The sequence below is a fragment of the Pagrus pagrus genome (genome assembly GCF_965226575.1).
Source record: "Pagrus pagrus genome assembly, chromosome: 10".
Classification (NCBI taxonomy): Eukaryota; Metazoa; Chordata; class Actinopteri; order Spariformes; family Sparidae; genus Pagrus; species Pagrus pagrus.
In genome coordinates, this window is record NC_140194.1 from 15,077,653 (window position 1) to 15,179,377 (window position 101,725).

Genomic DNA, 101,725 nt, shown 5'->3' on the forward strand with positions numbered 1-101,725 from the left:
AAATCAGCTCTCCCCTTCTAAGACAGCCTAAACTGGCACAATGAAGATAAGCTCCCAAAAGTTAATGACAGCGGAGACATTTCAAACAGCAATGCAAGGGACCTATAAATCGTGCATGTCTTAATTTTGTTTATTTATCGCGACTCGTATCATCTCTGTAGTTTTATTTCAGAAGAAGCTGTAAGAACAGTTTCTATTTAAAGCCGTATTTCAGTATAATTGGCAATCTGGAGAAGTGAAACACGTTCCCATTGGTGTGGTAGGAGCCCTAATTAGTTGAAAACATGCTTTATGTGAGTTACAGGAAAATGATGAGCTGATTTGTGAATCAGCTATTAGACCCTGAAGGGCAAAGACAGGGCTAAGGGAGCTGCGATCCTCTGGAGTATCAACAAACAGGCTCTACCGGAATCAAGGAACGCTGTCAAAGGAAAGCATTAGGCCTTTCCAGGAAGGCAGAATACCAACTCGCCATTTCAGAAATTCAGCATCCGCTCAGACTCGCAGGTTTAACTTCCGTCAGATGGTCATGACTGACAGGGGTGTACCCTCTGAGGACATTTATCCGCTGACATACGGCACGCTTTTTCACAGTGAGATGGAGTCATTGTAAGTCTGAGCAGCATTACAGCTCTAAATCCTGATAAATGGAAATGACCTTTGCCTAGCGTCATGCTGCGTGTTTGACAGACAGCTTGAGTTTGGACATTTTGTTTGCAAAGCTCATTTGCAGTTTGTACTAAGCAGATCATTGTTTTCTAACTTAGCTCTTGATCCAAATATGCCCTGGCCTGAAGAAACCATTATGCAAAAATTTGGCAATGAGCCAAGTATGAGTATCTCTCTGAAAAGTGGCTTTAAGGATTTAATGTGTATCATTTCTGCATTAAAATGTCAAAAACGAGCAGACTTTTTTATAGATTCTGTTGAGTTGTGTGCTTTATTTATCCTCAAACATCACAAACTGGCATGGTCTGTGCATGGCCCAGGACTGGGAGGCTCTACAGTGGGTGAATAAAACCACCCAGAGCATCAGTGGTACCCATCCACAGTGCACGAATGATATCGGTGAAGTGAGATGTCTGCACAGAGCTAAAAGGATCCTAAAAGATAAAATTCACCCCAGCCACAATCTGTTAACCTTGCTGCTGTCTGGCAAAAGATGCAGAAGTATCTGCTGCCGTACCACCAGACTACAGAGCAGCTTCTTTCCTCAGGCTGCGAGACGCTACTTCACAACATCATCACACTATGTCTTTAGTTTTAATCGCTTTGATTGAGAGACTCCCAGTGGCAGAAATTGCATACTGTGTGTTTCAAGACCCCTGGCTCAACCACTGCTGCTTTAGCATCTGGCTAACTGTTCTCAGTGTATGTTAAGCCTGGTGCCATCTTCCTCAAGGAAGCTTGTTTGTTTGCTACAGTTGCAGAAGCAGATGACAGATGCAAATTATCTGAATTAGTGATTCTGAAAAGTTATAACTGCTACACACAAAGAAAGTGGCACCTCGAAGCCTCTTTACTGCCAGAAAACCAGACGTTCTTTAAAGGCCTCAACTATGTTCAGAATTGCCCAAGCAGGTGCACTGAAATGGAGACAAGTTATAGCATTCAACTCCCAGCTCACAAGATCATTGTGCGGTTGCTTTCTAATGTTACATGCCTTGGCTCTGTGTGCAAGGCCGGCCACTGTGCTTGTGAAACTTGCCCCAAGCTATGAGCACAAAGAACCCATGACTGGACGCAGACTGTTGCCATAATTGCCACTGAGTTCAGAAAATTGAGCCTCTCACAGTGGTGTGAGTGATAAGAAAACTGCCTGGTTGTTTTGTTTCCAGCTGGGTTCGTCTGGTGCTCACGACAGTCAGTCCCTCTAAGTCTCCATTAGGAGCAATTCCAGTCCAGGCATTTCTCCCTTCTCTGTGATTCATTTCTTGGTTTGCCAGACACCCTACTGGTGCATAATGACGTGCTTTGGACAAACGGCTGCCTCAGCAGTTCCTCCGTGCTTTGTGGCAGAGTGAAACCCTCTTTGTGTAACTTCCAACTCAGCCAGTGAGATGGGTGCTCTCTGAGGCTCTGGCTCTCGCAGGGATTTCTCTTAATAACTAACTATAAGGTTTTAAATGATTCATACAGTATATTATCATAATAGAATAGATTACTTCTTTTGAATCATAGAAAGTCCTTCTATCAGTGTGACTCAGAAGGGTTGGAGACATTCGCTTTTGTAATTTTTCACACTTCGTCATTTTTAGCCACACAAGTAAGGAGGCTTGATGGATGGCGATACCAGTCTGTTGCTCCAACACTTTGGCCCAGACCAAAATATCAACTGTGTTGTACAGACATTCAGAGGATGAATCCCAATCATTTTGTTGATGCCCTGACTCTTCCTGTAGCGCAACCATGAGGTTGGACGTTTATGTTTTATAGTGAAATGTCTCAACAACTATTGGATTAATTTTACATGAAATTTGGTACAGACATTCATGGTGTCCAAAGGATGACTCCTAACAACTTATGTGATACCATGACTTTTCTCTATTGCCACTAGCAGGCTTTCATTTATTTATTGAAACATCTCAACACCTACTATAGAGGTTGGAACGAAATGTGAGGCAGACATACATTTCCCCCTCAGAATGAATTGTAATGACTCTCTTAACTTTTCATCTGGTGCCATAATCAGGTAAAACTTCCAATATACTGTATGGCTCCAACTAATGATTATTTTCTTGACTGATTAATCAGTTAATCGTTCAAAACACAAGGGGTTCTTTCATAGAAGACTAATGAAACCAGATAATTATTTTATTTGAGAAACTAGAAACAGAGAATTTTGGCATTCTTTCTTTCAAAAACAAAAGACTCATAACGAATAACTGATTAGCAAAATAGTTGCTGATTAATTTGCTGTCAATCTACCAGTACTTCACGTCAGAACAGATGGTGAACATTATAACTGCTTAACATAAACATGTTTTTGTGAGCATGTAAGCATGCTATCATGGGAGCTCAGACCAATCACCATCATCAGTAAATGTTGGCAATGTACATTTCTGCAAACCACAGATATGTTGAAACTTAACATGTATTTATGTTCCAACCTTTCTAAATTATGTTAAAAAATGTTCCCTTTTGACAATGTGCTAATGCTCTGATTGGGTTTAGGCACAAAAAACACTTAGTTTGAGTTAGGGAAACATTTATTAATACCTGTTTTGGTTGGCTGGAGATGTCCCATCTTCCCATTAAAAATATCCATTTTTTTGTAGCCACAAGCATGGCTGGAAATTGTCCCAAGGTCTCCTCAAATTATCCAGTGGTGTCACACTTACAAATGTTGAGACGCAGTCTCGACCTGCAGTCATTGACTTGATAGTGACACCACAATCTGTAATATGAACGTGATGTGACACGTTTTGTAGGAATGTCAATGTGGTACATGGCTTATGACAAGTAAAAATTTGAATGTATGTGTACTGCCAAAGGTAAACTGCCCAAGTGTGGCTCAGGAGGTAGAACTAGTCATCCACATAATTAGTAGGTTGGTGGTTCGATCCACATTTTACATGGCCAGGTGTTCTTGGGCAAGATACTGAACTCCAAATTGCTCCCAATGGCTTTTTCATTGGTGTGTGAGTCTGCGTATGAATGATTATTGCTCCTGATGATGAGCACTGCCGCCAGTGTGTGAATGTTGTGTTGTAAAGTGCTTTGAGTGGTCGGTAAGACTAGAAAAGAGTTATATAAATGCAGTCCATTTACTTGATGCAGTGCCCCCAGTCAAACTACAATAGCCGACTCCCATTGCAATGCTATTTTCATGGTCTTTGGATTGATGATACAATTTCCCAGTCCAGCTCCCTAGATGATTAGCAGACCTTTTGCCTTGGTAGCAGCACTCATACTACCCATCATGCTGTGTGCTCCAGCAGATTTGAACAGAGCTGTCGTTAGGCTGCGACACTGCTGAAGTGTGCTGGGAAGACGGATTGTTCCCTCCCCTCTGCTCCCAAAGGCTCAATGTGTTTGAATCCATGTGACATATGCTGTCAGAAACACGTACTTGTATTATTATATGCATTGACTCTAAGCAGGCATGAGCGTTCGATCAAACATGCACATGCACACAGTCACATAAACAAGCACTCTTCCCCCGAGTGTGTCCCTAGACACTTGGGGCCCCGCAGCTTCCACCCCCCAGCCTGGCCTCTTTAATGAGGACTGGCCCCTGTGCGTTTGATCCTGCTGCCAGCCCTCAGCCCCGCGGCCCCTCAGCCTCATGCCTATTCAACAATCCCCACAGCCTCTCCAGTTACTCCCCCATTGCCTTGGGTAGACTATGGATCCAAAGCAAAAGCACTCCTGGGCGGTTGTTCGATATCAAAGCCAGTCGGACTGAAAATGTGAGGGACGAAGAGAAAGGGGAAAAAACAACTGCTTTGTAGACTTACAAGCAGCTCTGTAACTGCACATTGATCTGTTCTTTTTGTTTGCGTCAGATGTTTCTTAAAAATTTAATCTATTGACTGTTAAAATCCGTGAAAGGTTCTGAGCTTTCAGATGCCAATTAATTGGTTTCGCTGACTGTGGTCTTGGCATAAAAAAACATTCATAGCCTGTAAATAGAGTCACTAACATGGCACTTGTTGTGTTTTGTGCACAGGATGGAGGTCTGCTGATTAACAACCCCACAGCTCTCGCTATCCATGAGTGTAAGTCTTTGTGGCCTAACACACCCTTGGAGTGTGTAGTCTCACTCGGTACGGGCCGCTTTGAAACTCCTGGCAAGAGCAGCAGCACTTACACAAGCCTCAAAACCAAACTCACCAATGTCATCAGCAGCGCCACAGACACAGAGGGTAAGTAACAGTGACAGTGAAATGTTATTAAACTGGCAATAGAGGTTTTCTGCTTTAAAGTATCATTATGAAGTAAATGTTGATTGCAGAATTTAAGGGAAATAGAATAATGTGAACATATGAGATTTGATTGGTTCCCTATAAACCCTGCTTTCACTATGCAATTTTGTCCGATACCGGCAAACAAATCTTTCAGGAAAAGAAAAATTAACTGACGATCCACTCAGGTTGGCAGCCTGGCAGCATTTCTGTCTGCTTTCACATCTTTATTATAGTGCAAGTGATTGAATACATTCATGTGTTGTCCTGTGTTGTTGTTATTTGCTATACTAAAGAAAACAGAAACAATCTAGTTGTCTTTGTAATAGCAATGCCAACAATAATGCTGAGGGGTTCATACCAGCTCTCTCAGTCTTAATCCTCAACAGTTGGAGGTGTTTCATTGGAAACTAATAGCACCAAAAGTGCTATTAGTTGCATCATGGGAAGTATAGGATCCATCAATTTTTGGAGCTTGAACCAAACTTGAAAAATCAAGCTATGGTAACCTCTGCTGCTTTCATTTTGTCCATTCTTTATATAATATTTCTTTATTATATTCTTCTCGAGTTAGTCCCCCAACTTTATGCTGGACGTGAAATACTCAATATTGGGAGTGCTCTTTTAATCACAGTTATAGCCACTACTGCAAAAAAGGCTTACATGTGCTCCATTTGATTCGATTAACTATAAAAGAGGTCTGGCACTCAGCATTTTATGTGGGAGCTTTCAAAGCAACACAAGACCACTGGCACAGCAGCAAAAATGTCTGATTATTTTTGGTCCAAGCACTAGTTAATATGTCAGGGAAAACAGTCCCAATAATCATGACATCACATGCCAAACGCAGACAAGCTGCATCAACAAAGAGGAACACTGGTCAAAAGATGAAACGCGCCAACAGGAATAAATTAGATAGTGTATAGTTGGATGGATGGAAATAATTGGGTTGGGTTTTGTTATTTTGTTGACAATTAAAGATTAGGTGAATACACATTAATGCACAAAAACTTGAATGAATTATAGTCTCTGTTTCTGTGTCATTTCTGGGGGAAGGAATTAGGTTTTGATGTCAGCAGCGTAGAAAAATACTGCACTGCAGGTTGACTTTGTTCTGGATATGTCCCATCGTGGCCCTCTGTAGTGGCAACCTCTTCCGTCTCCTTATCACCTCTGGACATGGGCACCTCTGCTGTGCCTAAATTTGGCTCTGTCCCCTCCCTGTTGCTGCTACTGCTGTGGTGCAGCGTGTGACCTAGATGCTTCCCTGCACTTGTTCCTCCTGTATTTGGGATTAAGCTCTCCCCAGCTCTCCAACGGGCTTTGTTATTTAGAAACAGGAGATTAGCAAGAGTGTTTATCACTGATTTTCTCTTTTTCAAATGCTTCCCTCCTGTCCCCGTGTTTCACAAGCCTCCTACTTTGTCTTAGGTGTATCAGTAGAGCTTCAGTTTGATGTTATGGACAGATAAGGCTGATATAATGGGATTTCAGAAGTAAACAGAACTCCTGATTGAAATTGTTTTCCCTGAAGTATAATAATTCTGGTGTCTTTGTAGGATTATTTCATGATTATTTAGTATTTTTTGTACCTGGCAGTGTTCTTATAGATAAAATAAGCTAGCACTGGGAAGGTGATTTGCATGATCACCCCTAGAAGCTACTCCAGGACTCAAATCTGTGATTTAATGATTTTGTTCAGCTGTAGACTGAATAAGACGCTGTTTTATTTTATTTAAATAACGCTAATAAACAACGCCCACATGGGAATCTTTCCAGAGGGTTTTTAAGATTTGGCACCGAACTTAAGCTGATAAGTCTGGAGCTGCACACTGGTAGCTGATAGGAACAGGAACAAACTGTAGTAAATATTGGAAAAGAGTGAATTATAATAGGACAGAAGATATATTTAATCTCTAGAATTATCCACATATTATCTATGGAGCAAGCTTTTCTCATCTCAGAAAGTTTGTAGTTGTACTCATCTGACTTTGATTTTTCAGTGTATCATTTTTCAAAATGCGACAATGCAATACAGTACATCGACTGGTTATATATAAAAAAGAAGTAAAAGTCAATAAAACTCTCCAAATAACCTTTAAGATAGATTACTACTGGTAGAATTTTGCCCTACAGCCGTAAAGGCAGCGAGTTTTAATAGAATTCATGTCGGGACTGCACTGTGGGAACACAGAGAAAAGACCGCCATCAACCTTTTGGATCCTTCAGGCATATTTACCCTCTTCCTGCTCGCCGCTGCCTGATGGTATGCATTCAGATGTTGTTGATTTTAAGCCTCTCAAATGTTGCATTTGAAAACAACCATGACAGACAAGCCAGACATTTTCGGTCTCGCACTCTCAGCCCTGAGTGCTTACACTGTAACACACTGACAGACATGTTTTGGTTTTCTCCCTCTTAACACAACATTTGAGTGTTTGTACATATTGGTGCTATTAGGAAGTTAATTGTGTGTTTATGATTTTGGTCTGCGCTCTGTGTAAAATGCCATGTTTGTGTTTATGCGGCCTCACGCTCACCTCTCTTCTCCCCTCCAGAGGTTCACGCCATGCTCGACGCCTTCCTCCCTCCCAACACCTATTTCCGCTTCAACCCCTACATGAGCGAAGACATCTCCATGGATGAGAACCGGCAGGAGAAGCTCAACTTGCTTCAGGCTGAGGGCGTCCGTTATCTGGAGAGGAACGAGGAGAAGCTGAAGAAGGTCACTCGGATCCTCACACGAGAGAAGAGCTCCGTCCAGAGGATGACTGAGTGGGCCAGGCTCAGGGCTGACATGTATAACGGCCTGTCGTTTCGCTCGTCTAAGTTCTAGCTTCAACACAAGCCACCTTTACCTCACATGGAAACTCTTCCCGTATTCTAAGTGGCCTGGAATACTGTACATCACGTTACCACGATCAGTGTGTCATCGTTGTCGTCTTCTTGACCTGTAACTCTAAAGAACATTTTGTAAATACGCCAGTAGGTATTGTATCCAACATGCCAAACACTACCTTTCTCTTCTGTCATACTTTATACTTGCATCTGGATGCTATTGTGGTTAGCAGCACTCAATATAGCACTTTGTTGTGCTCAAAAAAGATCCGTTAAACCCCTCAATTGGGACTCAAGGTCAGCTTTGCAAGCTAATGATTCTTGTGACTAGTTAAAAAAAAAGATTTTGGAGACACGCTTATCTGTTAGATGAGAAGATGGTCAGTACTTACGTCTCTCTCTAGTAAGTATAAAGCTACAGCTAGCAGTGAGTTAGCTTCACTTAGCATAAAAATTGGGAAGCAGTTAGCTGCGCTCTGTCCAAATGTAACAAAATCTACCTACCGAGCTGTTTCCCATTTCCAGACTTTGTGCTAAGATAAGCTAACCAGCTACTGGCTATAGCTACATCTTTACCATACAGACATGAGACTGCTTTTGATCTTCTCAGCAAACTTTCAGCAAGGGAGAAAATAAGAATATTTCCCCAAAATATCGAACTATTCCTTGAAAAATACTGTAAAGTTATACAGTAGCCGGGGTTAGGGAAGTATTTATAGACTGTTTTACCAAGTGAGCACTTTTTAATCTTTTGCTTTCCTTTTGAAGATTTTTTATGACAACCAGCATATCCTCACAAACCTGTGTTTGTACGTTCACAGAAAAACATGTAGATGGGATATATGTCATTAAAATGCTGTCTTTGTTAAGCTAAAACAGTAAAACAGTGATGTAAAGAAATTACAGAAAAATAGATATTCTTATTTTCTTATTTAAAGGTGCAATATGTATGAATTGGCCACCTCACCAACCGCTACCTGCTGCTAACTGTCTTCTCTGTAAACAGCCATGACTCCAGCTGCTGTTAGCTACTTTGCTAAGTTAGCCATAGCCGGACTACTGGGGTGAGTGTTGGTACTTAGACTGCTAACACAGGCGCGTCACAGCTTCTAAGACCAACTTAGGCCAGTTTGACATCTGAATACATTGCTGAGGCGATTTAAAGTGGTTCCAACAGGGACTTCACCATCGAGGGCGACGAAGACAGGAGAGGCGAGCTAGAGCAAGGTCGGGCATCAGAGAGGCAGGCAGCAGGAAAGGCAGCAGCATGTTAAACAAGAAGATCATCACATCTCACTCGGTGAATTAAGGGCTCAGTTCGCCCAAACAACAGATGGTGATTGTTGGAACAGAGGAAAAACAAGCCGCAGTTTTGGTGATTATTATTTTGTTTCTGTCAAGTTTGAATGGAATGTATTTTATGATGAGTTAACAAGTCAGTTAAGTTTGTCTTTGTTCGGAAAAGAAAGAAGGCCTGAATTATGCTATCAGACTACCTTCTATTGAGGTACAAAGTGGTATTACGGGACAAGACGGGCTGGGGCTGGCTGGTTAGCATGCTCACTTCAATATCTCAGCAACCAAATATAAAGATGACTTTGACCTAATGTCAAAACTTTCATTTCTTCTTCAATTTTTGAATGTTTTGAACCTTAATTCTTACATACTGCACCTTCAACGGTTTAATCAAAGTTAAATTTGAGCGCCTAATGCAAGTGATGTTTTGCTGTTTTAATGACTACAATTTGCACATTTAACAATGCAGCTACTGGTCAACTGTTGAACTATACTTATAATAGTGACTTTAGTATAGGGGACGCACCTCAAGCATTACAGTATTGCATATGTTGTATGTAAATGCATGTTATATAAGATTATACACAGAAAGACAAATCAATATCTAGTAAAAAAAAAAAAAACTGCAAAGAAGTGTAAGTTGGAAAGATAACTAAATCTTTAATAGTGATAAATGATTCATTATAAATAGATGATATATAAGTATCCAAACAGAACCTCGCTGTCATCCGGATGTAGCTTTTGTGTTTTCTTTTAGCCTCAGAGTATTTTAAGTTCACATGTTTCAAACGCTTTTATCATTGTGTGCTTGATTGTTTGGTTTTATGGGTTCCCCACAGGCTACGTACATTTTCTTCTCTGTCTTCAGTGTGCCCTCTTTCCCTTTGATGCCTCTTTATAAAAGCCTCTTTCACCCTTTCTACCTTGAAGTGCTGTGTTTCCAGTCCCCACTCTGCTGCACTATGTTTGTAAAAAAAACTAAACATGCAGCTTTTAGCTAAAGGACTGGTTTAAAACAGATATGCTGCTTATTGATTCTTTATGGCTGGAAATGACCTTAATGACATGTACAGCTGAAAAAAAATGCACTGCATACATTTCCATACCTAACCTGGTCATGTACTGTATAACTGATACAACAACGTGTCGGTCACTCCCGGACCTGAGGTAAAATGGACACAGATGTTACCCAGATTATTATAATTCCACTGTTCTCCTGTTGCTCCTGTGTAAAGGCTGTTTGAGAGTGTATGTAATTAAAACCCATCACTGAACCTCGCCGTTTCTTGCCTCCTAATTATATGAAGATTAGGTGATTGTGATCTCAGGAAAGCTGCTGTGGATCATTTTAGGAAGTGGGGACATGCGGATATTAATTCAGTAACTGCTTCATTATTCCAACACAGATCTGGACTGATATACACCCTCACCTTCTCGGTTCAGTTTCCAGTGTACCTGGTGATTAGTGCCAAAATCCAATTTATAAAATTCTGACTAGAACTGCTGGTGGATATTTTCCCTCTAACTCAAACATATGTTGGTTTTCAGAATGTGTAAAGGCAGGGCTGTATTTTTCTCTTGTAGGTAATTTGAAGCCCTTCCCCGAGCTGCCTGTCATAAAAGAGAGGAAGGTGAGATGAGATGACTGTGCAAGGCTGTGCTCAGTCAGGCACCTGGGTAACAGCCCCGTGCTGTGATGGATCGCATTTCCCTCCAGCATAAACACCATGCACTGACACAGCTCTCGACCAAGTGCTTACACGCATGAAAACACAGCGATGGTCGCAGAAGGCAGGGGCACAACAAACAGCATCAACGGAGGTCTGAGGGGGAAGCAACACAGGATGTAGGCCATGCACGTATGTTGTTTTATCTGGAATTCAATAGCTTTACAGTGAAAGCTTTGAAAGAGATTAGGACCAACCTCAGTATTTTAGGACCGTAATGGAATTGAAATGATCGAGGAGATCTACATACACTAAACTGATATCTCTGGCCTTGCAGATAAAATTATTCACACTGAAGTAAATTTGGCTCATTCAGATATGTGAATTTGCAGGGAAAAATACTGGATAAGTGTGATGTTGCATGATGGAAAGCCTTCAACTCCTCCTCAGACAGTTTTATGAATGTAAAGTACTTTGAAAGCTATCATAAGGTTAACACTGCTCTGTAGTAAGCCTGCAAAAGCAAAGACATACAGTACTTTCCAGACTTATTTCACAAAAATAGCACACGCTTTCTCCTGATTTTTCTGACACCGAATTACTGATGGCGGGATAATCAACATGCACTTCTGTTCCTCAGCAACGTTTTTCCTTTCCGTCTAGCAAGTTTAAAATAAGACATCACATGACAGGACCTCTTCCACCAGAGAGAAATGTTGAATCAATCAGTCACGAGTGCAGCAGCTCCACCAGCAGACTGAGCAGCAAATGAGAAATCCCTGGTCTCTTTACCCACTTTTAGGCCTGAACCTGTGCTCAACTGTGTTTGGAGAGCACAATTTAATGTACTTTATTTCATCAGGATGAGCCATTCAGTATCAGTACTGCTTTACAGGGAATTGTGTGGACATTTTCCATGGGAATTTATTGGAATTAACAGGAAATAACAGAAATCAAATAGAAATATTGTGGTTATTTGTTTAGGCTCTATTCACCATGATAAAAAACAATAGTAGAGAGAATACACTGCATGCATTTCATGTTATACGTGCATGTTATGGTAAACTAAAACATATGTTTTTCCAGTTTTCAAGACAACAATAGGTGAGAAAGAACCCAGTTCTATAGCGTCTTGACTTTCGAAAAGATTTATTCTGATTCCCAGAAAGGTTTTATACCGAGCGTCTGCTGACTTCATAACAAGATGTGGTCGGTCATCTGTGCTTGACATTTCGTTCGCTCTTCTTGGCAGAGCACAGACTTACTCAGATGATTGTGAGCTGCGTCAAACTTCCCCTAATGCTTTCATGAACGATTTATCTTAAGAGTCCTGCTGAACTGCTGTAAACAGTAGGATGTGAAGAGGTACAGTACAAACAGTCACTGCGGGGCCGCCCCAGTAACTCACCTGCTCGAGCATGTGCCCCATGTACAAGAGGCTGAGTCCTTGGCAGCGGTCAGAGGTTCCACTCCAACTCGTTGCCCTTTGCTGCATGTCATCCCCTGTGCTGCGTGCAAACCTTTATGTGGTCCTTCAGAGTTTGGCCTGAGACATGCAGCTCTGTGCCCTGTCATGGGCAAGCAGCTAGCCAAGCATCCAATTTTTGAGGGTTTAAAGACAATGTATATATCACAACGCAGGTCACATCCACTCTGGTTTAATTCTGTAAACTTTTCCTAAACACAAAGTATATCCACCTTCTTTGCCGCTCTTTATTGAAGTTGATTACTTTAGCCTTCAATGTCGGCCCTTAAAATGTTCTTATTGATCATTTAGTCCAATAGTTTCTTTCGAGGCAAATCCCTGTAATGTGGAGTGGTTTGAGAAAGAGCTGCCCTTAGAATTGTGTCGCATAAACACAGTTATGCCAACAGCACCCAAATTTGCACCTGTCAACAGAAAAACTGTCTTAATCTCAACTCCTTTGACAGTGATTTAGCACACTCTACGGTGATGAGCAATGCGGCAGTGCAAAGGCTTGAGGCTGTGATAAAAGCATAGCAAATGAATTCAGAATGACATAAATATTGTGAGAAAATGTCCAAATTCAGCCGCCGAAGAAATGCAGAAAACAATGAACGCTATAAAACATAAACCTTGCCTGGGATTCACATGAATAATGGTTACACAACAACAACACATACTGACACACAGGTGCTCCATATCTGGCCACTGTGCTGTGTTTAGTGGATTCATGTCATGTTTTGGCCTCCTGTGTATTAACAGGGATGTGCAGCCAGTAAAGTCTGCTCCCACTCGATAAAGAAAAGTCGTAATGTAATTACAGAGCAGACAGAGAGAGGAAATGCATCCTCTCCTGATGTAAACAGATCTGACTCATGAACTTGTCCCCCAGCAGTAATCACATCAGTAATTTGATTTCTTTTGCACCTTCGGCCAAACCTCCAGACTCTGAATATAAATACGTCTCTCTGGTCCGTGCCGGGAACAGATCTCTAGGAGGATTTGATAGGTACCGTGTTCTCCCATCTTTGTTTTTGTGTAACAACTGTTTATCCTCAGGGTGGCTGCTGCTCATTTACGCCTCACATTTAGCTGCAGCAAATACACCCAACTCATTAGCGCTTAATTAGTTATGGAGCACACGGCAGATATTGAGATAAGATGCGAGGAGTTTAATTTCTAGAATATAATTGCTGCTTTTGGAAAAAGTGACAGAAAAACAAGTGATACAAAAACAAATCCTGACAGCTTGAACATATGATAAATAGTTTGACTTACTGTCTGTGACAAAGTCATTAAGTTGCACAGAAACTCAGAATTGTTCTTTCTGTTTGTAATTAATACACAGAGCTATGAATTTCTGGCTCAATTAAAGAAGGTTGTTCTTGATCGCAGTCATCCTTTGCAGCTGGGATTTCCAAGATGTGGGTCCCACCTAGGGTTGCAAAATCCCAGGAATTCTCAAAGTGGAAAACTTTCCATGGGAATTGTGGGGAATTTACTGGAATTAACAGGAAATATCAGGAATAAAATGGAAATATAGGGGTTATTTGCTCAGGCTGTATTCACCATATTATATGCAGATAGAAACAACAGTAGTGTCGGCAGTAATGTGTGCTGCACATGATGTTAAAACATGCCATAAGACTTAGAATTGATTTTACAGACAAAAAATTGTAAATATGTAGTTTTTTTTTTTGTCATTAATACACAATGTTCACACATCACAGCTGTGATATTGTTTGAGACTGCTGTGTCTTAATGTAAGCTCTGACTATGAGCCTGCTGATCTGAGTTGAATCTGAGTTAGTTAATCATCACCTCTGCTGGGAGCCAGGTCATTTCATGGCTGGCTTGCTGGTGCTGCATCTGTTATGAAGTTTGTTCCGAAAAGGAATTGAACGAAACGACACCAAAGCAGCGAGGAAAACAGGCCAAGTGAGGTCTCTGTCTCTCCGAGCACAATAGCCATTCCACGTGTGAAGCTGTGCATCTCAGTGAGCAGCTAGGACTTCAAGGATCCACTGCAGTAATAGGCACGATAATTGGAGTTACCAGTGAGGCAGAGACGACGTCTCCTCTGGTGGGTTTTTGCATTTCAACAAAAAGACCTGACAAGATTCACTTTGCAAGTTTGCAAGTGCTATACTTGGTCTCCATGGTGCTGTTTCCTTGAACTTGTGAAAATCCCTCAGAGTATTTTACGGATAATATGCATGGGGGAAATTAAGAGAATATTTTAATGAGATTCAAGAGGTACGCAGACATATCTGGAGGCAGTCTGAAATGAGAGGCGAAGACAATTACAATACATCCCAGAGTGGTACTATTGGCAGATGTGGGTAAGAATCCCCCTGGTCCCCTTCAGTTGATGATGAGGGAAACTAGTGCTTCCGACACTGGGGGATTATGTCCAACAAATGACCTTGGCTGCATGTCAACCTCTCTCTTTCTCTGTGTTCGCTCAAGGTTCACAGTTTAGCAAAGCAGGAATGTCTGGCGACGTGAACGACTGTTGGCTTTCGTTTCTTTGGGCTCCTTCTTCTGATGAACTCTACTTCGTCTTATTTCCTAATGATCACAAATCTATAAACCCATTTTCATCTTCAAATCTGTGCCGCAACCTAATTTTAGCTAATCTCAGTCAACCAGCTTCTGTATGGCAACTCAAACCAGAATCCTTGTCTTCTTGCCAAACCAGGCTTATCTGAGTAATAACTGCCTCACTTGCTCTCCGTGTTTGATTCTATGGCTGCAGATGGCTACCACCGCTAAGCCCGGGATAATGCATATGTGTAACATGCACTGAGAGAGAGAGAGGAGGGGAGAGGGGAGCATGGCTGGCAGCAGATTGAACTGAGAGGAAATGTTGCTTTTAAAGTCACATGACCTCTTCCAGCAGAGTCTTGGTTGATCCCACAGGCTACGATTATTAGTGCAATCCTGCTCTCAGGGCAAAATGAATGGTAGAGTGTTATTAGGGCATGCAAATGGCTCCGTGCAATTAAGGTCCAGGAACAGCTGGAATGAAGTTCAGTGTCTAAAAGGTGAAAGCACAAGTGAGTTTTATTTTTATTTCCTCTTTTTTTCCCTCTTTCATTTTGCAGCCCGATTAATGAAAATGTACAGGATTATGAACCCTTTAAGACTGAGATTGTATTATTATTTCATGATGCTTACATTTTACAATAATAACGCAGCAGCTAAATTAAAAAAGCCGCTCCCTGCTGTTAAATAACAAGAGAAATGCATTCCTGGGCATTAAAAGACAACTTTTGACTTGTTTTATCCTCAAACTCGTCCAGCTGTTGTCCATCTGTGGTGTTGCGCCCGTGGAGCACTAAAGCACTATTAGCGTGTCTATTTGGATAACAATTTGGAGGATGGTTCAGTGCCTGGAGGCCACCATACAGCGGCGGCGGCGCTGCAGTGCGCGCAGTGGGCGTGCGCACGCCCCGGAGTGATGCTGCGCGCCCCCGCCTCTGTGTGTGTGTATGTGTGTGTGTGTGTGTGTGAGAGAGAGAGTGCATGTGTGTGTGTGTCGGTGAACTGGTGGGAGAGGAGAGGACCAGTGAGTGAAGCAGCAGAGGAGACAAGTGCAAGAGGCTCGGCGCTGAGCGGGACTCCGCGTAAATAAACAGCAGACGGCATCGCTGCGTCGCAGGAGACCGAAGATCCAGAGCAGGCTTCGTGTTTCGCACCGCCGAGGGAGGAAGATAAGGTGAGCGAAACGATACCATTCATGATAAGCACGTGTCGTGTAGCTTTCCAGTTCTCAGTCAGGAGTTTAGAGAAGCGGCAGCACATTGAGTTGGATGCTGTAAATGCTGCCAGGGACAGTGCTACTATCTTCTTCACAGCTTTTTTTCCTCATGAGCGCAAAGGCACAGGGGTTGTTTTTCATCCAAAGCTCAGTCTCTAAAAATACACATTGACGTGTGTTCGCCTGGAGCGCTGGTCATCAGAGAGAGCAGGTGCAGGTGCATATATTCCTGTCAAATCAAGGCTGGACACAGAAGATGCTGTAAAGATGCAGAAAGAAATCACTGTCACTTCTTGTCTTGTGCCCTGAACCTTTGGTTTTTGTATCTGTCATTCGCTCCACGATGCTCACATCACACACAGATAGATGGATGGATGGATGGATGGATGGATCTACTGTATGTGACAGTTGTTGTTTTATTTTTCCTTCTGACTGTGTTGATGAAAGAGCTGTCCTCTTAACCAAAATCCCTCATGCCCTAAGCTGATTTGCTCCCCACATGTTTAATTCCCTTCATATTCATTTCACAACTCTGTCTTGTTTTGACTGACCACTCCGTTTGTTTAGTCTCATTTCCCTTCATCACACTCAATCTGATTAAGAAAGCCCCCTGAGATCCACCAGTTACATCCCATGCCATTTATTATACAAGCCAAACAATTCCTTTACTGGACAAAAAAAAAAAAAAACCCACATTCCCACCCAAATCCTCTGCTTACTCCCCCCTCCTCCCTCCTCCTCCTGCTGCTGTCTCCTCTTGGTCAAAGCTTCAGTCAAGGGGGGGACTCACCATCATGCAACAACACCCCCCCCTCCCTTCGCCTCCTGTCCGCTCTCTTCCCCCGCTCATCCCCAGACACTCTCACTCACACACACACACACACACACACACACACACACCCAAACACACATGCACACTTTCGCTGCCCGCTCAGATCGCCAAATTAATACAATGCTAATGACCCCTGCTTTATTGTCTCGCTCTCTTGTTCTTACTCTTACTCTGAAAAGGCTGACACACTTTCTAGTAATGTTTATTCACCCCGGGCAGACTATTGTTAATCTGTTTAAGAAGATAACAATATCCCTCTATCCCTGCCTTATGTCTAGTTTGCATTAATTCAGAAGCAGGCGGCAAAATGTGCGATACCACCTCACACATCCCCGAGTGTTGTGAGTGTTGTGAGCCTCTTGGTGGCCTCTTCAGTCATATCTTCATTATGTAAAGTCAGGATGGTTCTTAAGCCCGGAGAGCCACTACTCCTCGGCTACTTGAGCTCCACTGACAAGACATTTCAGGCTCATTTGACCAATGTGGAGAAATCGGGACAAGATATTGACCTACATTGTGCTGCCATCTTTACTTTCACCCTCAGTACAAACGGCACTAGGCGGGGAGATTTGCATAACTAAGGGATTATCATGACACACGTTGGCCGGAGTTATTGTGAGAGCACCAGTCAGTCACTCGGATGACCTAAAACTAATGGCGGGCAGTTCTGCCGCTGCGGGGGCTATGGGAAAAGCTTGGGTGTTGGAGGGAAAATGCCACTAATTTCACTGTGTGGGCCGCAGAAACACGCAGACTATTTTGCGAGAAGTGATCAACGCTCCTTCTGTAAGCGGCCGTCTGTGGCATTGTGAACTCCGCCAACCGCAGGGGGACAAAGTGTCTCATAGAGAGAAAGAGTTGTTCTGTGCTACTTGTGGTGATGTTGATGACATCATTACTGAGAGGAACTGATCTGAACCTGAGAGGCTTTCGCTCGGTGATTCATTCACCAAGGACGCACTTCGTTTGTGTTGCAGAAATATTGTTTCATGTATTCAACCCAACGAACTGCAGTTGAAGTCAGAGCAGGAGACTTTTATAGTGAATAGACCCGAGTCTGTTGGACATTTATAAAGAACATATTTCTAAGACGTGTAGATTGTATTCATTGAAAGGCCCAACATTTCAAAGGTTAAGCCTGGTTAATTACCTCCACCAAGGCAGTTATGTTTGCACCCGTGTCTGTTTGTTTGTTGGTTTGTGGGCAGGATTACACATGAAACTTGGATGGCGGATGGGTCTCAGACCAAAATAGACCCCATTAACCTTTTGTGTGGATCCAGGACTTTTTTGTGAGTTGTTGTTTTGATATTTTCGTCAATTTCTCAGGGAGTAATGTATGGATCTGGATGAAAAAATCAGGTGTATGGTGGCTGGTATCTATAAGTGAGTACAATGTGATGTGGATCCAAATAAAAATCCAGATCAGGCTGACTCAAATATGTTTTATTTTATATTGGATTAAGCCTGATTGTATTAAAGGGGACTGTTGGGCCTTGGCGGAGGTATGTGCTCTACTGGGTGCCATTCTAGTTACAACTTGAGTCTTACTTTTGTGGTTTTGTAAATAAACTTCTTTAATTTGCAACTATTTTGATAGGTTATCATTTTAATCAAGAAAAAAATGCAAACAGTTCTCCATTCCAGCTTCTATATTGTGGCCATTTTATGTTTTTCTTTATCTAAATGATTATGAAATAGATCCATGTGGTTTTGGCTGATGGTCGAATAAATCAAGTAATGGTGAGGACCCAAAAGCAGACGCAGTGATGCAGGCAGGTAAAAGGACCAAAAGTAAGCATTAATGATAAGCTGTAATCCAAAGTCCAAAAAGCAAGCAACAAAAGGCAGGAAAAGGAAAATCCAAGATAAAATGAAGAGAAATACAAAACTGAGGACGAACCAGAAGCCACTGAGAATAAAAGAGAGAACACAGAAGACAGGGGAATAGGCACAGGAACACTGGAGGAGCTGGAGACAAAATGAAAATGAAACAGACAGACTTGAATACACAAGCGCTAATGAACAAATGAAACACAGGTGTACAAAGAAACAGGGCGGGAAAAGACAAAGACAGGAAGTGGAAAGTCTCGACAAGACACATGAGGATGAATTCTACAAATAAAATAGGAAACATCTGAACTGAAAACCATGACAGAAACATTAAGACAAACGTCCAACATGGAGAAAATGATTAATCAGTTAATTGAGAAAATAGTCAAGGGATTGATGGATGATGGAAACATTATCAGTGGTTTCAACATGGTCAGTCAGTCAGATAGTTTATTATCAAGCTAATAGTTTGGCTCGATTATCTAACCTCATGATTTGAAGGTAAAACGACGAGTGAGTGGACCTGAAATGTTGATAATAATCCCTCATTGCACGGAAAAACTTTACAGCTACAATAAAAAGGATTAGTCACAGTTGAAACAGACAGTTTGACTAGAGCTCATTTAAAACCTGACTACCAGTGTTTTTCTTCTGGCTTCTTTTTACTGGTGTTGCCACGTTCTCAGATCTCAGCTATTATCATAAAGTCTAGTGGTATCATTAGTGGTAGCAGTTGTGATCAAAACCACAAAACTTGAGCCTAAATTGAAGTGCTATAATTATCCTTTTACAAAGTGCTGCATGCATTTATTTTCATTAAGAATGACACCGACACAGCTAAATAACACACCAGCTGATTGACTAAATGATTGAGTGTGTTCTGGAGACACGTGTACTGGCCCTGAGTGGAGACGATCCAGCAGCCGTTGGTGAACAGGAGAGCTGTGCTGCTCAGCTGCGATGAAGCCAAATCTCCGGGGACTGATGGAGGCCCATGCCTATCCATTAGTGTCACTGAGGTCTGGGTGTTTCTTCCCAGTGGGCCAGTCACACACAGCAGCGAAGCGCTCTGACATCGCCTGGACCTCCTTGTCACAAGCATGTTCATCTCATTTTGGGACTGATGAGCGCCTCATTAGAGGACCACAGAGGGAGCGCTGTCCCTCCTGCTGCTTCACGGCTGCCTGAACACTTGCCTCGGTTGTAATTTGGACAAATGCATGCAGGGTCAGATCAGTACATGAAAAGAAGGACATACATGTTCATTACATACGCGCACACACATACACGTTTCACTTTCTCCCTCCCTCTCTGGGAGTGGGGCCTGTATGGTTGCAAGCTGGTGGGTGCAATTAGAGTTTCACACTCAGTTAGGCAGCAGCTCTAATGGGGATTGACACGTTCCTGTGAATCCACTCTACACAGCTGCAACTGTTGGTGTTTACATACCAGACCTGTATTACATTATCAGTGGTGGATGGTGACAGATGACGAAGAAAAATGGTTATGAGATGATTTATGTGTTGCTCACAGTGAGACTTGTTGCCTGAGTAGTTAGATACAAAGAGGCGCAGTTACTTTGCTATTTTCTGTTTTGTTTTCGGCAACAACAGCTTCAATGATTTATGCTGAGTTGTTGCCAAAATGATTAGTAGATGAATCCATAATTGATCAACAGAATAACAAGTAACCAACACCAGTTTATAATTGAATAATCGTTTGATTCATTTGTTAAGCAAAAATGACAAGAATGCTGTTGTTCCAGACTCTCAAATGTGTTTCTGTTGTATAACATTGTAAATCAACTATCTTTGTGTGTTGGGCCCTTTTCACTATTTCTGACACGTTACAAAAAAAACATCGCGGCATTATGTTTGAAATATTTGGTTGCTTAAGAAGCATATATCCGACATACAGCTGAAACAATTTGTTGTTTAATCAATAAGGGACTGAAAAACTACTCTGCAACAATTGTGAAAATCATTTGCGCTACTTTATTCAAACAACTTGAATATGTCATCTTAGACTCTAGGCAATGGTAAGCAGCATTTTTCACTATTTTTGGATAAAGAATAATCAAGTAAATAATCAGCAAATAAATCAATAATAGTCTTTGGAGGCAGCTGAGGATGTGCCTGATTATTTGACTAGTCGATTTGAACGTTGCTGCCCTCGCTAGTCTGCACCAGACACCCTTCATTAATTGAATGGGCTTTTATTGTGAAATATTATCTATTATATTGCAGCAGCTAGTGGTCTGAGGTATTACTGGTCTGAGGCCCAGCCCTACTTCTTGTAAAATATTGCTTTATAAAAAAATGAGCATCCCTTAATAATGTAAACAATGGTGGTTAACTGCTGTGTCTAATCATCATTTTTCTATGATGTGCCACTCATTTAACCTGCATTTAAAGTACGATTTGTTTTTTGAAGAATGTGATCAACTGCTTCAAACGGCTCTTTTTACTAACAATGTTAAATCTCGTACATTCAATTGTGCTCAATTTGGGCTGTTTTCTGAGGGTACTCTTACTTTAACACCGCTTGACTAGTCTTGAGTTTAATCTTCCATTAGAACGTCAAGTTCATTAGGAACGTCCCTAGTTGCAGCTCTAATCTCAAACTATCACAGATACCGTCTTGCATGAAATAGGCTGCTGTGCTGTTACATTAGGTGGTATATTTTGGGCAGCAGGTAATTTGGACAGATGGTGGATGAGCAGCGGTCAGTGCGGATGTCCCCGGACGGCCCGCTGCGACCGAATTAATACACCAGAGCTTTACACCACGACAGTCATCAAGTTCAATCACTCAAGGTTGCCCAGGGAACGCTATTATGGCCCTTGTCGTTATTACACCCCTATGTGAGAACAAAGCATTTATAGATGCTCTTTTCTGGCCAAAACAATTGCAAGGGAGTGACAGCAAAGGAGCCCCCTTTTGAAGTGGGAGGTTGGGATAATGGAACGTAATGTTGTGGGTTTTATGTTTCCTCTCCACCCCCCAGCAGAGCGCCTGGCAGGTTAACTACCTCCATGTAGCATTTGATCAGACTCAACCTCGATTTTAGGGACTTGATACGAACAGACGAAGATGAGACATGAAGTGAGCGCTCGGAGGATATTTTCCAAATTCTCAGAAGATGATCTACTGCTTTGCCACCCACTAGAAGATTTGGAGGGAGGGGAAAGGAGAAGTGGGAAGCTCTCAGGGTTGCAGGAGGGAGGAGGGGTGGATCATGTACCTCAGTCGACGCTCAGAAGGGGCAGGGGGAACAAAGGGGGTCTGTTTTCGCTGTCTGTACTGGAGGGGCGGCTGTTCTCGCCTCTTTCTTGCAGTACAGGGGGGTGATGCAGGGTTATGCCTGAGGAGAGCCACAATAGGAACTCTGGTGTTTGAACACACAGTTGTTCCTGCTGAAGAGGGCTGGAGAGGCAGTCCTTCCTACCGACAGCCTCGGGCCTGTTGAAGCTCCGGCCAACTTTGGATGGGCAGCAGATGTTGGAGAGCTAGTTGGTGGCCTAGTGGCAGCACATAACAAGGACCACTGCTTCCCTATCCTGTCCTGAAAACAACAGGAGGTGGGCATTGCTCCACCGGCAGGGTGTAAGCTCGCCAAAATTACAGAGAATTCAGGAAGAGTGTGCACTTGAATGCTTTGTAGCCTGTTCTCAAGCCTCCATCTTCCTCCTATTTGCATAGAGCTTAAGAGAAACTCTGCAGCACATCCCACTCTCTGTTGGCACAGCAATGCAGCCCACTTGTGTTGTCTAAAAGCTCAGCAAATACATCACCACAGCTCTTATTCTGCTTATAATATTCGAGATTTAAGGAGGGGGCTCTGCCAAGAAATCCACCACAAGCCTCCACATTCTTACCAGCCTGTTGTTGAATGGTACATGCGATAAACTTGTAGAATCGGGGGTCTGCAGAGATAAGCGGAGCGGAGGCGTAGATTATCAACGTAGTCCCAGCAGCACATGATGCAACGGTAATTGAATCAACAGGAAAGAAGGGGACACTTAGCTGTCATCTCATGAATAAAGTTGACATGGAGACACAAAGTGGCTTTGCCATGGTTCAGGAGGCTCGCTGACCTCGAGGTCTTATTTAGGCCAGGACTTCTAATGCCCTTGCCCTATGCTCCACCCTCTACCCCCTCCCACACCCCGGCCGAGGGTAAGACACCATGTTAGCAGCTCAGCAGCCACCACTGAAGGGCCCTTAATCCAAGTGGGATGACAGCTTGGCTCTGGATGGTGTTTCTGTGGCGCTGAAACCAATGGGCTTTTCTTTCCCTCTTTTTCATCCCTTAAACCCCCCAAACACAGCCGCAGGAATCCTGGGAAAAAAAATTCTCCCGGGGGAGACAAAGGAACGGGATGGTAAACAAATCCAAGTGTAGATCTGAGATTCCTCTATTCAGCAGAAGATAAATGTGCTTGTCCTGAGATATCAAAAGCACACAATACAATGCAACTTTGGCTGCTTTGTCCCCCTTTTTTTTTTTTTGTCCCGGTGCCACGTGTTGTGGTGAAAACATAATCTATACCAGATAATCTTAGTCCAGGCTTCTATCATGAATGATTAGTGAAGATTGAGGTCAGAAAACCATTAGAATCATAAAATTTGGTGACGCTGTCGAAACAAATCCCTCTTCCTTCCTTTACACCAATCAGCTGAGCTGTGCAGAGATCACATGTGGAAAGAGGTCAATAGTTACCAGTGACAGAACAATGAGCATCAGATACGTTTGCCAGCAGACTGAGACTCTGCCAGGCAGCTACAGCAAATTCTCCTTTTCATGCTGCCATGTCCGTGTGTAGTAAACAATGGGAACAGTCAGGAGCTGCTGCTTTTCCCCCTTAAATGTTTAGTCTCATTTATTTTGACTGAGTATTCAAAATCTTTGGTGTTGAAAATTGTCAATTTATCTGTTCAGTTGATCAACCGACAGCAATTTTGATAATCAAATTATTGTTTTATGTCTTTCATGGCGAGAAAATGTCAAACATTTGTAAGTTTAAACTTCTAAGATGACAGGATTTGCCTCACGGTTTTACACGTTTTTTTGTAGTCACAAAAGATGATCAATCTTTTTTTCTTCATTAACTCATTTAGGACATTTTAGGTTTGGGCAATAAATCAATATTAAATTGTTTTTGTGATACAAGTCCCTACTGTATATATCTTGTCTTAGATTTTGGATCATTATACCATATTGGGTTATGTGGTTATTGGTTTTTAAAGGCTGCATTACAGTAAAGTGATGTATTTATTTAACTTGATACATAGTATAAAACGTTTGAAAACAGTGCTCTATGACATTTTATAACTAACTTTTATGACTAAACATTTGGTGAAATCGATGGTGAAATAATCAATGGACTTATCTGTAGTGGAAGTAATCCTTAGATGAAGCTCTGGACATCTTGGATTAGGAGATACTACATTATTGATCTGATCAAGTGCAACAAAAAGATATTAATCAAACAGACATACAGTAAAAATTGCCTTAGCAGATATTTATTTACTGTATGGATCCATTTATTTTTCACCAAACGGCTTTGAGCATTTTTCAGGATTCACTTTACATCAAGGATATAATATTTTCAACCAGCACGAGAAGAAAATTGCTTGTAAATTCGATTTATTAACAAAAACCCAAGGACATCCAGCTCATAGTTGACTGTGCTCAGGCCCTGTGCCAGAGCAATTTAGGATCAAATGCAAGCAATGGAATAGCAATCAGTATAATCTCCTTGTGGTCAGTCCTTTGCTGCTTCCTCGGCGCTGAGCGTTTCTAGGAGCTGGAAGAATGTAATTGTCACTGAGATAATTCCTTGCTGTGGGCTAGCTGGGCCCGACTGTGAGGACGGACAAATGGCAACTTCATTTATCAGGATCTCCTCTGAGGATGGCTCGCCTGATAACCCAATCAAATGTCTAGTGTGGCTGAGAGCTGTCTGGGCAAACACTGGGCTTTTTCAGCTCTGTGTTTGTCTCAATGACTATGTGAAAATATCAATGAGCCTTTGTGAGTGTGCCATGGTTTACAGCCAAAGCCCTATGGTGTTAGAAGTCTCTCAAGGAAGAAATGGCAGTAATAATCTTTCAAGTTTGTGGATATTTTCATCGTCAGAAATCATATTTTATCGCACAATTACACCATTATATATTTGGATTTAGGCGATGAATGGCATTCCTTATATTGGTTTTAGTTGGTCCTCTTCTGGCAGAGGTTGAAAAGACTGGTTTGAAGCAGACCTAATGCTCGGGTCTTCAAGGTTGGCTGGTTTTGGGCCTCTCAGGGTTCAAGGCACAATGACCACATCTCTGTATGAGAGGAGCCATGGTGGACATGTTACTCAAAGGGGTTACTGCGTGACAGAGAGCACGCCTCCACAGATCCTGTGAGAGAAAAATAGGACACTTTCACGCATTGGTCATTTGTGATGTGTCACTGAGGTGGAATTCATATAGCTCCTGATTCTGAAGCCAGTATCGTGACTGTAGTTGACATTTCAGGGTATGTAGAAGGCTCAGTTTGGAGTCAAGGGCCACTCTTCAGATGTTCACCACTGCTTTTATGAAGTGTGACTGGAGTGGAATAAAAGATTAAATTGTGAATGTACTGAGGGGCTGCAGTGTGCTAGGTTATAAGCATTTGGTTGCGCAAAACTTAAGAGCACATCTGAAGCTTTTAAACAATTGTTAAAGCTGATATCTCTGTAAAAAGATTTTTTTTTTCCTTGATTGGATGATAGTAAGGAAAGTTAAAATTGTAGTTTCACTGCCAGCCTCCGAGAACATGATGTGCACGCCGCTTATAGAATTATTAAAACCTGTTTTATAATCTCAGCTCGTAGCAATGTGATTTAAATAAAGGAGCAGTCGATGCCCTGAGAGCAGATTATGCACTGATCTCTACCACTGTCTGTCTCTCTCTGTTCCTCTGATTATTTCCCCTTCCTTTGGAAACCCTCCTCTTTCTGTATCACTCAGAGTGTATTTTATTTCTGCATTTGCTAAACTGGCACCAGCTATTTGTAAATCCATGACTAAGTGTTTGTGTGTTAATCTATCTTAAGTTCTTAGTAGCTGCTGCGGGCTTCACGCTAGTTTCAAACTTGTGATTAAAAAACATGTGTTACTGTGTGTAATGTGTAAATTGTCTGCGAGGGAAAGTCTGTAGTGCTGTCCAAACAAAAGAGAAAGTAAATGGCTTTGATTGCACTGACTTCCTGTTTACACTATGTCAGTGTACCAACACAAGCTATAGTCTGGCATGTCCTCCAGTAATTCAAGCTTTAGGGGAGCAAACAACACTACATTACACAAACTGCCAATCCTTCGTCAATATGTGAAGAAATATGTGTGTTTCAGAGTTAGCCTTGTTTTCATGCACTGTGAGTATGACTTTGACAGGCGGACGAATCTTACATATTGCACCTTTAACATATTAGCAAGCTAACGTTAGCTTTGTCAGCTAGTTCAGTTAGCTATGCTGCAGTTACAGCTGGCAGTGTCGGGGTGTAAATATGGCCGATGCTAGATGGTTACTGTAGATTTAAGAAACTGTTTTCTACACAATTTGAATGCGTTAGGTCTTTATGGGGCAAGTTATACAAACTAATTATTACTTTCCCACCGATAAAGAGTTTGTGTTTTGTTTGTTGGTTGGTTTGTCAGCAGGATTACAAGAAAACTTCGGAACGGATTTCCACGAAACTTGGATGGAGGATGGGTCTCAACCCAGAATTGACCTTGTTAACTTTTGCCGTGGATCCGGATAAAGGGAGGGATCCAGGAATCTTTTTTCACTTTCTTTTGACATTGTGAGATAGCTTGTTTGTCGACATTTTTGGTAATTTCTCAGAATAATACATGGAAGTTGATGAAATCAGGCGTATTTGGGTGGATGGTATCGATGAGTGAGTACAATTGTTTTCCACAACACAATTGAGATTAGATTACAGATCTGTGAAACCAGATATGGTTAAACAGTTAACGGTGGTTTAACAGAGTGATACAGGACTATTGTGCTCTGAGTTTGATATTGGATTCGGCTTGATTGAATTATTGGAGAATGTTGAGTCTTGGCGGAGGTATGCGTTCTGCCATTCTAGTGTTTTATAAGCACTGTGGTAAAGATCTGGTTAGGTTTATTCCCAAGAACGCCTTGTTTGGGTTAGCGAAAGATCATGATTTGATCTCTCATGAGATCTTTTCTCTGCTGGCGTGACACAAAAAAACTAGTTTGTGTGTTGCAACCCATTTTAAATCAGTGCTGCATAAATCTCCACTCATTACACGTTATTAATACACTACGCTCTGTCCTTTATTTACCATGTGGTTACCCTAAAAACATCCTTTTTACATCCTGTAGGTTAGCTTATGATAATTGTGGCTACATGCTTACACTGTATTATTTAGGGGTAAAGCCTGAGGCAAACTAGTAGCATTCATTATATCCCTGCATATTTTATGAATTTATAGATCTCCCTGTATCCAACAGTGCTTTTAAACGTGGGCGTTGTTCAATGATTCGTTGTTCACTGATATAGTGCCAAATCAGACCAGAACTCGGGAACTACACAGAGGTTGGACGAATTGGATTCTCCACGGTCATCGGCAGTGAAAAAAATCTAATTAAGGTTTAGGCGTCCCAAGTCAAACTCCCCAGGATTACCCTGGCCCTGCACCCAAAAACCAACCCTGGGAGAGAGTGATAACTAGACTCCCATAATCTGAATCTAGGGCTGACTAGAGGGGGGTTGATGATGAAACACTTGCAAACTGAATCTACCAACAAAACTGCAGGGATGGCTGTCATCACCACAGGTTCAGCAGCATGTCAGTCACGTCATCCTGGAAGCGGTGCAATAAATCAGGAAAAGTGAGTTCAAATCAGATATCATACTTTGAGATTTACCGAATTGAAGTCTGTCTTAATGTTCAGCGCCACAGCAGGAAATGGTGCATATAGCTACAGTAACATCAGTGTGTTTTGGGGAGATAATGATAGAAAAACTGATTTCATGCAGAGTTTCGTCCGCGTTTGCTCGCGATCCCCCACGCTTTGAAGTCAAATTAGAAGTGTGTCTGTATGGGTGGAAATGACAGACAGATTAGAGAACAGAAAACATGCTTTGAAAGAACATTTACCCCCTCCTCCTCCTCCTCACACTCAAATCTGCCTTTTGAGGCAAAATAAAACCCAAACACAAAGTATCTTCCCTTTTGTCCAAACTTTAGGATGTGGGTTGGATGTATGGGTTTGCTTTTCACTCACTTCTTTGTTTTAGTGTCCATTGAGTGAAAGTGCGTGTTTACTGTGGTCATTGCTTTTTTAACAGCCCTTAAAAGGGTCCGTTTGCGAGGAGAGTAACTCACAACAGGAGATCCCTATTGATCAGGTGTTTGAGGAGGAAGAGGTGAGGAGGGTGAGGGGTCAGGATGGGGTGAGAGACAGGGACGAGCCAGTGACCAGGACATGCTCTCTCTCTCACCAGGATGCAGCCAAATCTGAAATACGGCTCTTTCCTTTTGATCCTGGAAACAAAGCACCTGCTGGAGGCCCGAGGATACGTCCTCTCCGCATGAGTCCTCTCCCTTGTCTCCAAGGTATCACTGATCTGTACCCGTGCAAATAAGGCTTCTAGAGTTAACATTGTACGAGTGACTCTACGTGGACAATAGCTTATATTCTGTAATGCCACAGAAGTGAAAAGTTGCTTGTCATCTCCTCTTTCCTTCTCACGGGATTCAATTGTTTGTGAGTTGTTTTTCCCAGTCTCGCTTCAAAACGCAGCCAGAGTGAGAGCTGAATATGCTCTTTTGGCCTCAAAACAAAAGCCCCTGAATTTGTTCCACTCTCTCTGTTTATCTAAGCTGTGATTCAGCCGGAATGGGATTTTGGATATGAATTTCGAGTGGAAGCAGAAGAGCGTTGGCAGTGGTGGCAGGGCCACGTCCTTGACAGCCCTGTTGAATTAATTCCTTCCAAATGGCTGGTTTAAAGACTGAAAAGAAGAGCGTTGAATAAAACCTACTACTGATCTAATGCACCGCTATGATGGAGGTCCACTTTTACCCATACTGTTTTGTGAAACCATCCTTCTTTATCCGTGTGACTCATATTGTGTGGAGTCGACGCATAATGGAGTAGGTGGCCACAGAGAAACCACCCGAGACAGCTCGTCATAGCACTTCAGTTTGATTGACACAGCTCTTCTTTTTTCACATCAGACATGGTAAAATGGTATAAAAGTGGCTCTTTTACATAACACTGGACAATTGCATGCCTAACCTCCTTCATTCACTACTGGGCCTCCGTGTTTTCAAACTGCTGCAACCTCAACATATCTGTGTTTTGTAATGCTAAAATTAGCAGAATCCGAGGCATGTGCTTGATGTGGTAATTGGGCAGGGAAATTGGGTTCTGAGTGCTACTTTTCCATTTCGCCACGATTATTTGCCAGAATGGGCTTCTTGAATTAGACTCAGTGACTCGCAAAATATATAGCTACCATTGTAGACACGGTAGAGCAAATGTGCTTACAAATTACTGGATATATTGTCATGTAGTCAAGCCCAAATGGAAAAACGTACTTGTAGTTTAATGTGAGAAATGCTTTATTCCATTTTTGTCTTGACTCTGGTGGTATCACTGAACTAATCAGACAATTTTAATGAAAATAATAAATAATATAGATATTTGCCCGAAACTCAGCCTTAAAATATGGATCCCCATGATTAGCCGAACCATCCTGACCATAGATATGGAAATGTGAGGATTAATATAACACAAGATAACATCTGATTAATCCCCACAGGCTGAATTAAATGTTCTGTCATGGTGTCATGCAGCTTCTCCTCTGCTTCCTCTCCTCCGCTCTTACTCAGAACTAAGCTTTCTTGGAGAAAAACAAAAAAAGAAATGCAGGAAAACATCCCACAGAACAGCGCATTGTGCTGGATGATTTATGATAGTGTTGATACATGTGGCATAAATGAACACTTATGTGACTCTGACATGCTTTCCCACACAGACCCACACAGTAGCAGCTCTCAGCTGTGCCGAGCGCAGCTTTAAATGTTTAATGGAGAGTCGAGGGATGAGGGGAATCTTCTGTCTCCGCCTGCATAGTGTCTCGTTCCCACCTGGCCGAGCTCCAGTGCTCACTGCAGCATTCTGACCCACTATGCTGCTGCATTGAGACCGGATACAAAGCCTCATCACAGACTTTCCAGCTCCACTAAAGTTATGCAGTATATTGACTAGTTTTTGCAGCGCAGGCTTCTGTTCTCAAACTTGGCCCAACTATAAAGTTCCTCTTGTGCACCTATGTTTCATTTTTCTGGCCTGGCCGTCTTCTTCACAACCTCAGTGTCAGAGTAGTATGCAGGTCGTTTGACCACCACCCACCAGCCTGTGTCACGGTCAAAGCCTCAGCAGCCCTGGCTGTCCTTCAATGGCTCTTTCACTGCCGCTCGGTGACAATGCATTTTTTCCATGCCATAAAGCAGATGCTGTATTATAGCAGCACAATGCTGGTCCCATCTGAAACTGTTTACCATGTGAAAGGCACACCGGGATCAGGATGCCTACCACTGTGTGGAGCTTTTTGACTTGCCACTCTATAATGAGTACACACTGGAAGGAAAAGGAGCAGGCAGCTTTAACTGGCATTGTGATCAGTGCATAGAGAGCAGGAAATGCGGTATAAAGTGCTGATCCAGGCTATTCTTCCAAGGCCGGGAGTTTTTATACTTGATAGAATACAGAGATTACTGTGACATCAAATGAGCTTGTCAGCAGTTACACCCAAAACCAATAAATAGGCAGGAAACCCGCAGTTGAAGTGTTTGTCCACCTGAAAAAAGATGATCCTCCCAAATGATTTAATGCTAAAGAAATATTAATAGTGGATTTCTGCCAACGAGCCCCCTGACCCATGTTCTGCCACAGCTTGTTCCAGCCATGGCAGGTGTCCTCTGGATGAGGACACTGATCTTTTCAGACCTATTTCACTGAAAGTCAACAAATCAAGAACTAAGAAGTGAAGTGAAAACAGCTTGACTACAGAGGCTTAACCGGCGGAGCAGAAAAGCCCTGCAGCCAAATGATTAGCCTCCTTTGTGTGACTACTACCTGTCTTCTCTTGTCTTGCTGTTTGTTGTCGGTGAGTTGAAGAGGCTCGCCTTGTTCGGAGTTGTTTGCCCTCAGGGTTTGTTGTATGTGAAGTCTGACCCCCTCCACCTCTCCCACTTATAAAAAACAACTAAAACACTGTTGAACCAGCACTACTGTTGGACTTCTTGTAGTTTGTCAGCAAGACTTAGTCACTAATTGAGCACTCAAGCAGAGAGGGACCTTGAAAGGCCAGAGACAGGCTGGTTGGTCAGTCAGACTCTTGCCCTCCCCAGACATGATTTGAGGCCCTAGAAGGACTTGCTGGAGACAGGCAGCAGCACTCAGACCTCCTCCTCAAGCTGAGGTCCCCTTGGTCCTCCAGCACTACTCAGAGGGCTTATCCTCCCTGACAAGAGCTCTCCGAGGTCTCCAGTCGTCAACTGGTCATCAATCACGTCAAGGACACAGATCTATCATGTCAAGAGCCGGGAGAAATAAGTGCAGCACCACACAGATAAAAGCCCAGACGGGGACACGTTTAAGTACATTAACCCAACTCCAGTCTCACTTCAGAAGAAGGATGTCACTGTGGGAAATAAGGAAGTGACTGTGGGTGTATAAACCAATTGTATAATTTGATTTGCCTTTGTAGAGGGTTGATAGTGCTGCACTTGGGTGAATGTGTAGCTGAAGTCACTGGCTTGAGTAAAAAAAGGTTTGAGTAGAGCTCTGCTTCAGTATTTTTAGTAAATACAGTTTGTATTGTACTTTTTTTTTAGCCAGGTAGCGAATTGGCAGCCATGTCTGTCCGTCTGTTGACTGGTTGGTACAGCACTTTGGTCCAGACTGCAATATCTCCACAACTGTTGGATTGATTATGATATAGATTTGTACAGGCATATATGACTTTTGTGATCTTCTTGACTTTTCATCTCCATCATGAGATTGACATGTGTGGTGTTGAGTGAAACTAGTGAATGAATTGCCATTAGACTTGGTACAAACAGTCAAGATCCCATCAGGGTTCCTTGTAATAACTTTGGTGACAGCTATGACAGTCCATTACTAAGTCAAAATTTCAAGATGTACAACTTGAGATGTACCGATTGCAATTTCGATCAATGTCGATTTGGACTGATTCCAATTTTATCTGTATTTAACGGACATTTTTGTTGTTTTTAATGGAAAATGTAATTGTATGGTCATCATTAAACATTGAATATTAAATACCTAATAAAAATAAGACGTTGTAAGCGTTTTTCAGCTCCTTCTCATAGGCATTTACACAGTGCATACTGGTAGATCCTGTTTCCAATAGGAATCTGTCTGCCTAAGCCTCAGCTGTACTTTGTGTGTTTGCTTATAGTAGCATGCTAACACACTAAAATAAAATGATGAACATAATAGATATTATACCCGCTGAACATTAGCGTGTTAGCATTTAGCTGAAAGCACTGCTGTGTAAAGCCTCACAGAGCCGCTAGCACACCTGTCGAGTCTTATACTCTGTTGTACACGAAGAATTGGTGAAATACAACAGTTTAGTGTTTGTAATTTTGTCATTTTAAAGTGGAAAGAGGCCAATTTGTTGCAATACCTCCAGGTTCATTCTACACAGCATCTCTGAGAACAGTCTTGTGAATACCAATTTTCTGTTTTTCTGTCCAGTCTGTCAATAAAAGACATCTGCTGTGGATAAGTAGGATGGAAAACACTTTTCAGCAAGCTGTCAGTACATTCAGCTCACAACGAATCCCCTCCAGCCAATTTTTGAATTAAAAAAAGGTGAACTATTCACCTGAAACACCATCCCATCACTTTCCTTATTATGTCACTCTCTGTGCTCTCGCCCAAGTTAATTCGGCAGTGAGCATCTGTCCCATTTTGTTGTATCTTTCCCCCGAAGACTACAAGGTATCTTTTCACAACTGCAGCAATGTTCGTCTTGCTTATCAAGAATGAAGCAGCGTGAACAAAGACCACAGAGACTAGCAGACATTCAGTGGAATTGTGTGAAATCCCAGTAGGTTTTGAATAACTGAACATGTAGCACACAGAAATCATATCACTCGGAAAACTCAGGACCGAATGCCAGCAAATGACAAGGGTGTTGTCTGCAGCAAATCAAGTGAAGGCTTTTTCTTGCAGCTTCTTCTTATCGTTGGAGCCAGTTTCTCTGACATGGTGCATTCAGGCAGAGCTTGTCTGTCAGCTTCGTTTTGTCACTAATTTATTCATTTAAGCAGTGGCAGCCACAGTCAAAGACAATGGCACACAAGCTCTGAGTTGAATTAACCTCAATAATTATGCAGATTTGGGGAAAGAAAAGCCCAATTGTTACACACTCCTCAAAATTCCTACCCCCTCCTGTGCCTGACATCCAAGTGAATAAATTACTAGACTCAAGAAAATATTCAAACTTCCCTCTTCAGGATCCCCTCAGAGTTACTGAGCAATACACTCTTTTTTTTAAGAATATTTAGATTGTACCCTCTAAGGTCAGCCACTTGTGTTAATGTTTGCATTACTGATCATTTTCACATGGTCCTCAGTCTAATGGCCACTGTGAGTGCATTATCCCGTGCCAGTAGTGAATGCAAAGGAATCCACTTTAAGCATTTCCAATAAAGACCTGGTTCAAAGTGCTAATGGTTCATTTGATCAATACATGTGCTTTTCCACTGTAAATACGTAAGCTGGTTGAACACATTTAAAGGGGGGCATTAGAATCCATTAAGTGTTCACATAAATTCAGGGGCCATTTGAGCTCGATGGGATGTTTATGGATGTTTTGTTTTGAGCCTGTATCGTATGACAATAATTTATTTTCAGCATAGATTATGATTTAGTTAAAAATACAAACGGACGTCAACAATCAAAAATACAACAATATTTTAAGTAACACATATAAGTACAAATAAGTAACACATATTCCAGTTTAACATCATAAAGTGTGTCTAAAATTCTTGGGGAGGACTGCTGCATTTGTGAAAAAGTAGTATAAAGCCCTCTGGCTCTGATAAATTGCCTCGGGCGATGTCACTCAGTGGCTCAGTTGCATTGTGGGTAAAGTAGGTGCCAGGTTTTGAAAAGGAAAATGTTGATATCTCTGGTTCTTCTGTATCGATTTTGATCATTTGTTGATCACTGTCCGTAACGAGTCCAACAATGTTGTTGGAGAGCAGTGCTAGACCAGTGGACTGATTTTTAAAACCTGCCGCCTATATTACCCACACTGCAACTGAGCCACTGAGTGACATCACTAGGGGGAATTTATCAGAGCCACATGCAGCTTCCTCTGGATCCACAAAAGGCTTTATGCTACTTTAGAATAAAGAATTGGTTGAATTATCCTTTAAATACATCTTCCTACCTAACTGCGGTTCACTTGTTTATGTTTCGAGAAAAGGAGATCCCACACACTGCTCTTTCTTAGCATCCCAGTTTTATTAGTATTACTAACGTTTCGATCCCCCTTGTCCTTCGTCAAGAGTGTTGACACCCTGGAAACACACTTTACGAAGGTCGTTGGGGACGGAAATAATTGAATGCTAATTGTGATGCTGAACAAAAGCAGTGTGTGGAATCCTCTTTTCATGAGACTGAAGTGATTCACTCCAACACACCTGCTTCTGACATGGTTGGATGTGTGAAATGTCCACTTTGAAAAATCGTGTTTATGTTTACAAATGTGAGATAAATTGTACGGCAAATAGCAGAAGACAGCAAGGACAAATGCCGCAGTTTTTCTGTAAACCTCACATCGTTCCCACATACTCCGCTATAGCCAGCTTTGGTGCATATCTGTCCTACATATAATACTGCTGAAACTTTTAGTTGATTAATCAATTAGTTCAACTGACAGTTAATTGCCACTTATTTTTGTAATCAGTTAGTCATTTATCCAACAAAAATGCTCCTTCAGAATGTTCCACCCTCCTCCATTACAATGTAGCTAATGCTAATGTAGACTGAATATATTTAGATGTTGGACTATTAGCTGAACAAAACAAGGCAATTAGAAAACATGAGCTTTGGCCCTGAGAACTTTTGATTTGCATTCTTTACTAATTGATAATTAAAATAGTTGTTAGTAGGGAGCATATCAAAACTTAGCCTAAATGCAGGACAGATGCTTCGGTAACACCTGGCCACATCTAATCAAGCTATCGTCAGTCTGTGGAGCAACAACAATAACAGAAGCCCATTTGCATCCCGCTCGGCTGCTAAAACAATGGCAGCCGTAATTCTGCCTTATGTAGAACTGAGTGCAGGAGATTAAAGCGTCTCTCCAGCAGTGTGCCTGGTACTCAACCTGTCTCAGATGAAGTGTGGTGATGGATCTCCAGAATAGGAAGCCCAGGGATGTTTTTATTCAGGTGTTTCTAAGAATAGGACAGCTTGATTCCAAAAAAGTCTCCTCACTGTCTGTGTTTACACAGCTCATTATTGGTTTCATAACTGAGTTAATTTGTGCTGTAGTGATGCAGGGACACGCGTTGGCCTCTAACCACACTTATATCCTGTTTCTCTCGCTATCGTCCTTTTTTTTTTGCAGTTTGTGACCGCTGCCTCCCTGGAAATGCTGTCGTTTACTCGAAGACAACCTATGTTGAGTGTGTGTTTTCGTGTGTATCGGTGTGTGTTTGGGGGATAGATGTGTGACTGAATTATTGATGCAGTGTAAATCCAATCTGGCTCGTGGCAGGTGCGACGTGTGCTGTTTGCCTATGTGTGTGTTTTTGTGAGTGTGTGTGAGACATTGTCAGAGAGGAGGAAGGAGCAGTGCTGTAATTAAAAGGCAGCACAGTCTGCAGTCCTGCCCACACAGACTCGGCTATAGGCACACAGGCTAAAGGCGTCGCGTAATTTACATACACAGATGACCACCAGAGTTCAAACGCATACACACACTGAAGCTGCAGGGAAAACTGAGCATCTTTCCTCCTCCCTCCTCCTTCCTTCAGTCTCAGTTGAGCAGTACAGTTTCCTCTTCTCTCCCTCCGTCGCTCACCCTCTGTCTCTCTTGCTCTTTGTACTCCTTTCTCTCTCTCACAAACTTCACAATGTGCCACTCTTGAGCTGCAGCAGTCTGTTATTGTGCGGCATGCAGACAAGCTGCCCGAAGCCGACCAATGATATCATCCCATTGTCCCTGCGCTGTCACCTGCACCATGGAGCATGGAGTCCGGGAAGAGAGGGGAGGGAAAGAGAGGACGAAGGAGAAGGGAGGAGAAGAAAAGAGGCAGAGGGTGAGGGAGGGAGAGGAATCTTTGGGAGGGATGGAGGATGTGTGGTCTTCCTTGACAAGGCCAAGGCTACTGTATGTTCAGACACCAGGCAAATCTGATTTGAGGAAAAAAAAATCAGATTTGCCTGGAGTTTCCACACTGTCATTTGCAAGTGATCATATTAGATTTTTGGGTCCAGACATCTTGATATAGCTTGTTTGAAGAAAGCCTGTCCAGTGACCTCAATGTATGTCGTGACACAAATGAGATGCATCTGTAAAACATTTTGTTTTTGCTGTCCAGACTCCCTAAAACCAATCTGTATAATATCTGCATATGGCAAAAACAGATTTGGGCTTGTAGTCTGAACATTGCCATAGAAACATCAAGACAAGGTAAACAACATAAAAGGCCAAGTAGTAATCATGTAATCCTTGTGTAAATTCTCAGAGAGTGATCAGGGCCTGTATTTAACTTGTAATCTAAACAGGCTTATGTTGGAGATGTATATATATATATATATATATATATATATATTTTTTTTTTTTTAATTTCCCTGTTTTTATTTGTATATTTTAATAAGGAACCTCCCTATTTCTGATCGCCTAGTATTATACGTTTGTCAACTGGCTGCTTTTTGAATTGAGGGTAATGTAGGCCTATATTTCTATAGAAGTAGCATTATCATACTTGTTCTTTTTCTTGGTGGGAGTTAGATGAGAAGATTGGTAGCCTACCACTATGTTGCACGGTAAATATAGAGCTACAGCAGCGGCTAACTTAGCTTCACACAAATACTGCAAAAAAGGGAAAACAGCTAGCCTGACTCGGTCTAAAGCTAGTAATGTTAGCCTAATTATTGTTATCTTTACACTTTAGTTTTTGTATGAATGAAACAAACTAGATAGACTTGGGCTGGTAGAGAAGCTCTTTTACCGTTGGGCAGAACTATGCTAGCTCTTTTAGCCTGCTTCTAGTCTTTATGCCAAGCTTCATCAGCTGGCTGCTGGCAGTAGCTTCATATTTAGCGTATTTAGATGAGAGTGGTGTCGATGCAAAAAACAAGACACACTGTGTTTATTAGTGAGTCTGTAATTGTGATGGACATATTCATAGGCTACTTGTTTTTTGCTCCTCCTACCAGTCTTTGTGGCAAGCTCGGCTAATCACCTCCTCAGTTTAGCTTTATACTTAATGCACAGGCATGAAATGTTATCGGTCATCCAATCAAAGAGATGAAAATAATATGAGTATTGTCCAAAATGTGTAAGAGTGGCTTCACAGAGAAGAGGATTAGACAAAGGAATGATACAGATTTGTGAGTGAAAACAGCAATCTTTCATGGCAACATGAATCATTGTACAGCTAACACTGCCGTCCTCTCAGTGTTTTTTACACAGCCTCTAGGCTGTTTGTTCCGGCCGCTCACTCGGCTGTTATTTGAGAATTTACAGTACACACACACTATTGCACACTCACACCGGGGATTCGTGTTTCAGCGATGTACTCAAACTCCAAACAGACACACATCCTCACACTCATGGATGTACAAACACAAACATTTGCAGATTCATGTTGCATTAATGTCCACACACTTCTCTCTTCCCAAAAACACTCACGCACACACATTGTTCAGTCCACACACACATAGCCGCTGACTGGCCAACGCCTCCACACCTCCACTGGCCTTCACTTCTGCCTTTCTCATTTACACCTGCCTTTGGCATACCTTCTCTCTCTCCTGTATTTCACATCTCTCTCTCTCCTTCCCTCTGCATTTTATCTCAGCACCTGCAGCAACATGGTGTGTGTGTGTTTGTGGGTGTGTGTGCATCAGTGTGCTGTAGACAGGCTGATTAAACCCTTCAGCGCTGTCTCCTTCACCACTAGCTCAGAACACCTCAACATACTGCCACGTCACCGACAGTCCCACCTCGCCAGCCGTCTGTGGGTTGTTTCACATCTCCCAAAGTTATTTATTTTTATAAGAATATCTGTCAACTGTATTTGTATCGAAGGAGGGAGCAGAGGTAGTTTCTTTTACCCGGCTTTTGTTTTTGTGCTATCGACTCATTGAGCGCAATATGGATTTAACATCAGAGCAGGAGAGGTAGGCAAAAGATCAGATTTGTCAGCGTTTGGACTCACTGAAAGGCCTATGGTTTTATCTCTGAGCTTATGAAAAAAGTGCAGAACATGAAGCACTTGCTGTGATTCAGGTGCTTCGAGGTATTTCTCCTGGCTTTTGTTTTGCCATCTGTTTTATCTCCATACAGAAATGCAGTTGTGTGTATGAAGCTTTTATTGAGCCCGAGGAAAGTAGTGTTTATTACCTTTCTATGCTCCTTCAGTGCACTGCAGGTTGGTTATGTTGATACAATCCCAAGGCCAAAGGAGAAACATATAGTCTTTCCGGTTTGTTTTTCTTTTTATTTAGTTATCTTTTATTTTAGTATCTCACTTTCTTCAAAACTTTCCCACAAAATGAATCCCCTGACGTTTCCTCTGTTCCCTTCAGGATAAATCAAGGTACAAGGTAGATTTATTTGTTGAATTAAGGTTTACTGTAGTCTTGAGTCCTGCTACATCTATTTAGAGTGTTGGGTTCTCTTGAACTCAGGCCATGTTCAAGAGTCTCACGGCCTGAGGGACGAGGCTGCTCCATAGTCTGGTGGGATGACAGCAGATACTGTACATCTGTATCTTTTGCCAGATGGCAGCAGGGTGATCAGACCGTGACGCCTTACCTTTTCATCTATCAAGCGCTATCATCAGGTCTATATTTCTGCATCGGCTGTGTTTTGCGTCTGACAGTTAGCAAATGTTAGCAAGCTTACTAGGAGCGGCACGATGCCATCATCCATTGCTGATGGCTGACAGTCATGGACTCCATGTCTTGTTTATTATTTTCTTAATAAAGTTAAGTTAACCCAAGACACGCCGCTTCATAGTTGGCAGCAATGTTTCTTTTCTGTGGGCTGCTGTTATTTGTGTTTTGTTAGCTTAGCTTCCTCAGTATAGCAAACTAAGATTCAAGATTCTATTTATTTATCACTATACAAGACAAGATTGTACAAATATTAAGATAGTTCTTGTCCATTTATGCTACTTATATATACAATTATATTAATGGATAAATAATGAAGTCATAAAAATGAAACTATTATTTCTGGCTTAGCGTCATGGCTGAATTTCGGAGTCTCACAGCCTAAGGAAAGGAGCTGCTTTGTAGCCTGGTGGTACTGTAGCAGATACTTCTGTATCACTTGCCAGACAGCCGTAGGATGAACAGGCTATGGCTTGGGTGGGTATCGTCTTTTAGCATCCTTAGGAACATGCTATAGCATTATGATTGTGAGCACTTTAGCATGTTGATGTCAGCAATTAGCTCAAAGCTTTTGCAGTGGTTAAGTGCGGCTCCACTACATGGCTGCTGACTCTTGTTTTGCTCTGACGGCACTTACAGTGTCACTCCTGTAAGTTTGTGTTGGAGTGGATAACACACGTTTGTATGGTCTTGGGAGGCAGCAGAGACAGGTGGTGTGAGAGCTGGACCCACAGCATGGGTGAGGATGAAGAAGATGAGAAGAAGGAGGGAAGAAGAGAAATCTCATTCCCCTCCTGCTGCCCCAAACATGCACTTCAAAGATTGTGGGGACACCAGGCTCCCTCAGCTGTTGTTGTGGTTCGCTAATCAAACTAATCAAAACTGAACTAATGAAAACCAGCTATGACAGTCCAACAGCAAACTCAACGGGTTGATGCTTTAGCTCAGTGTTAAATGAAACCGACGTCCATTCATCCGCTCATGGCTGCTGTGTAATGCGTCAGTGGGGCAGGTTGTTTGTGCTTGTGGCTGCAGTGTTGCCAACAGTAATGAACAGCCTGGACGACGCGCCCCACGCAGCATCGATCGCACACTCTCACACAGACGGCGGATGGAAATTGGTCCTGGTGGGGTAGCAAAGGAGGTGCACACATGCCTGCACCTTCTGTGGACACATATGGATGCAGGGATCAGCACACATGTACATACTGAGAGAACTCGAGGGTGTGTGTCTGTGCGTGTGTGTGTGTGTGTGTGTGTTTATTGACTCCCGCGGATGCTCACTGCTCGCTGGACCGAGGATGATCTTCTTATTGGTGACAGTATGGAGCATATAGAGGAGGGAGACCTGCTCGGTGGGCCTTTCTCTCTCTCTGCTGCATAAAACTCTTGGATCTCTTCCACCTCCCCACATGTCCTCAGCTGGTGCTCTCTGCAGTTGGAGGCAAGCCCCATATACACACTGTATTAAACCAAGCCGTAGAGCTTCCTCCCTGCTTCATTACCACATGAATGGTTGCCATATTGCCATATACTGTATGGCTATTGTTGGCAAGTCACTCAAAGTCGTTGGCTCATACATGGTGAGCTAACAATAGCAAAGGGAGCTGCAGTCATGGTGGTGCATATCCTGAAAGCGAAAATTTTGGTTTATTAAGACTCAAGCCTCATTTCATGATAACATTGTCTCCTCAAGAATGTTTTTGATATCTGGGAACACGACATCATTGTTAAAGCAAAGTCTGAGGGTTAGATGATCAGACAGGTTGTAAACAAGTTAAAAAAAGATATAGTTAATATTTAAAATGAGCATGCTGAAAATATCAGTAATAATCCTTCAGGGATGCAACATAACAAACAAGAGAGCAACAGACAATGCAAACAAACATAAGGAGACCTCTGGGAACAGCACAGTCAAATAAAAACAAAACATGGAGGTGGATAGCAGAGGCTTAAAGGAGACCGTGGTTTATTAAAGCTTGGATTTATTTTTTGCCAAGTGTCGCCATTAGTTTTGATCTACTATATTGTAATCACCAAAGTAATTTCTGAGATCTGGGAATACACCGAAGATAAATAAAAAAGTAACCACCATCGCGACAAGAAATTGTCCTACATGAGCACAATGCGAGGCTAAGTTAATAAAGTGAAATAGAATAAAGATTTAGTCCGACTATCATGAAACATAAAGTACAAGCTGCATTGTTAAAAATCAGAGTTGTGAGTGCTGAGTGTTACTCATTCGCTCATGATATATTTATTATATTAGTGCAGCACCAACTGATAACATGCTGTTTGGTACAAATCATCTGGTACTATGAGGGGTTTACAAATCCAGTTTGAGCCTCCTGATGTGCTCACAAACTCACTGGGGCCGCCCTGATAATATCAAACATGTTTGATAGTTATGACTTTAAATCTGGATGATAACATCAGTTCTTTCCGCGCCCTTGAGGCATTAGCTGGCACACTGGCAGAAACTTAAAAGATGCTAAAACCCATGCTGACCACGTCTCCCCACTCATCCAGACTCGTATAACCTTCTGCTTTTGTTTTTTTCTCACTGCAACATGTTACTACAGAAAGTCGTGAATCTCCATTTTTTTTATGTCTGCTTCCCAATGCGATCATGTGAGAGGGATGGCATGTGCCAGAGCACCAAAGCCCAGGCCCTGCTGCTGCACAGAGCTGCGTTCGCTCGTCATACAACGTGTAGTGTGAAGTAGATCGGGTGAACAGTTCTCAAGGTATGTGAATAGCACACAGACAGACAGTTTCCTTAGTTAGATTAAGCACTATTAGCAACTGTGCACCAATCAAGAGTAATCCAGGTTTTATACAATTGTATCTTCAGGAGCTCAAAGATTGTGTTATTACTTTCTGTCTTATAATTCACTTTGGCTAACCTGAGGGTTTATTTAAAAACCTGTATGATAGTCTTACTGCTCTAGCCCTAACATACTTCTTTGCAATGTTGCTGCATTCCCAGATCACTGTAATTAACGTGGTGAAAACAGTGTAATTATTAATGAAGGGAATGTAATGATGGCTACGAAAATAAATTAAAATTAAACAGAACGATCCCTTATTAATGTACATCACAGAAGCAGAATTAATGCTGTAAGCAGTTAAAGGGGATTAAAAAGAGACTACCGCTGCTCGGGCGTCTGTTAAGTTGGACTATTGTGTGTTTCCAATTGTGTCAGTGAGGATCTTTCAGCTAAAAAGAAATACGATACGCGACACCACAGGTCCTTAACCTCGGGGACGGCCTGCTGCCTGTGTGTGGTAAATCTCTCCTATTCTACACTTTCTTTGTTTTGTTTTTTTTACTGCGCTCTCTCAGCCTCTCTCTCTCTCTACCTCTCTCTCCCTCTGTCCTTTTCTTTTTTCTCTCCATCATCCTCTCTGTTGTCTGTGAGCATGTTAACACTCCAGCCCTGTCAGTGAGCCTCCTGGCACCATGGAAACCAGTCACACCATTCTTTGCCGTTGTGTCTTTGTGCATGTGTGTGTTCGCAGGGAAGACTGCTTGTGTGTGTGTGTGTGTGTGTGTGTGTGTGTGTTTGTGTGTTGATGGGCGGGATCAGGGTCTTGTTTGGTTTCAAAAAGCTGAGGAGAGGTCGTGGCCATCCCGAAGGGCCTCTTGCTGTAATTCATGTAAAGTCCCTTAAGACCCCGACGCTTTGTTTTCCTCATTGTCCCCCGAGCTGAGTCAGATGCCCGTATCATCATGCAGCTTAATGAAAATATTTTTCTTTCTTCTTAAATGTGAGATTCCTTCACCGAGCTGCTTTGATATTTAACCAGATACCTCACGTTATCGTGATAGTGCTGCTACGTGATACCTCCGACATCAGACTGTTATTGTGTTGTGATGAGTTCAGCCAGAGTTAACAAGGCTAAAATTGACACAGACGTGGACGAGGACAAACTGAAGTGAATGCCAGAGGACAGTGCTGTTCAACTGTTTCCCCTACCATTGCCATTATACAAATATTTTATTATTCATCCTACTTTGTGAATTCTTCATCTGAAGAGACGTTTATGTTCAAAGACCTTTATTTTGACGTTTTTTTTTAAAATTACGGGTTTCTATCAGTTCCTTCTCTTTCCATTCATCCTGCCATTGTTAGTGTTTACCGGTGAGAAGGTAACTGACGTACTGAATGTAACTTGTAATCTATTACAGCTATGAGGTTCAGTGAGCTCAATGACTTGATTCTTTCTCTGTATATTATGCTGTTACACTGTCTAGTTAAAGTGTACTGTAGTGTAGAAGACCTGTCTCGGAAAGTCGGGGTGCACCTCACCAACCCCAACCTCAAAATCCAACATTTTGAAATGTGTTGTTATCAACTGGTTTTGTTTACAATGGCTAACAGTGGCTAACCTGATTAGAACCGGTTTTCTAGCAGGTCGACTCGGGTATGCCGCCATTCTCAGCTCAGACTTTCGACATCCGAGACAAAGGATCGCACCATTAGCCGTGCTAAGTGTTAAGCCAAATGGTCGCCTAGCTAGCTTGTCCTGTATCACTGTGAACCCAATTTATGTGGTTCAAGTGTGATATTATGATTTTATACCAATAGCGGCTTCTGCAGTTGATTTTTACTATTGGTACAGTCACACAGAGCTTATGAACAGTCCATAGATGCTTTTAGGTATGCCACTAGAAGGAACTTTAATTTTTTGTTGGTTCAGACAGCCCCTTTGGACAAAAGATGATGACGTACCACCAGACTACAGATCTTACCTCAGCACTCTGCCATAAAAAATAGTTTTAAATGTGTTACATATCCAACTCAGCTAAGTCAGAATCCGACCTGGTGTAGGACATTAAGAATGAGAACTACAGTAATTACAAAGAAATAGCCAGTTGTCTTGCTGCTGGTCTCGATGTTATGTAGAGGCATCCATATTAAATTGAGACTGTTAAAAGAAGCTTATAGTGCTTTTAGTGCTGGCTATCAAATTAAACTGCACCACGATGTTGAACATTTGTTATGTATTCCCATTCTGCGTGTAAAGAGCTTAATCTAAACCCAACCAAGGACAGACGCTGACACCCCAACCCCCAATGGCCCATCCACCCCCCCTCAGAGCAGTCAATCTACAGGGAACACTGTGTTCTGTCTTATCAGGGTTATTGTCATGGTTTATTACCTGTACGAGAATCACATTGAACAATAACTGATTTGTTTCAACCAGAAAACGTGTTCGGAGTACTTAAATGACCAAGCGCCGAAAATAACTTGTAGGAATGTGTGTGGAGCGGACTTTAAGAGGACTAAATCGTCCATACTTGTCTTTTCATTCTCACTCTGACAGCGGTGAAGTATTTCACAAGTGCCCCCCCACCCTGCCTCGATAGCCTTGTGAACCCAGCCTCCTTATTCTCTTCCTGAGCCAATCATATTTCACTCCCATTCACATTTCTGAATAGGAAACTGGAAAAGCAGTCCTCGCCACGAACACCCACTGATTGACGAATGCCCGCACACACAAGCACACACACACACACACACACACACACACATGGGGATAGCGTGCAGCTCTAGTTAGGAGGGCTTGGTCTAGACCGCAGCATGAACTTTGTTCTGCTAAAAGTTGCCATTGAAATATGCAGTTGCCATTGAAATATTGTTATTCTATTGGTGTCGTGACAAAGAGCAGGGAGGGCGTCGGTCCTATCTCAGTGTGAGTCTGAGGGAGCAATGGGCCGGCGGGGATCGCCCAGTGTCTCTGCTCAACAGAGTCAGTGTGCAGAAATAATGCCCATTAGACTTGGTCAATCACGCCCCTCGCTCAATGAAATATGGCCCTTTCACTCATTTCATACCATAATCCATACACCTCGCTGCTATCCATCATCTCTGTGAAAGATGTCTGCCACGATGAATGCTTTTATTTATGATACATTTTTCAAATTAATGGCTTCTCACGTGGTGACGTTAGATGCTGAGAGAGCGTAACGTGCTGAGTTATGTTTACACAGAAGCTGATTGAAGCTGTTCATTAGTGAATTAAGGTGGACTTCCAGCTCAGAGGTTTCAGGTCTCTTGACCGCCAACGAAGCTGTGACAGTCTGTGGGCTGATGGTTTCATCATGGTAAGTGGGCGGAAAGTATATACTCGCAGTAGTATGCAACAATGCCCACGTTGTGAAGCCGTTGAGCATGTCCCACTGGTGCAGACAGAATTCATATGCCTTTGTAGGATTATTAAGTGGCTATTCCCAAACCTACAAGAAACACTGGTGGAAACAATTGAGCAGTGAAATCCTCAGATCTTTTTCATCCCCGTGGAGTTTTCTTGTACACAGATTAAAGCTGTGTTTACATTCAGTGTGAGGCGCCAAAACAAATTGCATCTATATTAAAGCTCTAACAAATGAATTAATTTCCTCCCTTAAAAAACATTTGCATAGCTATTTTTTTTTAAAAGTATTTAAAGTCCAGCATTGTTTTCATCCATGTTTACTTAGCTGCAGTCTTTTTCTTCTCCGCCTTTTGTGTTGCCTTGTCACAGGTACATCAGTGGAATAGTCAGAAACTGAACTGTACAAGACGCTGTTTGTAAAATCTGCCTCACAATAATTACACACATCACACATTTTCACCTGAAGCTAACATCTGTAACCGTGAATGATATAACAAGCCCAGGTAATCAGACAAGAATTGAAGAAGCGCTGTCAACTTTGCCGTCCAACTCTGGGAGAGGTGTGTGCAGCAGTGTCATGTTTGACAGAGGTGACCTGTCTTAGAGCTGTTGTGTGAAAACCTTGTTTTTGCAGATTACAGCACATTTGTAATGCAATTCAGACGGACTAATGTTTTGTTTTTGTACTGAGATGTGTTGCAGATGCTGGTACAGTATTGAAAGGATGCAGGATGGGGTTGTTGTATAGAGGCGTTTTACTTTTACTACCTTTTTTTCTTTTCATTTCCTTATGTCTTTTTTATGTTTTGTTAACCGACTTTAGTGTCATTACTGTCATTGTTACTTTATTTTAAACAATAAAAAAGCATACACTACAGGGGACTTTTAAGTAAAAGTACCTATACAACTCAGGAGAAACAGAAGTCCTGCATTCAAATCAGTAGAAGTAAAACTGTAGGCTTGTTCTTAGAACAATGTACAAAACGTCACGGCCAGTAAAACTACTCTGCGTCAACGTGCATTCAAGTACCGACAGTACATGAATAAATGTGATTAGTTACATTTCACCACTGCAAATGAGAGGCAGAAAAGTGTGAAGAAAATGTTTTTTTTTTTTTGCATACTGGAGTCTAAATCATTGTTCAGTTTGATGGACAATGTGCTTTGAGGCTGATTATGTTACATTTTCTGTGCTTTTGTGGTGAGACGAGCATTATTTAGGGCCCGGCCCAGAGAATAGTGACTCTTTCAAAGGGATAGCTCCTACCATTGTTGTCCTCTGCAACCATAGCTAACGGACGTCAAAGGACCTTTTTCACATCTATTCTTTTAAAATGGGCTGCCATAATACCGGTGAGGAGTCGGCAATAAATAAGCTTCCCCTCTCTGAGTCAACTAGATTAGATTGCACGGGGACATCTGTTGAGTGTAGGTGAGCACTCTCTCTGGCTCCTCACTGTATGGGAAAGGAAGTCCTTCGGATGTGCCTTCAGGCTTTTTCCTTTTATTCCCTAAGCTTTGCTGGTTTTTCTCCACCTCCGCCTTCTATTGAACATCTAGAAAGCTGCATTGGCTGGAGCACAATCAGTGCAGCTGACAGTTATTTTACTTTAGACTAGGCACCATTTAATTTAACGTGCAATTATAGTGTCAATTTAGCTTTTACGCTCTGCCAAATTCATACGGCAGGATGCTATTCTGTGTCATCTCCTCATCCTGCTGACGAGTTGCGTCTGATACAAAACAAATAACTTGTTGAATATTTAACGCTCTTGTACAAACCTGTTTTTCAAAACCCACACGGTAACTTTGTGGGTTCTGGTAGCGGTTCATGTGATACCAGGAAATGTTTAACCCCCATTGTAGAGAGACAAAAGGTTGTTTTAATCCCACTGTGAGCGGGGAGGGGGGGTCAGGGGAGGGATGTGGGAGGAGGGGTTGTGGGTGTGTTGGAGGGGGGGAGGTGGGGTGATTTTGTGAGGGAATCAGCTCGTCTCTCTGTACTGTCACTCAGTCACAGCAGACACGTCGAGGAATACACAGCCACTGGGATTATGACATCTGAATTATGCTCTCACACAGCGGAGACACACACTGAAGGGACTTATTGACACATGCAGAGATAAAAGGTGATGCATTCTCTCTGTTGTTAATGGTTGTTTTGTGCCCTGTAGTCACCTGTTTTGTAGAGAGTGCAGAGTGTGATGCTCTGAATCTGCAGGTGATTTTTCAAGTCCAGCCTTGGATGATTCTCCTGCTGGGCAATTGATTGGATGATTTTTTTTATTTTTTATAATCATGTATCAAGGAAGAAATACTACATATTTAATTGTGTGAGTAACTTAAACATGAGGAATAGCTGCTCTTATTTATTGTATAGCATTGTAAAATAAATATTCTGTTGTGTTGGTCGTACAAAACAAGACATTTGACTATGTTATCTTGAGCTTTCAGAACTTGTGGTGGGCATTTTTGATTTATTTTCGCTATTTTTCTCTGTTGATTATAAACTAAATGATGAACTGATTATAGCTGAATTGATAAAATGATTACTTGATTTGTTTATGACAGAAAATTAGTGATTGATTTGTTGTTTGAGTTATTTTTAAACAAAAATACCAAATATTCTTAGATTTTACCTTCTCAGTTGTGATGATTTTCTGCCGTACTTTGTCTTACGTGGTAGTCAGTTGGATATATTTGGCTTATAGACTGTTGGCTGCGCAAAAATAGACATATAAAGATGCTTGCTTGGGCCTAAAGAAATTGTTGCAGACTTTTAAAAAAAAAAATTGACATTCGATGCACAAAACAATGAACCAATCAATCAGAATTAATCAGTGAGCAACGCAATCATCAGTTTCAACCTCAGACAATTCCCAAATTGTCTACCAAAAGCCAGCTGTTTTTTCTTCCAGCCTGTGACGTTGTCAGGTGAGGACATTTCTTGCAGTGTGCAAAAATGTCATGAGCATTTTCTGCAGTGAGACATCCATTAGAGGTCGTTTCCACTGACAGTCAGCAATGTTATTAACATTTTCAAGGATAGTTTGCTTTTTTCTGGCACTTGCATATCAACACATCATCTTTATTATGCTGTTTATTCTGATGAATCTCAGCTTGTCTTCAGTGTAGTGGCACGAGAGCACGTCTTCCTTCCTGCACGTCGTGTCCCCTTATGTAAATTCATCATGGGGGAAGCGTGTGTTCCGGCTCTAATTATTTCTCCCCTCTTTGGCGATAATGATGCTTCATCGGGAGAGCGGTATCGTCTACAGCCACACTCTGCCTCTCATTAGGCGGGAGTCTAAAATTAAACCTACAGGCCGCTACGCTGGTGCAGAGCCCTCTTCCTCTGTCGCACACATGCGCGCGCGCACACACACACACACACACACACACACACACACACACACACACACACACACACACACACACACACACACACACACACACACACACACATCAAAACAGCACGGCCTGGAGGAGAAAATCAACAGACTCTCATTAGAGGAACATGTGACACCTCGCTACCTGGCATTATCTGCAGTGAGCTTGTTCAGATTGTGGACATCTGTGTGACAAAAGGAAACACACTATGAGAGAAGGTTTTTTTTTTATCTTAAATTTATAATAAAAAAATAATAATAAAAAAAAGATTTTAAGACTCAATTAGATGTGTGTTTTGGTGGTTGTGTCTTTAAAGCACGATGAAAGTGAAGTTACACTGAAGTGATAAATTATCTATGTATTAAGTTAGCATATCATTACTAAATACTAAATATTTAATGTATCAGTATTTATACTGATAGTGATGTCTTAAAAATCAAGATTCATCATTTATGATGCAAGTCTCCTTTTTGCAGCTAACTTGCCACATTTTTTGGCCACTTGGAGGCAATGCAACAGCCACAACCACAGCACTGATATATTATCATGTTTTAAAGTTAAAGGTGCAATATGTTAGAATTGGCCACCTGTCAAATTCATACTCAAAATAAATGGCGGGCAGCGTATCACCATAGTAACAGCTTACTGCTGCTAACTGTAGCCGGCGTTAGCTCAGTTAGCTGTGAAGCTAGTGGTTTTGACTGCGTGCTGAGGGACCAAGGGAGTGTTAGTGTTAACACCGCTAGCACAGGAGCTTTGGACTGGGACAGCCCGGGGCTAGCTGGTTAGCATGCTACCTTCATTATATATCTCTGCAACACAATACGGAGACATTATAACGTAAAAACTGCTATTCCTTCACATGCTGTTGATCATTTTTAACACTTTCAATGAAAATTCTTACATATTGCCCCGTTAACTTGGCTAACATGTTAGCAAACAGCAAATGAATATGAGTATTTTTTCTGATATTTAGTTACTCCTGAGGTGAATATCTCTTTGTGGCTAACAGCTAGCCTTGTCTGTTTGCCATTTGTTGGTGAGCAGATAGTGTAGAGTAGATTTATTGGATTTTTATTGCTGAAAAATGCTCCCTGCTGCTGGAAAAAGCTCTGATGTGAGCAGTGAGAGTGAACCAAAATAGTAAAGTTTCGGGCTGTAAAATCAGAAGTTTAAGCACTAAGAACTCTCAGTAGAGCTGAGAGGAACTGTAGTCGAGTGATGATTCTCTGTGGGTTCATCCTTACAATCAACACTTAATCATTCGATTCATCGGAGCAGTTTCTGGATGATTATGACACACATTTCTTTCATGTATTTGTTGTTACCTCTACTCATTTCTCCTCTCTGTATAATGTTGTTGTGCTATCTGTCTTCATGAAAGATTCAGCCGTCTGTTTTGTCTGTCAGCACTCATGGCACGAGAGCTATCCCTGAGGTATTGAGGACACCGCACGTCTCTTGCTGTGAGATGTTTTGTAGTCCTGCTCGCTGCCCTCTGTCGGCATCCGATCTATTAGTTATTTTCAGTCTCGGCTCTCCGTTCCCCTTCTCATCACCATGGCAGCCGAGCTGGACTGAGCTCAGCTCGACTCTGTGGTGTCTGAGGGCAGAGGTGGGGTGGCGGGATGGCTGGCTCGATGTCATGGGGGGAGGCCGCGTTTGATGGGATCAGCCATCAGCTCATTCAAACAGGATGTGGAAAGGTCATTTTGTTGTTGTGTTTTATTCATAGATCTCAGCTGTAATCAGCTGTTTCACCGCTATCCAGCAAATGCACTGTGAGGCAGAAATTATGAGCTTGGTCCGGTGAGGTCGGACTATTACAGCTGAACGAGAGGATAGCTGAACTGTAGTTCTGTGATATTGTGTGGTGTCAGCACTGGTGTCAGCAATAATAATATGATGCTGTGAGTGAATAGCATGTATGTCAGTGGTTTTTAAAAACTGGGTCAGGATCCTTTCAAATTCAGGGCTGTCAGACGACCAGATTTACCTGTGTAATATTCTCTAACACGTAATATGTTATTAGAGGACTTTCGAAATCCCTGAAGAGTACGAAGGATTGAAGTTAATAATATACATGTTTGTGGAAGAGCATGAAGAAACACCTCAAATGTTTTTAGACAAGCTTTCAGTGCGAGGAGCTGCAGAATCGAACCGTGTGCTGTGAGACAAAATGCTGATCTTGAGAGAAAACAACAGAAGAAACCACATGTGTTATTTGTGTGAAACAGGATAAATGTATACACATAGTTCATAGTTGTTTCTGCGTGGCGGTGCAGAAAGCAGTGTTCGTATTTAACTGAGTGGAAACGGCGGCGTCTCTCAATGGGGCTCCCACATTCTTATTTGGAGCAGCAGACTGAAGTCGATAAGCCTTAGCTAGAAGAAAATTGGATTGGCTTCTTCAATCATTCTGCCCATCGATTCCAGTAGGTGTGTCCGTGTTCGCTGTGACAGTGTTTGAGGAGAGGAGAGGATTGGGCATGAAATAAAAGAGGGACGGAGAGAGTAGGAAGAGATAATGTAAGGAGATTATTATAGAGGACAGGATAGGTTAGGACAGGACATCCGAGCCTTTTCTGGCCGTGTTAAGACCCCACATCTTCACAGCAAGGAGATGTCAAATTATATCATGTGGAACATATTTCTGTACTGAGATTTAGAGAGATTTATCAAAAAATATTTCCCTCTCAAAATATGTCAAGACACATGTTGATATCCTCTCCCACGACTGTCTGCAAGGGGGTGTCTGACCTTGAGGTTACAAAAACTCTGAGATAGGAGAAGGGAAGAGAAGGGGAGAGGTTTGGATGGAAAATAACACAAAGACATAACAGTATGAGGGTGAAGTCGTGTGAGGAGAAAGGGTGATATGAGGGGAGGACGTGATCAGAGAGGACAAGATCAAAGAAAAGGTTAGGGAAGATCAGAACAGGACGTCATAACCTGGGACTCAATGTTTAGGTCACAACGTTTCATAATCAGAGGAAGGAGCTGTCTGAGAACATGGGTATGGAGGGAAAATCTGCCACTGGCTGCGTCTGAAATTGCTCATGAACATGCTGTTTAGTACTCAGAGATAGAGGAAGGGAGGGAACGACAGAGGAGGGAAAAGCAAAGGAGGACAGGAAGGGGAGGGAGGTGGTGTGAGGTGACGATTGGAGAAAAGGACAGAGGTTAGGACAAGTTATCTCAGACTTTTTTCATGGCCCTAGTGTCCATTGTCATGTGTGAGAGAGATACTTTTGTTTTTATAAACATGGAGAAACTGTGATATGTTTGTATAATATTGTACAGGTAGTATGTCAAGACAAATATCTGTATATCAGTCTTGGAAATATCCCACAATTCTTTGCATACTATGTGACTCCACCTGGTCTCCTGGCCTTAAGGATCAAAACTCTCAGAGCAGAAGAAGAAAAGAGGATCGGTTTTGCTTGTAAGAAAGCCGGAGATGTGTGGAGAGAAAAGGGAAATAAAAATAGTTTTGAACAGAGGAGAGGACAGAAAAGAAGACAGGGCGAGAAGGGAAGAGGATATGAACAGAGGACAGGAGTGAGGACGGCAGTAGATACTAGGAGAAAGAGGAGAGGAAGGGAAAGAAGAAGAGCAAAGAGGAAGAGATCAGGGAGCTGAGACAAGACAAGGGGAGAGACGAGGGGAGGAAACGTGTCTCTCCTGCTCTCAGCCACAGGCTTCTCCGTCTATCACTTCGGATTACACACTCCTGCCTCGGAAAATCCTTGTTCACACTTTGGTTTACACAGCTTGGATGTTTGCTTGCTTTTCACCACCACAGTTGGGAGTGCGTTTCCAAAGAGTCAACACACTCACAGGCGATTATGCATTAATAAAAAACAATCCTTTCACAAGTGTGTGATGACAGGGAGAGATTTCGTGAGGAACATCCTGGTGTGTAATCTGTGATGTGACGGTGAGCAGGAGACATCCACAATGGAAAGGATTAGGAAGGACCATTGTGAGGTCGAATTGATGTACTGGATGTCGGAAAATATACACATAGGAGCTGTGCAAAACTTCCTCCCCAGAAATATGAGATTTTCCTTTTTGGTTGGTTTAAAGTCTCTGTGGTTTCCACGAAGTGAAAGCAGAGAAGTCTTAATTATGAGTACTCAAATTTGTTATTCTCTTTCATTTTTGTTTAACCAGTCTGAAGAAAATCACCAAAGAAGAAGAAGAAGAAGCAGATATCTAGCCTGGGAGGAGGAGGAGAGAGGGGATTCGTGTTTCCTCTGGTAAGTCAGACTTTGAATCAATTTTACCATTTTTTTCCCTGATCACAACATCTCCACTAACATTTTCCAAAGCAGCGTGAACTTCCTGCCTTTCCCAGTCAAAGTTCTCGTTCACACACAAATGTGAGTCTGTTTTCCATGCCTGGAAGATGTCCCTTGTCCAAATATCTTCATCTATGATACCGCCAGAGTGTGAACATATTAATACCATCATCTCCGGGGAGCTCCTAAGTCCCTAAACGACTACCCGACCTTTCCACCGCCACGTCTCTTTCCCCTCTTGGCCTCAGTTGTGATGCCTGCTCTTTCATTCGAGCTGTAAGACAAAGGTCACTGCTTGCTTGACTGGCATTCGTCCACCGGCAAAGTGTGTTTTTGTGTCGGCATCCATTTTGGCAGCGAGGTTTGGCAGCGAATACAAACAACAACGCTGTGTGTCCAGTGTCCAACTGTCTGTTTGATGCATATGGTTGCCAAGGTAACACACCCTCTCGTCCTCGCCCACTGCTGTGACAGTGGGCGTCAATGCTTAGAAATCAGGAAATAGCACTTAAAGCCTAAACTGTGCCTCACTTATTGACACGTAATGTGTAGTAATGGAGCTCGCAGAGGTAGAAAAGTTCCCTAATGGCGGCTGCACAATTAAGAGCTAAAGTAGCTCCCTTAAGCACGAGGTCTCAGTGTGCATTAGAGCCCAGAGAGTTGACTCACAGGGGTTTTTGTAAGCGACCCTCTGTAACTTGTGGCTCATCCCCTCGCGCGGCGGTGCTGAAAGTGTGTCAGTGATTCAGCGGGGAGTTGATCTAATGCTCTGTGAGTGGAGGTGACACGGTGTGATGTGTCTCCACCGCCCAGCTGAGTGTGAAGGAAGGATCCCACCTCGGCCTCGCAGCGCGCCGAGCCGGGCCAGGCTGCGCTCACAGCTGAGTGGAGAGTTAAGGGACTCTGACGGCTCGGAGCTCATCCGCCTCTGCTGTTGGTGCTACGCTTGTTTTATTTTTGGCGATGGGTGTTCTCTCTACCCCCTCTCTCTCTCTTTCTCTCTGCATTTATGTGCCTATTTCAATCTTTCGCTGTTTGTCTCTGAATCTCATTCATTCTTGCTCTAGTAATGTGTTGTTGTGAAGGTGTGCTGCCGGCCAGAGGGGCTGAGTCCACAGTTTTCAATGGCCGACTCATAGAGGGACACACTTAGGAGCTGCAGACTGAATTTGCGGTTTGAAACACAGTGAGGCGTGAAGCATCCATTGTGAGCAGCAGCATTCAGGTCCCAGGCGCTTCAATGGAAGGCCGCAGAGGTTTCTGTTTAGGCCCATAGTGCTGTCTTTCACCGGTCCCTCTCACGTGGACGTCAGGGGGTGTGTGGTATTATTGTTTGTGTTTGTGTGTTTAAATTCAAGTGGGGGAGGGTGGGAATGAGATCCGAGTTTAGCCAATCAGAGCTCTTCCTCTTCTTCATAGCTAGGATATTGTTAACTTTACTGGAGTGAGGATTTTGACTGTAAATCTTTGAGACAGAGTTACATAATCCAGTCTCCTCATATACAGTGCAGTCGGAGAATATTTGTGGATTGATGCCTTTTCCGTTTGACTCAACTCCAACACACTGGATTTGAAATGAAAATTTCGTCTCTGAGGTTAAAGCGCTGACTCTCAGTTGATTGCGTTCGCTCAATTGGATGCATATTGCACACTGAACGAACAGAAGAAGCCTCGGCCCGTTTTAGAGCCGAGTTTTAGCAAAGTGCTGCAACATCCAGAAAAGGGAACCAAGGAGTTTTAGGGCCAAACTATTTATTGATTGTCCAAATCAGTCACCCAAGGGCCAACTCGTCATGTGCTGCACTTGCCGAAGACCAGGCTGAAGGCAAAAGGCCCCGGCAACAAGCGACAAGTGCAGATGGCTGCAGTACAGGCCTGGCAGACCAACACCAGGAAGATGCCAGGCTTCCACTGATGTCTGTGTAACGTAGAGTACAGCCAGTCAATTTCTGCAAAGGATTTGCAACCAGTACATGGCCGAGAGGAAAACCATGAGGTTGACCGTGAATCACAAGTCCGGCTGCGGATTTTTGTTTGTTGCATGCTATTCCCCTTCTCTCTGCCTCTCCTTTCCTGTCAAATCTCTAATGAAGTCAGACAACGGCCCCCAAAACACGACAAAACTACTAACCCGGTTTATATTCTTGTAGTTTTTGCCATTGGCATGTTTTTAATGTTGTTATGATTCAATAGCCAAGATAAATTAAAGGCTTTTTAACTCATTACCCTCTTGAGTGCCTCAGATTTCTTCAATAATTCTGAATGAACTAGATCCCTAAACTGAAGAGCACCAGAGGGACACCGTTTTCCACACCCGAGCAGCACTCCTTACATCCTATTTTTGAATGAGGTTTTGCCATTATTTGTATCAATAAAAATGATGAAGCCTCTGCTCACTAAAGCAATTTCTGAGATTCAGGATCATGCCAACATTTCTACAGAGACGGTCTGTGTTTCCAAAGGAGAGTTTGTGCAACATTTTTAATTTTTGGCCTTTGTTTTCTCTCAGATACGGTTGGCTAGCCTAAAGGTTTGTTAAATGTTCATCTGACTACTCATGACCCTGTCTGAGTTCTCTTTAATAATGTCACCAATTTGTGCAAATTTGTGCAAATTTCAAATATATGAAACTAGATTTTCCTCTTTAATTTGTCCATTTATTGTATTTATTATTATAAGGTCCTGTTTGTAAAAAATAAGATGATTTTTGAGTCTCATTCCCAACTGGTCAAATACTGACATAGGACGGCAGGTCAGAGACTCAAAAATCAACTTTTCTTACAAATAAGACCTTTAATGTTTATTTGTATAGGGACAAGTGTGTAGCATAAACTGATGACACATACCACAACATTCATAGGCTAAGCTAATTTGCAATACTCAACTATAGATACGTACAAGAAAATACAGATAAAACAATAGAAACCGCAAACTGTAATACAATACGATAAAACACTGAAGAACAAAAAGCAATGGATCATTCATGACAGCTGAGTCTAAAGCACCCACCTGGATCCTGACTGGGATTTTTTGAGGATTGAACATCATTTTATCCCTTTATTGGGGAGGTATATATAAAAATGATTCTAATTCCTACACAGTTCATGTGATGTCATGAAAATACCGTCAAATTAAATCTAAGAGTCAGCACATAACCTCATAGTCATCATTTAAGGTTCAATCCACTGTGCTGAAGTACACAGCCAAACAATTCTGCCTCTTCCATAGTACTTTCTGACTGCACTGTACAGAATAATCTACTCCATGTATGTAGTTTTGAGTATATTGCGCTGTGACCCACTGACTCTGGCACATAACCTCCTTTCCATAAATGCCAGCGTACACGAACAGCGTCATCATCGAGCATGATATGAAGAAGCAGCTTTCTGGCATGTGGTTAGAAAGCAGTGATATTACGCTGCAGCAGCAGATCTCAGATCAGACGAGCTGCAGATGAGTAGAGGGATCCATACACGCACTGAGGGCCCCTGGGCTGCTCCCAGTGCTCGTCGTTTCAGATGAATGCGTCGAGATATTTCTATGGTGTGTCTTTGATACGAGCCTGACAATTCTCTGACGGTTCTCTGTGTCAACACTCCCGTCTGTGCATGTTATGTTTAAGAGCGACGGTGTGTGAGAAACTGTAGATGTGATTGAGTGTATTATGTGTGTCTGTATGAGGAGCAGAGTCGGGGAGGTGCTGAGAGACGCAGCTAAAGTGTCAGAAAGAACGACATGAATAAACAAATAGATGAATAGATGGATACAAAGACAGTGAGGGAGAGAAAGAGGCTGAGTGAAGTGAAAGAGGTTGGTGAGGCCCCTCCTGAGGGCCTTCTTCTCTCCTCCGTCTTCCAGGGCTGTGGAGAAAGTCGGTTTCATGCACAAATGACTCACAAACTGCTCAACAGACAGGCCTGGAGAGTCTGAGGAGACACTGTTCTATATCTGGCTCTGCATCTCCTTTTATTTTCCTTTTCCCAGCTCCTTTCACCTTCTTTTCACCTGCACAACCTTCCTCTAGGCCTTGTTCTACCTTCGCTGCTCGTGCTCTCTGTGCAATTATCTGGTCCAGCCTTGAATATTTAATTTAGTGACACTGCTGAATGCATGTTTATTCATCCTCTATATTCATTCGTCTATTGGCCATTGTGACAAGTTATTAAATCCAGCATTAAGTATAACAATTTCATCCAACAGTTGCAGTCAGTCAGTTTATTTCAATATACTGTACTTCTCTGACAATTTCCTGTTTGACATTTGTGGAAAGCTCAGTGGTGTGCCCACAGTACAGACAGTAACAGTGAGAAGATTGATACCACTGTCATGTCTGCTTGTTAAATAAAAAGCAGACGCAAACCGCTTGTTAGCATAGCTTAGCTTAGCTCAGCTTAAAGACTGGGAACTGGTAAACAGCTAGCCTGGCCCTCTGCAAGAAATAGTACCAGCACGTAACTTCCTGCTTAACATATTTACATTTAGTTTTAGGTAGTACAGAGACTTGAAGCAGTGAGAAACAGCTAGCCTGGTAACAAAAGTAAAGTAAACAAAGAAAAATCGCCTCTTGTAGGGTACCAACATCTCCAAAGCTAAATAATTAAAGCAATATTTACACATTTTTGTTTCAAACATTAAAAAAACCCTTCAATTATCAACAGAAAGTGAAGAAACAACAAAGAATAGAAACATGTCAAAGAGTACGTATTGTGTTGCTAATCTTCTCCTGCCTTCTTCTCTAACTATCGGCAAGAAAGTCAATAAGAGTACTTCCCCAAAATAAAAAATATTGAACTATTCCTTCAATGGAGTTATCCACTTCTTGTTTCCAAGATATTTTTGCTGGCTTGAGGTTTTCTCAAGGATTCCTCACCCGAGCTAAAAGAAATGAATGTTCAGACAGAATCCTTGACTGATCTGAAAGGATTTCTTGAATAAAAAAAAAAAAAGGCTAGGTTTTTTTTTAGACAGAAAGACGGCAGAGGAAATTGAGCCCTACATATGAATCCAAATCCTCCAGTTAACGACCTCAATGTTCGTTTTTCTGCACATCTTAATAGTCATACCACATTTTTTATCTCTTATGATTAAAGGCCCTTTTGTTTCATCTTTTGTACTGAGTTCCCCTCTGAATCCTTCCTCACACTGTGGAGGAACGCCAGCGGTCTGTTTTGTCTGATTCCAGGTATCGACACAGCTTCAGGACAGAGAAGATTGCCCCCACACCGTTATAAGCTGGTGGGATCTATCTGTTTGGAAGAGCCTCTAACAAACCAAATGATTTATGTGGCTGTTAGGCGTAGGTCCTGGTCCAAGGCCAAGTCTATCTGCTCATCAATATAAACAGGCGGCTCCCCGGGTGTTGGGTATGGAATACAAATGTCTGAATTTAGATGTAACCCCTCGCTCACCTGCATCTCAACCAATTCTAATGAGAAATCTCTCTGTGTACCCGCTGAGAGGGAGAGAGAGAGAGTAAAGGAATGGGATACATATGAGATGTGAGAGCACACTGGAATAGAAAGCTGTATGCAGGCTTATGTGGATTTCTATTGCTCGTTAAGCCTCTATCCACTAATATATTCTTTCATTTAATTCAATTATTCATATTTGTGTGTTCACAGTTGTTCTGTTAAATTTTATGGAATCTCAATTCAGTTTGAAATACAGCAGCGATGATAAATCGATCGAAAATAATGAATTGCCTATTGATTGATTAATAGATTCAGTCTTTCAGTCAGAAGCAAACATATCAACCATTTGTTGGTTCCAGCTTCTTAAATGTAAGGATTTGCTGCTTTACTTTGTCATTTATGAAAGAAAATGAAGAGTCTTTGGGTTTTGGATGTTCGGTTGGACAGAACAAGCAATTTAAAGAAATTCTTAGAAATTGGGATCACTATTTTTCCAAATTTTTGACATTTTATAGATTAAACGATTAATGTGTGAAATGAATCAGTAGAGTATCAGTTGTGTTTTGATTGGTTGGTTGGTTTGTCAGCAGGATTACACAAAAACTACTGAACAGATGTCCACCAAACTCGGATGGAGCATGGGTCTCAGCCCAGAATAGACCCCGCTAACTTTTGATCTGGAAAAACAGATGGATCGGGGATTTTTTAATATGGAAGAATCGACCACCTCTTAAATTCCTACTCCAAACAAGTAGGGGGCAGCATATCACCAGAGTAGCTGCTAACTGCTGCTCACTGTAGCTGCCGTTAGCTAGTTAGCTCAGTTAGCCATGCAGCTAGCGGTCAGAACCCGAAGCTCAGAGTGGTATTTTGAAAGAGAACTGATTAGCTGCTAACTTCAGTAGATATCTTCAACACAACACATACATGTCTTTGATGAATGTTTTTTTTTCTGTTAATATCTCTGGGAATAATGTATGGATCTTGAGAAAAGAATAAAAAAATCAGCAGTATTTAGGCAGCTGGTATCTTTGGGTAAGTACAAAAGGGAAATGTTGGGCTTTGGCGGAGGTATGCGCTCTACTGAGTAGTTGTGTGTCTTTTCGACTTCCATATTAAATATCCTTATGAATCCTGATAAAAAATAAATGTGTATCCGCGTTTGAAACATACATCTTCAGTTTATATATTCATGCTTCATGTGTGACCATAAAATGCATTTATTCATGCTTTTAAGGTGGTTGTTCCAGCAGAGATACTGTACCACTATCTGTTTTGGCAGTAATTCATTCATCCATCATGTTTGACCCTGGGGGCAAACATGCTGAGCCACCCCAGGTGTCCTTCCCCGGAGACGGGTCACACACACCTTGTCCAGCCGCGGTACTCGACCTCTCAGCGCCGACCTTTCGCTGAGCAATAGACACAGTCAGAAAAGCCTCACCCACCCATTTTCCAACACTCAGCAGACACTTCTCCTGCATTAGCGACCGGTCTGTTGCCGTCAAACACAGACACAGGACAGAGGCTGTTAGCGGAAGCCAGGCGGACTGTTAGTGTTAAATGGGAGCAATGTTTCCTCCGGAATCACCATTTGACAAATGAGGGCTGATGGAGCAGTTCTTGTCGGGGCCATTATTTCTGATGGGGCCAGACGATCTGTGAGGATGGAGCACTGTTTATCTGAGCTGCGACGCCCTCTGGGTAAAACACCAAGCGCACTCGAAACACACTCAAACTCTCAAAGTGATGGATGTAATAGGGGAAAAACTCTAAGCTACAGTATAACACCAGGAAACTTTTTTTTTTTTAGTTTTGAGTCTCTGGTGAGTTTTCATGTCACATCGGGCATAGAGAGAGTTTTACAGCACATAAAGGGACTTTCTTTTGTGAGAGAGCCAAATTCTTCATTTGTATCATTAACACTCATTATCCGACATTTCAGTCATCGAGACCCACGAGACAGATAGAAAAATGTTCGCACTAAGCCCACAGTCATCATCAGTCAGTCATCACCAGGGGCTTTTCGTTGTATTCTTTAATCTGTAATTCTTTCTTTAATTTCACAAAAAACAGTGTTTCACATAAAATGGGGTCCCCAAATCACTCCCCAACATAAAAATCTTCCATTCGCTTAAGGGAGATGTTATCTCTCTCCCGGTTATTTCATTTTTGGTAAAATATCACAGCCTCAGAACTTAATTAGATCAAATTCCAGCAAAAGTCTTTGAATGGGGCAGATTTTAAATGAAAATTCGCAGCGCCGCTCCTCAATTCAAATACAGTCAGAGAAGTTGACTCGGGGCTCATCTTTGATGAATTGTTCACTTCCCCTGAGTTGTTTGTTTGGTTTTGCATATGAAAACCTGACTCGTGAAATAGAGTGGCCATAGCTTAAGCCAGCGCAATCAAAGCTCATTCAGACTCGGCTGAAAGAGTGTTTGGATCAGTGCAGCTGGCACACACATTATTTTCACATTAAGCAGCGTTTCTGCTTGTGTTGTGGTGTATTTTGGTGAATCGTATCTGACGTGGATTATATTCTGTGTGGTTCAGTTTTCATCTTCTAACAGATTGGAGAAGTGGTGTTTGTCTAGGTAAACAAAAACTACTCTGTCACTGCTTTAGTATGAATACAGCGACTGTAACTATCTGAATTATCAAACCCAAACCAAGAGTGTCAAATGAAGTCGATTCGTCAATTAGTGCACCAATAGACCATCAATTACCAGTGATTTTTACAAGACGTAAACTGTTTTTAAATCATTTATCAAGCAAAACTCATCAGATTTCCGGAGCTGCTTTTATCTGTTTCTGTGTTAATTTCTTCAATGGAAACTATGATGAAAAATATTTGCACAAAACATTTTTTTCCATGACAAAAGTGACACTGAAGTTGAATTAAAAGCAACATTAGAAAACAAAACATTATGCCAGAAGATATTGCAATTTTTGTCAAGGAATAAAAACTAACTTATGGCATTTGTCCAGTTTTACAGCAACTGCTCTCATTGCTACTATATGTATAGAGTGAATGGAGACGCCAGATACTTTTGATGAGAAGTCGCGGCATCTCCAGCTGCGTTTTTGGCGACCAGAACAGGTATTTTTAAGCCAAAACCTGATCTTTTCTGAACCCTAACCAAGCTTTTTTTTGTGCCTAAACCTGACTAGATCATTAGCACAGCATTGTAACGACATAAAATAGAAAACTGAACCGAAAGACGCGTGGAGTTGCAACATATCTGTGGTTTTCAGTGACATTTATTCGGGCTATCACCATTTAGTCATTTTAAGTTCTTTATTCAGCAATGCTGTGAAAGATGAACGACTTTTTTGATGCAGTCTGCATGCTTCTGATTGGTAAAGCTGCCCAAAAATATCTCTTCTTTGGAGGCTTCTCCGCTCGACCTATTGCTCTAATATGCAGGATCTCACATTATATCTCATAGATCCTTTGATGAGTCCAAATGAGAAAAAGAAAAACTATTTTTCAGAACTTGTTTCACATTTCCGAAGGGTTAACTCCTGATTGTGTCTTTCATTAAAAAAAGACCATGATTTGATTTTCTCACACTTTGAAAGGACTATTGTTTGTGTCCTCTATGTCTGAAATTGGATGGTGAGTCCTTTTAGAGAGCAGCGAAGGGGAAATGATTTGTATTCACCTGCCGTATCTGAATAGAGCTGAGGAGGGGCTGAGAGAGAGAGAGTGAGAGAGAGGGGGGAACTACATAGTGCTCCCTTTATGTGATAATGGATTGCTCTGACATTCACACACATTGTGGTGTGGTGTGTCTATCAGTCAATACCCTCTAACTTGTGGGATGAATGGCAAATCTTAAACCGATGCCATTAAAGAACTGTCTTGCAGTGACACAACAGGTGACAGATTTATGTATTGCTTGTGTCTTTTACATTAAACCACCAGGGTGAGTATCAGTGTGATCATCCTGCACTCACACATGCAACATATGTGTCTTGCTATCACCCACTCCTGCACAGGAATCCTCTTTCTCATTTTCTTTGTTTCTTTTTCTTTTTTTATGTAACTGCACTCTCTTTTATTGGCCCGCCTGGGCAACTGGATTCTTCTGTCAGCTGCACAATAGAGACAAAGTGGAACCGGGGACGGGCAGTAATGAGCAACTCCTCTTACAGTGTTACATATAGACCGGCCGCGGTGTGGGGAAGCCTTCTGGAGACAATGGAGGGTTTTGAGAGGTCTGGAGCCCTCTGAAGCCCCTCTTTGATTGAGTTTCCTGGCACTGGGCTCCAGTGTTGGGGCTGATTGTGGAGTGGGAGCTGTGGGTTCAGGGAGGGGGTGAGGACCCTCCTCTGCGCTGACCTTTCACAGACACAGGTGGGGTGGAGTGGAAGGGGCTAGCGAAGGAGGAGGAGGGGAGGGGAAGGAGAGTCCTATTGTGGCGCTTTGTGAATGTGGAGGTGGCACTCAATAACTCTAGACCTTGCTGCCTCGGTCCACCTGCCGGGGATTTTCTCACCGCTACTCTATCGCTGGCAAATTACATGTTCTGGTAACAGATTGTTCCAAGACACAGTCGGTCTTCACGCTATGTTATCTGATGTTGTTAGTGGGTTTTGCCAAACAACCGCTAGCACAATTAGCTCTTTACTAGCCATGCTAGTGGCTCTTGGAATGACAATGCCAGTCTGTTTCCGTCAGTTTATTGGTCCACCACTTTGGTCCAGACTGAAATATGCCAACAAATATCAGTTTTGCGCAAACAAAAGTCCTTCACAAAGAAATCCACAGTCGAGCAGCATTAAAAACTTCAACAGGCTTGTATAGGCAACCGAAAGAGACGCTGAAGGTCTACTTTTTCATGTCACGTTAAATAAAGTGATTAATACATGTACATTTTTGCAAATTCTTACATAGAGCCCCTTGATAACTTTAAGCATGCTAACATGCTAAACTGAGATGGCAAACATGGCATAAACCTGCTAAACATCAGCACATTAGCACACTGTTAGCCTCACAGTGTCGCCAGCATTGCTGTAGACTCATCTTGTTTTAGCATTTTTTAGACGTCTATTAATTCCTATAGTTCCCTTGACACTTTGTCACTGAAATGTCTTTTTTCATTTCTTTTCCTTGAAATGCCTCTGAATCCCCTTTAAACAACTTACATGACAAACATGGCGAGAACATTCACCTGCTAAACATCAGCAGGTCACTAAGCCTATTGTTGTTTTGAGCATGTTAGCATGCTGTTAGCCTCACTAGCATGACTGTAGACTCTCATATTTGATGTCTCTATTCTTATTTTAGACACTGCGTGATGAAAAGGTCTTTCTCTTTCATGTCTTTCACTTGAAATGCCTCTGAATCCCTTTTCACGCTGTGGATAAACTCCACCATGCTGTTTGGCTTGATTATGAGCACCGACATGGCCTCCAGAAATAGAAGACTGTCCTCAATAAGACCAAACCTCGCTTGCCTCTGTCCACCTGCTACTTTCTCACTGGCAAATTACATGTTCTGGTAACAACACAGTGGTAACAGATTGTTCCAGGGCTCAGTCAGCGTTCACGCTTTGTTATCTGATGCTGTCGGCAGATTTTGCTAGACTGAATGGTACCATACAAAGCGCAGACAGGTCTAAATGACCCATCACTGCCTGCCCGTCTAAACTGTATCAGCACAATTCAAATTCCACCAGAAGAGTGTTCATTATACAGTCGCTCTTTTTCCAGAGAGGCCTGGTTGCATTAACTGTTGACTCTGAGCAATCATATATAGACGCTGTTCCTCTTTGTTAGCTGACATCGCCAGGGGTTCATTTACTACGACACATCATGGCTGCCGGTTTTTGTGTGTTTGATGTGAACATTTCCTCCACTCTCGTTCTCACACACTGTTTCTGTCGCAGCCCTAAGCTTAAAGTAAACTCCACATATTGGCCCCATCTTGAGAGACCCTTCACATGCAGAGAAAGGCATCCGGTGCGGACATGGTGGCAAACTGAGATTCTAATCATGCCTCTTTTGTTGAGCTCAGAGGAGGTTGAGATGTGTTTTAGGGCAGAGCAGATGTCAAGCGTACAGTCTCTCTCCAAGGTTACTCAGGAGATGACAAATGGGTCTGGGCCTCTTTGTTCTTTTTCCCCCCCTATACGTACGTCTGTGTTTGAGGAGAGGGTTGACATCTTTTTGTCAGCGTAGAGATCTGAGATCAGGAGGGGATTGCCATGGATACACAGGGCAGTTTCGAGTGCTCTGCTGAAAATGTATGGAGTGTCCCTATATTTATCCATAACACATTTTCCAGCTTTTGCAGGCTCATGGATTATATCGTATAAGCATAATAGTAGCATTTGTCTCTGATTTCACATATGCATGGATGTTCCTGTCTGCTGTCTCACAGGATTTGCTCGTCTTCCCACAGCAGATTGGTTTTATGTTGATTACTTTGTCAAAGCTGTTATGTTTCTGTAGCTAGAAGTGTTTCTTGACGTTGTATGGCGAGGATTTTGAGATTCCTTTCTGCTACTCAGGAAGCCAGTCGAATGCATTCCTCCCACTCTCCTGCATTTGCTCGTGATAATGAACTTCTGCTCAGCATATGAATGGCCTCACCCATAACACACTCATTCTCAAGCTCCATCTTTGATGTCCGACATCCTACACTGACCCATAGACTGTTTGACAGCATAAACAAGGGGGATGCGTAGCCCATGCAAATGCGTGTAAGCGAGTATGAACTCACTTCGCTTGGCGATACTGAAACATCTTTTAAGGAGTAATTACAGTGTGAGGATTAGCTATCAAATAAAGGTCAAGTTCAGATCCACAGTTGCTCGTTCAGCCTGGTGCTGCTTCCCCTCCTGATCTCATTTTAATGAATGCTTTTTAAAAGTGTCTCCACTCATTTAATTCTCCAGTAATGAGCTACTGTACAAGTCAGGTCTCAGACAAGTGTACAAATGCACTTTAGGGACTTAACTTTTGCCACCTTGCCACCGCTACTTTATTAACTAATAATTTATGGCTTTTGCTACTTTGTGAGGCAGTGAGAAGACTGAAAGACCTCCAATTTTCCACCAGCAATTATCCTGAGGAGCGAGAGAGGGCCTTCAACACCCATCCAATCATGAGAATGCTCTCAGAGGGAGCTCTGGTATAATGTGAGGACGTGACTCACCAACTATATGTCATATTTAGCTGGTCTGCAATGATGAGATGAAAGCAAAACGCCTTTCGGTTCCATTCAAGTTGAACAGGCAGGGGTTTCCTCCTTAACACAGTCGTCCCATCTAGTGCTGCTGCCTCTATCTGCATGCTAAAGAGCAGCCTCGTCTCAGAGGTGCCGGCGCCGGCAGTGATTAGCATTTGGGCAGAGGGGACAGAGAGCGAATCCCGGAGTGTTTTTGGCGTGTACGGGGAGGAAGCTCGGTGAATGCCAATGTGCGGCGCTCTGTGAAAGGAGGAGGACCAAACAAATTGCCGGACACGTTGCATTAGTAGCAGTTGCCCATTAGCATTAAGAGTTGTGGTCGATTGATAGCTGGGGAGAGGCATTGAAAACCGAGCAATGTATGCTTAAAGGGCTACTCCAGAGGTTTGATATTGTGTTTTTATGAAGATGATTGTTTTGACAGATTGTCATATGATGCTCGTGTAATGGTTTGGGGTTTGCCGTTTTATTTTGTAGGTCTTATCCTCATAAGCTTCCTGTCTTTGTGTTTTTCCCACCATTTTTGCCTTATTAGTTTCACCTGCCCCTTATTAGTCTACCCTCCCTTGTGTGTTCAAGTCTGTCTTTCCTTCTCCTTTTGTCTGTTTTTGTTCTCATGTCAGTCCTGCATTTGCACCTGTTCCCTGGTTCTGTTTTCTCCTCATGTCTTACCTGCGTTTGCTGCCTTTGTCCTCGTGTTAACCTGGTTTGTACTTATTTTTCTTGTGCTCTTGATTTCTCTCGTTTTGTTGCCTGTCTTTTCTTCTGTGGACTAAGATTTAAGTTAATAAAGCTCACCTTTTGCTACATCCTTCCTCCTTCCTCCTGCCTTAGTGTCTTGAGTCCTTTTTGTCTAATTGTGACATCACGATTGGTGGGAAAGATTATTGTTACATCACAATTTTCACTGAGAAAACTTAAAATCACAATGATGTGACAACAAACATGTTTCTTACATCTTGAAAGAAAAGATATGTAGCCTAGGTCTTCTCTGCAGCACTACAGTACTTCATTATAATGCTGTTTTGTCACACATTTTGCCTTTATTAAAACAATCGGCGCTTCTACGACTTGGCCATTTTGCGATTTCAATAATATTTGGATTCCTTTTCCAGCTCAATGCAGCAAAAGCAGAACTATCTTGACTTATATTTTCTATTGTGGTACAAGCTTCAAAAACACCACAGTCTATAGTTCCTATAATGTAACCTGAATTTTCCACACTGCCACTTTGTACCACATGTATGCCATAAAACCACAATAAACATTAGTTTAGTTTTAGCTTGTAGTATCCAACCAACAACATATTTACAGTGGAGCAGATGCATCCTCTCTTGTCTGGGATTGTACAGTGCAGATGAAAGGGCTGCTGCGTGTTTTTGAGCCGCGAGGTCTCCCTGAACAACAGGACCCCAATTCATATGTTAACCACACCAATTATTTGCATACGGCCCCCCAATTATAAAAGCTAATGAGAAGATTATGGGAAACGCGCGCTGAAGCTGCGACGCAGAGTTTCCATTGTGATCCTGTAGCTGCAGATAAAAGGCCTGAGAGAGGTATTAGTCAAAGTCAATGAACATTCAACCTCACACACACCATGGCTATAATTCATATCACTGCTAATGCCCGTCCACTACATTAGCTGTGCATTTATAGCTCAACAAATTCACTCAGCTTTTGTTTTACAGAACTAACAGTGCACTAACTTTGCATTCAAATCCTGTATGATTAAACTTTCTAAACCTTGGTAACCGAAAAGAGCCTGTCTCGCTGTCTTCTACGCTGCAAAGCCTTTCAAGCGACCTCCCGCTCCCCCATAGATGTTTAATGGCACAGAGAAATGGGCACGCAGCCCTGGGCTTGAATTCCATGCAGTGACATCCTGCACTGCAGCGGGAGCTTCAGAAAAATAAACTCTTCCGACCGTATCCGTTTTCTCATCACCACCTTCCTGAGTGCGGAGCCATTCTCATCATTATACCCCCACATTGAGCCGTCTGTAGGGGATCCCTGCTGCTCCATTAAGGCCATACAGAGGCTCACAAACCCCTGATTGCATGAGCCATCAATAGCACTGATTATAGGAGTTAATTAGGGTGCTTGGCATGAGAGAAAAGCTTGTTTTTCATCAAAGATGTTAAAACTGTACAGTACTGATGCAACAGCGGGGATTCTGTCAGTGTTGCACTATTGCATCACCATTGTTTGGCACAGACCATGACAATATCTTCACTAGTGGTTAGCATAGAGCATATGGGTTAGTATTATCTGTTCCTGTAAGGGAAACTCAATTGGGCTTTTTTTCCCTGCTGACTGCTATTCATTTACACCGTGTTGTGCTTCAATTCGCGTTGCTCGTGCCCCCGTCAGCTCAATCTGTGTGCTCAGACATGTCCTGACCCTCACGTCCTGCAGCCAGAGTGCATGAATGTGTGTATGTGCCTCGCTGTATGTGCCACGTCTCTGACATGAGCACAAAACCAATTAGTTTTGGGATGGTGAAGTAGCTGGCCATGGGAAAATGACAATGGGGTAATTGAAGGGGCCGGTTGAATGAGAGGCCAGACAGCTCAATGCAGCTGTTACACAAGTGCTGAGTGTTTTCTCCACGGACAAAATGAACGGAGAGAAAAGCAGGTCCTGATGGAAGGTGGTCTCATGTAGTCGAAGACCGTAATTAACAGAATCTCACTTTGCTGAAGAAACACAATTAGTGAGCTTGTGTAGTGGCATTTAAAGGCCTTTGCATATATTAGTTACTTTATTTACAGACCAAGTTTGTCTTACATCACAGCCAACTGTTACGATGCTGCTGTGTTTCAGGGCCAATCTAGGCAGCCATTGACTTGCACCAATTTCTGAAACATGCAGAAATCACTGCTGCTACATTTGCAGTAATGTCAGGCCAATAAAGTTTGGCCCAATATTAGGAAATTTATATTGTCGGCTATTTATTATGGGTAAAATTATAGCCAATGAATAGAGACAGTAATACAAAGCCAAATTGCTTTCATTGACTTAACAAGTCATCTTCAGAAGAGTATCGTGGCTGAAAGAATCTACGATAACAAAATTATCGGGATATTCAGTTGCACTATGGGTATTTTGCCGTATATCATGGGTTAAAACTACAGGTTAGGAACTTCTTTTAAGGAAACAAAAAAGTGAAATGATCAATTATCTCATCAGTATAGGCCAGGAGAAGCAGGTAATTATCGGTTATTGGAATCGGCTGTAAGAAATCTGTATTATTCATCCCTAAATGTCTAAGTTACAATATTGTTGTATAATAATACAGCTTAAGCACATATTCTCTGCACTACTTGAAGAATTTATGCAGATTTTATGTTTTGTTTTTGTCTTTCATATCTAATGGGAATAAATGGAAATCAATGGCTAACCAAAATGATCAGGAAAATCCACAGAAAACATCAAACTCCACTTAAGCATGCATCTCAAAGTCTTTGGCAAAAACGCAATGAGTTTAGCAACTGCAGAGCCAAATATTTCCCTCAGGAGTTGGTGGAAAGACAAAACAGAGCATAAAAGAGAGAGTAATTATTATACTTAGATTCACCAGGTGAACAGAAATACGACTATGAATGAATACTAATGCTAATCTGTATCCACTAGATGTTTAAATGAGCAACTGTTTCCCTAAATGTTCACCGTATCAACACGATTTGTAGATTGTTGTGCTGACAATTTGTTTCCACAGCTCCCGAGTGGCCAAAAAAATCAGTTCATGCAGGTTTGAGGAGCTGAAACTTGCCAAAAAACACTGGTCTAGTCCTTTAAGTACTCTTTGACTATTGTATTGAGTTATCTACTGTAACTGAAACAATAGCTCAGTTTTTTATCCTCTTTGCCTCATCTGCAAAACAGCTAAAATTCCTCGCCGTAAGTGTCCTTCTTACCCACCTGTCGTGTTTCTTTCTAACAAACCATTTCCTGTTCGATTTTATCAGCCGTCTGACAGCTTTTGGCACAGCTCTCCCAGCAGTGCTGTGTTTTTATCTCGGCCTCAGCAGTCTGCGCTGAAGTGAGCTTTATTTACTTTGGCTTCTCCAGTTCTGTCAGCACAAGATGCATAGGAAGGTTCAACAAATGTGATGGATGTTTTGTGATTGCACGTCCCCTCGAAGGACTGTATATTCAAATGAGGAACGGGCTTTGGATTGTAGTTTCTTCTTTTAAAATATACTTATTATGCAGGCTTGTGCCTCATGCCACATCGGTAAAGTGAAGGTTTCAGAATCAGGTTCATGAATACTCCACTGCTTGATTTGAATAGGGCAGAGTCTGGATATTTTAATCACTTTTATGCTCTCTGTTCGGGCCCTGGTGGTTGGTTTCTGGCCTTAAGAGCCCCACTTGAGTTTCCACTGTCTTCCAACTGTGAGAGGGATGTGAGGGGCTGGCCCCATATCACTGCAGCTCGCAGGGATAATTATAGCACACATACACACACCACATATACAGTATGCACACAAAGACAGCGCATGCTGACCGGCTTGGGCTGAGCTGCTACACCTCATTAAATTGGGAAATGAATCCTGGATGAAGCCTTGGCTCCTTTCCAGATAAAAATCACCAGGCTTTCGGGGATTCACCATAAAATTTATAATTAACACATTTATTCTCTCGCTGTCACAGCCTTTTTTTTTTTTTTAACTTAACCTGTGACTGTGCACTGCCAAGTACAGGCTGTATTTTATGTTCTTTTACAAATTAGAGTGACCTTAATAACTTTGTACATTAACAGAATTGAATTGGCACTGAGAACATGTTGCAGTGCGATCGCGTACTAATCACCATGAATGGATTTTGCATGAATGATTTCGAACACACAGCCAGTTGAAAATAAACATTGATGACTAAAGTCTGCTCCAGGTTTTCTTCTGCACTCCCTGCCTGCAGCCTGCAAATGAGCTTGATGAAATTGCCCCCCCTCTGATCCCTTTATGTCAAATCCCAGTCCAGAGCTGCCTGATGCTATCCATGGTGCTGTGATTGGCTGCCCTGGGCGAATGATACAGGCCTTCCCTAGAGAGGTGTAGTGGAAGCAGCAGACGTTAGCCTTGGTCTCTTCACATGCTACCAGACACACCAGCTCTTGGGCCGCTACTGAATCATGACTGTAGGGCAGCGCTAACAAATACATCAGTTCCCCAAGGAGGACCAGGCCAGGATCTGACTGCCTGGCTGTCTAGCCTCTGGTCCCAGACACAGCTTCACCCGACCCAACACCCAAAGGCAGGAGAGAGCGGTACACGTACGCAGCTCCACCTTTAATGTGCTCTATTTGAATCTTTCATACTCTAACCAGCATTAATATCACACATTTGATAGTGTGCTTTTGTGATAACGCAGCAAATTAGTCTGCATGAGCTCTAAATTGAGCTGTGACATTTTAATAGTGTGCCAGCGGATGCCTTGGGTAAGACAGGCAGGAGAGGAGATAAAAACCGGTCCGGCTGCAGTTGTTAAAAGACAGAAAACGACTCCTGCTAAGTTCTGTTTCCTCATTCATTTCACTCAACATTTGAAAACTAAATTATGCAGATGGATTCGATGACGTTACAGGTGAAACATTATTTCTTCATGCACTGGTTGATTTGAGATATTGGGCTATTTCCATAACATATCTTATTTCAGACTAGTGGATAAACATTTATGCAAATTAGCACATATTTAATAAGATAGCCTCATTTCCATATCGAAAGATAAGATATAATAAAACTTGTGAAACAGAAACAGTTTCTCTTAATGTACATAATCAGCTGGGGAAGTTTAATGGTGATATCTACTGCAGTACTTTACTTGCATTTTTTCATACCTTTAAAGGCTATTTTCTCAAAATTAGGTTTTTCTTCTCCTTCTCTGAGCCAGAAATCTCCACTTCAGTAGCACTTACATACACCAAACTTTTCAGCCTTAACAGCCAGTGATAGACAGTAGTTTGTCCAATCATCTGCCAAGTATTTTTTGACCGTGCCTTCCCTTATCCAAAGTGTTTCTGTCTATAAATCACCCATAGCCTCATTTATATAACATATTACTCCTTAAAACATGGTGAATATGGATTTTTTAATGGCTTTTGACAATATTTTCCTGATTGATGGAGTGATTAACAGAGATACACAAAATTCCCTCAGTAAAAACCTTTGGCTCTGATATGTTGACATAATGAAATACGAATGTTGAACCGGGCTTCGTCTAATGTTCAGCTTTCTGTTCTGGAAATGAGTGCACCGTAGTGCTTTTTAATTAGACACTGCCTCAAAGGTAATGCTTTTATGTAAGTAATCAACTGGGAATTTTTATGGTGATATCTTTTAGTCTGACTTGTTGCTCTATTCACCTGTAGTGTCTCCTTTTAAAGTCATTTGGACTCAGTTATAATTATTCTCCAAAGCCTGGGTCACACTCGCTTTATAATTACAGCATTTGCGTTTTGCTATCATTCCCTCTTTAGCTGTCTCAATAAATAATTGCTTCTAGTTGTGAGGAACGTGTGATACAGTAACACTGAGCCGCCTCGCAACAAGAGAAAGATATTAAACCTGTTATGTTAAATACAGTCCATAGATTCTGGTTCTGCTCTCTGGTTCTGCTCTCCAGTCTTTTCACAGTCCATCCGCCACCGACGCTGGTGTTGTGATGGAGGTATAATTGGATTATGCTGTGTAACAAAAGAAAATCCTCACTTAATTAACAGTTAATCAATGGCCAATTTGCCTTCCACCAGTTTTTTCAAACCTGTAAACAAGCCACCTCGCTTGAACCTGTTGAACTTGTACCGTCTGTTCTCACTGAACGGTGGCTGCAGAGATGTCTAAGAGCTGCCCAGACAACCTCCAGCAACCTCATGAATGAATGATAGTTCAGTGTCTGACATCTGACTTCACTGCCGATCAATCAGTCAGTCAATCAAACTGATAAAGTTGATGGTGAAATGGATTGTAAAGTGAGTGTCCCCTTGTCTCGTCCCTTGGCATGTCATCTGCCGCCTGATGTGGTCAATAAGGCACAGAAGCCTAATGGCATTGTGGCCACGGCGGTGATTAGTCGAGCAAAATGAGCCCATGTGGGCCCCGCCGGCCCGTATTGGAGTGCACTAGATCAAAAAGATAGCTTCCAGCAAACTACACTGCATGGCAACTAACATCGATCTGTGGCCAGAGCTATACTTGTCTGTCTCTCTCTCTCTCTCTCTCTCTCTCAGCAGCTGATGAACAGAAAACAGAACAAACTCAGTATTTTGATTGATGGCTGCAGTAACTGGATGTGCTATTCAACCCAGTAATCTCTGTTCCTGCCTCTATCCTCTTATCTCTGATGCCGTCTCTCTGTTTCTCTGTCATTCTCTCCATGCAGTTGTGAATGTGCACGTGTCCTCAGACGGTGTGACTGAGCAGAGAGGCGGGGCATCACTGGATTTCGGGGCAGACCTTTGCGTCACACACAGATGATGGAGAGGAGGAGGATGGACGCAGCGCTGCTGGTGCTGTTCCTGGGACACCTCGCCACCGCGTTGGAGGTTCCACTAGACCGTAAGGACGCAGATCGCGCACCACACAACACGTTTACATCTAAGAAAGCATAAATAGACTAATTTTAGGGGTCCGTTTTGTCTCAGGCTGAGATATGTTTGAGATTTGGACTGTTACTGGGGAAAAAAATCAAGAAGTTTTAAACAAAGTTCTGTATTATAAGTACTATAACCTTTCTGTAATGGGCACATTTTACCATCTTCTGACATTTTATAGAAAGAACATTTGAAGGAATAGTTCAACATGTCTATAAATCACTGCAGCCAGCCAAGACATTGTCCAACACATACCCCTGTGTAAAACCACAACTTTTCAATATTACTTTTTGGTTTTTACTTGGATTAGACAAACAAGACATAAAATCTTCTGGCTGCTTCCATGTTTCCAGTCATCGTAATAAGCTAAGCAAAGCAAAGCTCAGCTAAAATAATCTAAGCTAAATTGCAATCCTGTTTTCATCAAAATGAGAATGTGGTTGGTAAAAGTTTGGTTTTAACCTCTGTATGTTTTCGTTCCCCTTCCATAGCTACATGGTATTCTTCACTGTTTGACCGTGTCACATCATCTGCATCAAAACATTTTTTTTTAAACAGCGAAATAAGATGTAGAATATTTTTCAATTTATTTATTAATCTTCTGTCAATAAAATATCTGAAAATAGTGGAAAACGGCCATTATCATTTCCCAGATACTAAAGTTACAGTTTCTTTCTTTTTTGCAACAAATGCTCACATTTAAAAACCAATAATTAGCAGCTGTTTGATATTTATATATTAATAATCAATTAACTGAACCGTTTCAGCTCTAATCACACGTATCTTAACGATCTGTATTCATCTCTACATCTACAGATTGATAGGGTTAGTTTCCTGTTTTCCAAAGAAGAAAATCTATTTATAGAGGAAACTCCAGCATATGGTGTAAACATAACACTCCTTAGACCCAATGTTCCTCATTTTGACTGATGGAGAAAAGAAAAGAGTTTGCCAGCCTGACCTCCAACTCCACAGCCTGACGTCTCTGTAGATCCTCTACATATTGTTTGTTAGGAGCTGTTGACCGCTGCAGGCTGGCGTTTCTCAACAGGGAGCTTTGTTTAAACCACGTTTGAAGCAGATTTAATGCAGGAAGTTTTGCAACACTAATGTCTGGTTCTCTTTACTGTCACAATTTTCCTTTCTTGTTTGCTGATTCTTGGGAAAAACACTAAAGTTCTGGAAGGATGTAAGTCTGCAGAGGTTGTGCTAGCAGTTTGTTGTTGTGCATTCAAGGCTATATTTGATATTTTATTGGATTTTTGTGTCATATTTTTTATGCTAAAAGGTGCTGAGTGTGATTTGAAGTGGACTTTATATTGCATGCATTGATCTCTTGGTTTGTTGTTTGCTGTTTTTGTTCCTGTGTGTTGCTGAAGTGGTGGAGCATTTTTCCATAGAGCGTTTTTGCAAACAGCATGAGTTCTTATATCATTTGTTTTCTCACAGTCCATTAGTTATCTCCCCTGCGCTGGCAGGAATACATTAGGCATCGGATCATTACAATAAAGTGAAATGTACCTGAGCATCTGCATGCTTTTTTTTTTGCACATGTTACGAGAGCTTTTTTATGTCTGTCAGCAATCAGCCGCCTGATTTGATTCAGTGTGTTGAGTCTGCATGTAATTGGTAATGGCTGCTTGTGTGGTCAATACAGCAACCGAGAAAAAAAGCTTAGTTATGCAGTAAAGGTCATGATTGAATATCGCCCTCTCTCTGATCGCTTTTAGTGCCACAGCCGCCGACCATAACTCACCAATCCCCCAAGGATTACATCATCGACCCACGAGAGAATATTATAATCCACTGCGAGGCGAAGGGGAAGCCTCACCCCAGGTAGGAATCTGTCAAGTGTGATTTTGCAATCATTGTGCTGTTACTAAGAAACATACTCCAGGTTTAGATTAAGCCACCACCTGTCCAATTTCAGATTAAAGCTTCAGTTTATGACAAATCTCTAGAAAATATAGTTTAAAAGTTTTTGTTATTCAGACTTTTTAAGTAAAGTTGGCATTTTACTCCTGCACATGCTGCTCTCACCAGATGCCAAGCTAATGCTTTTTGGATCTTTTGTCTTTATTCCCTTTATGCATCTCAGTGTAACACCTAATTCATTTGCCTCAACACTGCATGCACACACACACTTACATCTCCTAGCCCTTAACCTTCACTTTACTTTACCCTAATATAACCTTAAGCCCAAAGCCAAGTCTTATGTAACCCTCAAATACCTTTTGAGGAAGTGCAGACTGGCAAGCAGCAAAGATTGTGCACAACCACATTTTTTGAAATCCTCTTTCAAAGCACCTGAAAACTTGAGTAAATGAGCAACAATGAAAGCAAAGACAAGGAAAAAGAACATCCTTGGGTATTATTATGTATATTATAAATAATAATGATATCCAGTGCCTTCATATTTTGTATTATAAAACCTAATCTGCTTCATTAGGACTACGTGGGATCTTTTTTTTGTGTTAATCATAAAGATGTTTTTACTGAAGTAAAAGAGCCATTTTCCGTAATCAAAAACATACGGGATTAGAAAAACCAAAACAGAGTACCCCCTATGATCCCCCACACAAAAACCTGGTACGGTATAGAACTGAAAAATTAAAAATAAAATACAATCAAGTAAGGCAGTGGGGTCTCTAGTATGTTGGTGAAGTATATAATACAACTTTAGGTAGACAAAATGATCAGTTGTAATGATAGTAGTAAGGCCAGGAGCCCATATTTTTTCATAGTATTTTCTATTAAAGCTCATTTTCAGACCTTGTTTGCCTCCCAAAATCCAGATCCTAGGTTCTGACGAGATTTCAATTTCTGTAGTGTCAGAAGTTATTCTGATTACACATTTCCAAATGTTTCCAGATAAGAACAATTCCAAAGCACACGAAGTAAATCTTCACAGGTTCTACATCTCTGTCAATCAGAAGAGGCACTATGCTGTATTTTATCCCGTCTTTGAGGAGTGTAATAAGGGATATAAAGAGGAATGGGGAATCATATTTGATTGGAATTGATTTACAACTTTTATTTTATTACACATTGAAATATGTGACATCACCTTTCTGCAACCGAACCTGGCTCACTTCAAACCAACGATACAGAAATATCTACTCATTGTCAGAAGCTGATTGAGAAAATAAGTTTTCATGGCCTTTAAATCTTATCAGTTCTTCCAGTCATTATGTTACACAGACGTTCTTGGAATGAGAATGATAGCTCCTGCATGCACTGTGGTGGCTGCACGCTCCGCATGACTATCAGAGGATATGAGCTGTTCTGTTTTGACACCGGTCTGGTTTTTGTTCCTCAGTTTCTCCTGGACTAGAAACGGGACCCACTTTGACATCGATGAGGACCCCAACGTGACCATGAAGCCCCACTCCGGGACCCTGGTGGTGGACATCAGCAGAGCGAAGGCTGAACATTACGAGTGCGTGTACCAGTGCACGGCGAGGAACAAACATGGAACTGCTGTTTCCAATAACATAGTCGTTCGACAGTCCAGTAAGTGCGGTGCAGTCTATCATTTCTAACATTTCATTTTCTTCTATTTTCTTAATGTCATCTTTCTCACATCATCCTTTTTTTCCCTCTTTGAACGATTAGTAGCATTTTCCATCTTAAGAGCTCTCCTGGAAGGTAAAGGTTGCATGAAGGAAGCAGCATGTTTTACTTTGCAGTAGATCGAGCGAACAGTCCTTTGTATTTCTCCTTCTGCGTATTGTTATTCAGTCAGCCATCATCCCACTCATCTTGCCTCGTCACCTCTTGTCACCCCCATACTTCATGACTAATTATGCGACTCCACATCCAATGATGTGTGTTTCCCTCTTCAGGGTCCCCCTTGTGGTCAAAGGAGAAAATCAAGCCAATCGTTGTTCAGGAGGGTGTGTCCTTGGTGCTGCCGTGTCAACCCCCTGTCGGCCTGCCTCCTCCTATCATATTCTGGATGGACAATTGTAAGATAATGTTTTAGCTGCGTACATAAACACATTATGACACAAAATGATGTGTCTGCTCTTAAGAAGTCCTCGTCAGTGTTCCTCACAGTTAACCTCCTGAGCTTCGCTTTTGTTTTTAAACATTAATATATCCCAACTGCAACCATCAGTTGTCCTGTTTGTGGCAGAGAACTAGGGGCTTATGGGAAATGTGGTCTTAATGTTGCGAAATACAAACACGATGCCTCCACAAATAGTTTGAGGCTACTAACAGTTTTAGCCTGTTGATTTTAAAGGGTCAGTTCACCCAAATGACAAGAAAGCATATTCTCTCTTACTCCTAATGAGATAATTTAGGTAATTTAGATAATCTAACCACAAGGGACACTTAGTAGCCGTTGTCAAGTTTTTTATGATATCACACAATCTTCCTAAGTGCATGGAGTTTTCTACTTGTGTAATGTAGATTTTCCAAATGTCAGTGTTTTATGAGCACTTTAAGGACTTTAAGGACCACAAGGTCTGTTAAGTAGCTGCTGTGACAATCTACAAGGCTTTAACATCTGTGTTTTTTTAAATGATATTATCATATGTGTATTAATAACGACTACTTATTGGACTTTAAATGTTGGTTCTCAGAAAACATTGACAGCAATATCTGTTTCATGAAACAGTGTCCCAGTGACTTTGGATCATCCACCAAACACTATTTCTTTAGTAATAATCTGTCATCTAAATGTTTGTAATCAGCATCAATCAACTCTTTAAAGAAAGCAGCTCATAATGTAGCAGCATTAATAACAGGAGCATTTATTTAAATTGCTGTACGCCTCAAATATTTACTTTGCTGTTCATTTCAGACTTCCAGAAGCTGCCTCAGAGCAGCAGGGTGTCCCAGTCCCTCAACGGAGACCTTTACTTCGCTAACGTCCTCCGAGAGGATTCAAGGAACGACTACATCTGCTACGCCCGCTTCCCATACACACAAACCATCCAGCAGAAACAGCCAATCACTGTTAAGGTCCTAAACAGTAAGTCTGACTGTGTGTGTGTGAGAAGATAAAGGAAACACACTGAAGGTGTAATGTGCGAGCAAGCAAGCATAACTGAGATGACGAGAGTTTGAGGCAGCTCATTTACAGTCGTGTGCGTGCTGGCATGGTTGCGTAGGAGGGAAACAGCATTTCCTATCTGTGATTTCATCCTCAGAGACGCCAGCGGTCGTCATCCCACTGAAAAGACATATTGTCAGAGCTCTCATGGCTCCCCGCTTACTATCTGCCAGGCGGGCGTTCATTATATTACTTCTGTGAGACGTTCTGTATACGCACACTCCACCTACAACAAAGACTGCTCTCATTCAGTCGAGCATTGCAGCTGACGTGAAGACAGCCTGTTCCCGAAAGGAAAGATTACAGTCATTTCAGTTTTTAGTCATTTAAAGTCATTTTTTTGTATTCTGAACGCCCTCATGTTAAGTTAACACATGTGTTATTGTTTGTTTATTTTTTTATTTTTCATGTCTGATGATTTCAACTTGTGGCGTGTTTGATTTTTCTGTTGTGTTACAGTGGATGCAATCAATGACACAATGGCAGCTTTTTACAATGACACTGATTTGTTTAGTGGTGAGTTGTGGCACCCCCTAGTGTTTACCCCCTCTGACCTAGAGCTCCAAACTCGAGCACCTTACCCACTAACACTAACCCTTCAACCCGTCAACCCGAGGCTCTTTACAGTCTCACTGATTTATTTAGGGGTGACATCTGGCACCCTCTAGTGTTTACCCCCCGACATAGAGCATCAACTATAGCTGTCACCCAGTAGCACTAACCCCTGAATCCAAGAATCCAAGTTAATTCTCTGTCCCTCTGTCACTCCTGCTCTATCCAATCAAACCCCTTCTGATAACTACTCACTTCCTGTAATGATCTGCTTAAACTGGCACTGCATGACGATTCCAGCATCAACTGAACTGAGTCTCTTAACATTTATACAGTCTTGAGCTTTGGAAACAACATTTTGATTTAAGATAAAAAATGTAAACAGATTAACTATAAATTAATTTGATAGTAAAACAAATCTTTAAAGTATACATATGTTTAAATTCTCCTTTCTGTTTGCCTTTCCTTCTGCCTAAAATCCAGCTGCAATCTTCATTTTCATAATCACTCGTCCCCTGCTGCCCTGCCTAATTTTAGAGCGCACCTACTTAATCATTTTCTTCTCACTTCATTTCTCATTGCTCAGAAGATCTTTAAATTTGTCTCTTTGTCTGAACAATACCACACATTGGCTAACGCGACACATTCAAGCACATGCCAGGGTGTTAAGTTATCGTCATCGGCATCATCATAAACATGTATTCTCATTGTTTTATTATCAGTTTGGTTTGTAGCAGAATGCGAGTCTTCATGTCTCTTATTCTCGATTCTACTTTAGGTTCATTTTAGTCTTTATTATAAGGCCAGAGGGCAATTAATTGACAATAAACACCCGCAGAAAGCAGTGCAATAAAACACAACATGGCTATAAAATTTACAACCAGCCATAAAATATGAGAGATAAAGTGGCCGAGTGCCTGAGGAGAGGTTTCATGATACCAAAGCAAAGAAAGGATCATGAATGTAAAGGGCCTTTGTCTTGTTGTGGACTCAGTGGGTAACAGTTTTCTTTGTGTGGCTGCAGAAGAGCCAGCAGATGAGAGGAAGCCAACCTTCCTCGTCCCATCTGGCCCCTCCAGTTACAAGACAGTGTTGAGAGGACAGGTGCTGGAGATGGAGTGTATCGCCGAAGGACTGTAAGTGAAAGAATCTGCCATTACTGCAGTTCTTAAAGCCTCAAGTGCCCACCTGCTCGAGTGCCATCATCACTCTTTGTCTCTTCCCTCCCTCCTTCTCTTTGAATCCAGGCCCACCCCTGAAATCTCCTGGTCCAAAGTGAGCGGCGTCCTACCAGCCAAGCGCACATCTTTCCTCCACTACCAGAGAACCCTTCGCATTGTGAACGTGTCAGAGTCAGACGCTGGACATTACCGCTGCACCGGCCGAAATTCACTCGGCTCGAGGGACCACGACATCCATGTTACGGTCAAAGGTGCGTCTGTGATGAGCTGCACAGCATCCCATCAGGCCGTTCGCTCACCATGTGGCGACAGAGTCACTCCTTCTGCCTGTCTCTTCATTCTCCCTCCATCTCATAATTGATTTATGCACAGATGCCAACAGGGCAGTGTGTTCGGTGATTAATTCTCCAGCCTTCTGCTGTGCTCTCTTCTATTTTCAGCTGCTCCATATTGGATCAGTGGCACTCCCAGGAACCTTGTTCTAGCACCGGGAGAGAATGGAGTGCTGACCTGCAGGGCCAGCGGCACGCCCAAGCCCTCCATCACCTGGGCCATGAATGGCATCCCCATTGAGAGTGAGTGCAGCCTGCTCCTTTGACTCAAACTCTCTTAGAGAAGACGTTTTCATTCTGGAGATTGGGCATTGTTTGAATTTTTTATTTGAGACTACTGCACAGCATTTCTACCCTATATTTGATATTATGATACCTGAGTTTGACACAGATGCCAAAACAATACTTTTCCCATACCTTACATTGAGAAATATAAAGATGTTTTTTCTTGAAGACCCACAAAATAAACAAAACTTCTCTGTTACATCAGTGTTTAATGTTGTCTTAAAGGAATAGTCCAACATTTTCAGAAAATACGGCAATTAGGTAACCAGCAGAGAGACTCCAGGAAGCAGACATGTGAAGTCAATTAGTCCAAGTCTAAAGTAAGTCCCAAGTCATTTTTCTTGGGCAAATCAAGTTGAGTCCTTAGTTAAGAAGTTTATAAAGCTTTCTTAATTTCTTCTCAATAATAAAAAATATTCCCTCCCCATCACTTTTAAAAAGTGAAATACTGACAGCGAGACAAAAAATTTAACTGACAAACTAACATAATGTGAAGACAAGTCAGCATCTTTGCCAGGAAGTAACGCCACTGAGCCAAGACCCCATAAAACCACAAACTTGTTGATTTTACACTTTACTTTTTGTACAAGTTCAGAAAGCGAAATACAATGCTGGAAGGCTTTATGTTTTAACAGAGCCAGGCTAGCTTTCACTCCCTGATTTCACTCTTTATGCTAAGCTAAGCTAACCAGCTACTGGCTATAGCTTCATATGTAGCATACAAACGTGAGAGAGAAATCAAATTGTTCTCCCTTAACGAGGCAAAAAATTGAATGGGCACTTTTCCCAAAATGTTGAACTATTCACAGCCATAAAAGAACTTGTACAGTTTTCAATAATTGATGCTACGGAGACATTTTGGTTGCCGCTCAAAAAGTATTAAGGTTTGATACCCAGCCTTACACATGGGATGCATAAATGAAAGCCAGAGTTATCTGTTTGGCAACCAAGAGCCCAAAAAGCTCCTTTCAGCATGTTTGAAGCATCTTGACAAGATTCATCCAGAATTCAAAGAGCCAGAGTTACAGCTGTAACCCTGGTATCCATGAACAGATTCCCCTAAGGATCCCAGCAGAAAGGTGGAGGACGACACCATCATCTTCGTTGAAGTGCAGACTGGATCCAGTGCCGTCTACCAGTGTAATGTCTCCAATGACTACGGTTATCTCCTCTCCAACGCCTTCGTCAATGTGCTCTGTGAGTTCATTACACAAGATCCATTTGCATTAGAATGCTGTTTTCCATGCACATTGATTTCTGGAGAGTAATAACATGGCAATAATTACTGCTGCGTCACTACAGCCGAGCAGCCCAGAGTGCTGACACCAGCCAACAAAGTCTACCAGGTCATCAAAAATCACCGGGCTCTGATGGACTGCGCTTCCTTTGGGTCACCCATCCCTAAAATTCAATGGTGAGTTAATGAACTTCCAACAGAGGAATGTGTTTTATGTGTGTCTTTAAAAGCTCAACTCGTCCGCCTCTCTGTCTCAGGTTCATGCGCAGTCGGTCCAGCACCCTGGCTGGAGACCCGTACATTATTCATGACAATGGGACTTTAGAGATTCCAATAGCTCAAGCCAACAACAGTGGAAAATACACCTGTGTGGCCAGGAACATCCTCGGTATCTCTGAGAATCACATCTACCTGGAGGTCAAAGGTGAGAGAGTTTCTGTAACGAAGATCCTTGTCATGTAAAACAGGGAGTGCATAAAACTAGTGTATAACTCGCATAGTGCTGTTGATGCTGAAAGATTTTGGTAGTTAAAGTAAAAATATCAAACATTTCTGTTTACATTGACTAAGTAAACCAAACCTGCCCAAAAAGGGTCATCTCACAGTGATCTTCTGTGTGAATTATATTTACAATAAATTGTTTTGATTCTTTCATTTTTTTCTCATTTAAACTGAATCGAACCTCTTGTTCCCTCTCCCATCAGAGCCCACCTGGATCCTGAAGCAGCCGGAGTACAAAGTGGTCCAGAGGGGCAGGTCCGCGGTGTTTGAGTGTAAGGTGAAACACGACCCGTCACTCATCCCCACCATGACCTGGCTCAAAGACGACGGAGAGCTGCCTGATGATGAGAGGTCAGAGCTTTTGACTTCTTAGACCGCTAACCCTGTGTTTGCTGTCTCTTTATGGTAGTTTTAATGGGATCTAGCCTGTATCTTATTAGCAGTCTTACCTTTAAAGGTGCATTATGTAACTTTTTTGGGCTCAATTTTGGTTCATAGCTATGCAAACTGTAAAACTGCTGTTCTTTGTATCAAGAGTTTGGTCTTTGTTGTTTTGCTTTTTTATCCAAGTTTTCCCGTTTTAGTGCTGAGCCATCTGTTACGTGCTTTGTTTCCAGACTAATCGTGGACTCTGACAGCCTCACCATCACTGATGTGACGGAGAACGATGCGGGCGTGTACACCTGCATCATGAACACCACTCTGGACCACGACTCAGCCAGCGCTGAGCTCACTGTAGTCGGTAAGTTCAGCTTTGCAGGAGCTCAACTTCACTGACTCATAAAACAAACTCACAAATTATTAAAGGTCTTCCCAGAAAAGTGAGTCCGTCCAGTAACATACAAAGCAGATTGCCTCTCAGCCCTTCAAGGTTAATTGCCGGAGAGTTTACTTAGAAGCGGATTTAGTCAGCTATCGTGGCAGCAGCATGAATATTTGATTGTTACCGTCTTAGCGAGCCAGATAATCTTCTTGTTTTCTTCTGGCCGACTGACCACTAAACTCACGTTTTCACTCCCGCCCTCCTACCTGGCAGAGGCCACGCCGACACCAGCTGTTGTCTCCGGTAAACCTGCAGCACACATGAGCACCCAGATGTGCTCTGCTGACATGGCCTTGTGTTGTTTGTTGGATGTTTCTGTTTAGTGAAGCATGTTGTGGCCTGAAGATTTATTTTTGACCATCATAGAGCATTTTCTATTCTTTATTTTTCATTTGTTTCGTCTTTAAGGTGTTTTTTCATTAGATTTTCTTTTAAATAAATTGTATGTGTTTATGTTTTTGCTCAAACCCTTGAAGTCCGTATGCATTAAATCACTGATGCCGGCCTTAAACCACGCACACTTGAATGCAAAGATCATTTGTAAACAAACACGTCCTCGTTGCACCACTTGGGATCTTTTCAAATGCTCAATTTCCTCATCACTCATTTATTCCAAGCATGCGTTCCTCTTTATCATTACAATTTCTAAACATTAGCCTCTCTGGTGAGCCTGAGACTCTATTTCATGCAGAGTGATTATGGATGATGCTCAGTTGAGCGCCACTTGTTTCATATGCATGATGCGGTCTGCATGTGCATCACAGAGCAAATACCATCCTCAAATTGAAAATGTGAAGAAATAGAGTAATTTAAAGGTGTGCTTGGTTAAACCAACATTTTTTTTAGCTTTTATTGTGATTCTAGTGTCACGAAACAACATGATGTAACCGCATTTCCTCTTTTGTTTTTGCTTCATCTTCTCGTGGCATGAACCGTTCATATTATGTAACTGTAACTGTGTGCTGATGTTCCTGCCTGTGCTGTTTCTCCACCAGAGCAACCTGATCCCCCGACTGACCTCGAGCTGACGGATCAGAAAAAGAGGAGCGTTCAGCTCACTTGGACTCCTGGGGATGAACATAACAGCCCTATTCAGAGTAGGTCTTAAGTGTGTGTGTGTGTGTGGTCAGTGTACCTTGATTTTGGTTTGAATTGGCAAAGAATCTCTCTCTCCTGACTCTCCAAACATGATGAAGGTACAAAACTAAATCTCTGGAGTGTCCTTTTGATTAATTATGTCGTTGGCATTTAGCAAAGTCCCCTAAGCAGCATGTGGGGATATGTGTGAACAAAATCAGAATGATCTACAATAATTGAGTCTCCATAATTACAATCATCCAATCATATAGTCTGCAAGAGTCCATGAAAAAAGAGAAAAATCTCCAAATCTGTCTTCTCAGAGGTGGAGTCCTTACTGCAGTGGTCCTTAAAAAAAATGTTTCTTCCTATTTCACAAGTTGAAGAAAAAGATTCAGGACTTTTTTTATACACACAAAATAATTACTCTAATTACTACTCTCAGATTCTGAGCACACGTGTTAAAATCCCTGAGCAATTTTCCTTTGCAAAGATAATCCAAACACCTGATAGGTATGGCATATCACGATACGGATTAAACAACATAATAATATTAATCATCACACGGGTGTGTGTCACGATGAAAGGCCTGTCTAAAACGTGCATTTGATCGAGGAAAAATATATTTATCAGGCACTGAACTATGGACTTCACATGACTAGGATTTCAGATATGCATTTTTTGATCACAGAATACCCTCAGGAACAGGGAGGGGGGCCAGTAAGTATTTGGTGTGACCACATAATTTATTTGTGCAGTGCAGCACATCTCCTTCACATAGAGTCGATCAGGTTGTTGATTGTGGTCTGGATATTGGCAAGAAGTTGATCCAGAGCGTGCAAAACATGCTCAATGTGAGACACGTCTGAGTGGGATGGATGTGGGATGTTGTCAGCTTCCGGGAGTTGTGTGCAGATCCTCTCAGCATGGGGGCCGTGCATTTTCATGATGCAACAGGAGGTGATGGTGGTGGATAAATGGCACAACAATTGGCCTCAGGGTCTTGTCACATATCTCTGTGCATTCAAAATGCAATCAATAAAATACCCCTGTGTTTGCTGTTTGAACAACAGCTCTGGTAGACTTTTTTCATTCACACACAACTTGCAACATCAGGGGCATTGTTGTTTGGATAAAACTGCTCATTTTAGAGTGGCCTTTTATTGTGAAGAGTCCAAAACGCACCCGTGCACTAATCATGCTGTTCAAGCAGCACCTGTCAGACGGATGGATTATCTTGGTGAAGGAGAAGTGCTTACTAATATGAATTTTAACACATTTCTGCTCAAAATCTGTGGGGAAAAATGTTTTTTAAATGGAAAAGTCTTTAATCTTTTACTTCAACTTAAATAATAAAGTAAAGACATGTGAAAACAAGACACTTTGATAAGAAGTAGGGGCTCAGACACTTAGCAGATAGTATTTAAAACATAAGTGCACCAATTCCCTCTCTGTCTGCCTTTCTTGTCTCTTTCCAGCTATCACTATCAAAAGTAAAGTTGAAATGGCAAAAAAAAAAATAGCATAAAAAAAGTTTATAGTTTCTTCCACAACAGATGGCAATTGCTGGGGTCAACCTAGAAGCTGGTAATAAGTTTTAACAGCGTAGAAAACACCATAACATCCACAGAAAGCTCTTAAACCACTGCTGCAGCATTATACTACTTCACTGTCTCTTAGTAAATGCAGCATGTTGCAAACACTTATCATTTCATGAATACTTGGATAAATCTCCTTGAAGCCTCAAAGCACCGCCAGAAGCAGCATATTCAGACAGCAGCCAAAGAAACTTTCAGGACATTCATTCCAGTTCTGCGAATATACTGTCAGACAGTTTATAAAGGGTTCAGTCTTGTTCAATACTCGTCTTTTTTTGCTGTTTTTACGCAGAATTTCTGATCCAGTATGAGGACAAACTTCACCACCACGGCCACTGGCACAATCTTACCGAGGTGCTGGGAACAAAGACGACAGCTCACCTCAAACTGTCGCCCTACGTCCACTACTCCTTCAGAGTTCTGGCCCTCAACGCTGTCGGTTTCAGCCGGCCCAGTAGCCCCTCCAGAGTGTTCAAGACTGAAGCTGCAGGTACACGCTCAGCTTTGTGATAGTGGAGTTTTTGCTAGGAGATTGATTCTGTAAATTAATTCTGTGCATTCATGTTTCAATAATACATAAATAATCATCAAATCGGCTGATATTTTCTGCATACAAATGATTCTGGTTGTGACCGTTTTGTAAGTAATAACACGATCTTTGTTGAATGCCTTGTTTCAGAAGCAAGTGAAAGGTTTTCCTTGGGATACTGTTTCATTTTTTTGTTAATTTTATATATATTTTTTAGCTCCAGACGAGAACCCGACGGGCGTACACGGATTTGGAAAAGAGCATAATAATCTTGTTATCTCATGGAAGGTAATTAACTTGTTTAAGGCTATCTCCTTCAAACCCTGAAGCATTCAGTGTTGTCCAAAGAGTACCATGAAACATTAAAGTTTCCCTGTATTATGAAGCATAATTTGGTTAATTTGGTTTTATTAGCTTTGGTTTTTGTTCTCACTTTTCTCCTATTTTGTTAACATCCACCACACCATTTATATCATAATCTACAAGCCATGTGTGGAAGTATGAAGTTCAATTTAAAACTTTCTCCTCTGCAGCCCCTGACCAGCCTCCAGTCTAATGGTCCAGGGCTTCACTATAAGTTGATGTGGAGGCAGAAGGCGGTGGACAGTGATTGGACCACAGTGACCGTGGCTAACACCTCCGAGTTTGTTGTGTCTGGAACGCCCACATTTGTTCCATACGAGCTAAAAGTTCAGGCTGTGAACGACCACGGAGCGGGACCCGAGCCTGCTATTGCCCACGGCTACTCAGGAGAAGACTGTGAGTTAGATGCACTCTGGAGACACTTATAAGATATACTATGTAAGAGAATCTGGTGGGGTGCATTTGTAACATTTACTCATTTATTTAGCTGCTGTTGTGTTGTGCTCCTTGTCTCTTGTACAGTGCCAGTAGCAGCTCCAGAAAATGTGCAGGCGGTGGTGAGGAACAGCACTGTGGCCGACATACACTGGGATCCTGTGCCCTCTAAATTAATACGGGGACATCTTAAAGGCTTTAAGGTAAAGAACAAAAGGCCACATGCAGTGTAACACGCACACCACTCCCACCAACATTAATACACACTGAGCCCTTACTGTATACTTTGTCTTGTAGGTGTACTACTGGAAAGAACGCAATCTGCACAAACACAACCCCCATCACTCGGATCAGCAGGTCCTGACCTTCAGTGGGAACCACACCCACGGGATGCTGCCCGGTCTGCACCCCTTCAGCCTCTACTCATTCAATGTCAGAGTTTATAACGGCAAGGGAGAGGGCCCCGCCAGCCTCACCCAGCAGTTTACGACACCTGAAGGAGGTAGGAGAAGGAATATTTTCTTCCTGTCTTTCTTCCTTTCTGTTGTATTATATGAAAACACACATCTGCATTGATATTCCACAACACTGATCCAAAATCTGAGTAGTAAAGACATGATAAAAACAAAAAGGTAGCTGTTCTACCGAAAATCTTCAAAAGTCCTCGACTCAGACACTCTTCCTTTCATTCATTCCATTCCAAGTATGATTTTATAACTTCTGTACTGTAGCTTTACTTTGACAAACTCGTGTAAGGTTTCATGATTGATGTGTTTTCTGCAGTGCCTGGGCCTCCGACTTCCCTGATAGTCACCAACCCAAACCTGGACTCTCTAACCCTCGAGTGGAATCCTCCTCATGTCCGTAATGGACGCATCACCGGCTACACCCTCAAATATCAGCCAGGTGAGTTTTCTTTCTTCTATAAGATAACAACTGAACTTTTACATCTTTGCGTAGTCAGCGTCATCTTCCGTCATGTAGTTTGTAGTTTCGTATGTCCTCCTTTTTCACGTCTTGTACGGTCATCCTCAGATACTTAGATCACAAAACAGTTTATAAAAATGAAGGTTTAACGTAGTCTAAGAGCATTTCAAGCTAGATATTTTGCAACATAAATTAACAAATCAACTTTTGTCACCTTCTATTCCTGAACCCTACACCTCTGTGCTCCAAATGCTTTCACTTCCAACTTTTTCATCCATGACACTCCAACCCCATCTACGCCCCCCCCTCCTCCTCATACTTCTATTCAACTTACTTCACTACTCCCATCCCCATCCCATTATTCTTGTCACCCATCCTCCACCCCTGTAGTCAATAACTCCAATGAGCTGGGCCCAGTGGAGGAGCTGGCCCTGCCCCCCAATGGGACCTCATTCACTTTGCCCAACCTCAAGTACAGCACGCGCTACAAGTTTTATTTGAATGCGAAAACAGTCATGGGAGCAGGCCCAGCTGTTTCTCAGGAAGCTATCACCATCATGGATGAAGGTAAGTCTGCTGATGACTAAAAGTGAATGACCTTAATATTATTCATGTTTCTTCAACTGGGATGCTAGACGACGAATATTTAGGCAGATTAATGTGAATTATTCGTTTAACTCTTTAAGTGAGGGTCCAAACGTGCCATTAATCTACAGATCATATGTTCAGTGTGAAGTCCATGCAAAGTTAAAACACATCACACAACTCAGTACATCATTACCCAAACATGTTTGACTGTCTTGCCATCACAGGGGGTTAAGAAGAAAGACGAATAACATGAAATGTTAATGTTAATGGACATTTTATGGATCTTTATACTGCAAATTGTATTTTTAGTATTTTTAAAAAAGATGATGGTCAACAGTCAATTGATGGCCTGTTTAGGGGAACTAGAATCAACCTCAGACACCATCCTGATGAAGGCAAGACAGCCAAAAAGAAGAGAATAAAGAGTAAAACATGGTGTCCTGGAGAAGAGTTGTGCAATGTGTTTTTTAAATTTTGGTTGGACTCACATTGAAGCTCACACTGGTTGCACCTCGTTGTGTGTTACTGGTTTGTATTGAAAAACATTCCATCAAACACCAGAATGCTGTTTATTGTGAAGCATGATGTTGTGTTTTTGGTGTATTTTCTGTAAAGTGGTGCAGAAAAAAATTAGTCAGTTATTCAGTTAGTTCAGGAATTTGCTGGTTCCAGCTTCTCAGATCTGAAGAAAATACTGCTTTTATGTCTCTTATATGATTATAATTTTGATATTTGGCAGTTTTGGTCAGCTGGTCGGACAAAACAAGAAATTTGAAAATGTCAAATTAAATTATGGGAATTTACTGTATGGTGCACGTTCTTGGTGACATTTTACAGACCAGTAGTTCTCAAAGTGGGGTCCAGGGATCCACAGGGGTCATTAAGGGAGTTTCAGGGCCCCCAAGCAAAAAAGGGAATCATGTATTCAATCCATAAGTAACACAATAACAGAAAGAATTACTATTTTGTAGCAATAGACCGATTATCGAAGCCGATATTCAGCATTTTTCCGGTTATCAGTATCAGTTTTTTTGTCCAATTGCCAATAAAATTATTTAATTTAAAAAAGGTGCTTTGGGCTCCGATGCAGCATCCTTTCTCTGTAGTCACCAGTTTGTGGTCTCACAAAAATATCTGATTGGTTACACATCTCGAGCATCAGTCTGTCAACACTGAATAGTCTGAATCTGCAAAGTGATAATAAAAGTTATCAAATAACTGTAGTGGAGGGAGTATAAAGTAGCAGAAAGTGGAGATACTTATATATAATATTATACCATATATACCATTACCATATATATTGGTTATCTGCCTCCTTGAAAGAGACGCCATAAAAATGTGATCCCTACTATTTTGGTAATGCGTTTCATACACTCTCTGTAATAAAACTTTTAAAAGCCAAATTCTTATCAGCTGGGGGACCCTCGGACCAAATCCTATCTAATGAGAGTCTGTCATCTAATCTAATTTAAATTCAGTTTCTCAGTCCTTGACATGAAAAGACATTAATCATTAATAAAAGTAAATTTCTAGCTTCAGCCCTATTGTCAAGTCAGAACATTCGTAAGTGTTTTGTGTTTGTGAAATGTTCTTCTTGAGTCTATCATGTACAGTTTACAGTATAATGCACTTTATTTTATAGCATTAACCTTTGTTTTTGGTATTTTACATAGCATGATTTACATGAAGTCTTCATCTGTGTCTATGTTTGGTGGAACATGAGTGTGATCCAGTTGCATTGTTACACATAAAGCTTCAGACAGATCATCTCTTACATTACACAGCATGACCACATTGATGTGTAACTGTTACATACAGTGGCGGGGAGGGGGGGGTCATCCCATAGTGACCCCCGTCCTGTTGTTTCTCTGTGTCCTGTCTCTCTCTACAAGCTCTAATATCACAGTTTGGAGTAGATGTGGGCACAGGTACCGGTGGTATCTAGACTGATGCATGTTTTACTGATAGAGTCATAGCTTCAAAACCCACCGCAAGCACGCACTCCTCATCTTTAAGCAATTTCCCCCTCGTCTCTATCAAATTCTGGCTGCCCACAAAAAACGATCGGCCAAGTTCAAAGCTGGGGAAAGTTCAAAGCCACGCAGATAAAGATGCTATGTGACGTGTGCTTCTTTAATGTCATGTGATAAAACTAGATGAGTCTTTTCAAAGCGCTCGGCTGCTTTTTCCTTTTTGGCTGTGCCTTTGGCAACTCTGACCCCTTGTCACTTCTTCCATGGTGGCTGCTGGTGATGCTTTCCGCTGCATGGCAAGAGTTTGCGTGGCATGCCAATGAACTGTGTGCACTGTGTATAATGACTTCAGTGTCTGTGGTGTCTGTGCGTGTGTGTGTGTGTGTGTGTGTATGTCTCGTGTGTGGTGCGGTCTTTACCCCTCTCCGTGTTGTTTGCAGGAAACACCCAAACCTCTCATCCCATTGCACAGTCGCCTTCACTCCGTCCGCCCGACAAGGGTACTGCTGTGATCTTAGTACACTTCATGTCTGATTTGTTATATGATTGTTTGTTGGTATAGTGTCCCGAATTGAAAGTGCTATTTTGTAAGGCTATGAGGATCTAGATTCAGTAATTGATTGCCAGTGAATGGATCGTCCTTCGACTAACAGGCCGATCTTGATGGTTGTCTTTTCTCTTGTGTGCTCAGCGCTGCCTGCGAGTCCTTTTGTGAACGTTAACTCCTCGGTTCGAGAGGACGGGGCCCTGATCAGTTGGGAGTACTGGGGGCCGGAGAATAACATTTATGTAGAATACAAAAACCAAGACAGTAAGCGGAGCAACACACATTTATTTCTGTCAGTTCCACACGTAGGTGGCAAGAGACTCCTACTTCATTATTGGCTTGTGCAGGTGAATAGAAATTTTGGCACGTCACGATGAGGCTGGCTCCTGCCAACGAGGGCCCAGATGTGATAAACAAAGCAGCGTGTGATTGGATTGCCAATTACCCAGTCCTTTTATTGACTGGAGTTGCGCGCGTTTCCCGTGACAATCACGCTGGAACTTGTGCAGACAAACATTATAAAACGCAGCACAAACATTCTTGTTATGCCAATTGATTCCGACTGAAGTGCTCTCCGTTATTTTTATCCACCTGCAGTGAGGATGAACAACACACACTGTGCTGTTGCAGTATGGCTCTCTCACACCTACTGTTCAATGGGATCAATTAGGGAAAATCATAATCATAGATCCCAGTAATTTAGAAAATGTAGACATCAAAAAGCATAATCTTGTGATCATCAATCAAACACATTTCATGTCTAGCTCATCACAGCATGTATAAGATATGGCTTAAGAAAACAAATGCAAATAGACCAAACAAAAGCAAACGAAAGAAAGACTTTTATCAACTTGACAACACATGAGCAGCATTTAAACACAAGAATCTACTCACTCTGCAAGGCTGCATTTTTCATTAATAAATCCATTGTACTCAGGTACTGTGGTGCGCTGAGCTACACATTATCGTGCTAACTTGCCTACAATGACAATGCTCAACATGTTCAACACTAAACACAGACAACATGTAAGGCTAATGAGAATAACACTAATTGTGCAGGTATTTCTCTCCTCATGGTGCTGTTAAAAATTAGCCATCACTTGTCCTGGGAGCTTGAGACGGACCAACCGACACCCTAACATCCACGAGCTGCTAGCATGGCTAAAAATGCTGCAAAGTGTGAGAGCTCAAGCGAATACAGAAAACACCTTCACAAACTGAAAAACTGAAAGTTGCAGAGAAAATACATTTCCGTCCTTTCCAACTTGCAGCGTTTCTGCATGTGGAGATGTTTCTGTATTTGGTTGTATTTTCTCATATTACAGCATTTTTTGTTCTCTAAATGCTGCACATGTGTTATCAAGTTGCTGAAAGTCTTCCCTCCATTTTTGGTTTGTGTATTCTTAAGCTGCAGTGTGTTAAACTTTCGAGGCCACAGTAATAATTCATTCATAGACTAAATAGTTTTTTCAGATCTCGGTAATCCCATGAATATTAACTATTTAAACCTTATAATTGAGAACATTGCCTGCAGTTTAATCTAATGCCAGTAGATGCTTTTTCCTAAATAATTAGTTCCTATGATGTCATGATCTGCATGACCCATTTGAAGTTGTGTTTGCTCCCTCAAACGTCCTTCTCTTCGTGAACGTCCCTCCTGCAGGTGAAGCTGAAGAGGAGTGGCAGAAAGAGCTTGTGAACGGCTCTCAGAACTTTATGCTGAAGAGCTTAAAGGGGGGCATCTCCTATAGGGTGCGTTTGGTGGCCAAAGGTCACCACGACCAGCCGCCCCACCTCTCTAAGGAGCTAGTGGTCACGGTCCCAGGTGAGGCAGTTCCTGTGTGGTCGCCTCCACCAAGGCTTGGTCTGGCCTGTGTAGTGTGTAGAATGTGTAGTAGTTTGTGACGTTGTGTAATTATAATCCAGTCAAGCATGGGTTTAACAGATGTGTTGTGGTCGCTCTGTATGCCAGGCATGCACTGTAGTGATTTAGAGACCGTGTGTAGCAACGTGCATGATTGTGTGGTTGAATTTCAGCGTGATTAAAATCAGTCCTGTCGATTGGGTAATTAGAAAAAGTGGATATCATTCTCATATAGACGTTTAATATACGTTTAGTGGTGTAATATCCAACCTAATATCACCCACAGTAAACCTGCGTCTACAGTGTGTGTGTTTGTGTGTGTCTGTATGTGTGTGTGTGTGCACTTCTGAAAGAAAGACTGATCTCCAATATTGTGTACTAATGTGGTTTCAGTAACGTGTCCATGTTAAGTCACCATTAGCTTAATCTAGGACATTTCTAACTCGTCTAACATTATATTTGGCTGTAACAATATGCAATCATGATCCACTCATGAGCTGAGATCTCTAACACGTACATTCCAAGAGAATGACTTGCTACATGTTTGTTTTAGCGCATTGTTATGGGTCATTCTTTCGATCTTCTCTTCCCACTGGGGAAAAGGGCATCCAGTCGTAAATGTTAAGTCTTCCTCTCCTCCTCTGGCCAGCTGTGGCGAGCAGACAGGTGGACATCGCCACTCAGGGATGGTTCATCGGCCTCATGTGTGCCATCGCTCTGCTCATCCTGATCCTCCTCATTATCTGCTTCATCCAGAGGAATAAGGGAGGGAAATACCCCGGTGAGTGGAGGCACACAATCTCATCTATGAACCCACACTTTAATGTTTTATTTGCTAACATACAGTCATGTTTAATTTGATTTTAATGATTAGTTTCTATAGCAGTGTATGACCACAATGAAATACAAATCTGCAAATATCGTGTTATATTCTTTTTACACCATTAAATATATTTCATGTTGAAGTGACATATATTTCTCTCAGCTGCATACATATCTACCAAGAATTGCTACATCACAGTTGCTGACTTACAGGATTTTATTAAAACAAGAAAACTTTTCTCATTAAAACAAAACATGGTTGTTTCTTCTTACTATACTACGTACTATACTACTATGATAGTATTAAAAACACAGTAACAAGACAATACATATTCACTATACAACAACAATGACAACAACATGAGATTAAGTGTTGATGTTTGTGGCGATGATTTCATCTTGAATTTAAAATTAGCGATGCTGCAGAACTCTCTTATATAACTTGGTACTGAGTTCTGAAACCTAATATAATAAAATATAACACTAAATGGTTTTGTAATATGAAAACTATCTTGTTATAACATGGAAATATTATTATAACAGCTTTTAGTCTAATTAAATAATAATTAGCAAAGTTTTATAGACTATTCCAAACAATCTGAAATATTGCACATACATCTTGTCTCATGTAGCTGATGGTGCTAAATTGCATCTTCTTTTCTCACTAGTCAAAGAGAAGGAGGACGCACACACAGATCCAGAGTTTCAGCCCATGAAAGACGATGACTGTACTTTTGGGGAATACAGGTGAGAGAAAGTGCTCCGGCCTCTGGAGCCCCCAGAGCCCATTTTTACCCATCAACCCCTGCCCCGCCCCTTGCTTTCTGCCCATATCTGCTCTCTCTGGCTGGGCTGGAGCTCTGCACTCCCCCCCTCCTTCTCAACCCTTACAGCTGACCAATAACTGACCCAGGATCACCAATAATGGAAACAAGAAGAAGAAGGAGAAGAAGAAGAAGAAGAAGTGCCCCTCATCTGAACTTCTACCATCCTGAAGCACAAGATTTTTGTTCTTGGTCCTTGGGACGTCCCGGATGCTACTTGTGTTGGACTTTCTTGTGTGTGTGTGTGTGCTTGATATGACATTGTGGTGTCATTTGAGAAGCAGGATTCTTCAGGTTCAAGGGATTTATGGGTTTGGGTGTTAATTTAAAACTTTAAGACCGTCAGGAAAAAAAAAATAAGCTAGATTCATTTGCAACACATCCCAAACTGACCCAAAGCATCAAATCCCATTACAACTAATAAGCTACTCATATACATCCTGTATACAGTATACATAGTATTAACACTTTGCCTCGTGGTATTGCTACTTACATACATAACTCTCACAGGATTATCCAGCTATGCTTGTTAGCATCCTCTTTCTAGGCTGCTTCTCCAATCGCACGCAGAATAAAGAAAAATGAAGCACTTTACTTCTGTATAGCTAGCATTTTTGAATTGTTTTTTATAAGTCAATTTATAAGATGGTCTTGCTTTTATATTTTATATTCCTTTTTTGTATTATGTATACATAAATCTGTTCTATGGATTTTATGCTGTGATAAATACATATCGATATATATAGATATAATATGTGATATGCATGGTGTCAAGATCTGATCTATGAAAAATTGCTCTAGGCAATAATATGTCAAATGGAATTATTGTTCATATATAGATATACAGTATATAGATGCATATGGATCTTATATGATATATGAGTATCAGCATGTTTGAGGGAAGCAATCATCACTGAGTGTACAAGAGCTGGTTAATGCTGTGTATGACAGGCCAGTAGCCATTCTTTAATAGTAATAATTCTTAAAGGAGTCTGGTGATATTCTGTGTTTTTATTATTGTCAACAAATTCTTTAAATAGACCTAAACCATTGACTTCTCCAGCATGTTTTGGCTCTGCTTCAAGCCCACATGCCTTCTGAAGACTTGAATCTGTAAAGGCATAATATGCAGGGTTTTCCTAAAATAAAATGACAAAAAACAATATATAGACTCACACAAAAGTAAGTCCTTCTAGATCATAATTTATGATCTACTGGTAGTGAATGACAGTGTCTGTATCTGCAGAGACCCAACTCTCCTGTATTTTTTATTTTATTCTCTTAGTTCTTTGGTTTCCAGGCGTCAACCTTTTAGCAATGGTGTGCAGCCCCTGGTCATAAACAGTAAAAGGTCGGGACTCTGTCAAAACATCCCTAGTAGGTCCCCTACGTTTCTCTCCTCTACTCTCAGTCTGTCACAAAGAGCTGCGGGTCTGTGTGTCTTTTAAACTGAGGGCAGGGCTGAGCTACACACACACACACAGGCAGAGCAGAGAGGCAAACTTTAAGGTGTTGGTGTGTTATTTGTACTTTTGAATGTAAACGCTGTGAAACAATCTCTCTGATTCACTTCTTCACTTACTTGTTTTCAGTAAATGCTGCCCCCTCTCTTCATCCACTATATATACATATATAGTGGGTCCACTACTGTATAGTGGATGAAGGAGGGGCCAACTTTGAATAGTGTGTTTACAAACAGCAATCTGAAAATATGCCTTTAAAATGTACTATGGCACAGAGGAATACTCTTTGACAGGCCTTTGATGCACTTGTTTTTATGATTAATTAATTGTTTTGGTCTTTCATGGGGTTTGTTGACAACAAGAAAAAATGTAAAGTATCACTTATCCTTTAAAACCCATGTAGTTTGTGTAAAATGAGAGACCTATTTACACCGCAAGGGAATCTCTACAATGGACATCGACTTCAAAGAACAACAGTAGACAATAAATCACAAGGCAAAGTGTATAAATATTATAGTGCCTTTGTGAGAGTTTCCTTTACATCCATGCTGTTTCATTAAGCTCAGCTGGAACCTTACAGTATGTCAATAAAGGCATAACGTAACTCAACCAAGCTGTTCTTGTTTGACTGCAGGAGAGCATACTGTAAGTTCATGCTATACATGTACATGGCATATGTGCCTGTTAAACTGCCACACTTAAAAAAACAAATTCTTCTCAAGTGTGTGCGTAGTGCAATCATCCCTAGGAGTGACTGTTGTGTTGTGTGGGATCTCAGCTGGATCTCCTCATCTGATCGCAGGGGTGTAGGTCTCAGGAAAGGTAAGGGCGACGGTGGTGTGTGTGGGAGAGGGGGTTTGAGGGGTCATCGCTCAGGAAATCTAGCATGTGAGGAGGCTCAGTGGATAGTCGGGTCACTGTGGAGAAAAACGCTGGCTGTGTAAGCATCCCAGGCTCTCATCAAGTTTAACATGTGGTCATAAAGCCTTCATCATGTACGCTGCATAAACAAGTCTTAAATTTATCAGTCTATGGCTCTACTGTACTAGTTTTGTCCCTAAAAACGATCTGCATACTGATTAATATCTGTTCTACTTAAGTTTAAAAATATCTCAGCATTATGATGGCTTTGTGATCTTATCTCATTGATGTTCAACTCATGTATGTGGAATGTTTTCGACTATCTGATATCCAAAGAAAACTTTCTTTGCAGATTTTTCATGCATTTTGCCGATTTGTGATTATTATCATGCTTGCTTTGGGGGATGTTTGGCTGAGACCTTGCTTTTCAAGTTTTATTCACATCATTGCCTTGGATTTTCTGTTTTTCATCACGACCTCTGTCTCGGGGGGGGAAATGCTTTTGTCAGACAACACATTTACCACTTCATCTTTGGTTTCAGGGGGAATTTGAACAGGGTATGATTGCTTGAGCTTTATTCCCCTGTTGCCTGATGGAAACCAACTAATCATTCATAGCTGCCGTTTTTTAGACATGGAGCAAACTAAATTCAAATTTGCTTCTTTTGAAGTGGGCAGGAATGTTCACTGTTGCATATTAATGAAAGCTCATGACTTTACATTATTTTTAAAGTAAAGACTAAAAAAAAAACAACGTATCAATGCTCCATCTAAAAAAAGTGATCACTAATCTCCTTGTTGCATCTGTCACATCATCTCACCTGTAACACCTGCATGTTATTTTCTCCTTCAGTGACAATGAGGACCATAAACCGTTAAAAGGGAGCCGCACGCCATCTAATGGGACAGTTAAGAGAGACGACAGTGACGACAGTTTAGTTGACTACGGGGAAGGAGGAGACGGACAGTTCAACGAGGATGGCTCGTTTATCGGCCAGTATAGTGGAAAGAGTGCCAGCAGGGACACTGCTGAGGGCCACGAGAGCTCGGAGGCCCCATCCCCTATTAATGCCATGAACTCCTTGAACTCATTTGTGTAGCCTAGCAGACCAGCATGAGGTGGTGCACTGACTGCTCTATCCCCCACAACTCTCCAACACCGCATGGCTTTATGATCACATCTCCATCCCCAGCACCGCACATGACACATGAAAAAATACATCAAAGACATTTAAAATCTTCATGGAGAGGCTTTGAAACTTTTGCTCATCACACTTTATCCCACGCAGCATTTAGGAAGGAAGTAGCTCAACCTGACATTTGATTTTAACAGTGCATGAAATACCTGATATGACCTAAATCCATATATTAATTAACACTGATATTAACAAGTGTTGCATTCTTACCACAAATCTCTTATGGACTATGCAGTGCTCATCTGAACTATATTTGTTTTTGTTATTGGTTATTATATTATCTACTATGTTCAAATAGTAATCCGTGTCTACAGTAAACGACTATTATTCAGTGTATTTTTTTCCAACACAAGCTTGTACAGGAATCTGTATTTAATAATGTAATTCCTTCATGTAATTCCATCATGCATTTACAGTGCACAAGGCAGATCATGTACAGTGTATATATAAAGTGAACTATCTGTAAACTGAATATTGGGAGCAGTGCACACCGCATGCATTGACACATCCTCATCTGTCACCACTCTGTTGTGAATGATCCAACTGCCCATATGACGGAGGGAGCTGAAGTGCTGCATGGCATGTCACGTGACCTCACAACCTTTGCCCTGCATGTAACCTCCTTTAATCGAGTTTGAGCTGAAGGACGGTGGGGGGGACGCTGAGGGTGAGACAGCTCGCCTCGGCCCCCGCAGTTCTCCTTCAATAGGTATAGTGCCTTTTCTCCAAAACAACGATTCAATTGTGAAGTCTCTTTCCACAGCTCAGTGACTGGAACAGAGAGAGTAGTAGGACTGCAGAAGTCACATCCAAGGATGGATAAGATAAGCTTAAGAAGAGGACTCTGTGGATGTGAGGAATTATTCATATACTCTTGTCATCTCTTTTTAAAGACACCTCCCAACGCCTTGAGACACGGGACTGGCTTTGATTCCTCCAACGAGCTAAACGCACCCACGTAAAACATCGTTAAAACCGTGTGTGGTGCGCTTCTCAAAGTCTGCAGTCATTATGTACAGTACCCGATTGTATATCTGCAGTGTATGAATGTATGGATATCTGTGAGTGTGTAGGCGTGTGTGTGCATTATTCAATTCCTATTAGGCGAAAAATCGTTCACTTGTACTAACTACACTTGAGGGCCTTTGGATGGGATCAAGATTTCTTTTCTCTTAACTTGCATCAAGTTTTTTTTTTTTTTTAAAGACGTGTAGAATATTTGTTGAATTTGTAAATACCTTCATTGATTGTACAGGGACAAGCAGCTTATAAGGCAGCCTAAGAGGCAATATTGTGCATGATATGGTTTAACCTGTTGATAGGACTGTATTAAATATAGAGTACTTGTAGAGAATATATATATATATTCTTTTTTTTTCTTGCTGTGCACAGTGTACATTGTACTGTAACTAACTGGACAGAAAATTGCATATAAATTTGAATTCAGATTGTTTTCTGATTTGCTTGTCAGCGAGTTACATAACTTTTGAATTGTACAAGAACATGTAGGATATAGCGACAACATTAATTGATGCACAGAATTATATTATTCTGATTTGTATTGGTTCTACGCAGTCCCAATATACTGCCAAAATGATGCTTTTTTCTGACAGTATTGCAAATGGTTTTGTATTTAAGATACAGATTTGTACTAACAGATACTTTCTTTGTCTCTATTTAAGTTTCTCCTTTTAGTGCAAGTATGAAGTTCAAGCTACTGGAAATATAATGAATGAATAAATAATTATCTGCTTTAATTGCCGTTGTGAGACTCTTCACTCAAAATGTCATCGCCTTCTCTGGAAATAACTGATGCTTTTAGTGATGTTGGATTCAGTGAGTCATAAAAAATCCCTGTTATTCAGTCCGTGCACCCCGAGGGCAATATAGTGCAACCATTAATTATTCATTCCAGAACAAAACATGACACCACATCATAATAATATCCAATACCGCAAACATAGAAATTAGAATTAAATAACAACTTTACAGCACAAGAAATGCCGTGTATATGAACGTTTGTGACGCACATTTGCGTGCTACATTACAGATGAAAGTTCTGCCTTTGCAATCCTACTTAAGTAAATGCACATGACGACAACGTATCAGCTAAATGTACTCTCAACACTGATTCTTGCGTAGTGCCCCCTGTGACTGACATAATGTTATACACAGTATTGCAGTGTTGCTAATAAGGTTGCATCAGCAACTCTTCACTGTTGTAGCTGGTTGTAGATGAGTCCAGTGGCTCCCAACCAGGGATCAGGGCCCCTCCAAAGGGTCACAAGATTAATCTTTTTTTTTATTACTATTTTTTTTTTGACCGTTTTATGGCTTTACTAGGAAGGACGGCTTGGAGAGAAATGGGATGAGAGTGAGTGGGGGGCTGACATGCAGCAGAGGCCACAGGTTGGATTCGAACCTTGGGCTGCATCATAAGATTAATCTGAGAGTAATGCAGGAAAACAAATTCCTGCTACACAATTTTTTTAGATCTTTCTGGAATATTCTCTGGGATATAATCTCATCTTTTTGTGAAACAGTGGAGAGTTTTACATCTTTTTGACTCAAAGACTTACTGAAATTAAACCATCTGAGAAATTTAAAGAACTCCACACAACTGTGATTGACAGATTGTTTTTTGTAGAAAAAAAGAATAATTACCACATATAAAGCCTTAAAATTACATCCATTCCTTCTCCCACATTAAAAATCCCAATGACAGCTTGACAGTTGTCTCCTACTTCACTGTAAAGTCCATTCTCAGTATATGTGCATTGGAGGCTTTATGTTTCTACATTACACTTGTTAACACTGATTATTGAACCAAGATTGGCTTTGAAACTGTTTGTGATGTCACGAATCATGAAAATAGCAATTTAAGTGATAAATGTGAAAAACAGACATCCTGTGCAGATATATATAGTTCTAACATTCAACATTCAACACATTTTTGACTAGAGGGGGGCTTTAAAGGGGAAATCTCTCTTTGGTGCTGCTAAAAACAATAAAACGTGATGAGGAGCATCAACTTCACATTGATTTTTTTGTGTATGAACACAAACAAAAAATAGGATATTTAGTGAAGCATTGTTTTTTTAGACATTTACTGACGTTTTCTCTGACGTAAAATCTTTAATCTGTAAAGTAACTAGTTACTTGTCAAATAAATGTAGCAGAGTAAAGAAAAGTCAGTTTCTCTTGCTGAATTGTGGCCAACGGAATGGAAATACTGAAGTAATTGCACTTGGTTTCTTTCCACCACTGCGTGTGTGTGTGTGTGTGTGTGTGTGTGTGTGTGTGTGTGTGTTGGCATTGAACCAATACCATCTCCTGCTGCACATGCTCATGATCTATTCAAAGCTTCATGGATCCGAGGAAAACGATGCCAAACACCAGATGTAAGACCTCCAAAACTTCATTGCAGGAGAAGCTAAGACCACACGAATGCACGTACATCCTCAGATACGCGCTGAGCGTTAACACCACCCTGTACAGTGAGCAAAAAGACTGGGCGCTGTGTGTAAATATGGATGCCTACACCTGCCTCCGTCTCCTCGGTGTGGAGCAGCTATAGAAAGGCCTTATGGAACACGACAGTTGGGCTCCATCTTTTTGGCTCTCACTTGTGGCACTTCCACTTCCATTACAGTCATATTGTCAGGGTAATAGCGAGAGAGCAGCCCGCCATCTGGTGCATTATCACACAGCAATGGTGTCAGGAAGCGGGGAAGTCTGCTATCTAGTGTCTTGGAATTACTTTCTCTCCCTCTGGCAAGGACTCTTTGCCTTCTGCTCACTCAGGTACGCTAATTCCTTTCTCTT

General features: G+C 41.7%; 2 protein-coding genes across 13 annotated transcripts in view; both read left to right on the plus strand.

The window, feature by feature from the left end:
* The window catches only part of LOC311264464 (calcium-independent phospholipase A2-gamma-like), a 23,922-nt gene extending 13,607 nt beyond the window's left edge, over nt 1-10,315 (plus strand). For both annotated transcript variants that reach the window (XM_084365342.1, XM_084365343.1), the window contains exons 9-10: nt 4,673-4,868; nt 7,466-10,315. In XM_084365342.1, coding sequence (XP_084221468.1) covers nt 4,673-4,868; nt 7,466-7,743 — 474 coding nt within the window. In that variant the 3' untranslated portion in view covers nt 7,744-10,315. The remainder of the gene's footprint in view (nt 1-4,672; nt 4,869-7,465) is intronic.
* Nucleotides 10,316-15,668: 5,353 nt separating this feature from the next.
* LOC311263376 (neuronal cell adhesion molecule-like) lies at nt 15,669-99,657 on the plus strand. Of its 11 annotated transcripts, none has more exons than XM_084363386.1 (32): nt 15,669-15,894; nt 52,527-52,612; nt 72,650-72,825; nt 74,591-74,696; nt 76,180-76,373; nt 76,706-76,828; nt 77,671-77,841; nt 78,382-78,438; nt 79,499-79,610; nt 79,722-79,906; nt 80,096-80,230; nt 81,326-81,469; nt 81,575-81,686; nt 81,767-81,933; nt 82,214-82,361; nt 82,628-82,752; nt 83,047-83,076; nt 83,829-83,930; nt 85,801-85,998; nt 86,255-86,325; nt 86,571-86,796; nt 86,923-87,038; nt 87,133-87,337; nt 87,619-87,741; nt 88,153-88,329; nt 90,243-90,278; nt 90,764-90,823; nt 91,015-91,134; nt 92,534-92,695; nt 93,384-93,515; nt 94,225-94,303; nt 97,558-99,657. In XM_084363386.1, the coding sequence occupies exons 3-32, from the start codon at nt 72,741-72,743 to the stop codon at nt 97,802-97,804; spliced, it is 3,948 nt and encodes a 1,315-aa protein (XP_084219512.1). In that variant the 5' UTR covers nt 15,669-15,894; nt 52,527-52,612; nt 72,650-72,740; the 3' UTR covers nt 97,805-99,657. The 11 variants fall into 11 exon arrangements, with proteins under 11 accessions (XP_084219512.1, XP_084219519.1, XP_084219517.1 ...); XM_084363389.1 differs by lacking the exon at nt 15,669-15,894 and adding an exon at nt 47,001-47,089; XM_084363393.1 differs by lacking the exon at nt 90,764-90,823.
* Nucleotides 99,658-101,725: the final 2,068 nt, after the last annotated feature.

Bases quoted from the DNA above. Each gene is read 5' to 3' on its own strand.
- LOC311263376 (XM_084363386.1), top strand. From the start codon at position 72,741: ATGATGGAGAGGAGGAGGATGGACGCAGCGCTGCTGGTGCTGTTCCTG. The intron at 83,077-83,828 runs GTAAACCTGCAG...TTTCTCCACCAG, and splicing joins GACACCAGCTGTTGTCTCCG to AGCAACCTGATCCCCCGACT. The intron at 86,797-86,922 runs GTGAGTTAGATG...TCTCTTGTACAG, and splicing joins CGGCTACTCAGGAGAAGACT to TGCCAGTAGCAGCTCCAGAA.